The sequence below is a fragment of the Gorilla gorilla genome, chromosome 1 (genome assembly GCF_029281585.2).
Source record: "Gorilla gorilla gorilla isolate KB3781 chromosome 1, NHGRI_mGorGor1-v2.1_pri, whole genome shotgun sequence".
NCBI classification, from domain to species: Eukaryota; Metazoa; Chordata; class Mammalia; order Primates; family Hominidae; genus Gorilla; species Gorilla gorilla.
Genome location: NC_073224.2, coordinates 203,512,731 through 203,628,750, shown reverse-complemented (window position 1 = coordinate 203,628,750; position 116,020 = coordinate 203,512,731). Strand labels below are relative to the sequence as shown.

General features: G+C 49.2%; 3 protein-coding genes and 2 non-coding genes across 13 annotated transcripts; all 5 read right to left on the bottom strand.

Moving 5' to 3' along the window:
• Nucleotides 1-355: 355 nt before the first annotated feature.
• STK40 (serine/threonine kinase 40) lies at nt 356-53,402 on the bottom strand. 4 transcript variants are annotated; one of them, XM_055391940.2, is made up of 12 exons: nt 46,669-46,856; nt 23,243-23,340; nt 21,905-22,024; nt 19,439-19,539; nt 18,941-19,084; nt 15,909-16,136; nt 15,067-15,119; nt 9,398-9,513; nt 4,844-4,988; nt 4,585-4,704; nt 4,089-4,173; nt 356-2,699 (listed from the first exon to the last, which is right to left on the bottom strand). In XM_055391940.2, the coding sequence occupies exons 3-12, from the start codon at nt 22,014-22,016 to the stop codon at nt 2,481-2,483; spliced, it is 1,323 nt and encodes a 440-aa protein (XP_055247915.2). In that variant the 5' UTR covers nt 22,017-22,024; nt 23,243-23,340; nt 46,669-46,856; the 3' UTR covers nt 356-2,480. The 4 variants fall into 4 exon arrangements, with proteins under 4 accessions (XP_055247915.2, XP_055247926.2, XP_063556375.1 ...); XM_055391951.2 differs by having other exon boundaries at nt 19,439-19,524; XM_063700305.1 differs by lacking the exons at nt 23,243-23,340; nt 46,669-46,856 and adding an exon at nt 53,317-53,402.
• Nucleotides 53,403-54,399: 997 nt separating this feature from the next.
• On the bottom strand, nt 54,400-58,897 carry LSM10 (LSM10, U7 small nuclear RNA associated). The gene is made up of 2 exons (XM_004025468.3): nt 58,717-58,897; nt 54,400-55,117 (listed from the first exon to the last, which is right to left on the bottom strand). The coding sequence occupies exon 2, from the start codon at nt 55,091-55,093 to the stop codon at nt 54,722-54,724; it is 372 nt and encodes a 123-aa protein (XP_004025517.1). The 5' UTR covers nt 55,094-55,117; nt 58,717-58,897; the 3' UTR covers nt 54,400-54,721.
• Nucleotides 58,898-63,697: 4,800 nt separating this feature from the next.
• On the bottom strand, nt 63,698-63,836 carry LOC129530086 (U4 spliceosomal RNA). The gene has a single exon (XR_008675628.1). It is a non-coding gene; the product is annotated as a U4 spliceosomal RNA (small nuclear RNA).
• A 15,314-nt stretch (nt 63,837-79,150) lies between these two features.
• OSCP1 (organic solute carrier partner 1) lies at nt 79,151-112,343 on the bottom strand. Of its 6 annotated transcripts, none has more exons than XM_019015411.3 (11): nt 111,493-111,717; nt 105,295-105,324; nt 100,053-100,207; nt 93,729-93,896; nt 93,109-93,189; nt 84,641-84,744; nt 84,046-84,174; nt 83,428-83,497; nt 81,751-81,890; nt 80,249-80,312; nt 79,151-79,500 (listed from the first exon to the last, which is right to left on the bottom strand). In XM_019015411.3, the coding sequence occupies exons 1-11, from the start codon at nt 111,602-111,604 to the stop codon at nt 79,384-79,386; spliced, it is 1,170 nt and encodes a 389-aa protein (XP_018870956.1). In that variant the 5' UTR covers nt 111,605-111,717; the 3' UTR covers nt 79,151-79,383. The 6 variants fall into 6 exon arrangements, with proteins under 6 accessions (XP_018870956.1, XP_063556365.1, XP_018870964.1 ...); XM_063700295.1 differs by lacking the exon at nt 111,493-111,717 and adding an exon at nt 109,099-109,141; XM_019015419.3 differs by lacking the exon at nt 105,295-105,324 and having other exon boundaries at nt 111,493-112,338.
• LOC115932299 (small nucleolar RNA SNORA63) lies at nt 79,694-79,822 on the bottom strand. The gene has a single exon (XR_004068592.1). It is a non-coding gene; the product is annotated as a small nucleolar RNA SNORA63 (small nucleolar RNA).
• Nucleotides 112,344-116,020: the final 3,677 nt, after the last annotated feature.

Below are 116,020 nucleotides of genomic sequence, written 5' to 3'. Positions count from 1 at the left end.
AGAGGATCAATACCCTTCAGCTGCTGTGGTGCTGGGATGCCCTGCTGCCTCCTGCATGCAAGGTCAGAGGGTGGGCCAAGCCAAGCAGGGAGCTCCCACTTGGGCAGTGGGCAGATGCACAGGTCCCAAGAGACTACTGGGCACTTCAGGTTCCCCTCCCCCGCCAAGACAGTGGTGCTAGGTGCCACCCGCTGGCTGCGGGGAGCAGGGAGGGGGCACACTCAGAGCTGCAGGAAGCCAGTTGGGAATCCTGCACCACTCAGCTGGGATGGAGAGGGATGGGGCTGGGTCGGGGCTGGAGAGGCCGAGACGTAGGCAGGGAAGGCAAGAACGCAGGAGACGCAGGCCACAGTGGTTCCAGATCAGGAAGTTTTATTGCTGACATGCAGGAAGAGTCCCCATGTAGTACAAAAATATGTCTTTATACAAACTTTTTTGTGACTTTTTCCGTTTCTTTACAATAGGACTTCTCTCAGTGTGTGACACCCAGTGAGGGCTGACCCATCCTCCTCTCCTTTGCTTCACCAGAAATGTAATCAGACACATGGCTTGACCTTGGAAGGGCCCAGTCTGTCTGACAGGGCTTTGCAGACCCGGCGGCTATTGCTTTGAAAAGGAGGAGAAAGACCACGCACGGGCAGCAGCCTGGAGGGACCCGGTGGGCTGCTGAGAGGGGGCTCCGCTGCGACGGGCCCTGGCCCAGCTTCAGGCCCTCACAGGAGGACAGTCAAGGGCTGGGAGCCCTAGGCCGGACCGCATTTCCGCTCCCGCAGGAGACTTTCTATGAAATAAATATAGAAAAGAGGGCATCCCCCAGCCCCACAGCACAAGACCCTGGCCCTCAGCGCTGGACAGCTGAGAGACACAGGCTCGCTGCTCAGGGGGAGTAAGTGCTGGGCTCCAGTAGGCTCCCACAGGCCCACTGAGGCAGAGGCATGAGGCGCCCAAGTGCTGGATGGGGCATGGGGAGAAAGGGGCGTGGGCAGCCCTGCTACTGCTGGCAAGAGGTGGCCCCATTTTTTCCAGATGGGGAAACTGAGGCACAAGGAGGTTTGGGAACTTGCCCAAGGTCACTCACAGTGAGTCAGCTTTTTAGGGGGAGGAGAGCGGCTCACACTCTGGGAAACACAGTCACCTCCCCACTGGGGAGCAGGGCCAGGCAGGAGGGGCCTCAGGGCCCATGACTGCCTGGAGGGGACACTCAGCCTCTCTGAGGACATATGGGGGATAGGCCTCTGGGGAAGGGTCTTTGCTTGGCATCAGGCAGGGCCAAGTCCAGTAAGGGCAAGGGGAGGGGGCATTCTGGTGAGAACAGCATTTCTGGCAAGACGGGCATCCACTTCAAAATTTCGGCTCAAAAGGGCAGCAGGGCTGTTCTCAAGCCAGGCAGGCAGGGTCCCCCAATCCCTACAATTCTCCTGAGTCCCTCACCACCATGGAGGACCCTTGCTAGGGTCTACCGGGAGAGTCACCACATCTATTATGAGGCAAGGGCACTGGGATATGTTCCCACCATCCCCTAAACACAAGACTAGGCTAGGGGAGCGTGCAGGCAGCCCCCGCTCACGGCCAGGCCTGCAGCCCAACCCATGGGCCCCTTCGCATTGGGAGTCCACGTGAGCTCGGTACCACGGGGAAGGATAGAGAAGGGAACAGGTTAACGCGCGTGTACAGCACCTCAGAGAAGCCACTGAGACGGGTGAGAAAGAGCCAGGTCTAGAAAGGCCTCCCATCACCGGCAGCAGAGAGGGACTGGTGGGCTGAAAGGGGACAGGGACTGGCAGGAGGGGCTTCCCTGCCTGGGGGTGAGGAGGGAGCCCACGTGTGGGCTGTGGACTCCTTGCTGTCCAGCCAGGCTGGGGGCAGGGAGTGGCCATGGACTGAGCCACCTAGAGATGGGAGAGAAGTTGGTATGGTAAAAAAATAAATATATTTGAGTTCGGTTTAAGATGAGGTGAAGGTTTTCCAAAGCTTGGACTGAGGGGCCTGGGTCAGAAAGAGAGGGACGGAAAGAGGCTGTGGCAGGGGCCTGGGAGAGCAGGGAGGAGGGGATGCTCGCTCTGGGGCCTGCAGCGAGCTGCACTTTCAGCTTATTTGGACTGTGGGGAGCAGCGCCCCAGGTCAGTTGGTGGCCGCTGGGGAAGGCCCCGGAGTAGGGTGAGCAGGCTCCCTCCTCCCTCTCGCTCAGTCCAGAGACAGCATGGTTAAAGAGACAGAGGTAGATTAAAACATCGTGATTAAAAGCAGATTAGTTATCTAGGCTTCTCAGATTTAAAAACCAAACAATCGAGCAATCATCCCAAAAGGTAGCTTCGTGGTACCTCTGCTGACCCCACGTGTGACCTGGGCTGTCCCTGTCCCTGCCCTGTCCCTGTTGTGGCCCGGGAGAGTCCAGCACTACAGGGCCCAGCCCTGACAGCCACGCCTTTGGCTGGGGCTGGAAGAAGTGGCAGCAGTGCTGGTGGCCCCGGCTGAGGCTGTTATTTCCGCAGGTAGCGCTGCGCCAGGATGGCCGTGTCCAAGGAGGTCATGGGCTGTGCGTCGTGGCCCAGCCGTCGCACCGGTGGTGCGCTGCCGAACTGCCGCTTGGGCACCCAGCTCCGGGCGTCATGGATGGAGCTCTTCTCCTCGGCCAGCAGCAGCTGCTGACGCATGTAGTTCTCAAACTCGTACTGGGAGCACTCCTCCGTCACCTTCGCCTTTGAGGCGGGGAGGGTGGGAAGGAGACAAAGATAAACCCAGATGAAGGCAGCGCAGCAGACAGGAGGGCAGGCAAGAGTGCTGGCAGCCTGGCTCCTGCAGTCACCCTTCCAGGCACCACACCCTCAGGCCTCAAGGCCGGGGGCGGGAGTGGCGCTGAGGGTGTGTCCCTGACCCCCTCCAGCCAACCTGAACTCCCCTTGCAGGCCGCCCTGCGGACCCGGGACTGACGCAGACTCACGCTTCCTAACTCACTGGCTGCGTGAGAGGTCACTTTACCTCAGAAGCCTTAGCTGTCTGGCCCCTCACAAAGGTTCTCTGAGCCCTGAGGCGGCTAATGCACGTCAAGAGGTACGAGCAAGCCCTGGGCTGGGGGCTCAGCACGTGGGGGAGCCACATACACAGGGCCCCACGCTGAGCTCCCTGGGATGGTCTAGGCAGATGGTAACAGAAGCTGAAGTGGTGTCCCCGTGCCAGTCACCACAGGAGACAGCAGGGCTTTGGGATCAGACTTGGGTTCAAGGCTTAGCTCCACTACTTCTAAGCTGCGTGGCTTTGGGAAAGTCCTCTCTAACCCCGTTTCCTCTTCTGTAACATGGGGCTAAGAACACATGCCACGCAGGCCCGCAGTGAGGGCTGAATGAGGTGCCCTCGGGGTAGGCACTCACTGCGGGCTAGTGATGATGATTTTAGCCAAACAGCTAAAGGGTGGAAGCTGGAGGTGGGTAGGGATTGGAACTCTCTTTCCTCGGGGGCCAGGAGGCTCTGGGAGGCTCTCCCAGGCACGGCCCCTCCTGGTCCTACCTGCACACTGCTCACTGTGGAGCTCCAAGGTGGGCCAGGGAGGGAAGGTCCTTCCAATATCCAGGGCCCAGCAATGCTGTTGCTCGGCCAAGCCCTGCCCTCCAGGGGGCACCCTAAGATCACCTGCCCTCTGCTGCCTGGTCCCCAAGTCTCTGCCCCCACCCTAGGCCCAACACTTTCTCCAGTGCAGGGAATGGGGAGGAAAGAAATAGGGAGAAATGAATCATCTGAAAAATGAAAAGCAGGAAGGGTGAGAGAGAACTCTGAGTCAGAGGGACAGAGAAATGTGACTTGGGCAGCAGGAGGAAGCTGAGAGGGCTGGCCTGGGCCACTTGGGCACTGGCTCCAGCTCGGCTGTCTCACAGGTCTCTCTGGCCAAAGATCTCCAGCTACACCAAGCCCAAGGCAGGCCCCAGGCAGCTCAGGCTGAGGACTGGTCTCCCTTTCCCACCCCAAGGCTGGGGAAGAAGACCAAGGAAACTCTGTGGCCTGTGGGGAGCTGCCACCTCTGCCCTTGCCCTGCCTGCCCCCAGAAGCCCATCCCTTGGGGCTGAGTAATGGCCCATCTGCCCTCCCCAACTCACCTCCTGGGAGCTATCCGCATTGCTCATTTGGTCATCGATGTCAGGAACCACTTGCAAAGGCCCACTCAGAGATGACAGCGACTGCCTGCAGGGAGGCAGACAGGTCAGGCTGGCCCCAGAGAGACCAGGTCCATTGATCCCAGACTTAACTGGAGTCAGACACACCTGGGTTGTGTTCCTGCCATGAGACACTGCTTCTCTGAGCCTCAGTTTTCTTATCCCATAAAGGGGGACAATTTCTCCCTTACAGGTGGTGGTGAGAACTCAGTGAGGCAATGCCCATCCCCCGCTGGCAGGGCCTGGGTAACTATGGCAGCCCATAGTTGCTCAACCTTCAGTTCTGCCTATGCCCTCCCAATCTTGTCCATGCAGAGAATCTGGAAATCTGACTCTAACTGGCAGAGAAGCAGGCTGACTACTGGCTGCTTTTCTGGGTAGGATGGGCAGAGGCCCTGAGGACGCAGCCTTGTGCCCGGTCAAGTGCCTGTCCACTTACCATGATGCAATGATGGCACTGAGGGCCTCCAGGACGTCGGCGGCGGCCAGGCGCTGCTGGGGGTCAAGGACCAGCAGCTTCCGGATGAGACACACGGTGTTCTCAGAAACCCGTCCATCCCTGAGGCAGGGAGTTGGGGAGGAGGGCTCAGTGGGTGGTGCTGGGTCTGTGGCCAGGATGCCCAGGCTCACTGTGCCGTTTCCCTGCCTTGAGCCCATCAGGCTGGCTGCCCCCCCACCCCCCGGGAGGCAGGACTCACTCAGGGATGGTATACTCGGCAGCCTTGATCTTGCGGAAGAGCTCCTGCGGGATGCTGTCGTAGAAGGGGAACTGGCCATACAGCATGGTGAAGAGCACCACGCCCAGGGCCCACATGTCACTGGGCTTGCCACGGTACGGCCGGCCTACGGGCACACACATACCACACTGTCTTCAGGCCACAGCACCACCGTGGCTCACCAGCCTGGAATCCCACCTGGGACCCTCCACCTGCCACCCTCACTTCCGGTCCCCCCCGAGTCGTCCCCTGAGCTCCTGCCCGCGCTCCCCGCTCCCCTGTTCCTCAGGATGCACCTCTCCTACCCCAAGGAGAGGGCTCACTCAGCACCTGCTCACAGCACCTGCCCCGCCCGGCCAGACGGCGAGCCCCTGGGAGCCAGGCATGGGTCTGCAGCCCCAGCACCCAGCACAGCAGCTCACAAGCAGGGGGTCAAGAACACTGGCACAGCAGATAACTAGCTGGCTCCAGATGAGCTGGCCGCTCCTCCTGTCACCGTCCCCACACCCCGCCTGCCTCCTTCACAGCCCGGATGACTACTTGCAGGTCCCCTCCTTTGTCTACTTGTGACTCCCTGTCTCCCCTCTAGAAGGGAAGTTCTCAGGTGCAGGTGCCTCCCTGCGGTGTTCACTGCTGAGCCCCAGTGCCCAGCACGGACCCAAGTATTTGCTAAACGAAGGATGGCCACTTAATTCACCTCTCTGTGAGAGTTTCCTCATCCGTAAAGCGAAAAGGAGCAGGCATCTAACGGAGCACCCGCTTTAGGACAGCACGGGAAGAAACACTTTTATTTCACTAACTGTGCTCCACAGCTTGAGGACACTGAGGCCCAGTGATCTGCTCTGTCCAGGGCCACATGGCTGCTCAGTGGGCCCACATCTGACTGTCAGGCTCTGCTGCTTGCCTGCTTTCAGGGCAACCTGTCCACCCACCCAGCAGCAATACAGCCATTGTCTGACCCACTCCCCCAAATGAGAAATATGAAGACCACTGGAGCATTTGAAAGCTCTTGGCCCTGCCCACTCCCTGTGATGCACCCTCTGGTATACCAGCAGGCTGTGGCAGCCTGGACCCCAGAATACAACTCCGTTCTCCGTGGGCATGGAAGAGACGCTGCCAGGCACCCTAGCGTCATCTCCCTGGGCGACCAGGGCCCAGTGAAGGGCAAGCAGTTTAACCGGGAGAGGGTGTGCCATGTGTGCATGGCAGTGCCATTACAGGCCTCAGCCTGCGTCTTCAGAAGGTACTGCGGCACCTTCAGGATGGCACTGCCGCCTACAACAGAGGGCTGTTGTGAGGAATAAGCACCTGCCCTGGCTGGTATAGCAGGTAGTTCTGTGGAAGATGAGCTTCTCCCAAGCTCTTTCCAGGCTGTGTCATCCTTGGCTCTTTCCAGCACCCGGTGCCAAAGAGCAGCTGCGGTGACTGTGTGGCTGACCCCATGGCTGACTCGAGGACAGCCCCCTTTTCCTAGAACTTGCTCCACCAAGTGGGGTTGCCAGTACAGAATCTATTACTTGTACCACCATTCTTAGCTCTGTATGGTTCCAAAAAAGGTGCTGCCTCTCCTCCCGTGTCTGGAAGATGCTTCCTGTTGAGCTGTCCTGCTGGCTTAGGCAGGAAGGATCTGCTTCCAGGACCTGTGTAGGGTTCCCTCAGCCCGAGCCTCTGTCCTGACCTGGAGGTATGAATGGCCCCTCCCCAGACAAACTCGTTGGGAGCCTGACCTGGGCAGGCGACCTTCCCTGGGCTTTGGCTTCTGAGGGGACACTGTACCCGCAAGCTTCCCTTTCAGCAATGATCATGCCAAACACTAGGTTAAGGGCATTACATATATATATATATTTTTTTTTTCTGAGACAGAGTCTTGCTCTGTTGCCCAGGCTGGAGTGCAGTGGTGAGATCTCGGCTCACTGCAAGCTCCGCCTCCCAGGTTCACGCCATTCTCCTGCCTCAGCCTCCCGAGTAGCTGGGACTATAGGCGCCTGCCACCACGCCCGGCTAATTTTTTTTATTTTTAGTAGAAACAGGGTTTCACTGAGTTAACCAGGATGGTCTCGATCTCCTGACCTCGTGATCTGCCCGCCTCGGCCTCCCAAAATGTTGGGATTACAGGCATGAGCCACCGCGCCTGGCTGGTTAAGGGCATTATTTAATCCCTCAGGTACTACTACTGCCATCCCTATTTTACAGATGAGAAAATGGAGGCTCAGAGAGGTCTGTAACTTCCCCAAATTCACATGGTTATTAGCCAGACTATCACCTCCATGAGGGCCAGACCAGGCCTGCCTTTTCACAGCTCCATGCCCCATGCCCATGCTGGGCACATGGAGAATAAATGAAAGCGCAGACCTGGGTCCAAAACCCACATGGTAGGGCTGGTACTTCAGCTTCTAACCCAGGAGGGAGGAGGCTGAAGTCAGAAGGAGATTGGAGGCCGTGATCACACAGCTGGTTCAACAGCAAGGCCAGAATGAGAACCCAGGTCTCTGGTCTCCCAGTCGAGGATTCTCTCTGATTCAGTCAGATTCCTTTGTTTCATCCTCCAAGACTGGCACGAGTCTGGAAGAACCAGAAGGATAGGCTGCTGGCAACAGCAGGGAGGGCCACAGAGCCTCAGACTGCAAATGAAGGCCACTCTAGGCTGGTGCTGCAACAGAGGAGTCCCAACCAGGGCTAGCCCGCAGCCCGAGCCCTGCAAACAGGCACAGCCCCACTCACAGGCTGGGTGGAAGGAGGAGCCTGGCTCTATCTCCTATGGGGATGCTTTGGGGATTACTGTGGAGGGTGCCAGACTGTGCTGGGCCATGGGGGTGGTGCCCCAGGAGTTAGGGTATACCCCTGGCACCCAGTTCCCTCTAGCAGAGGCTGTAGTGACTCTAACCCAAACCCCCAGGTCTGGGGAATGGTGCTACTGTCTTTGCACACGGGCAGCCCTGGGGACAGGCCTGGCTCTCCAGCAGAAGCGGCAGCTGGGGGAGCCTCCGAGGGAGTTGTAAGTGCTTGTATTACAGCAGCCTGCTCACCAGGACGTGTGTGAAGAGCTGGGACGAGGCTGGCTCGGCCACTGCACGGAAAGGGCGCACTCACGTGTGGGGTGGGGATGAAGGATCTTGGAGACAACCCCAAGTTCTCCATGTTGGAGGGATGGGAGCTGGTGTAAGCCCCGGTTCCCTAAAGGATTTGGGCCAAGGACAAGGGGGAAAGAGAAAGCAACAGAGTCGACATTGAAAGAGTTGCGAGAATGGGCTTTAGTGGGAGGCAGCCCTGGGGCTGCGCCTCCATTTTCCAGTTTACTATTTATGAGCTATGACTTTGGACAAGAGATGTCATCTCTCTGAGCCTCAGTTTCCTCATCTGTGAAAAAAGGACTTAAGATAGATATTGGCCTCACAGGGTAGCTGTGTGGTTTAAACAGATAATGTGAGTCACGCTCAGCACAGTGTCTGGAACTTGGAAATCAGATCAGTGGGCAGTAACTTTATGAGTTTTTTTTTTCTTTTTTTTTTTTGAGATGGAGTCTCGCTCTGTTGCCCAGGCTGGAGTGCAGTGGCACAATCTCAGCTCACTGCAACCTCCACCTCCCGGGTTCAAGCGATTCTCCTGCCTTAGCCTCCTGAGTAGCTTGGATTACAGGCAACCGCCACCACGCCCGGCTAATTTCTGTATTTTTAGTACAGACAGGGTTTCACCATATTGGCCAGGCTGGTCTCGAACTCCTGAACTTATGATCCCGCCACAGCCTCCCAAAGTGTTGGGATTACAGGCATGAGCCACTGCACCCGGCCTGTGAGTTACTTATTTGTTTTGTGTATTATCTGTCTCATCCCCACTAGAAAGTCAGCTCCATGAAGGCAGCAGTTTGTCTACTTTGTTCCCTGTTGTCTCCAAAGTGTCTAGAACAGAGCTTTGGGCCTGGGTGGCCCTCAGCAAACAGTAACAGAATGAATGAACACAGACAAAGAGAGAGGGCTCTGAAACACAAACTCACAGCGGCACACTCAGTTAAGAACTGTTCAGTGGCTTCCACTCGCACTTGAAGTAAAGGATGACATCTCTTACTGAGGCCTATGTCAGGCCTTGCCTGATCTGGCCCCTGCGCACCTCTCTGGCTTCTCCTTGAACCAGGCTCACTTTCTGAGCAGCTTGCAATTGCTCCAATGTGCTGTGCTGCCTCTGGGACCCTCAGCCTCAGCCTAGTCACACACACCCAGGGAATTCCTAGTTCCCCTTAAGATCATAGCTCAACTGTCACCTCATGGGGAAAGTCCTCCAAGCACCCTTCATCCATTCTCACAGCAATCCCGTTCCTCCCTAGCACTAATCTCAGAGGAATTAAACATGCATTCATGTTATCATTATGTCTTCCACCTCCAACAGACCAAATATTTTGTATGGGGAGGGACAGTACTGGTCTGGGCCCCCAGTGAAGCCCCAGCACCTTGCCCAGGGCCTGCCCACAAATTTGCTGAGTGGATTGTCACAGAGCCTGGCTGTACTGGGCTTAGAGGCCCAATGTCTGGCACACACACGTACCGCTGAGCACGTCGGGACTGATGTAGGCAGGGCTCCCTCTCTGGTCCTTCAGCAGGTCCCCCTCGCTCACCAGATGCTTCCCGAGGCAGAAGTTGGTGATGGTTATCCGATGTGTCCTAGGAGTGGGAGACAGAGTGGACAAACCTCAGTGTCTATAGCAACAGGCACAAGACACGCGGGCAGGGCACACCTCGCTGGGCCAACCCCCAATCCTGAACAGTAGGAGGTAGGCTTCTCGTCAGAGGGTGAAGCAGCTGCCCCGACCCCCTCTCCAGGGAGCAGAGCAGAGGAATCAGGCCCCAGACTTTTCTGGCCACCAGCCGAGCTGTCCCAGCAGGGATCGGCTTCTCTCCCAGGTACCTGAGTGTTGCACAGGCCATCCCTGGACCTGCTGCCCGGGCTGAATCTCGGGGTACAGCTTAGGGCTTAGAACAACTTTCAGAGATTTCTCAAAAACAGCCTCATGTAATATTCTAGACTGGGAGTGACCTGAGATTTAGTTCGATTTCCTCATTCACACATGAGGAAAAGGAAGTCCAGCAGAGGTGAGTGACTCCACCTTGGAAGGTGACCCAAGGGCTGGCCCCGAGCCACCTCCGCACCACGGAATATGTCAGTTCTCACTTGGCCCCACAACCACTGCAGAGGAAGAAACTGACAGTGGCCAATGAGGGGGATTTTCTCACTGTCCTGTTTCAGATGATACAACAAAGGCACAGGGAAGTGAAAGGACTTGGCCAAGGTCATGCAGCTGGTGAGCAGAAGAACAGGATCCAAGACCAGGTCCGCAGGGCCCCAGAGCTGCGCACACAACTGACAGCTGCCTCATGCCCAGATGTGTCCCTGGGCAGGGCCCCAGGCCCCGCATGACTTTTCCTTCTGTTCCATCAAAGCTGACTCATCCCTTACCTCGTACTTGTGACTCTGCCCTGGCTAGAACATCACAGACCCTCCCTCTGAAAGGCGTGGGGCAGGGCAGCTTTGGGCTCTGATCCTTTGGAGAAAACCCACATGTGGACAAAACGAAGTGCCCCGAGAGGACCCTTACACCTTACACCACACTGGGGGCTGGGAGGGTGGGCAGGCCCTGTCTAAGAGGCCTGGGAAAGGTTTCCTGGGCCACTGGGGCAGGCAGTGAGGAAGGATGCCTCTCTACCCAACTGCCCTGCTCCTGTGTCGGCTGGCTGGGTGGAGAAGCTAGGGGGAGAAGCTGGGAGGACAACAGGAAGGAAAGCTCCATGGGGGCCTTGGGCTGCCTCTCCCTACAATCAACTCTCAGAGGCACAGGGCATGTGTGGCTGCTGGTGGATTTCCCCAGGAGCTGCATCCAGGAGGCTCTGAGAGCCCTCGGTGATCTTGGGGAATTCTGCTGGCAAAGGGCTTGATGCAAAACAAAGGCCAGCCTGCCCTCTGGATTCCCCATGGAAACACCGACTCCAGCGCCTACATAGGTCCGCCCTGTCGGCTGCCATAGGAATCTGACTGGTGGCCCGCAGGCGGCTAGAGCCTGAGCGCACAGGTGAAGGGTCACTGCGAAGGGTCACTTGCACATCAAGGAGTGGGCTGCTCTAGCTCTGAAGCTCCAGTGCCGCTGCCCTGAATATGGGGCTGCTCAGGCCTCTTGTCCAGAAGGTTCCCACAGAGCAGAGGCACTGTGGGTTTTCTCCCCTGGTCAGAGATGGCCGCGGAAGCTGCAAATGCATCCTGTGGGTCTCTGAGGCTCAAGATGCTGAGAGGAGGACAGCTCAGGAGAGAATACGGTGGGTTTGGGAGTCAGGTTCCTAGTCCTGGCTCTGCCACTTCCTTGCTCTGTGAATCTCTTGCTAAACCTCAATTTCCTCATGCGTACAACAGTGAAATCCTAGCACCAAACTCCAGAACTGGGTTAGGATTCAGCAAGATAAGATAATCTCATGGAGGGCACTTAGCCCAATGCCTGGCAAATAGTAGAAGCTGGTGTTGTCCTTTCATCCCCGATGGCTGGCACACCTGGTAGGAAAGACTCTGTCTTGGAGGCGGTAGGGGAGAGGTGCCATGGTGTGACAACAGGCCCCAGAGAGCACATGCCAGTGTGGCTGAGCTTTCAACTCAACACTGCTGGTGGGACTTTCCCACCCTCTGCCAGGGCACGGGCAGGCACAGCTGAGGCTCTGCAGGGCTGAGCGGCAGGTGCACTGGAGTCTCTCCACAGGAAGTGGCACGGGCAGCTCCAAGTCCTCCTGAGGTTTGGCAACACTCCCCTGCCCCGCCACCACCACCCAAGTGGGAGGTGCATGGCTCCCTGGGAGTCCCAGACCCCCTAGTCTGGTCCTGACAGGAGGGGGCAAGGGCAGAGTGGGACGGAGGGAAGGGACGTGTGTCAGTAGGATCGGCTCTGAGTGAGTCACGCTTTAGCTATGGCCCTCTGGGCTGCCACAGTGTTTTTCTCCTTTTCTAGGAACTTGGTATGTTGCTTGCCTACCAAAAAGAGAGGAGGAAGCAAAAAGACCCCACAGCACCTCACATAACCCCAGAAGAGGATTTCGAATTTCGATCCTTTTAAAATCCAAAGCGGGGTGAACTTGTTGTTGCAGCTGCCTTGCCAACACCTCCCCCTGTCTGCTCCTTGGGAGCTCTCTGCTCTGCTGAGAAGGCCTCCAGCTGGTCCGCCTACTGCTCCAGTGGAGTTATAGCCTGGCATGATGGGTGGGAAGGGGCTGGAGTGGGCTGGAGCTCCTTCAGGTCAACTGAACGAGGTGAGAGTGGGGCCCCAGAGCGGAGGGTGTGCCACAGGACACACACGGAGCAGTGAGTCTCTCTGCACCACACTACCCTGCCACTCTGGAGCGCCCATGACTCAAGTAAAAGGCAGCCAGAACCTCTGTCTGCCCTGAGACACAAAAAGGGGGATTTATCAGATTCAGGAAGTACAACCAGGACACTGGGTATGAGTGAGGCATTGGCATTCTGCACCCTGAGGAGCACGCACTCACACTCACAGCAGAGCTGCTACAGCCACGCCGGCGTATGCAGGGAGGTGCGACCCCTTGACTACACTCCCAGGACCAAGGGGGCCTGGGGAAGTGAGAGTTGGAAGCAAATCCCCCAGTGATACAAAGGGCCAGGACTGCTGGTGTGGTTAGCAAGCATGAGCCCGGCAAGTTCCCATGACAACCCTGGGATGTTCATTTAGAGCCAATGAATGGCTGCTGTGGAAGGCCTGGGAGCTCTCTAGTCCAGCTGGAGGGCACATGGGCTCTGCGGCCAGATGGATTTAGGTGCCCAAAAAATATGCTCTCTCTTTGTGAACAGTAAGCCTGTAGTCCACAGCAGGATGGGACTGGCCCAAGTCCCCAGAGAGGGCCGGGGGAAGGGGCAGGACCCAATTTCCCAACTTTATGACAACTGGCTCTCCACAGCCCAGTGCTGGTTTGCTCGGGGCTCCCCACCACCTCCTCTCATGATGCAGAGCTATGTCTGGGGGACCGCTGGGCCCTCACCAGGGGTGTCCTCGTTGGCCACTCAACATGCAGCAGGCCTCATCTCCAGAGATGTGAGCCCATGGGTCCTGTTCTCCATCTCTCAGCCACAGGCTCTCCAGTCCTGGCTAGATTAGCACTGGGGTGTGCCTGTGATGCGCCAAACCCCATCATATTACGCAGCCTCACACCCACTGATTTGCATCTCAGGCCAATCTTCCCAGGAAGCCAGGATGACCTTCACTTTCACAGATGAGGAAATGGAAGCTCAGGGAAGTGCTTGGTACCTCAATATATGAATTCAATCAATAAGTACCCAGAGGACCACACTCTCACGGTCTCCAAGATAACGAAGAAGTGGCACTGGGAAGTGAGCCAGGTCTGACCCCCATGTCAGTGCTGCTTCCGTCCTCCTCAACTCACTCACTCAGCCAGTCCAGGGTTCAAGCAGCTCTGGAATTTCCTGTTTCCCTCCCTTCCCCCTGCAGAGCATAGCAGGGCAAGGTTCTCATCCCTTCACTTTCTCAGCCTGGCAAATCCCAACTCATCCTTCGCAAATCGACTCAGGTGGCAGCCACTGTCCCTCCACATGTCCCTTGCCCTCTGCACGCCAGTCCTCCACACATGATACCATCTTCTGGTCAGTACACCATCAGATGGTGGGCTCCAGAGGGTAGTGGGAACCACTGAGAGTTTCTGTCTGCAGCCCCAGCACCAGGTGGTGCTAGTCGAAGGATGGAGAACGCTTAGCAGCCGAGGTGCACAGCATCGTCCCGATGGCCTCTCAGGCTGGAGCTATGGGATCTGGAGCCCCCAGCAGTAATTCCCCATCAGTTGAGATGGGGCACAAGGCAATGCCCTCCCCCCCCGGAGGCCAATCTCCAGGCAGCTTCTTTTCCTCTGACCACTGTGGCTTTGGCCTCTTTAGAGGACAGTGGGCCTCAGGCCCTTCCTGGGCTGGGCTGGCCACATCATGGAATGAATCACCCACCACAACACTTCTGCTGTGAGATTCAGGCTGCCTTTGTAAGCCCTCCAACCTGCTCAACGCCGAGGTGAGAGGTGACAGAGGGGGGCTCAGAAATAATGGGTGGGGGCGGAGTGGGGGAGATGCGCCCTTCTCAGCCCTGCATTTCAAGGATCATGGTAGCCCACAGAGTGGGCCCACTTCCTGCTGGTCCTGGGTTCCTACATGGTTGGTGGCCCCTCTAACATGGTGAGACAGTGGTAGCACTGTCCCAGATCACTCCAAAGAGGCCCAGGACCCTCTGTCGAGGCGGGATGACAACCTGAAACCAGGGCCGCGCTTGGTGTCCCTCTGCTGCTGGTTCACCCCAACAAGGGTGGGCCGCCAGATCCCCTCCAAGTCTAAGGCATGCTCTCCCTGCTGCTGAGAGAGCTGGTGGCATTTTACAGGTAACCACTCACAGCTGCATCCCTCTCCAGGAGGCCCTCTTAGCCAAAAGAAGCTGCCTTGCCTAAGGGAATGCCCCTCCCTAAGGACAGCAGACATTCAGTGACTGATTGCTGTGGGGGCACAAAGGCCAAGCGCGGGCCATCTGCAGGCCATCCCACTCTCCAGTTTTTCAGGCTGAGGCCCTGCTGGGACTTCACTGCGGTTCAGCTTCTCCCTCTGCCTAATTCCACCCCCTCACCCTGAGAGCACTTCACAGTAAACCTTCTGCACGTAAACCTCAGAGTCTGTTTCCTGAGGAAACTGACCTATGGCAAGGCGTCATTTTGCTCGTTCCTTCACCCCATTTGTCCATTCAAAAAATATATATATTTTTGTAGAGATGGGGTCTTCACTATGTTGCCCAGGCTGGTCTCAAACTCCTGGGCTCAAGTGATCCTCCCGCCTCAGCCTCCCGAAGTGCTGGGATTACAGGCGGGAGCCACCGCGCCTGACCATTTAGTCCATTTTTATAGTAATTTTCTGAGTACGCACTAGGAGCCAGGCGTGACAAATAAATGGACCAGGGAAATCTAAAGTTCTTCCCAGAGCTCCCTTTCTGTGGCTCAAAACTCCCAGTCTCAGCAAACCCCCAATTCCCATGTTCATCCCATCCCCTGAGCCCTGGGATTCCTGGAGGAAGTGGGTTGTTTTGAGTCGGAATCCTCATGAGGACACTTCAGGGCACTGGAGAGTTGCAATGTGTAGCCCGCCCCAGCCCCGGGGTAACTGTATGGATGTAGAGACAGGGATCTTACCTCTTGTTGAGCACCATGTTCCCCAGCTTCAGGTCTCTGTGCACAATATTTTTCTGTAAAACAACAGGCGTATGGTTTACACTGTCAATGTGAGAGGTGGGGTCAGGGCCCACCCTGTAAGATGGGGGCTCTCCAGGTGTTCGAGAAGGCAGGAAAAATTCTATGATGTGTCTCTTTAGGCTCCAAGCACAGGCAGATCAGGACAGTTCTAAGTTCGCGTGACCTGCGCGTCTGGATGGGGAATGAATGTGCACCTAGTCAGTGTCTCCCCATCTGTGGCAGCTTCTTTAGCTCTTTCTCCCCTCAGGGCAGTGGCTGGTGGGGAAAGTCACTCATTTTTTCCCCTCCATTAGACATTCCATGGACAGGATGGATCTGGGGGTCGGGGAGGAGCTGTCATGGCTTTGTGACTAAGTACCACAGGCTCGGCCCACAAAAGCGGTGCACCGGGAAGAGGCTCAGGCTCTCCTATCCTTTGTCCCAGGGTGCCTGACACCTCTAATCCTACAAAAAGCTCAGATGTGCTGTAGTTGCTTGGGTGGGTATCTCACTGTCATCACTACATGGGGGTGGACACCAGGCCTCTTAACTGATGGGGAATTAACACAGTTGGCTGTGGTAATTACCACAGCTGGGCTGCAGGTCAGCCCTCACCAGGAAGGTGGCCTGCAGGGTGGCACTGTGCCTCACCCTGTGCACCTGCCATTCAGTCACTCTTCTTTTGGACACTCCCAGCTGCAAAGCACACCTGGGTGCACAGGACAGAGCTGCCTTCTGCTCAGCAGCAGCAAGAAAGGTGGCTTTCTGTGGCCAGAAGGCGCAGCAGCAGGGTGTGGCCTCACCTGGTGCAGGGCCTCCACCACGCGGACCACGTCGTAGAAGATGACCACAGTCTCCCTCTCGCTGAGCCTCTTCTCCTTGATGACGTAGTGCTGCAGGTTGATGAGGTCAGCGGTCTTGTCGCTGAAGTCATGAGCACAGAGGCAGTCCAGGACGAGGCAGATGCGCTTCTTCATCTTCTTAACCATCCGGCTGGATTCTGTGTCCTCAACGATTTCACAGGTGCGGTCCTGGGAGGCAAGGGGGCAGCGCAGGGCTTGGCTGTGAACTTGGCAGGGCCAAGGCCAGGGCCTGGGACTCTCCTCTGGAGTGGGACACTCAAACCAGTGAGGGAGCCTGGAATTAGCCTCCATGTGCGGGCCATAGAGGACTGAGGGCTGGGCAGCCTAGACCATGGGGCAGCTCAGCACTGTGCAGCCTCTTGTGTGCCAAATGCCAGGACCAGCAAGAGGCTGAAGCTAAAACATCTCAGGTGAAGGCTTAATGCTTTGATCATAATGCAAAGGATTCAGATCAGGTCTGGGCATTTAGAGCCCAAGGGCCCTCTTAGCCCAGTGCTCAAGCAGCAAAAATGGGAATCCTCCCTCCATGGCACCCAGATTCCAGTAATCACCAACAGAACCCCCTTTTGATATCTAAGATGGTGGAAGTTAGAAAGAGGTCAATCTTGGCAGGCTCCAGAGGCCATACAGGTTCTGTGTATCCAGGACACCTGTTTTCCTCAAGTGCCTTCCTGCTTTCCTCTTTTCTCAGAAAAGAGGACTGTCGGGACACAGTATTCCCGACAGTCACATGATGGCTAAGAGTGACTCTGACCTCAGACTGCTGGGTTCAGGCCCCAGCCACCTTGTCTTAGCTGTGGGACCTGGGGCAGTCTGCTTACCCTCTCCAGGTCTCTAGCTCCTCATCGGTAAAAGGGAGCTAGTAATCCTTCCCCCACAGCCCAAGAGAAGTAAATAAGACAATCCATGTCCCGTGCTTAGGTCATGCACTGCCAGGGCTCAGTAAGTGAGTACTGCCACCAATGTTGTGGCTGCGAGATGGACACAATGGTAGCAAACTCTAGACCCATTTTCCTTGCTGAAAGGTATTTCGAGTAAGACAAAAAACAGGGGGACTTCATCTGACCAGCTTGAGGAAGTCCTTAGTGTCATGCGGGGTAGACTGACTGTCCCCTCTGGGGAACCCCTGAAGGACTGAATATCCACATTTCTTTTCTTTTTTTTTTTTTTGTGAGACGGAGTCTCACTCTGTTGCCCAGGCTGGAGTGCAGTGGCGCGCTCTCGGCTCACTGCAAGCTCTGCCTCCCAGGTTCATGCCATTCTCCTGCCTCAGCCTCCCGAGTAGCTGGGACTACAGGTGCCCACCACCACGCCCGGCTAATTTTTTTGTACTTTTAGTAGAGATGGGGTTTCACCGTGTTAGCCAGGATGGTCTCAATCTCCTGACCTCATGATCCGCCCGCCTTAGCCTCCCAAAGTGCTGGGATTACAGGCATAAGCCACCTCGCCCGGCCTCCACATTTCTTCTTAAGAGCAGGACCACACCTCATATTTGCTTTTCCTAGCACAGTGTCTGGCACACAAACAGTACACTAGAAACACTTCTGATCACCCAGGTTCTCTCATCCAAAATGACATGAACTAAGGCCAAGCTTCTGAAGATATCACAGACAAAATACCAAGAAACCACAATCACCCTCAATTTGATTTCATGTTTATGGGGATACTCTAATTTTTGGAGTTGCCTAAAAATACTCTGAGTCACCTCTAATTGCAAATCTAAGAACAAAGACCTTGGTGGGGTGTATACATGGGGGTGGGAAGTGTTTTCCCTTTGTTTTATTTTAGAAACTCAAGCTGACAAGGAGTTTTTATTGCCTGAACAGCAATGATGATGACAGTGTTCCAGCAGCAGCTCAGTGCTTGACACAATCTCATTCATCGTCCCAACCACCACTGGAGGTAGGTACTGTTATCACTATCCCCATTTTATAGATGGGGAATCTGAGGCCTAGAGACCTTAACTGACTTGCCCAAGGTCATACTAGCTGAATCCAGGACTGTCAGCATCAAAATGTGACTGCTCTCTCTGGCACTGTGTGCCTCTCAAACAGCAGGTCTGTCTTAGCAAGAGCTGGTCCTGGCCAGCAAACGGCTGAGGGCTCAGTGGATGCTCAGCTGAGGAATGGGGCTGTTCCCAGGCCTGTGAAGGAGGCCTCCCGGTCATTCTGAACCCAACTCTTCATTTCTGGAGACACAACTTCAGTGCTGCCCCAAGAATGGTTCTTGTCAGGAACACACTGTTAATCAATACTTTTCCTAAGAGATCTGACCACCTGTTCTTCTGCCTGCTCAGGCATTTCAGTTTGTCCAGTAAATGTCTCAAAAAAAAAAAATTAAAAAAAAAAAAGGACAAGGGGGCCCTTTTGAGACGGAGTCTCGCTCTGTCACCCAGGCTGGAGTTCAGTGGCACAATCTTGGCTCACTGCAACCTCCACCTCCCGGGCTCAAGCGATTCTCCTGCCTCAGCCTCCCGAGTAGCTGGGACTACAGGTGTGCGCCGCCATGCCCAGCTAATTTTTGTATTTTTAGTGGAGACGGGGTTTCACCTTGTTGGTCAGGATGGTCTCGATCTCCTGACCTTGTGATCTGCCCACCTTGGCTTCCCAAGGTGCTGGGATTACAGTTGTGAGCCACCGTGCCCGGCCTGGGCCCGGGTGTCTTTAAGTGACTTCTTGCTTTCCTCTTTTCTCAGAAAAGTGGCTCTTCAAAGAAAGCCTGGCTGCTGTTAAGATGCAAACTGTGTGCATTCCTGGCTAGGCTATAACCATCCCCACAGGAGCACACCTAGTGCGGCCCAGCCTGACTTCCAGCCCAGGCCATCTCACCCACCCTGGAAGTCCTGATGTACCTAGCATGGCAGGGACACCCAAGGGTCACGTGAGCTGCTCGTATGGCTGTGGCCCCAGCAAGTGGCAGCCCCCAGAGCCAGCCAGAGGTGGGCGCAAAGGGTGAGGGGGCAGGCCGCTCACCTGGAAGAGGCCGTGGTGGTGCACCACGCCATCCTGCGTGTGCAGGAGAGACAGCAGCGAGTACTCGGTGTGCAGCAGCATCTTGCCCTGCCGCTCTTCCTGGCTCTCTATGCCTTGGTCCCCCCTTTCCTCCAGGGTCAGGATCTTTAGGAAAGCATAAAAATAAAATCAAAACCAGAACACCTCATTTTACACAGCAGAACAACCAGAACAGGGGAAGCAGGGGGCTTTTTACCACATGACATTTGTGCACAATGCACACACAAACACACCAAGTGAAATCGTTTTTCTTAATATGATGGTGATGTAATTTATGCACAGACAAAACTCTTTAAATCAGAAGTTGTTCTGAGGGAGACTGTGAACTTGATTGCTTCTCGGGAAGAAATGGCGCTACTCTTGTTCAGAATGACGCAGGTGTGAAGGTGGAGGAGGGAGGAGTGGGTTGGCATGACAGGCCCTGTTCCTGAGGCACCCTCACCCCCACGTCTCACTTACCTTCAGCTGATAGAAGTCATCCGTGCCATCTTTCCTCGCCAAACACTGCACTATGCTTGGCACCGGTGAGTTGCCCAGACGGGGACCTACGGCACAGAGAGCTGCTGGTCTACTTTTCAGAAGCCCTGGCTGTCACGATACCAGGTCACCACGTGGTCTTTCACTAGACCTTCTATTCAGGAGGGCACCATAGCTCACGTGTACTGGACTGACCCTCCAAGGTCTCCCGGTGGAGAGTTTTCAAGGTCTCCCCTCCAAAAATAGAGGGGTATGTGTGCTCTGCCTGGAGCACATCCAGCTTTTGCAGACACATTTCCCAAAGAGAGGTTTTCAACCCTGGGTGCACGCTGGAATCTCTAGTGAGCATCTATTAAAAACAAGAGATCCAGGCTGGGTGTGGTGGCTCACACCTGTAATCCCAACACTTTGGGAGGCTGAGGTGGGAGGACTGCTTGAGCCCAGGAGTTTGAGACCAGCCTGGGCAACACAGTGAGACTTCTTCTCTACAAAAAATAAAATATTGGCTGAGCATGGTGGAGCATACCTCTAGACCCAGCTACTTGGAAGGCTGAGGTGGGAGGATCGTTTGAGCCCAGGAGGTTGAGGCTGCAGTGAACTGTTGTTTGTGCCACTGCACTCCAGCCAGGGCAACAGAACAAAGCCCTGCCTCAAAAAAAATCAACAAAACCCAAGAGATCCTGGATCCCCTGAAGAGCAACTTCAGGGTGAGGATCCAGGAAACTAGAGCCGCAACAGGTTCCCTGGTGATTCTGATACAGCCATCTGGCCCCTGTTCAAGTGCCAGCTTTGGGGACTTTCTGTACTTCTGGAGATGTACAGTGCTCACTGTTCCGTGACAGCACCTTGCCCAAGCTTTGAGAGTGGAAATCTGATGTCACAGTGCCACTGCTGCGTGAAAAACTCTTAACGAAGCTCCGCTGCTCTTTGTTTTCCTTTTTACCAGTGCAATGTTCACAGACCCACTGCTCTTAACATACCACCCAAACTCCTTTGTCTGGCCCCCAAGGCCTTGCATGATTCAGTTCCCGCCCACCTTTCTAACAGGATGTTCCACTCCCTGTCCCATGCCACACTCCAGCTCCTAATGTTGGGCTCCTAGTTCCCAACATGGTAAGCCCTTTCCTGCTGCTGGGCCTCTGCAGTGCTGTTTCTTCTGTCTGCAGTGTTCTTCCCCAGCTTTCCCCACAGTTGCTGCTTCTCCTCCTCAGGTGTCAGCTCATATGGTGCTTCCTCATAAACAGGCCTTTCTTGCCTGCCCTACCTACGGGCCCTTCTCATCTCATGTAATTGTGGAACTTCCTTCAAGGCACTTGCACCACCGGTGATGACTGGTGACTTGTTTACTTTGTTTCTCTGTTTCTCTGTGAGGGCAGGAACTTGTCTTATTCACTGCTGCATGCCTGGTAAACAGCACAGGCCTGGCAAACAGCACAGGCCTGGCACGTAGTAGGTACACACCATTAAGTATGTACTGAATGACTGGAGCTGGAACTATCCTGTGCCTGTAAGTCCAAAATGCTGTCCCAAAGTAAAACTCACGCCCAGTCTCTGGCCGCAACCCTGACTATAAGCAATTTGGACTGCTGGTCCTTATGCATCATGCAGAAATGCTCTGCTGCTCCTCTGGCCAACTGCCAACACCTGTGCCAGGATTTCTGTGCCAATTTAAATAAATTTGGGGGGCTATACAAAATGCTTTGTGAAATTATGCCATCCAAGAATGGCATAAAGCAGTGCCTTGGATGATAGATCTTGGATTTTCATTTTATTTTATTTTTTTAGAGACAGAGTCTCGCACCGTTGCCTAGGCTGGAATGCAGTGGCGTGATCACGACTCACTGTAACCTCAAACTCCTGGGCTCAAGTAATCCTCCTGCCTCAGCCTCCCAAGTAGCTAGGACTACAGGCATGTGACACCACGCCCAACTAATTTTTATATTTTTCTAGTAGAGATGGGATCTCACTATGTTGCCCAAGCTTGCAAAGTCTTGAACTCTTAGCCACAAGCGATCCTCTCACCTCAGCCTCGCAAAGTGCTGGGATTACATAAGTGAGCTATTGCACCTGGCCAGAGCTTGGGTTCTAATGCAGCTAATGACTTCTAATGGGTGTGCTTCCTGTGAGCACGTCACCATTCTAGGGGCACACATAGGATTCTCTGGGGGGAGAGTCGGAGCCTAGCTATTGGCTAAGGCTGATCTAAGGCTGGTATGGCTAAAACACTGACAGCCCCTGGTACAGAGTGACCCAAGGCTTGGGTCTTCCACTGATATAAACATACTCCGTTTCAAGTAGTGAAGCTAGGCACCAGGCCTGGGGCAGGGCAGGACCACACACTGTGGGTGGGCCACCTCACTCTGATGTCTGTAGGTCAGATCATGCGAGCCAATGTGCCCTGCCCCTGCCTCCCAGCCCACCCATTTTTCCCAAAGGTCAGAGGCTTACCAAGGATGAATGGTCCAGCTCTCTTTGCATTATTTCCAGAAATCCCACTTCCTAGAGCCTTGGCCCTGGCCGACGTTTGCCCAGCTCCTCTGTCTGATGCTCTCCGCTTCATTCTCAGCTCTAGACAAGACAGAAAGACCCCTTCTCACTGAGTAAGTCAACGAGTTTCCTTATGCTAACCTAGCCTGCAGGTCTTTGACTTGGGATGTGTCACACAGCTGCAGCTGCAGCCTCCAACTCCTGCTGCTCCCAGAGGAGCATCCAAGGCTCCAAGTGACAAAGAACCACAGCTCCTTTACTTGGGATTAATTAGATGCTAAAGGTGGACATCCTTTAAGGCAGCATATACAGGGTACAGAGGCGGGGAGCCAACACACCACCACCAAGTGGCCAGTTAAATTCAGAGAGGAGAAAACTGGGCTTTGTGCAGATGCTAATGCCAAACAGAGCCCCAAGAGACTACCACAGAGACAGAGAGGAGAGCCAGCCCCATCCAGCTGAACCCCAGCCCTGAGGTGAGCAACTATTCCCAAAGTGAGACCTGCCCTCCAAATACCTACAGCCTAATGACCCGAGGTGCCCATTCCTGGCCCGTATCTGGACAGTGGGCCCCAGGAATGGGATGCTTGTTACACGAGGCCTGGGGGCTTCTTATGCCCACGGAGTTTGATGACTACAGCCCCGAGAACCCCTCTCCCCATCTTTCCTTGACTCTCCGGTCCTCTCAGATGAAAGAACTCCCCAAAGTTGTCAATGGCAGGGTTTACTTTCTCTTCCCTCATAAACTCAAACTTTTCCTGAATTACTTTTCAGAAAAAGAAAATTCATTGTGTATTTAAGAGTCAGTTAAAGAACACTACTGAAGATCACTGAGCACTCTGATTTGCCTGATAATCCCGAGATCCTCCTGCATAAAAATGAAAGGCGGACATTGGGGCCAGAGGCTAAAAGACACCTCTGGACACAGATTAAAAAATAACAGATAAAAACACAAAAGAGGAGTTGTCTCTTCCAGCTCTCCAAAGTCAAACACCTTGGCAAAGCAGGATCTGGGGGTGACAAGGAAACAGATGTGTACAGACGCGTTCCACATGGGGAAGGTCAGGGTCACAGGATGCCCAGTGTGGGTGCAGGGCTCCGGGAAAATTTCCCTAAGGATACAGGAGTGGGCCAGGCAAAGGGCAAGGACCTTCATGGTAGGAGGGCTTCAGTGAGCAAACATGCCCAGGTAAGAAATGGCATGCAAGCCACCAACGCCAGGTAGTTTGTGTTGCTGAAGCATCCAACACGAGGCAGGGAGTGGTGAGAGGTGGCCCAGGATAGAGGCCTGACACTCACCTTAGGAGTGTAGCCTTTACCCTTCCATAATGGACTCAAAAACACAGAACTCCAGCCTGTTCCTGTATTTTTCTTCATATAAAAGTAACTGATGTTCTCTGCAGAAACATTAGAAAATACGCATATGCAAAAATAAGAAAATAAGGTACCCATGACCTTACCTCCCAGATATAACTGCTGTTAACATTCAAGCATGTTTTTCTTGTGTGTGACTGTGTGTATGCTTATATAAAGTTTTATTATTACAAACATGCGGACCACACTGTGATGCTATTTTATGTTTCCTTTTTTCCCACCTAAAATACATTAAGGGAGGCCTGGCGCATTGACTCCATGCTTTTAATCCCAGCACTTAGGGAGGCTGAGGTGGGTGGATCACCTGAAGTCAGGAGTTCAAGGCCAGCCTGGCCAACATGGTGAAACCCCGTCTCTACTAAAAATACAGAAATTAGCTGGTCCTGGTGGTGCACACCTGTAATCCCACCTACTTGGTGGCTGAGGCACGAGAATCGCTTGAACCCAGGATGCGGAGTCTTCAGTGAGCTGAGATCACGCCACTGCACTTCAGCCTGGGCAACAGAGTAAGACTCTGTCTCAAAAAAAAAATTAGCTGGGCATGATGGTGGGCGCCTGTCTCGGGAGGCTGAGGCAGGAAAATCGCTTGAACTGGGGAGGCGGAGGTTGCATGAGCTGAGATGGCACCATTGTACTCCAGCCTAGGGGACACAGCAAGACTCCATCTTAAAACAAACAAAAACCATTAAGGATAAATTGTATAGTATGTGAAATACATCTCAATAAAGCTGTAAAAAACAAAACAAAAACCCATTAACATCCCTGCATCACAATATTCTTTTGCAGCATCACTTGAGATAGCTACACAGGCTCCTTGGTACAAATATACAGTGATTTCTCTGACCATTCCCTATTTATGGACATCTAGGTTCTTTCCATTTAAAAAGAATTAGCCGGGCGCAGTGGCTCACGCCTGTAATACCAGCACTTTAGGAGGCCGAAGCGGGCGGATCACGAGGTCAGGAGATCGAGACCATCCTGGCTAACACTGTGAAACCCCGTCTCTACTAAAAATACAAAAAAAAAAAAAATTAGCTGAGCATGGTGGCGGGCCCCTGTAGTCCCAGCTACTCGGAAGGCTGAGGCAGGAGAATAGCGTGAACCTGGGAGGTGGAGCTTGCAGTGAGCCCAGATCACACCACTGCACTCCAGCCTGGGTGACAGAGTGAGACTCTGTCTCAAAAAAAAAAAAAAAAAAGAATAGTCACGCACATACAAGTATACATCTTGTCAGCCAGGCGCGGTGGCTCACACCTGTAATCCCAGCACTTTGGGAGGCCAAGGAGGGAAGATCACGAGGTCAGGAGATCGAGACCATCCTGGTTAACATGGTGAAACCCTGTCTCTACTAAAAGTACGAAAAATTAGCCGGGTGTGGTGGTGGGCACCTGTAGTCCCAGCTACTCAGGAGGCTGAGGCAGGAGAATAGTGTGAACCCAGGAGGCGGAGCTTGCAGTGAGCCGAGATCGCGCTGCTGTACTCCAGCCTGGGTGACAGAGCAAGACTCCGTCTCGAAAGAAAAAACAACAACAACAAAAAAAGTATACATCTTGTCATACTTATCTGTCTCCCTCTGGATAAATTCCAAGAAGCAGAATTGCAGAGTCAAGTGGGGCACATTTAAAAAAAATTCCCATTAGGCTAATACAAGGGGGACATGTTTTTAAGGTATTTGACAGATGCTGCCAGGCTGCTTCCAGGATGGCTGTGCCAATTTACAGTCCAGTGAGTTCCAGAACTTGCACCAGGACTGAGTTATTTCCTTACTCTTATAAATGGCTAATTCGGTGGGCAACAAAAAGCATAGCATTTTAAAATCCATAATTCTTTCATTATTTCTGAGGTTGAATTTGTTTCATATGCTTACTGGCTGTGTCTATTATTTCTTTTATGAATTTCCTTTATATTCTTTTTCTATTTTTTACTGCTATGTATTAGTGTTACTGATTTTTAGAAACTCTTTCTATGTAAGGATGTAACTGACATATAGCTTTTTCATCTTTTTTTTTAATTAAAAAAATAAAAAGAAATGGTTAAGGGCTGGGTGCGGTGGCTCATGCCTGTAATCCCAGCACTTTGGGAGGCTGAGGCGGGAGGATTGCTTGAGCCCAGGAGTTCGAGACCAGCCTGGGCAACGTTGCGAGACCCATCTCAATAAAATTAATATAACATTTAAATTTTTTTAATTAAAATTAAAAATAAGGTTGACTTTTTATGTAGTTAAATATTTCTGTCTTTTCCTTTAGTTTGTTTTTGCTGATACTCCTGGAAGCCGTCTCCTACTCTGAGAACAGGTGTGTCTTCACCAGTAAGGTGAAATCCTCACATGCTATTATTTTGGCCCTTATTCTTTTTTTTTTTTTTTTTTGAGATGGTGTTTCGCTCTTGTTGCCCAGGCTGTAGTGCAATGGCATGATCTTGGCTCACCGCAACCTCCGCCTCCCAGGTTCAAGTGATTCTCCTGCTCAGCCTCCCAAGTAGCTGGGATTACAGGCATGTGCCACCACGCCCACCTAATTTTGTATTTTTAGTAGAGATGGGGTTCTTCCACGTTGGTCAGGCTGGTCTCGAACTCCCGACCTCAGGCGATACGCCCGCCTCGGCCTCCCAAAGTGTTGGGATTACAGGCATGAGCACCACGCCCGGCCTGTTTTGGCCCTTATTCTAAACCCTAGGAGACTGACTATATGTGGTGCACCAGAAAGTAAGAGGGATGATCCATTGCACTGAAGGTCTAATCTACCAGGCTCCCAATTTGTTTTCAGAGCTGTGCCACTGGGGAGCACAGCCATGACTTAATTTTGAGAATAACTAGGATTGTGTAACTCACTGAGCCCCAACAGTCCCCAGATGGAGCAGAAGCCACAGTTAGGCTTGGCTGGGCCTTCTGCCAAAGAGGCTCATGCTGGAAGCAGATTCAGTGTCATTCACATAAAAGCAGAGAAGGGTAAAACTGCTTCTAGAAATATCTTTAAAAGCTGGGCAGTAATGTGTCTGGCACTGTGTTTCCGCTCTTTGCTTGGCTAACTCCTACGTACCCTTCTCAATCTAAGTATCACTTCCTCAGAGAAGTCTTCCTTGATAACCTCATGACCAGTGGGTCCCAGTTAGTCTCACTCATGGTGGTCTGTAATTTTCCTCCATAGTACTTTCCAGATTTTGTAACTATGTATTTATTTGTGTTTATATGCTTAATGTCTGCCCCCCTCCACCAGAAAATTTCCATCACAACTAAAAATTTCACAAGGAAAAACAAATGTGTAAACATATATATGAAACCACTGCAGCCCACTGCCAGGCCCAGCAGATACTCCATGAGTGAACGGATACCTTCCCTCCAGCTGGTGACAGTCATTGCTAGGGTCGGCGGCCCTGGGCCTGTCCTGCGCTGCCCACTGCTTCCAGTAGTAAGTTGGTATCACCACCCTTCTGATCCTGTTCTCTGTCTTCCCGGGAGCAGTAAGCCACCTCTTTCTTTCCCAGGTCCCTGGAGAGCACCATGGAGGCGCGTAACATCTGTGTAGACGCTGCCTACGCGCCTACGCACAGGCATGGTCTAGACAACAGTTTGCAGGGAGCAGCTGCAGCACAGACAATCAGTGGGCTGGGCTCAGCCTGACCCGCCCCTCCCCCACCTCAGGATTCGACTCAAGCAAATGGCGTGGGAACTGCTCCAAGACACAGGCCGACAGAAGGATGGCAGCAGATGGGCAGGGAGACGAAAAAGATGCTTGTGGGGGAAGAGGGAGCAAGGCTGCCTCCCTTCCTGCCACCCCTTCATGCTACCCAGAGTTGACTGAAGCAAAGGAAGCGTCATGAAGAGGCAGGCCCAGAAAACCGGAAGCTGCTGCAGGCTTACTAGTAGGGTGAGCAAAGACACAGCTCCCAGGGACAGACCCCCCTTTCCCTGCCCCATCCTCCAATCATCTGGCTGTGCGTCCCTCCAGAGACACGCCTGCAAGTGGTCCACAAACACTCCTCTAGAGGGCCTGCTCAGAGGGACCCCGGCTTCACAGTGGGATCTGTGATGATGCCCCAGCTACTCTGGTCTCAGGAAGACTGGGAGCCCAGGTCCCCCCAGACACCTGGTCCTCAGGCTGGGGTGCATGGCCCACTACTCGGTGCCCCAGGAACTCAACAGTCCTTGCTTAGCAGTCTCCGGAGCTTTGAATCTGTTAACTCTTCTACATTCTTCTTTTTTTTTTCTTTTTTTTTTTTTTTTGAGACAGAGTCTTGCTCTGTTGCCCAGGCTGGAGTGCAATGGTGCAATCTCTGCTCACTGCAACCTCTGCCTCCCGGGCTCAAGTGATTCTTCTGCTTCAGCCTCCCAAGTACCTGAGATTACAGGCACCTACCACCACACCCAGGTAATTTTTTTTTTTTTTTTTTGTATTTTTAGTAGAGACAGGGTTTCACCATGTTGGCCAGGCTGGTCTTGAACTCCTGACCTTAGGTAATCCGCCTGCCTTGGCCTCCCAAAGTGCTGGGATTACAGACATGAGCCACCACACCTGGCCAACTCTTCTACATTCTATCCTCACAGTCAGCACCAGTCCCCTTAGAACCTGAACTCAACAGGAAGCTCAGAGAGGCAACAATGAGGGTGAGGGGAGGAGGCCAGGAAAGAGCAAGAGAGCCCAGCTGGCACTCCGCCGTCCGCAGGCTGTAGCTGTGCCTGATTCTGAAAGCAGGGGGTTCCATTGCTTTGCCAAGCCTGGGGAGCAACTGTGGGCCTCAGTGTGAGAGGGCCTCACCTGTGGGACAGCTCCCACTGCGTGGCCTGAGTAGGGGGTACCTGATCTTACTCTGTCAATTTGGGGCTAAAGTCATCTCACCCTAAAGCTACTGGGCAACGTGAGCCCAGATCTCCCAGCAAGGCAGTGAAAGCTAGGCCATCAGAGCCACATAAGGGTTCCAAGGCTGAAGATGCCCGGAGTCCAGTGGTATAGTGTGACCAGGTCCAGGAGAGCTGGCAGGGATAGCTCTACCCCATGGTTCCACCTGGTAGACACACCAATCTCCAAAGGGATGAGGGGTACAAAGATGGCACTGAGCAGATGAAACGCCACCACTGATCTCCCCAGCTCAGTCTGTCCTTATGTCTACCCAACTACAAAGGAGCTGAAGCCTGGCCAAGGCATGGAGGGTCCCCCACTCTACACTGAGAAGCATCCCCACAGGCAGCCACATAGGAGTGCACACATGCTGGCAATTACCTACTTGACATACAGTAAGGGACTGTCCAGGATGAAGAGGCCGCCAGCCTCCCTGAATGGGTCTGTGGTCATGCTCCAGTTGGAGGTGAAGTGTGGGTGGTGGGGAGGAGTCTGGAATTCAGACCTGGTGCCTCCAGCTTAAGGTCTCTTGGAGCAGGATTGCGGGAGGAGAGCAGAGCACATATATTGTGCTGTAAAACTTTTACTGCCGAAGGACATAGCTTCTGGGTGTGTGCACTGGTCAAAACAATTGAACAGCACAGTTAAAAGACATGTGAAATCACTGTGTGTAAATATACCTATATTTTTTAAAAGGCAAGCTGCAATCTTAACCAACTGGTCAAAGTTACTATCACCAATAACAGAACAAACTGGCATCACACACCTCCTAACATGATGCCCTTAATAAACATGTACTACTCATGCTATATATATATTTTTTTTCGAGACAGGGTCTTGCTCTGTCACCCAGACTGGAGTGCAGCTTCCACATGCCAGGTCCAAGTGATTCTCCCACCTCAGCCTCCTGGATAGCTGAGACTACTGGCACACATTACCATACCTGGCTAATTTTTAAAATTTTTTGTAGAGAGGAGGTCTTGCTATGTTGCATAGGCTGGTCTCGAACTCCTGGGCTAAAGTGATCCTCCCACCTTGGCCTCCCAAAGTGCTAGGATTACAGGCGTGAGCCACCACCCCCAATCTACTCATGCTATTTTTTTTTTCCAAAAATGTATAATTTGAATCTAATCATGAAACAAACCCAAATTGAAGGACATTCACAATAGGCCTGTATGTTTCAAAAACATCCATGTCAGACAGTTAAAGAAAAGCTGAAGAATGAAGACTAAAGACATACAACAAAGAAATACAATGGGTGATCTGGGAGAAAAAAGGTATAAAAGACATGATTGGGCAACTGGTAAAATCTGAATATAGACTGTTTATTAGATAATAGTATTGTATCAGTTAAATTTCCTGAACTTGCAAATTGCATTGTGGTTCTACAGGAGAATGCCCTTGTTCTTAGGTGATACATACTCAAGTGTTTTGGGGTGAAGGGTCATGAAGTCTGTAACTTACTCTCAGGTCCCCCAAGGCAGAGGAGAAAATCCAACCTGCTCGAATAGCTCCCAAGACCTGATTCACAGGTTCAGAGGGACCTGTGGCTTGTGGGTACACAGCCCGCAGTGGCAGAACTTGCAGTCTCATATATGTTGCGCAGAGCCAGCCTAGCATGAACAGGAATTCAGTCTTTTATGGCCCCCTCTCTTCAACACTGTGCTATTATCAAAGAATTGGCGGTGGGGGGGGCGGCCTCCATGCAATCTCCAGGCCTGCCACCTGGTGGCGTCTTTCTGTAGTGCAGCTTCACAGGGTTTCTCTGCACCAGGTGCAGGATGGTGGGGCCCTGCTCTCCTCAGGCTGATCAGGAAGGATGCACTCCATGGGAAGAGCTCACCTCAGCCACCTGTGTAAGTGGGGCTGGGCAATCAGATCCCAGGAGGCTGCCGTCTCTCTGCCTGCTGTGGAGGTCCTCCAAGGGCTCCATGCTCTTCAGGAAGAACCCCAATTCCTCAGTGAGCCTAAGCAGACCTAGAATACTTCTCCAGCCTCACTGCCTTTATATGCACCCTAAATCCAGCCACACCAAATGACACAATCCTGAGTATGCCATGAACACCCCTGCCCCGCCCAACTCTCCCTGGTTGGCACATCCTTCTCCCTTGGTCCTCACTGAAATGTCACCTGCTGCAGAAAGTCTTCACAGAAGGCCTCCTGCCAAAGCTGGCTGCTCCTCCTCCAACCCCCAGAGCACCTGAGCACACCTCCGTCCCCTCCCACTGTGCTGCAACCATTGGTTTATCTGTCTGACTCCCCCATCTCAGGCTGTGGGCTCCCCTGAGGGAGCAACTCCAATCCACCGCTGCCTCCCTGCACCCAGCCCACTGCCTGGCGCAAAGCTGGAAGAGAACACAGTGTGGGGCTGTTTGCTGGGCATCTATAAGGCACCATGGTCCCTGCTGGGGCAGGAGACAGAGGCAGTTGAATAAAGAGGTACAAGGTGTGATTCACAGGAAAACTCTGTCCAAGGAGGGGCCAGTGGCTGGAGTGGGACCCTGAAGAAAGTACAGATGGTCAGACTAGCCAGTATCTGCCAACTCATGGCTGGAGACAGGGTGCCACAGCTGTAGGTAACTGGGGCTGCACTGGATAGTCTGTCCAGGAAAAGTCCCATGTCAGAAATGCATGAGGCAGAATGGGGTCTAAGCTGGCTGATTACCAGGGGTTTTGCTTAGACAGCATTTGCTGCTGGAGAGCAACCCCTACTGAAGAATTAAACCTGTTCACAACATGCCTGCAGCTGTGCAGAAGCCCTCACTGATGAAGGGATGGACCAGGCCCTGTGCGGGAGAATCCCCCAAATCCAGCCAAACGATCTGCTTTCCTGCGGCAAGATGTGGGGAGTGTGTGAGTGGCAGCCTGGCCTGTCCCTTCACACTGGTGACAGGTCCTCCAGGCCACTCCAGGTTTGTGGTGTGAAGGTCCTTCTGCTGGTCAGAAAAATTCCAACCACTTGCGTTTCTCTGAAGAGAGAACTTCTGGCCTAACTATGCATTTATCTGACTACACCTGGGGTGAAATGACGACACTCTAGGTGAGTGATGTGAAATGTGAATGCGCGATGCAACTGAGGTCACCACCCACGCTCTGCAGACCACCCGTGCACACTAGGTGGCTGCCAGGTCTCTTGTAGATTCCTGCGCACCTCTCTGGGTGGTGAATTTCAGACTTAAAACCCGCAAGGGTGGCTCACACTCTCAGATTAACTATCAGAACTAATTTTTACACATGGCTTTATAGTTTACAAAGCATTTGTGAATATAATCATCCCTCAATATCCATGGGGGATTGGTTCCAGGACCTCTGACAGATACCAAAATCCAAGGATGCTCAAGTCCCTAATATAAGATAATGTAGTATTTGCATATAACCTGTGCATATACTCCCATACTACACTTTTTTTTTTTTTTGATGGAGTCTTGCTCTGTCACCCAGGCTGGAGTACAGTGGCAAGATGTCGGCTCACTGCAACCTCCGCCTCCTGGGTTCAAGTGATTCTCATGCCCCAGGCTCCTGAGTAGCTGGGATTACAGGTGCATGCCACCATGCCCAGTTAATTTTTGTATTTTTAGTAGAGATAGGGTTTCACCATATTGACCAGGCTGGTCTCAAACTCCTGGACCTCAAGAGATCTGTCCACCTCGGCCTCCCAAAGTGCTGGGATTACAGGCGTGACCCACCACGCCCAGCCCCATATACTTTAAATCATCTCTAGATTTATAATACCTAATGCAACGGAAATGCTGTGTAGTTACTATACTGTATTAAGAAATAATGACAAGAAGGGCCTGGCGTGGTGGCTCACACCTGTAATCCCAGCACTTTGGGAGGCTGAGGCGGGTGGATCATGAGGTCAGGAGATCGAGACCATCCTGGCTAACATGGTGAAACCCCGCTTCTACTAAAAATACAAAAAATTAGCCGGGCGTGCTGGTGGGGCGCCTGTAGTCCCAGCTACTCAGGAGGCTGAGGCAGGAGAATGGCGTGAACCCGGGAGGCGGAGCTTGCAGTGGGCCGAGATCAGATTGCACCACTGCACTCCAGCCTGGGTGACAGAGCGAGACTCCATCTCAAAAAAAAGAAATAATGACAAGAAAAAACAGTCTGGCTGGGTGCCATGGGTCATGCCTGTGTAATCACGGATCATGTGATCCTGCCACTGTACTCCAGCCTGGGTGACAGAGCAAGACCCTGTCTCCAAAAAAAAAAAAAAGAAAAAAAAAAAGGACTGCGTGCGGTGGCTGAAACCTGTAATCCCAGCACTTTAGGAGGCCGAGGCGGGCAAATCACCTGAGGTCAGGAGTTCGAGACCAGCCTGGCCAACATGGTGAAACCCCGTCTCTACCGAAAATATAAAAAAATTAGCAGGGCGTGGCAGTGTTTGCCTGTAATCCCAGCTACTTGGGAGGCTGAGGCAGGAGAATTGCTTGAACCTGGAGGTGAAGGTTGCAGTGAGCCGAGATCACGCCACTGCACTCCAGCCTGGGTGACAGAGCAAGACTCTGTCTCAAAAAAAGAAAGAAAGAAAAAAATGTCTGTACATGTTTAGTCCAGACACAAGCATCCTTTTTTGTTCCTGAACATTTTTGATCCGCAGTTGGTTGAATCCACAGACGCAGAACCCACGGATGTGGAGGGCTGGTACATAATGATAACTGATCACCTCTCCACAACACACACACAAAACACAAAATTTTCTAGAAAAAGAAATTGAGCCCGGGCACGGTGGCTCATGCCTGTTACCCCAGCATTTTGGGAGGCTGAGGTGGGAGGATCACTTGAGCCCAGGAGTTCAAAGCTGGCACAGCTGGTAGACCCAGCTACTTGGGAGTTTTAGCTTGCTTAGTTTGGAGGATTGCTTGAGCACAGGAGTCTGAGGCTGCATGAGCCATGACAGCACCACTCTAGCCTGGGGGACAGAGTGAGACCTTGTCTCAAAAAAAAAAAAAAAAAAAGAAAGAAAGAAAGAAAAAGAAAAAAGAAATTGAGACTCAGAGCTGAGACCTGCCTGAAGTCACATGGCTAGCTGTTGGAAGAGCTGGGATATAAACACAGCTTTTTCAATGCTGAATCCCATATTCTTTTTCCCTGACTGCACTGCTTCCTCAACTGCCCCTTCTCCACCCAATGTCTGCATGGTTCCAGGCATGCCAAGCACAGACTTACTTATAAACAATCATTCTCCTGGAACCAGGGTGCTGTCAAGCCAGAAAGCTGCAGGTGAGCAGGGAGGGAGAGAGGTCATGCTTCCCTCAGAATGAGGCATTTCAGGGGCTGCTGAGTGGGGCCTCTCTGGAGAAAAGGGCTGAGTCAGAGGTGGGTTACTGAGATATCCCTCCACCAGCCAACAGGCAGCATCCCCCACCCTTCCCTGACACAAACACTCTGGGCGCCACCCCTGATGCACTTAATACTCACATGTAGATGCTTCTACCAGGGATACCTACAGACCTGCTCTCCATCCACAAAGGCAGTCCAGGAAACCCAGAGGAATTCACAGCTCAGAGAACCAACGGTTTCAAGCCATGGACCAGTTACACAAATGCCAACTGGGATATCAAGATGGATTTGGGGGTCATGGAGGTCCGGGCTCAAATTTCAACTTCTGACACTCACTTATTTTGTGACTCTACACTAGTCACCTACCCTTCAGGGGCCTCAGTTTCCTCATCTGTAAAACAGAGATGGTAATATGCCTTCACAGGACAGCTGAATGATGCTGTGGCTGGCGGTGTCACCAGGTCTTTGCTGGGTGAAGGGTGGGTGCTCCCTGCTCCGTGCTGAGGCTGCTTCCCTGTGGCAAGTCTCTGCAGGTATGTCTTTTTTTCATTATCATTTGATGGGCACCCACCGCTTGCCAGAAACCATTCCCAGTGTTTCCCAGATTCTCTCTTTAACTCGCACCACTTTCTGATGTGGATTCTCCCCTTCTATTATTGAAAAAGCAAAGCCTAAAGACTGTGGCCCAGGTCGAGGCTCTGGTGAGGGCTTTTCCGCTGAGTCTGAATGACAGCCATCCCTGAAGAAGGCATGCACCCTCTCCCCGGGAGCTTGGTGGCTATGAGCAATCTCCTTAGGAACCCATTGGAAGCCATTTGCTTTGTGCTCAGGACAGATGCTGACAGGCTGGGGAGGCGGATAGAGAGGAGGATTAGTAATCCCTCGATTTCAGCCAGGACTCCCTGATGACAAAGATTCATGCATGTGCTGTCATCTTCACTGCTCCAAAACAGAGTGATGATTTTGTTCATTTTTAAAACGCAGGACATGTATAGCTCCAATTTGTCAAGAATACATAATATCACATCATTTAATGCATAATATCACATCTCTGAATGCTGCACTTTATTGCCTTGGGGGTTATAAGTGAACTGGCTGCTTCTAACCAGAGCTCTCTTTGTATAGGATGACCCCACCCCCTGAGGCCTGCTCTGCTCCCAGCCTGTGGGAGAGTACCTGCTGCAGCCAGAGAGGAAGTGACTCAGCCCAGTGGGAAGTGGGAGGGGCGGTCAGCAAGAGGGCCCTGAGCCCAGCCTGCTCCCCCAGCACATCCTCTGCCACCGCTGCCTTTCCTCAGCAGGACTCCAATATGCTGAGCACAGCAGGCCTGGGGGCCAGGCAGGGCCTGGAAGTCCAGGGTCTGCAGCTTGGTGACCTAGCTCTAGTCTCCTCCAGGAAGCAAGGTTCATGAGTTAGCCCCACATAAGGAGACTGCGTAATTAGTGACATCCCTCCTCACCCCATTGCCCCGAGGAAGTCCCCACTGGGCTTTTCTGTGACCTCCTTTGGAGGCTGCAAAGAAAGCCTAGAAGCTAAAGGCCCCTGGCCAAGGGGGTGCATCCCAGAGAAATTCTGGAAGAAAAGTCTCAGGGCTGTGCACACAGAGGTAGAGAGAAGCTTTCTCTGCAGGCTCTCCTGGGGAAAAAAATAAATGGAGTTAGAGACCGGTCCCCATAGCCCTGAACCAGGCCGGCTGCTCCTGGGAGCAAAGGGCTTCACCAGCAGTCACGCTGAGAGCCACCAGAGCAGAATCCAGGGCAGCATTGCCAGCCCTGCCACCAGCTCTCCCCTCCCAAGGGCCTCCGGAAGCAGCTGATGTGACAACAAATAATCTGTCACTGTGTGTGGGTGTCAGAGGAGGAAGGGACAGACTTACAAGCTCTTTCTCTTGGCCGTACTGGCCTGGCCTCTCCATCCAGAGAGGTAGCCTGGGAAAGCAGCCAAGCACCCTGGCTTAGGGATGTTTGCGGTGGCCCCTTGGCTCTTCAGGGTGCCTTCTGCCATGCGCAGTGACGGCAGACTGAGTCACTGGCAGGTCTTCCCTGTCATACTGGCCTGCTCTGGCTCATTTGGACTAGAAGAGGAGATTGCAACAAGGGAGATCCTGGCATGGGCATGTGACTAAGAGTCCCCTCAGCTCCAACCATCAGTTGTTGCTTTGTGCAGTGACTCAGTCCTGGAATAAGGCCTGCCATGGGGTCCCATGTGGAGTTCAAGTTCTTACCACCCACGATAGCCCAAATCAGGCAAGGAGAAAGCAGCAAGCAACCGCAGAACAACTGGTTGATTCTAAAAGCCACCATTCTGTCCACTGTGTGACCTGGACACGTTTCTCTGCTCTGCAGTCTTCTCATCTGGAGGACAGGGACAGCGCTACTCCCAAAAAGGGTTCCCTTCAGGATTGCCAGGGCCCAGTACATAGGAGGCACTAGACGCTTAACTTAGAAATGTTACGTTTCCTGGCCAGGTGTGATGGCTCACGTCTATCATCCCAGCACTTTAGGAGGCCGAGGCAGGTTGATCACCTGAGGTCAGGAGTTTGAGACCAGCATGGCCAACACGGTGAAACCCCATTTCTACTAAAAATACAAAAATTAGCCGGGCATGGTGGTGGGTGCCTATAATCCCAGCTACTCAGGAGGCTGAGGCAGGAGAATCGCTTGAACCCAGGAGGTGGAGGCTGCAGTGAGCCGAGATCATGCCACTGCACTCCAGCCTGGGTGACAGAGCAAGACTCTGTCTCAAAAAAAAAAAAAAAAAAAAAAAGAGAAATGTTATGTTTCCTTCTTTCTATCCCAGATTTCCAGAGTGATAGAGAGGAAAGCCCAGCCAGGCCAGGCCTAGGTGCTGCACTTCTCTTTATACTGTTTTCAACAGCAAAAATCACAATTATCCTGTGAGAAAGGCAGTCTGGACTGGGGCCAGCAAACTGCCTTTCCTTAACTGCCTCTGTTAAAAATTAAATTAAATTTCATAACTTTAGGCCAGGCGCAGTGGCTCACGCCTGTAATCCCAGCACTTTGGGAGGCTGAGGAGGGTGGATCACCTGAGGTCAGGAGTTTGAGACCAGCCTGGCCAACATGGCAAAACCCTGTCTCTACTAAAAATAACAAAAATTAGCTGGGCGTGGTGGTGCTTGCCTATAATCCCAGTGACTAGGGAGGCTGAGGCAGGAGAATCATTTGAACCCCAGAGGTGAAGGCTGCAGTGCGCTGAGATCGCGCCATTGCACTCCAGTCTGGGCAACAAGAGCAAAACTCCATCTCAAAAAAAAAAAAAAAAAATTCACGACTTTGACAGCGAACAATACAATTCACTTTCTGAAGTTTGACTGAATGTTGAGGGCTATGGCTGCTCAGAGGGGCAACAGGCTGCCTGGTATGATTAGAAAAGCCAAGAGCAGGCGGTCCCTTCAGAGTGCCCCTCTGTTGGCTTCACCTTCTCTGAATCACCAAGAGCTGGACACGGCAGATCACAAGGGCCAGGAGCCACCACTGAAAGACTATGTCCATGCATTGAGGGCGTGTTCATTACGTGTCTGCTTATACGTAGGTCTCGAGAAGGGTCTGGTCCACCTCAGGCCTCCCAGGCTCTGCACAAGCCCAGAAGGTATGCAGAAAAAAGGTGTGAAACCATAGCCAACAAAGAAAAAGAAAACGTACCTGCCTTGGGCCCAGCAATGCCAGTTCCGGGGATGGATCCTGCAGATATACTCACACAGGTTCACAAAGATAATGTGCTCAACAAAAGTCCCTATAGAGCCACGTGTAGCAGCAAAAAACAAAACCATAAAAATCAACACACACACACACATGCCCCCAAGGCAGGAAACTATCTAAATGGCCATCCAGAGAGGACTGGTTAACTAATTATGTTCAGCTAGACAATGGAATACTATGCAGCCTTTCCGACTAGGTCCACGCCTGCTGATAAAGATGTCTATGTTACCAAAATAAGCACACTGCAGGAATATATGTACAACATAATCCTATTTGGGTTAAAAAAAGATTATACACACCTTTGAATATGCATAGAAAACTTCTAGAAGAAATTTTTTTTTTTTTTTTTTTTGAGATGGAGTGCAGTGGTACAATCTCGGCTCATTGTAACTATCACCTCCCCGGTTCAAGCAATACTCTGCCTCAGCCTCCCGAGTAGCTGGGATTATAGGTGCTCACCACCACACCTGGCTAATTTTTGTATTTTTAGTAGAGACGGGGTTTCACCATCTTGGCTAGGCTGGTCTTGAACTCCTAACCTCATGATCCACTCACCTCGGCCTCCCAAAGTGCTGGGATTACTGGCATGAGCCACGGTGCCCAGCCTAGAAGAAATTTAAGTGGACACCTCCAGTCAATAGAACTAAGGGCCCAAGGAGGGGAGGGAGAGCTTTATTTTATATTCTCCCATATTATTTAACTATTGTACCATAAACTACTAAACTAACAATACTTTTTTAAAATCTAAAGATTTTCTGAACCCATTAGAATTATTTAGAGTAGTAGTGGAGCCAGGCGTGGTGGCTCATGCCTGTAATCCCAGCACTTTGGGAGGCTGAGGTGGCGTATCATGAGGTCAGGAGTTCAAGACCAGCCTGGCCAACATGGTAAAACCCCATCTCTACTAAAAATACAAAAATTAGCCGGGTGTGGTGGCACTCGCCTGTAGTCCCAGCTACTCTGGAGGCAGAGGCAGGAGAATTGCTTGAACCTGGGAGGCAGAGGTTGCAGTGAGCCAAGACCATGCCATTGCACTCCAGCCTGGGCAACAGAGTGAGACTCCGTCTCAAAAAAAAAAAAAAAAAAAGTAGTAGTGGAATCAGGGGAGGCTGAGCCTCAGAGAAGGCAGACTTGAGAGAGTATGGCCTGGGAAGAGGTATAAGCATAAGTGCCCTGGATGTGTGAGCTTGTGTGCCAATGCAATGGTGCAGCAAAAGAGTGAGAGGCAGAAGGACAAAGACAACACCCCTGCAGCTCTCCAGATAGTCTGCAAACATGCCTATAAGGAACTTCCTGCTTGCCCCCTGGCATCCATAAGGGCTGAAAACTGGCTCAGGATGCCTCTTTTGGGACACTCACAGGTTCACTGGCAAGAGCTCACCTGGGCCTTGCTGGAGCTGGCCTCTGGGTCCTGCCTGCCTGCCATGCACTAGGCTGAACGTGGTAGAGGCCATAAAGCCCTGTGTCTCATGACTACCTTAAGCGCAAGAATTGTTATGCCCATTTTACAGAGGAGGAAGCTGGGGTTGGAGACAGGAAGTGACTTGTTCAAGGTCACTCACTTTAGGTTCTGAAGCCACATCTGATCTGAGCCTAGGCCCTTAACTGCTGGGTGACATGGTTGCAAGTCTCCTTGCTCACTACCCATAGGGCAGGTCAGGGAGGGACCTGTCTCAAGGCAGTGGCAGTTTCCATTTTTCAGGCAAAAAAAGGGACTGGTTCAGCTTTGGGGCTGGCTCTATGAGTCCAAGATTCTATGTGGGCTGGAATCCCTGGGACCAGAGCCTAGCCAGGATGGAGGAAGGGAACATGGGCTTTAGAGTCACACAAATGTGAGTTGGAAATCCCAGCTCTGCCCTTACTGGCTGTGTAATAGTAGACAGTCTTTTTACCCTGCTCTGAGCCTGAGTGTTCTCTGTAAAATAAGAGACAACCCTTACTTCCTTAGATTCAATAATGTATTGCAGTATTGCAAAGGACCTGGGAGGTGGTGGGGCTTTTTTTTTTTTTTTTTTTTTTTTGAGACGGAGTCTTGCTCTGTCACCAGCCTGCAGTGCAGTGACACGATCTTGGCTCACTGCAACCTCCGCCTCCTGGGTTCAAGCGATTCTCCTGCCTCAGCCTCCTGAGTAGCTGGGACAACAGCCGTGCGCCACCACGCCTGGCTAATTTTTTGTATTTTAGTAGAGATGTGGTTTCACCATGTTGGCCAGGACGGTCTCGATCTCCTGAACTCATGATCTGCCCGCCTCGACCTCCCGAAGTGTTGAGATTACAGGCGTGAGCCACCGTGCCGGCCGGGCCTCCTTTTTTTGCTGGTTTCCCTCCTGTTTTTTCAGAAGGGACCACTCCAGGAGTCAGAAAAGAACACACACTATGAAACTTACCCCAAACTCAGTAATGCTGGAAGCGCCATACTTATTGCAAAAAGTAGCAGGACTCTTGCTCCCCAGGGTTGGCAGATGCCAGCAACAGGATTCCAAAAGCCCCACGGAATGCTGGGCTACACCAGGCCCAAGGTCCCCAAGGCGCTGAACCGAGCTTCTCCCTAGAAGCACTGCTGTCCCCTCAACACACCTCACATCAGCTCTGCCCCAGAGAGAAATGACAAGCACATCAGTCCTGCTCTTGCCAATTCCCACTACAATGACCAGTCCACTCTCTCTTCCTTCTGGACCCTTGCATCCAGACTTCCTAAAGGCTGAAGATCTTCTATCTCTTTTGCCAAGTAGGTGGCAGCGTGTAAACATATTTAGAGGGGACAGCTTTATTCTGCATGCCAAGACCCCTTCTCAGTTTTTCTACCTCTGGTGCTTTCCAGCAACTAGAGTTCCTTTGAAACTGTCAGGCCTGTAGACTGCTAAGTTCTGGGGAGCCTGAACTCACACCCAAGACTGACTGTCATGGCCAGGAGAGAATGAACACCGTTGGGTTGTAGCCTCTTTTTTTTTTTTTTGGAAATGGAGTCTCGCTCTCTCGCCCAGGCTGGAGGGCAGTCACTGCTAGCTCCGCCTCCTGGGTTCACGCCATTCTCCTGCCTCAGCCTCCCGAGTAGCTGGGACTACAGGTGCCCACCACCACGTCCGGCTAATTTTTTGTATTTTTAGTAGATACGGGGTTTTACCGTGTTAGCCAGGATGGTCTCGATCTCCTGACCTCGTGATCTGCCTGCCTCGGCCTCCTAAAGTGCTGGGATTACAGGTGTGAGCCACCGCGCCCAGCCTGGGTTGTAGCCTCTTTAGGGAGATGGAACACCTGTGTTCCCCTCAGGACGTACGACCTCAACCCAAAAGAACAGATTCACTTGCTGGGGGAAAAATAAGGCTGCCCCAATTTATTAAAAGGAGACCTAGAAATTCTTTAACAATAATAATAATAAAGGATAGTCTTTGAGGCAGCAATTCACTTCTAGAAATTTATCCTGCAGATGATACCTAAGGTGGGCAAAGTCATATGTATGAAGAAAGTCACTTCAGCAGAAGTGTTTAGAGAGTAGAATGCAGAAAATAACCCAAGTGTTTGTTCGCAGAGAGCTTGTTGAATAAATTACACTCACAGTGGGACACATCATAGCCACAAACGACCCAGACCTGCATGTGCCAAAGTGGAACTATCTCTAAGATAGTAAGTAAATCACGGCAAGCAATTCCATCCTTTCCCCTCTTGGATCTTGATTACAGAGCCTGGGAGGATATGCGGGGGCTGCTGTGGGCCCTCGACTACCTTCGAGGCCAGAGTCTCACCTGAGCAGGTGGAGGGGAAAGAAATGCTCTTGTTTCAGATCATTTTCTCGTTTACTTTCTTTACACCACAAACCCAAGGACAAATCATGTAAAAAAATCTCCCAAATTCCAAAGGGCCTGTTTAAAGGCCCGCCCACCAGCACACCCCTCACTATAGTCCAATCCAGCTGAGGGACAGCTTCTGGCTCCCTTAGAACTTCAAGGGTCAAGGACACTGGGCAGCTTTCTCTCCTTTCCCTGAAGGTTCTGAGCAAGTCCTGGGTGGCCTCTGGCAGATATCAGTCCTTCCTGAGAAGAAGGACTGAATCTGCTGAGCCAGCTTCAGGCAGCAAATCCAATTTCCAGACCTCTCTCTAGATAAGATCTCCAGGGGGCACTGAGAAAGCTTCTCTCCCCTGAGGGTCTCTGCTGTTCAGGACCCCATCAGTGGGCTGTAGTATGCTGAACTGGGGTGGATATTGCCAGAGGGAAGGGTTGCTCTTAGGGCTATTGGAAGGCTGAAGATTTATCGCTTTATAGATGTGAAACATGAAGAGGTTCACCTCCCTGGTTAAATGTGGGCAGAGGAAAGGTGAAGGAAGGAAAGCTGCCCTTCTCCCAGGTGCTGATTCAGGCGAAAGCAAAGGGAAGCCTGGCCCAAGTCCAGACAGGAGTCTACAAGACCTTCCAACTGATCCTCCCCCGAGAGGGTATGCCCAGGGTTTACTGAACGAAGCTGGCAGATTTCACTGGCCATTATCTTCTCCTTGAGCCATCCCTATCTCTGCACTATCATTCACTCTGTCACCCAAACCAAGGACCTCAAGGTTACCTGTCACCATTCCTCCTCCCTCTGGCATCACTTCCAAACACTCCCAGAGTCCAGTTGATTTCCCCCCAAACAGCTCATCTCTGCTCTTCTTCTCAACCCTATTGCCTCTGCCCTGATCTAAGCCCCTCTCAGCCCTTGCTGGGATTACTGCAACAGCCTCCTATGGGGACTCCAACCTCTCCCCAACCCACTCCATCCTCCAAAGCAGATGCAGGTCTAACGGTATGTTTCCTCCACTTAATGCAAGGCATCCATCACCAACAGAATACAAAATTCAAGCATCTGAGCCCTAGTGCCTGCCTACCTTTCAGGCACATCCTGCAGTCAGTCCCTTCACACTCTGGGCTAGAACTCCTGTGGTTCCTAAAGTGCCACACAAATTACCACATATCCGTGCTTGTGCCAGGCTGCTCCCCCTGCCTGGAGGGCTTCATAGACCCCCAGAAAACTCTATTCATTCTTCATGATCCAATTCAAGTTCTTTTTTTGAGACAGGGTCTCACTCTGTTGTCCAGGCTCGAGTGCAGTGGTGCGATTACAGCTTACTGGGAGTTGGGAACTCCCAGGTTCAAGTGATCCTCCCACTTCAGCCTTCCAAGTAGCTGGAACTACAAGTATATGCCACAACGCTTAACTATTTTTTTTCTTTTTTAATTGTTGTAGAGATGGGGTCCCACTATGTTGGCCAGGCTGGTCTTCAATTTCAGGGCTCAAGCGATCCTCCTGCCTCGGCCTTCCAAAGTGTTGGGATTATAGGCGTGAGCTGCTGTGCCCAGTTCCAGTTCAAGTTCTAAGGGCTCTCTGAAGTTCTTCCCAGTCTCCTCCTCATCCTAGAGCTCAATCACTTCTTCCACTGGGTTCCCCCACAGGCTATAGACTTCTGTGAGAGACTTGCCAAACTGTGCACATGTTAACTGGTTAGGAGCTTGCCCCTAGATCACAACCTCCTCCATGGTAGGGCCTGCCTCTCCATCCTCCTCCTGCCCCCAGGACCCAGCAGAGTCCCAGCCACACATGGGAGCTCATGTATGTGGAATCAGGGCTCTGTATTTTGAGCTACCACACTCATCAGTGTGTGTGATGCCTCTTGATGCTGCTTATTCAGGTACCAGACTAGGGTTGCTAGCAGGGACACACAGAGAAGAAATTCTAAATACATTTACTCCCATGTATACTTTTTTTTTTTTGAGACAGGGTCTCACTGTGTCACCTAAACTGGAATGCAGTGGTGCAATCTCGGCTCACTGCAGCCTTGATCTCCTGGGCTCAAGAGATCCTTCCACCTCAGCCTCCCTAGTAGCTGGGACTACAGGTGCGTATGACCATGCCCAGCTAATTTTTGTATTTTTTGTAGAGACGGGTTTCGCCATCTTGCCCAGACTGGTCTTGAACTCCTAGGCTCAAGCGATCTGCCCATCTCAGCCTCCCAAAGTGCAGGGATTATAGGCGTTAGCCACCGCGCCTGGCCAACCCATGTATACTTTAAAGTACTATTTTTTTCTCAGCAGTCCTACTTCTATTTTTAAAAATAGTTCTTTTAAAGAGCCAAGCTGAATCATCTGCATGGCTCCCATACAGACTGGGTAAACTCCCCTTAGATTTTCTTTTCAGAAAGAATAAAACTCTGTGATCTTGTGATCCCTCAGGACACTTCTGACAGCTCAACGGGACATAGTTCTAGTTGCCATGAATTGCTGCAACTAATTCCTAAAAGTTCTTTCCTGTAGCCTGTAATAAGAGCTAACATTTACTACTCAGTGTCTGTTAAGTACTCATCCTGTAACATCTTACTTACTCCTCACAACTGCCCTATTAGGAAGGTACTCTTATTGTCCCCATTTTACAGATGAGAAAGCTGGGGTGGAGAGAATAAGTAATCCCTAGTGACCAGCAGGGATAGAAGTAGAACACAGATCTGTCTGATGGCAGAGCCAAATAAGCTTTTTTTTTGAGACAGAGTTTCGCTCTTGTTGCCCAGGCTGGAGTGCAATGGTGCGATTTTGGTTCACTGCAACCTCCGCCTCCCAGGTTCAAGAGATTCTCCTGTCTCAGCCTCCTGAGTAGCTGGGATTACAAGCATGCACCACCACGTCCGGCTAATTTTGTATTTTTAGTAGAGAAGGGGTTTCTCCATGTTAGACTGGTCTTGAACTCCTGACCTCAGGTGATCTGCCCACTTCGGCCTCCTAAAGTGCTGGGATTACAGGCGTGAGCCATCATGCCTGGCCTCAAATAACCTCTTAACTATTACAATCTACTGCCTTCCCCAAAGGTCAGATTAAAAGCACAAGTTAGCAAACACAGCACCCTTTACAACTGGCCTTCTGAGAGGGCAGTCTTATCTCCCCAGCTGCTCAAGCAACCTACAATCCCAGGAAGAGAGGGGCACATGTGCCAGGCACTTCTGCGCCAGGCAGAGAAGCCCAGGCCAATGCAGGAGCTTGCCATCTGGCACTGGTTGTACATGGTGCTTCCTCAGCAAAGATCCATCGCCCCAGCACCAACTCTCCTCTCTCAGAAGCCTAGGTTTGTCTCCGAAGAGTTCTCCAGCCCTTCAGTCGCTCCTGTCCTCCTCCTTCCCTCCTCTACTGGGACTCCAGTGAAATCTTTCTAAAATATGTAACCAATCATGTCATTCCTCTGCTTCAGACCTTTTCACTTGCTCCCGGCTGCCCTGGGCATGATATCTCAAATTGCTAATATGGCATTCTTTCATGAACCTATACTGCTTCACTTGCACCATATCAACTTCCATACCACTAGATTGAACAATCTGAGATTTCTGGAATAAACTATGAGTTTATTTGTCTATCTCGCTCTCAAAGTATTCATTCTCACCTGGCTAAGCCTTCCCTCCTCTCCTTTTAGACTCAGCTCCAGCATCACTTCTGCCAAGCCTTTCCATGGCACACTCCCGTCCCCACCCCACCCCCAAGGCTGAGCTCGCAGCTTTCTCCCTTTCTCCACTGGGCTCCCACAGTACTCTGTTGCTGCTGCTATTAGCTTCTTCTTCTTCTTTTTTTTTTTTTGAGACAGAGTCTCACTCTGTTACCCAGGCTGGAGTGCAGTGGCTTGATCTCGGCTCACTGCAACCTCTGCCTCCCGGGTTCAAGCAATTCTCCTGCCTCAGCCTCCCGAGTAGCTGGGATTACAGGCCTGTGCCACCATGCCCAGCTAATTTTTCTATTTTTAGTAGAGATGGGGTTTCACCATGTTAGCCAGGCTGGTCTCGAACTCCTGACCTCAGGTGATCCACCCGCCTCGGCTTCCCAAAGTGTTGGGATTACAGGCATAAGCCACGGCGCCCGGCCACTACTAGCTTCTTTTTTTTTTTTTTTTTTTTTTTTTTGAGACGGAGTCTTGCTTTGTCGCCCAGGCTGGAGTGCAGTGGCGCGATCTCGGCTCACTGCAAGCTCCACCTCCCGGGTTCACGCCATTCTCCTGCCTCAGCCTCCCGAGTAGCTGGGACTACAGGCGCCCGCCACCACGCCCGGCTAATTTTTTGTATTTTTAGTAGAGGCCTCCCAAAGTGCTGGGATTACAGGCGTGAGCCACCGCGCCCGGCCTACTAGCTTCTTTAGACCACATTTCAACCATTTGTTTACAGGTCTATTTCCCTTAATTAGACTGTATGCTCCTTGAAATAAAAATAGATAACATTTATTGAATTCTTATTATGTGGCAAACACGGTTGTATGTTTTACATGTTAACTTTTTACTCTTCATAATATCTCTCTCTGTTATCATCCTTGTTTTATAGATGAAGACACTGAGGCACAGGGAGACTAAGCAATGTGCCCAGGTACACACAGCTGGAAAGTTGCTGAGCCAGAATTTGAACTCAGGAAGTCTGGCTCCAAAGCCTACTCTTAACCACTATGCTGTCTAGCACTTGCCTCTAGGCAAGGACTCTTGTTGTGGTCATGTGAGAAATGAATGAATGAATGAATGAGGACTGTCTAGATTAACCCAACCAACAACTTGCACAGCACGGCCATTAGGAAGCACTAAAGGAGCTCACAGGCACTGTTTACAAACAAGATTATTTTGGCCCTACAATTACACTTTCTGCTCTTGCTTATCTCACGCAAAACTACTCAAAGAGGGAAAGGCGCCCAGCCCAGTATGCCTACCCTCTTCCCCACTGGTTCTCAAAACCAAAGCAAAACCAACCGGTTTCCTCCAGTGACTTAAAACAGAGCAAAGTCTATCCTGCCACACAGAGGGCGGCTGTCATCTCTTCCTTCCGCTAACAAAAGGGCTTCAAACCTGGGGATTGGGGTGGGCAGAAAACTCGGCATCAGGAATCCGAAAGTCCCTACCTACTGGCTGGAAGGCGGGGCCAAGTGGCGTGGGAATGGGCGGGCCTGACCGGCTCGGCAGGTGAAACACTGACCACAGCAAGCTCTCCTTGGAAAAGGCCGGCCAAACGTGGCCTTGGCAAGCAGGTAGCTGTGACTCGTACCTGAACGCCGCCCGGGATATGAAAATTCCCCAGCAGCGGTAGCGCCCGTGCCAGAGTGAGGGCTCTTGGAGGAAGCCCTGGCTGGCCCTCCCTGGGGACTCGTTCTAACTATCAAGTCACCCTCGGGATTAGGAGGGAAACACGGAGAGGCAGAAGGTGTCTTTTTGGAAAGATCTGGCTGGATTCACACGCCGGTTGCTTCATTCACTGGCTGGGTAACTCTGGGCAAAGCTGGCAGTGCCCACTTCCCAGAGCTGCGGCGGGGACTGAAGCTCCCGCGGCCTCCCGGTACCCGGCGCGAGGCAGCCCTCGCCCCTGCCGCCGGGGAAAGGCAGAGCCCCCAGCGGAGGAGGGGGCATTCGCCGGGGCCATTTCTGCTGCACCCAGATGGCTTCAGGCTGTCACTCCGATTCCACCGCCGCGGCCGCCGGGGCCCGCCCCGCCTACCCGCAACCCCCACCCGGCTCCCCGCTCCGGGACCCCTGCCCTCACCTTCGCCGGGTGGTCAGAGCTATTCGCCCATAGCCCGTAGCCCAGAGCCGGGGCTGCTCGGCTCTCCGTCCCGGGGGGCCGGGGCCGGGCTGAAGGCGTGCGAGCCTCTCACCGCCGCCTCCCAGCGCAGCCACCCGAGCCGCCGCCGCCGCCGCCGCCTCCCTCCATGGCTGCGGCGCCGCCACCTGACAACGGAAGTGACGCACCGCCCCCCTCCTCCCCAGCCTTAGCCGCGGCCCCGCCCCCCAGGCCCCGCCCTCCGCCTGCGTCTCCAGCCCCACGGCTTTCGGATTGGGGCGCCATCTTGACGATGGGCGGAAGACTTCAGGCAAGAGGCCAGAGTCCGATTGAGGATTGGTTCAGGGTGGGGTCTGGGCGAAACCTGTTACACGATTGGAGGCCGAGGCCCTAATGGGGCGGTACTTACTTACGCAGATCTATATCTGCGGCGAGGCTCGGACGGAGGCACCGCCCCGCCCGACCCCACAGAACCCCGCGGGCCCTACACTCCCCCTGCCGAGGTTGAAGTCCCCAGCGGTTGGAAGATCAGCCAATTGTATGTAGTGTATTTATCAGAAAAGTGACTCATCCTTGATCCTCATTTCCCGGTTTGTGGAACTCTGTGAGGAAAGCACTGCAGTTAGGCTCAATAAAAGACAGAAATTCCTGTCGCAGCGCTCATAATTCATTTCCCTCTAGGTCTGTCGCCTTTGTAGAAACCCCGAGGATGGCAACCTTCAACCTGGAGATCCCTGAAGCCTTGACCAGGGAGGTTTACAGTGAAGCGTTCCTATTAGCGACTACAGCTATCTAACCTCAGTTCCTCCTGCTGCAGTTTCGGTCCCTTTCTCCTCCTCCTCCAGCAACCACGCCCTCCATGAATCAGCTTCTTGCACCAGCAGATGAGCCCTTTAAAGGGATTGCATCAGGCAAGTGACTCACTGGGGCCCTCTAAGAGCCTGGCTTCCCTCCCTTGGCATGCAGAAGCAGCTAGAAGGGCTCAGTGGCAGCAGCACCAGCGGCCGTAGCCCCACTCCCTTGTCCCAGAGGTGTGAGTCAGGGTGTTTGCTGCTTATGATGTCTAACTCTTGGCTGTCTTTCCAGCTGTCCCCTGGGTCACTCTATATCCATGTGTGGGCACACGTGTCTAAGCTTGTGTACACTGCTGGGTTTTCCTAGGGTGTGTGGCCACTTGTGTGTATGTGCATTTGTCATCTCCACATAGGCAGTGCCAGGACACAAGAGCTGATATGAGTGAAGTCTGGCTGCCTCTACCTGGGTCCTTTGTCTCTGAATGCCTGGTGCCCACTGAGCTGCTGATGGGGCTGACTAACAAGAGTAATCAGGACAGCTCCCACCGTTCTGCCACACTCTGCATGGAGCACTTGAGACAGTGTTAGGTAGGAGGCTGTTTACAGCTGAGGAAGCCAGTGCTCAGAGAAGGAAATTAATGTGCCCAAACACACACAGCTAATAATGGCAGGGCTAGGATTCAAATCAAGTCTGATGGATTCCAAAAAACTTGGCTTTGAATCCCTGCTGCATCACTTACAAGCTGGGTGACTATGTGCAAATTGCCCAATCTTCCCCTTCTGTCCAAACAGGGATAACGCTTGGGGGATCACTGTGAGGACTCGGAGTTATAGAAACAGCTTTTTGCAAGACCCAGTGAGCGCTCATACTCATCTCAGTTGAAGGGCTTCAATGAGGTGGGTGACCAAAAGACAGGCATAAAGAAGGCCCCAGCCCAGCAAGCTCCTCTCTCTGATAAAACAAAAAGCCTAGGGATTCCGGAAGCCCTGACTCTGACAAAAATGAGTTCTGGGTTTTCCAGAGCTCTAATTATCAGCTAGATGAATCACTCTGCGCTGACACCATCATTCCTACCCCCAGGAGACTCTCAGCTGATTGAAAATATAGGATTTTAACAAAGGAGAGGAGGAGGAACAGAAAGCTAGGAGGAGAAGAAGTAATGAATAGAAACCAAAGGTGCCAGCCAGAGGAAATGAGAAACTGTCATCAGGACACTAGCATGAGGAGAACGCTGGGACACACACACACACACACACATTCACACACTCACGCTGACATACTCTTGCTGGCTCTCCAACTCTAGGCTTACGGCAGACGGTGCTGCCATAACAAAGTGACGCCTGTCACAACAGCATGAGATGGTGGCTTGACAAGGTATAGGCAGATCTGCCTATCACAGAAGGAGGGAAAGAGACCTTCAACCCCCAGGGGCTTCCTCAGGCTTCTGAACCCTCGTCTCCATTACTGGTTGGCTCTGGCTTCTTTGTCACCAAATCGTAAGGCCTAAATCTGGCAAATTTTGAGTGTCAGACCTACACCCTGTGGCTAGGTACCACCACTGTGGTGAACAAAGGCACCTCTTATACTCTGTCATCAGTATGATGCCAAGAGTGCTGGGAAACAGAATAGCACAGCAGTTAAGATCATCGAGTTGGAGTCACACAGACCTGAGTTCAAATCCCCATTCTGTTGTTCACCTTGAGCAGGCCACATAACTTCCTTGAGCCGGTCACATAACTTCCTTGAGCCGGTTTGCTCAAATGTAAAATGGTGCTATTAATATATGGGGTTTTTATAATGATATAATAAGATTACTTTCAGGGCTGGGCGCAGTCGCTCACTCCTGCAATCCCAGCACTTTGGGAGGCCGAGCTGGGTGGACTGTCTGAGGTCAGGAGTTCGAGACCAGCCTGGCTAACATGGCAAAACCCCGTCTCTACTGAAAATACAAAAATTAGCTGGATGTGGTGGCTGGTGCCTGTAATCCCAGCTACTTGAGAGGCTGAGCAGGGGGAATCACTTGAACCTGGGAGGCGGAGGTCGCAGTGAGCCAAGATCGCACCATTGCACTCCAGCTCAGGCAACAAGAGTGAAACCCCATCTCAAAAAAAAAAAAAAAGGATTATTTTCATTCCACAAGATTGATGGAGTGCCCACTATGTGCAGAGCACTGAGCTAGATGCTGGAGATTCGGCATAACCAGACAACAGCTCTGCCCTTGTGGAGCATCAGAGCACCCAGCACAGGGCAAGTAGTAAAATTCAACAAAGAGTAGCTATTTTTTATTTATTTTATTTTAGAGACGGGGTCTTGCTCTGTTGCCTAGGCTGGAGTGCAGTGGCACAATCACAGCTCACTGCACCCTCAAACTCCCAGGCTCAAGAGATCCCACCTCAGCCTCATGAGTAGCTGGGACTTACAGGTGTGTCCCACCATATCCTGCTAATTTTTTAAAAAAATTTTTATAGAGACAGGGTCTCACTGTGTTGCTAGGGCTGGTCTTGAACTCCTGGGCTCAAGTGATCCTCCCACCTCAGCCTCCCAAAGTGCTGGGATTATAGGTGTGAACCACTGCACCTGGCCAGTAGCTATTTTTCATGACCATTATGGTGCCCATCTTGGCACTCTGCCTCTAACTTAGCCATGGGACCTGGGGAGAGCCCCTTTCCCTCTCTGAGCCTCAGTTTCCTCAGCTGTAAAATGACAGAGTTGGACTGGGTCAGTAGAAGCAGTTCCCAACTTTCCCACCTTCAAAGCCTTTTTTAGTCTTTTTCCCTCTGCCTCCACACTATCCAGAATCTGGTGGGACAGTAACACTTTGCATTGTTTTTCATCTTTTCCTTGGTGTTCTCCCTCCTTCTCTTACACAGATAAGTTACTCTGTATTCATTACTTCGGGAAACAAATGATACAACAGAATGCAGAGCCTATTTTTAGCTTCTGAATTCCAAAAGCTTAGCTTTCAGGGAGGAATGGACAGAATTTCTGTGCAGACACATATTTAGAAAACTATAACGGGGATCTGGGAGTCTGAGATTGAGGAGGGGGGTCCCTGAGAAGAGAGAAGCTTCTCCTCAGTCTTGTAACTGGGAATATCATCTGGGTCCAAGGGATTGAGAAGCAGAGAGGAGCTGTGCTCCTTTTCCTGGGTGGGGCACCAGGGAAGTCACAAAACCCTCTGGAGAAATGGCTGCATGCTGCATTTTGGACAAACAGGGCCTAACTCACCTAAGACTCAAGAATTTCCTAGGCCTAACATGGCCTGGGGAAAGCAGAAAAACAAAACAAAACAAAACTGCACACCTGAGAGGGGTATGGGTTACACTTGGAGGGGTCTTTTGGTGGGGGGATGGGGAGCAACTCAGCAGCAACCTTCATGGGCTGATGACAAAAGGTCACAACCAAATGAGAACATCTCAGTGGATGCTAGTGTGACTGGATGACCAAATCAGACTATGCTTCCCATGCTTTGGCACCTTGAAAGGAAGAGCCTTAGAATTCCAACATAATGCCAAGGAAAATGGGGGAACTGTGAATTGACTGCAATTAACTTTCTGCCACTCTGGCTGAGTAGGGCAAAATACAGGAATTCAAGTGAGTTAAAGAAAATTCAAGTTCTGTTTCTTGCACACCAGAAACTGGAACCAGCTACACTCTGTCCACAGGCCTTGTGTCATATGCCCCACCCCCTCCCATTTCTCCACTCTCATCTGCCTCCCTCTCCCCCAATAGCCACAGTGTTACTATTATTGTCCCAAATCCCCAAGCTTTCCCATCCCAGGACCTTTGCACAGGCAGTTTCCTCTGCCTTGTCCTGGCTTTTTAAATGACAGGCTTCTTCTCAGTTTAACTACTTTCCTGCTGGGTGGGGTGGCTCAAGCTCTTAATCCCAGTGACTGGGGCCAAGGCAGGAGGATTGCTTGAGGCCAGAAGTTTGAGACCAGCCTGGACAACATAGTGATACCCTGTCTCTTAGGGGAAAAAAACAAAAGTTACGAAATTAAGACACCACAGGTGTGTGGTGGCATGCACCTGTAGTTCCAGCTACTTGGAAGGCTGAGGCTTGAGCCCAGGAGTTCAAAGCTGCAGTGAGCCATGATCGCACCACTGCTCTCTTGCCTGGGCAACAGAGCAAGACTCCCTGTCTAAAAAAAAAAGATTTCACTTCCTCAGACTACATTTTCCAAAATAAAACTACCTGTTATTGTCTCTCAAAAGGCCCTGTTTATTTCCTTCAGGGCACCTGTAAATATTTTTACTTTTTTAATTTATCTGTTTCCCTCACTAGACTGTTCACTTCCTGAGGCAAGACCCTTGTTCATCTTGATGTTCCCCAGTTGCTACCACTGTGCCTGGTACATAGCTGGTGCTCAAGAATGACCTGTGGAATGGCTGACCAGTGGCAGTTGGGGAGTTCCTGGCTTCCCACAGGCTGGTGGGCACTGGGCTCCCTCAACCCCTTCCTGGGCCCCTGACAGCCTTTTCCAGCAAGCCAAGACCAGATTACAAAAGACCCACCTTTGGGGTTTAAAGTCTCAGCTGTGCTCTAACCGAGGGGCCTGGCAAAAATGTGTCTCTGCAGGGCCTGGTTCCCCTCATTATCATCTGTCTTCCCAAGACCTTGCCTAGGAATGACAGAGGGCCACTGGGATCTGGCACACGACACTTAAGAAACATGTCTTGAGCCTCTCTTCTCAGCAACCCACACTAGCCTTACTGCTTCCCTTGCTGCTCTGCTGAGGACGGGGAAGCCCTTGGTGTACCATCACAGCCTCAGAGCTCGACCTTTCCTGCATCCCTAAGCCGAACCCCCAGCTAAGCCCTCTTCCATTTCTCACACACGGGCACACATGTGGGAGAGGTCTGCAAGGGAAGCTGCTGTGGGACTCCCACCAGTTCCTCATCTCTCTCCCCACTTGCGAGGGTATGGTGACGTTCCCACAGCGAAGGCCTTCCCTCTGCACCTGCCCTCTGGTTTCTCTTTCCAGCAGTCACTTTGTGGTGTCAGTCAGTCCTCTTAACTCCAGTTGTCAGAGGGGCCAGAAAATTCAGAAGTTTTCTCTGCTAGGACCCTCCGTTCTCCCTGAAGGCAGAGGGCAGAGTTAAGGGGCTTCTAGACCTGTAGGCAATAAAATAAATACAGTATGCAAAAGAATCACGGTGGATGGGTGGATGTGAATGCAGATTCCTGGGTGCTAGACTCCAATTCAAGCCTGGGTAAGGAGGAGCCAGGAAAGTGCATTTCCTACACACATCCCAGTTGGTCCTGATGAGGTGGTCTGCAGACAACACCTGACACAGACTGAACTCGAATGTGAATGCAGTGCCCTTGGGCTGCTAACGTCCACATGAACATTCCTCTCAAATCTCCCTCAAGAATGACAGCATCTTAAGGTCGGGGCCCTGCTTTATTCAAAACTCTGCCACAGCAGTTCTCAAGCTGGATTTCATCTTTGGTTTTTTTTTTTTTTTTTTTTTTTTTTTGAGACAGTCTCACTCTGTTGCCCAGGCTAGAGTGCCATGGCGTGATCTTGGCTGACTGCAACCTCTGCCTCCTGGGTTCAAGCAATTCTTGTGCCTCAGCCTCCTGGGTAGCTGGGACTACAGGTGCATGCCACCATGCCCGGCTAATTGTTCTATTTTCAGTAGAGATGGGGTTTCACCATGTTAGCCAGGCTGGTCACAAACTCCTGGCCTCAAGTGATCCATCAGCCTCAGCCTCCCAAAATACTGAGATTCCAGGCGTGAACCACTGTGTTCAGCCTCATCTTTGTTTTCTTTGACCACCTCCCCCACTAGGATATAAGCTCCGATGCAAAAAGGTTCAAATCTCACCTGATAATGTGTGCTTGGCCAGACCCGGTGGCTCATGCCTGTAATCCTACCACTCAGGGAGGCTGAGGCAGGAGGATGGCTTGAGCCCAGGAATTCAAGACAGCATGGGCAACATAGTGAGACCTCGTCTCTGTTGAAAACAAAACAAAACAAAACAAAAAGATGATGTGTGCTTAGCAGAAGGCCTTGGCACATGGCAGGTGTGGTGTGGATATCTGATGAGTTCAAACTCTCTGGTTCCACAGGAGAAAGTCACTTTCTTTTTTTTTTTTTTTTTCCTGAGATGGAGTCTCCGTCTGTTGCCCAGGCTGGAGTGCAGTGGTGCGATCTCGGCTCACTGCAACCTCCACCTCCTGGTTCAATTCAAGCGATTCTCCCACCTCAGCCTCCTGAGGAGCTGGGATTACAGGTGTGTACCACCACGCCTGGCTAATTTTTTTTGTATTTTTAGTAGAGACGGGGTTTCACCATGTTGGCCAGGCTGGTCTCGAACTCCTGACCTCAAGTGAGCCACTTTCACTAAGACAGTTGTTTGCCTGTGGCAGGCCTAGAATGACAACAAGGCAGCTACTACAAGGACGTGGGTTCTAACCCTGAGAACCCAATAACTCTCAGATTAGAGATGGAATTCCTGCTCCCACAGGTACAGGAATGTGTGTGCCAAGCTCCCACACCCCAGGGGAGGAGGGCCCAGGATACTCCAACCTCTCTGCTTCAGGAAACAGCAACGAGACTAACAGCCTCTTCAACAAGGACTCTGAATAGAAAAGCCATCTTCCACCTGACCAGACTGAAGTACTCTCCTACCATTCTAAAACTGCTACATATTAGAATTGCCTGGGAAATTAAAAAAACTCATAGCCCTCAGACCATACCCCATACCAATGAAATATGAATCTGTGAGGGTGGGACAGGTGATTCCAATGTGCAGCCAAGCTTGAGTCTGCCCCCGACTACACAGGACGGTCTGGGAGCGCAGCACACAGAAGAGAAAGCCTGGGGCACGGACCTGTTTGTATCCAAGTTGGGTTTCATGAGAAAATGAACACAACTGCAAGAGAAATGGAGACACTTAGAGGTGGCTCAGGCTGAGCATGTTTAATTATCCTCACTGGGAGAGTTGAAAACTACTTGACAGGTTCCATAATCAATAAGTCAGAGATTCAGATCATCAAAAAGGGGGATTGTCACCTACCCCAAGGCCACAGATAGGATTCTGGGTCCCAGAGTGAGTCTGGGAGGTGGAACCCTGTGAAAGGCAGCTTTGACAGGTGGTGTCTGTTGGACACCAGCTTCTGGCCTGGCCCTGCTTTCTTCTCGGGTTCCAGACAAGGTGTGAGGGCAGGGAGCTGGCTCCGGAGATCACTGGAGGACTCCGAGTTGGGGCCAGGGCTTGCTGAGGGCCTCACTTACAGTTTTTGGAGGGAAATTCCCACCGGCCTTGGCCCTTGCCACCAAAGTTTCGCACCCGATGGATAATCTGCAGCTGCTGCTCAATGGTCGAGGTGATGTTCACGTCATCTGGGATGTGGACGTAGCGGACATTGCGGCCTGTCACAAAGAGGTCATCCAGCTTGACCTGATGCCCCCAACGGTCCGTGTAGGTGACGTTGGCCAGGCGGATGTTCATGAAAGCATCGACGTTGTCTATGCGTCCGTGGGCCACGCTCTCATCCCGCAGGTCCACAGTGGTTACCCGGCCCTGGAGGCCCTGCAGTAGGATGATCAGGCTGTTCTCAGAGATGGTCCGCTCCTTCACTGAATGGCTCACCGCCATTCTTCCACACCAGCTGCCTGCTTGCTGTGGACAGGAGCACACAGATGGCAGCTATAGCAGGGTAGGGGGTACAGTTGCCAACTCACCTCCACCAGGTTCTCAAACAAAATTCCCAGCACAGACCACCTCTGCAATTTTTGTATCTGTGGACACAGATGCTTCCCGCACATGTCTCATAGAATCCTCACACCAACTTGCAAGCCAAGGATTACTTATGCTCATTTTATGAATGAGAAAAATATGGCTAGGATGGCCAGGCGCAGTGGGATACACCTGTGGTACTAGCTACTCAGGAGACTGAGGTAGGAGCTTCACTTGAGCCCAAGAGCTCTGCTGACCTGCTTGGGCAACATAGCAAGACCTCAACTCTGATTTTTTAAAAAAACCTACAAGAAGGCTGGGCGTGGTGGCTCAGGCCTGTAATCCCAGCACTTTGAGAGGCTGAGGCGGGCAGATCACGAGGTCAGGAGATTGAGACCATCCTGGCTAACATGGTGAAACCCTGTCTCTACTAAAAATGCAAAAAAATTAGCCGAGTGTGGTGACAGCGGGCGCCTGTAGTCCCAGCTACTCGGGAGGCTGAGGCAGGAGAATGGCGTGAACCCGAGAGGCGGAGCTTGCAGTGAGCCAAGATCGTGGCAGAGTGACTCTGTCTCAAAAAAAAAAAAAAAAAAAACCTATAAGAAAACGGTGAGCATTGGCCGGGCACAGTGGCTCACGCCTATAATCCCAGCACTTTGGGAGACTGAGGCGGGTGGATCACCTGAGGTCAGGAGTTCGAGACCAGCCTGGCTAACACGGTGAAACCCTGTTTCTACTAAAAATACAAAAAATTAGCCAAGCGTGGTGGCACACGCCTGTAATCTCAGCTACTTGGGAGGGTGAGGCAGGAGAATTGCTTGAACCCAGGAGGCAGAGGTTGCAATGAGCCAAGATTGCGCCATTGCACTCCAGCCTGGGCAACAAGAGCAAGACTCTGTCTCAAAAAATAAAGAAAATGGTGAGCATTTCTATTGAGTCAGAGACAAGAAAAGGATGCCTTTTATGGCTTCTAATCAACAGTAAAATGTAGGTAATGGTCAATGCAATGTTCAAAAAACGATTACAGAAAGAAGGGAAAGAATTTAGAGAAACAATAATTATAAAGGAAGATCACTGTCCTTGTTTGTCAATTATATGATTATCTACACTGAGAATGCAAGACAAATTATTAGGACTAACAACAAAAGTCTATCATTCCTAATAATACATTAATTTTAAAAAATCAATAATTTTAAAAAAAGAAAAATATGGCTAGGAGAGGTAACTTGCCCAAGGTCACAGTAAATAAGTGGAATTGCTGGAATTCAAATCCGTAGCCACAGGCCGGGCGTGGTGGCTCCCCTGTGTAATCCCAGCACTTTGGGAGGCCAAGGTGGGTGGATCGCTGGGGCTAGGAATTCAAGACCAGCCTGGCCAATATGGTGAAAACCCATCTCTACTAAAAATACAAAAATTAGTCGGGCATGGTGGTGAGCACCTATAATCACAGCTGCTCCGGAGGTTGAGGCAGGAGAATCGCTTGAATACGGGAGGTGGAGGCTGCAGTGAGCCAAGATCACGCCACTGCACTCCAGCCTGGGTAACAGAGAGACTCTGTCTCAAAAAAAAAAAAAGAAAATCCATAGCCGTCTGGCTCCAAACCTCACACCAGGTGTGCATTAGAATCATCTGGCGAGTTTTTAACCCAACCTCCCCACCCCAGAGATTCTGATTCGTTTGGTTAGAGGGGTGGGCCCAGGTATCCTATTTTGTAAAAGCTCCCGGCTGGGCGCGGTGGCTCATGCCTGTAATCCCAGCACTTTGGGAGACCGAGGTGGGCGGATCATGAGGTCAGGAGATCGAGACCATCCTGGCTAACATGGTGAAACCCCGTCTCTACTAAAAATACAAAAAAATTAGCCGGGCGTGGTGGCGGGTGCCTGTAGTCCCAGCTACTCGGGGGGCTGAGGCAGGAGAATGGCGTGAACCTGGGAGACAGAGCTTGCAGTGAGCTGAGATCGTGCCACTGTACTCCAGCCTGGGCAGCAGAGTGACTCCATCTCAACAAAAAAAAAAAAAAAAAAAAAAGAAAGCTCCCCAGATAACTCCAAAGTGCTGAGGGGTACTGGTTAGAAATGTGCAATCTCAGGTCTCTCCCCAGGCCTGTTCTGAGATAAAATCCACTCCTTCACTGAGTGGCTCACTGCCATCTTCCACACTGGCTGGAAACAGACTGCATTTTAACATGACCCCCTACGTGAATTAGATACACGTTAAGGTTTGAGAATCATTGGTTGACACCAGTAGTTCTCAAACATTAGTGTGTATCAGAATCATCTGAGGGGCTTGTTAACTCAGCTTGCTGGGCCCCACTCCCAGTTTGACTCAGGTCTGAGGTGAGGCCCAGAGATAGTCATTTTGAACATGTTCCCAGGTGATGCTGATGCTGCTGGTCAGGGGCCCACACTCTGGGAACTATTGGTCTACACCATGTAGCTGTTATGTAAGTAGAAATTAAGGTAATGAGGCCGGGTGCAAGGGCTCACGCCTGTAATCCCAGGATTTTGGGAGGCCAAGGCGAGTGGATCACCTGAGGTCAGGAGTTCAAGACCCGCCTGGCCAACATGGTGAAACCCAGTATCTACTAAAAATACAAAAATTACCTGGGCATGGGCGCACCTGTAATCTCAGCTACTTGGGAGGCTGAAGCAGGAGAATCGCTTGAACCCAGGAGGCAGAGGTTACAGTGAGCCAAGATTGTGCCACTGCACACTAGCCTGGGTGACAGAGCGAGACTCTCAGAAAAAAAAAGAAAAGAAATCTGGATAATGAATTGGGGGAAAAAAACCCCAACCGGTATTATATAAGGTACATAGGTTTTGAAGGTAGAGAAACCTAGGTTGGAATCCCCACTCCACCCCTAATTATGAAAACCTAGAAAAGTTAATGTCTCTGAACCTGTTTCCACATTTATTAAACTACAGGCGAAACAAAGCTATCAGAATCACACTCCACTGAAGGTACTCTCCTTTGATTTCAACATGCCCTGATATTGTATTAGTGCACTATGTCTTACCTATCCCTTATTTTCAGACCCTGAGTTAAAGGGGGTGGAACGCTCTCTCTTTACGACCTCACTCAGCATCCCGTCCAGGGCTGTGCAGTGTGACACTAAGCGTGGCAAGCCAGACTAGGCCAGTGACGAGGGGGCCTGGGAGCTAGGTCCCTGGGCATGGCCTAACGACCAGCCACCCGGCTGCAGCCTGATTAATCTGCGATCAAGCAAAGGTATGGGGCTGCTGCTGCGACTGCAAAGAGCAGTCACCGGACCTCGAGTCAGGCCCGGGTTCTAGAACAGGCTTTGCCACCTCCTAGGAGGGCGATCACTTAGCAAACCACTTAGCTTCTCCAAGCTAGCTAAGCTACCGGTAAAACGGGATGAGCACCGCTTACTCAGAGCAGCGGGAGCGGGTCTGGGGAAAGGAGCTATACTCGGTAAATGGGGAAGAAAACGCTTCCTGGGCTCCGGCACCTCCTTCCGGAGGTCCTGGCATCCCCCGCATTCCGCCCCGGGGCTCCCTGCACCGCCGACCCGGACCCACCACGCGACATTCCTTCCGCTTTCCCCGTCTGGGTCGCCGCCGAAGCTAGCGGGCGCCTGGACTGGCTGCCTCCCGCCGCCTGCAGCAGGACGGAGAAACCATGCCGGCGACCGGGCCGCTCTGTCCTCCGGGCGCAGAGTGCGTCAGTGCTCTGCGAGTCACCGCGGCACGGAGAAACTACAATCCCCAGAATGCTTCGCGGCGCGGGGCTCGTGCTCCGCAAATCCCGGCCTGCGTCATTGGAGTCTCTTTCACTAGAGTCGTTCATTCATTCCGCACGCATTCATTGAACCGGCGACCTGGGCCAGGCTCCTTCCCAGGCTCCGGCATAGAGCGGTGACCAAGATCAAGTGGCTCCCTGAGCTGATGGCGCTGCAGGGGAGAGAGTCTTAAGAAAACAAAGAAGAAAAATAGGGAAAAATTTCTTCAGAAGATTAAGTGTGATGTGATGGTAACAAGGTGGTCTTTTATTGGATTGTCAGGGGTGCCCTGAGAAGGTGACATTTGATTTGAGATTAGTGACATGAAGCCAAGCTTGTGAAAACTATGGGAGGAGCATTGCAATTAGAGGGAACAGTTTGTTAAGTAAAATTTATAGGAGGCAGGGCCGGGTGCAGAGGCCCACACCTGTAATCCCAGCACTTTGGAGGACAAGGCGGAAGGATCACTGGAGCCCAGGAGTTCGAGACCAGTCTGGGCAACATGGGGAGACCCTGTCTCTACAAAAAATAGAAAAAATTAGCCCACCGTGGTGGCGTACACCTCTGGTCCCACCTACTTGGGAGGCTGAGGCAGGAGAATTGCTTGAATCCAGGAAGTGGAGGCTGCAGTGAGCTCAGAAAGTACCACTTCATTCCAGCCTGGGCAACAGAGCAAGACTCCGTCTCAAAAAAAAAAAAAAAAAAAAAATTGGAGGCCATTGGTTTGAACAGGGCTCCTGCACCAAGCCCAACAGACAGAACCAAAATGGAGTCACTCATGCTAAAGTTCTACATCACCAAGTGGAAACTAAGTTGTTTATCTGATATTCTGATAAATCAGAAGAGTGAGAGATAGCTAGATCTCCAAACCATCCCGTTTTAGCTGGCAGGATAAGGAAGTCCCCTCTGCTTTAGCCTTCAAAGTTACAAGGAAAGTAACTTTGAAACAACCAATCTTTTTGTTTTCTGTTTCTGCTTTCCTCAGCCCTTTTCTGTCTGTAAAACCAATCTCTGCTCAGCTCATTTGAACACTCATTCCATTTTATAGAATGAAGTGTTGCCCTATTCTAGAGTTGCAAATAAAAGTGAAATTTAACAAATTTGGCAAAAAAAAGTCAAATCACCAATTAAAAGTTAAATTTTTTCTTTTCACAGTTCATGCAAAGAACCTGGGGGAAATGACCTTGACAATTTAGGAACAGGAAAGGCCAGGGAAGCTGGGGAGAGTGGTATAACAAGAGGCCAGAGAGGAAGCAGGAGCCAGAGCATATAGGGCTTTGTGAGCCAAGGTAAGGAGTTTAGATTTCATGGTTAGGAGTGCAGCCTCCAGATACAGTGCCTAGGTTCAAATCTACTCCTGGCTAATTGTGACTTTGGGCAAGTTAGTATCTTCTCTGTGCCTCAGTCTTCTCATCTAGTACTAGAAGTGCTATGACAGGCTATTGAAAGGGAGCGACGTGATTTGATTTACTTGTAGAGACAGGTTCTCACCCTGTCATCCAGGCTGGAGTGCAGTGATGTGATCATAGCTCACTGCAGCCTCAACTACCTGGGCTCAAGTGATCCTCCTACCCAAGCCTCAAGAATAGCTGGGACTACAGGCACACACCACTGTGCCCCACCTGATTTACATTTTTTTAAAGTCACTCTGTATAGCCTTGGAAAAATTACTTTCTTCCTCAGCCTCAATTTGCTTGTTATGAAAACAAAAAATTAGGCCTTTCTCAGAGAACTGTAAGATTTAAGTGACCTTCATTAATGTGTGAAAGCATCTGGCACAGAGAAGAAGCTCAGTAAATTAGGCTTCTTGGCTGGCTGGGGGTGGTGGCTCACACCTGTAATCCCAACACTTTGGCAGGACAAGGCAAGAGGACTGTTTAAGCTCAGGAGTTTGAGACCAGCCTGGGCAACATAGTGAGACCCCATCTCTAAATTTTTTTTGTTTTTGAGATGGAGTTTCGCTCTTGTTGCCCAGGCTGGAGTGCAATGGCCTGATCTCGGCTTACAACTTCCACCTCCCGGGTTGAAGCAATTCTCCTGCCTCAGCCTCCCAAGTAGCTGGGATTACAGGTGTGCACCACCACACCCGGCTAATTTTTGTATTTTTAGTAGTGACGGGGTTTCTCCATGTCAGTCGGGCTGGTGTCGAACTCCCGACCTCAGGTGATCTGCCCGCCTTGGCCTCCCAAAGTGCTGGGATTACAGGCGTGAGCCACCCAGCCCGGCCAAAAATGTTTTAAGAAATTAGCTGGGTGTGGCCGGGCGCGGTGGCTCACGCCTGTAATCCCAGCACTTTGGGAGGCCGAGGCGGGCGGATCACGAGGTCAGGAGATGGAGACCATCCTGGCTAACACGGTGAAACCCTGTCTCTACTAAAAATACAAAAAATTAGCCGGACGTGACGGGGGGCGTCTGTAGTCCTAGCTACTCGGGAGGCTGAGGCTGGAGAATGGCGTGAACCCGGGAGGCGGAGCTTGCAGTGAGCTGAGATCGCGCCACTGCACTCCAGCCTGGGCGACAGAGCGAGACTCCATCTCAAAAAAAAAAAAAAAAAAAAAAAAAAAAAAAAAAATTAGCTGGGTGTAATGGGTGCGCCTATAGTCCCAGCTGTCACAAGAACCTTAGGGTGTCACTCTGCCATCCGGAAACCTCTGTGGCTAGCAGCGCCTGTGCTTGACTTTTGCTTGTGCCTGCTGGGCTCGTTCTGCCCGCTCAGTCTGGCAGGCTGGGCTCAGCTTGCACTACGGGCTTGGATCCCACGCCTGCCAAAGGCGTGCCAGGTGTGGAGCAGTGAGGGATGTGTGAGCGAGTGAGCACAGGGTCCGACCATTGCACACAGCCAGATAGGCCGGCTGCTGCAGCGGGTGGGCAGCTCCAAGCGCCAGCACTGGCAGCTCCAGGCGCCGGCACAGGCTTTGGCTCTGTGCAAGGCTGCGGCTGGACCAGACATACCGTAAGTGGCTTCTGCTGTGGGCACCAGCATCTGGACAAGGGGAACACAGTGGTGGCCGAAAGCTCAGAGACACCAGGAACCACAGAGCCACAAAGAGGGTGTTACACTGTGTCACAGCCCTGGCTTGTGGAGCCCGGAGGTCTGGGCCCCAAGAAGGGCTGCAGCTCTTCACCACACGAGGAGCAGGGGCGGGGCATCTTGGGGGGCGGGGGGGGGGGGGGTGTTTCAGTCCATAGGTGTTACAGCTCTTTCAGTCCTACCGCTCAGTGCTGCCCTGCTCTGGCCCGTGGTTCCTGGGCTGGCTAGGCCCAGCCACCGCTTCCTGTCATGTGGCACAGCTACCCGCTGGTGGAGGGTGGGCCCCCGGAAGGGTCACCACTCTTCACTCCTGCAGTCTGGGAGTGTGTCACCACCCGCAGCTCAGCGAGCTGGCCAGGAATATGTTATACTCCTTTCACTCCCACTGTTTGGCAGGTCCCAAGTTCTTGTTTCGCATTCAGGAAGAATGAGGTTATGTGGATAACTGGAGGGTAAGCAAGCTGGAGGGAGCTTTATTGAGTGACAGAACAGCTCTCGGGAGACCTGAAGTGGGTGGCTCCTTTCCGCAAGCAGGTCCTGTGGAGTGTCTGAGACTGGCTGAGTCTGGGGTTTTCATGTGCGAAGAATGGAGGAAGTGCATGCTGGTTGGCCCATGGGTGGCCATGGGTGGGCCTGGAAAAAGTACCATCCAATTGGCTGGAAGGCATCAATGAAGTTCTTACTCCTGTCCTGGATTCCACCTGGAACTGGCAGCCCCACCCCCAGGCTTCAGGCCACCCCTGGCTTGAAGGTGGGGCTTCACTGGGCATCTGCCCCTTCTGCCTAGGAACCTGACTGCCTCCTGGCACTATTAACATGCTGTCTGCTGGTGCCCAGATTGCCTGCGCTGATGGGAGCCTGCAGGCCTGCACCAAGCCACCCTCAGTCCCCTGGCCTCCATCCCATGCTTATTGGCACAAAGTCTGGGGGGGTGCTGAGGCAGCAGGGGTTGGTGTGTCAGTGTCGCCCACAGTGCACGCACATCAAGCTGGGTCACAACAGTGCCCGGGCTTAGCCACAACTTTGCTCTGCACTGGAGTGGGTGCCAAGAGTGGGGAGACGCCTGGGAGTGGGAGCAAGCACTTCTGAGCCTGCGGGGGCAGGGGCTTTCTGGGCCCTCAAGAGCACAGGGATGCCCGGGTCTGGAGCCATGGCTGGGTTGCTGCAGCTGTGCCCAGGAGTGAGGGCTCCATGCCCCGTCAACTTGGTAGGGTGTGGGGCTCCTGCTGGTATCATCTGTTTCTGGCCCCTGCTGGCTCCACAGAGCACGCAGCCCCAGCTGCACCTCTGCCTGGCATGAAGTGGTTGAAGCTGGCTGCTCCAGATGGGCCGCTGCTGCCATCGCAGCTACGTGGGAGGCTGTGGCTGGAGGATCTCTTGAGCCCTGGAGGTTGAGGCTGCAGTGAGCTATGATTGTGCCACTGCACACTGCACTCCAGCCTGGGTGACAAAGACCCTGTCTCAAAAAAAACAAAAAACAAACAAAAAAAGAGGCTTCTTTCATTCCTTCACTCTCTCATTCATTGATTTCCATCTCTCCTAGGAGGCTTCCCTTTTTATCAGCAATCACAGTTGGGCTCTTCTTATTCTAAAAATAAAATTGTCTTTCTCCTCCATGCAATCTACTGTTTTCTTACTTTCCACAGTCAAACTTCTCAAAAGGCCCTTATGCCAGCCTTTCCTCAAGTATGATCACTTTTCCAGCTATCTATGTGAGACTGGATTTGCTTCTCTTCTTTTAAATATTCAGTCTCCATAGAGACTGTCAAAAGTTGCCAATGCCGACTATATTGCAAGTTTTCATGGCTGGGTGTTGGGATTTTTCAGTGAGCGAGAATTGTGCCTCAGATAAACCTCATTGTTGATAATACTGCTACTTACATAAGTTTTAAACTTATGTTAGTGAGTTTATGTTTATATATATATATACACTTTTTTTTTTTTTGAGACACAGTCTTGTTCTGTTGCCCAGGCTAGTGCAGTGGTGTGATCTTGGCTCACTGCAATCTCCATCTCCCAGGTTCAAGTGATTCTTCTGCCTCAGCTCCCTAAGTAGCAGGGATTACAGGTGCGTACCACTATGCCTGGCTAATTTTTGTATTTTTAGTAGAGACAGGGTTTTACCATGTTGGCCAGGCTGGTCTCGAACTCCTGACTTCAGGTGATCCACCTGCCTCGGCCTCCCAAAGCATTAGGATTACAGGCATGAGCCACTGTACCCAGCCTATATTTTATATATATATATATATATATATATATATATATGTAAATGTATGTTAGTGAGCTTATATATTTTATGTATATACAAATGTATGTTAGTGAGTTTATATATTTTATATATATACAAATGTATGTTAGTGCGTTTATATATTTTATATATAAATGTGTTAGTGAGTTTATATATTTTATATATACAAATTTATGTTAATGAGTTTATATTTTTATATATAAATTTATGTTAGTAAGTTAATATATTTTATATATATAAATTTATGTTAGTGAGTTAATATATTTTATATATAAATTTATGTTAGTGAGTTTATGTAACTTATATACATACATATTTATGTTAGTGAGTTAATGTTAGTGAGTTTATATAATTTATATATATAAATTTGTTAGTAAGTTTATATATTTTATATATATACAAATTTATGTTGGTGAGTTTATATATTTTATATATATAGAAATTTATGTTAGCGAGTTTGTTAGTGAGTTTATATAATTTATATATATAAATTTATGCTAGTGAGTTTACATATTTTATTTTATTTATTTATTTGTTTATTTATTTATTTGTTTGAGACGGAGTCTCGCTCTGTCGCCCAGGCTGGATGGAGTGCAGTGGCGCAATCTCGGCTCACTGCAAGCTCCGCCTCCCGGGTTCACGCCATTCTCCTGCCTCAGCCTCCCGAGTAGCTGGGACTGCAGGCGCCGGCCACCAGGGCCGGCTAATTTTTTTTTTATTTTTAGTAGAGACGGGGTTTTACCGTGTTAATCAGGATGGTCTCGACCTCCTGACCTCGCGATCCACCCGCCTCGGCCTCCCAAAGTGCTGGGATTACAGGCGTGAGCCACCGCGCCAGGCCTACATATTTTATATATATATATAAATTTATGTTAGTGAGTTTATACATTTTATATATATATAAACTTATGCTGGTGAGTTTATATATTTTATACATGTATATATATAAATTTGTAAGTGAGTTTATTATATATTTTATATATAAAATATGTTAGTGAGTTTATATATTTTATATATAATATAAATTTATGTTCATGAGTTAATTTCTGAATTAATATTACATTTTTATTTTAATTTCCAATATGACAGAAAATACATATAACCCACATAATCTGTCAATCATTTTGAAGAGTATGTAGAGGTTCCAAGACCAAGAAGAAGTTTGAGAACTGCTGCTGTACAGTGAGGCTCCCACTTTCTTTTTTTTTTTTTTTTTTTTGAGACGGAGTCTTGCTCTGTCGCCCAGGCTGGAGTGCAGTGGCGCGATCTCAGCTCACTGTAAGCTCCGCCTCCTAGGTTCATGCCATTCTCCTGCCTCAGCCTCCCGAGCAGCTGGGACTACAGGCGCCTGCCACCACGCCCAGCTAATTTTTTATATTTTTAGTAGAGACGGGGTTTCACCATGTTAGCCAGGATGGTCTCGATCTCCTGACCTTGTGATCCGCCCGCCTCGGCCTCCCAAAGTGCTGGGATTACAGGCTTGAGCCACTGTGCCCGGCCTGTTTTTTTTGTTTTTTGTTTTTTTTTTGAGACGGAGTCTGGCTCTGTTGCCCAGGCTGGAGTGCAGTGGCGGGATCTCGGCTCACTGCAAGCTCCGCCTCCCGGGTTCACGCCATTCTTCTGCCTCAGCCTCCGAGTAGTTGGGACTACAGGCGCCTGCCACTACACCCAGCTAATTTTTTGTATTTTTAGTAGAGACAGGGTTTCACCGTGTTAGCCAGGATGGTCTCCATCTCCTGACTTCGTAATCAGGTCCGCCTCAGCCTTCCAAAGTGCTGGGATTACAGGCGTGAGCCACTGTGCCCGGCCGAGGCTTCCACTTTCTCACACCAATGGCTCTGCTTACTGGAACCTGGTTTCTACTCCCAAGACCCCAATAACTTTTTCAGCAAATGTTGCTAATGATATCCCTGTTCCTAAAACCCATATCCCCTCTTGTAGTCCTCACTTCTGGCATCCCCCTCAGTGCTCGAGCATTCTGATCACCCTCCTCCTTGGTATTTTGTTTTTTCCGGGCATTGTGTCACTTATCTTCACCCATTTCTCTGATTGCTTCTTTTCCATTTCTCTCTTTCTCTCTTTTTAAGCCCACTTCATTCTCCTGTCCCCTAACGTGCATGTTTCCTCTGGGGCTGTATTTCCTCTACCTGAGGGTAGCTGTCTTGAGCTGTCTCCTCCCATGCTGTTGAGTCCGGGTCTGTGCCCCAGCCCACACTGCTCTCTGGATCTCCATTTTCCCATGTCTTACATTGCTTATTCCCCAGATGTCTTACTGCTACTCAAAACCCAGTAGGTCTATGAGAAAAATTCATCAAGTCCCTTCCAAATCAGTTCCTGCTCTGAATTTTTCCATTTCTGCAGTTGCTACCACCATTTTTCAGCTACCTAAGTTGGGCACCTTGAGTAACCTTGATAACTTCTATAATTTTTTCTTCCTTGCCTTTTTTTTTTTTTTTTTTTTGAGACAAGTTATTGTTCTGTCACCCAGGCTGGAGTGCAGGGGCATGATCTTGGCTCACTGCAACCTCCACCTCCCAGGCTCAAGTGATCCTCCCACCTCAGCCTCCAGAATAGCTGGGACTACAGGCATGCACCACCACACCTGGCTAATTTTTTTTTGTATTTTTAGTAGAGACAGGGTTTCACCACGTTGCCCAGGCTGGTCTCAAACTCCTGAGCTCAAGAGGTCCTCCTGCCTCAGCCTCCCAAAGTGTTGGGATTACAGGCGTGAGCCACCTCACCCAACTGTTAACTTCTATAATTTCTTGATTCCCCCACACCTGTCACAATCACTCAGTCACTAGCCCTGCAAATTCTTTGAAGTATCTCTGCCATCATTTACTTACTTTTTTTTTTTTTTTTAATAGAGACAGGGTCTTGCTCTGCTGCACAGCCCAGAGTACAGTGGAGTGATCATAGCTCACTGCCGTCTCCAACTCCTGGACTTAAATGATACTCTCTTCTCAGACTCCTGATTAGCTGGTACTGTAAGTGCACACCATCATGCCTGGCTAATCTTGAGATAGGGGTTTTGCTTTTGTCACTCGGGCTGGAGTGCAATGGCGCAATCTCGGCTCAGTGCAACCTCTGCCTCCTGGGTTCAGGCAATTCTCCTGCCTAAGCCTCCACCTCCCGAGTAGCTGGGATTACAGGTATGAGCCACCACACCCAGCTAATTTTGTATTTTTTAGTAGAGACGGGGTTTCTCCGTGCTGGTCAGGCTGGTCTTGAACCCCCGACCTCAGGTGATCCACCCGCCTTGGCCTCCCAAAGTGCTGGGATTACAGGCATGAGCCACCACGCCTGGCCTTAATTTATTATCAAAACCATTTCACTGGTCTTTGAGTTGCTTACAATTTTTTGCCAACAGATTCAAAACGCAGTTCTGATTCTATCATTTACCTGCTAAGAACACTTTCAATTTACTAGCAGAATAGATTCTAATGCTGACATTTAAGTAAGCCCTCCATAATTTGATTTTATCTTCTAGCTGGATCTCTGTTAGGTTCTCTGCCCAGACTCCCCAGTCTTCCTCCCTTCCTTCCTTCCTTCCTGCCTGCCTTCCTTCCTTCCTTCCTTCTTTCCCTCCCTTCCTTCCTTCCTTCCCTTCCTTCCTTCCTTCTTTCCCTCCCTTCCTTCCTGCCTTCCTTCCTTCTTTCCCTCCCTTCCTTCCTTCCCTTCCCTTCCCCTTCCTTCCTTCCTTTCTTCCTTTCTTTTCTTTCTTTCTTTCTTTTCTTTCTCTCTTTCTTTCTTTCTTTCTTTCTTTCTTTCTTTCTTTCTTTTTCTTTCTTACTTTCCTTCCTTCCTTCCTTCCTTCTCTCTCTCTCTTTTTCTTTCTTCTGAGACAGAGTCTTGCTCTGTCGCCCAACTTGGAGGGCAGTGGTGTGATCTCAGCTCACTGCAACCTCCACCTCCTGGGTTCAAGTGATTCCCTGCCTCAGCCTCCCAAGTAGCTGGGATTACAGGCACCCACCACCATGGCTGGCTAATTTTTGTATTCTTAGTAGAGACGGGGTTTCACCATCTTGGCTAGGCTGGTTTCGAACTCCTGACCTCGTGATCTGTCAGCCTCGGCCTCCCAAAATGCTGGGATTCAGTGTTTCTTAGTGTGGTAGGAGAATGGGTTGCCTCAACACTATCTGGAATGCTTGTTAACCCAATCCCAGACCTATGGAATCGGAAGTAGGGCCTATGCATTTGCACATCTAACAATGTACACTAAAATTTGAAACCCACTGGCCTACTCTCTAGTCAGACTCAGCCACTCAGCAATCCACAGAGGAACCCGACACTCTCGCCTCTGCCTTTGCTACCTGAGCTGGGAGCGATGTCTCTCTTCTGACCCCTATAGCATATTGCTCACACCTTTCCTAGTTTGCTTGTTGCATGCAGATTCACCATAGTTGTTTACGTAAATCTTTTTTTTTTTTCTTTTTTTGAGACAGGGTCTCACTGTCGCCCAGGCTGAAGTGCAGTGGCGTGATCACGGCTCATGGCAGCCTCAACCTCTCCAACCTCTCCAACCTCTCGGGCTCAAGCGATACTTCCACCTCCACCTCCTGCGTAGCTGGGACTACAGGCACGTAACACTATGCCCAGCTAATACATAAATCATACCTCCTCTGCTAGTCTCCTGAATGTTGGGTCAGGGAGAAGACCTTAGGAGGCCCAGATGCTTCACACTGTAAACTGCAGTTGTATGAGGAACACTAGTTTTATGAATGTGATGAAAAAGTGATCAGGATCTAAATGAAGATGGTCAGTTGCAGTGGGAATGGAAAGGAGGGATGAATGTTAAAGACCCATGACAAGAGCCAGTCAGAATCCCTGGAGGCTGATCACATCTGGAATGCGGGTGGAAGGAGGAGGAATCAATTTTAACACTGAGGCTGAGCACGGTGGCTCATGCCTGTAATTCTAGCACTTTGGGAGGATGACATGGGCGGATTGCTTTAGCCCAGGGGGCTGAGACCAGCCTGGACAACATGGCAAAACCCCATCTCTACAAAAGTTTAAAAAATTAGCCAATTAGCTGGGTGTCCCTGCTACTCAGGAGGCTGAGGTGGGAGGATCACTCGATGGAGCCCAGGAGGTCGAGACTGCAGTGAGCCAAGATTGCGCCACTGCACTCCAGCCTGGGCAACATAGTGAGACTCTGTCTCAAAAAAAAAAAAATTGCCGGGCCTGGTGGCTCATGCCTATAATCCCAGCAGTTTGGGAGGCCGAAGCGGGCGGATCACAAGGTCAGGGGTTTGAGACCAGCCTGACCAATATGGTGAAACCCTGTCTCTGCTAAAAATACAAAAATTAGCCAGGTGTGGTGGCGGTGTAGTCCCAGCTACTCAGGAGGCTGAGGCAGGAGAATCCTTGAACTTGGGAGGCGGAGGTTGCAGTGAGCCAAGATCACGCCACTGCACTCTAGCCTGGGTGACAGAGAGAGACACCGTCTCAAAAAAGGAAAAAAAAAATTAACACTGGGTATCCAGAGAGATCGTTAGTAATAAGAGGGGCGGAGTTGGGGTTGCTGCCTGTGGAGGAGATCTCACTGTTTGGCTACTCAGCAACTGAACTCCTTCCCTATGTTTGGGGAAATCTGACATTCTATGGACTTCAGTGGGAGAATCTCATCACAACAGATGATTTAAAGGCCAGATATTGTCTTTGATTCTTGTCTGCTATGATGTGGGCTTGTGACATAAATTCAAGTATTATCGGAGTTTACATCGGGAGCAAGTGACACAAACCAGCAGGAACTGTTCAGGCTCTGTCCTGGTGTATGCATCATCCAGAGCTGCATTCCTGATGGTGGTTCCAGTGCTGGAATTATTCCCTCCACTGCCCACACTTCCTTGGTTCCTGGACATTTTCTGATGGTTCTCCCATCTTCCTGACAACTCTTGAGTTGCCTGATGTCCTTTCAGTAAATTCCTTTTCTATTGAAATAGCTAGAACTGGTTTCATTTTTTTGTAGCCAAAACCCTAACTAGTACAAGGCGCACTTGAAATGAGTTCATTCCAGGAGACTTGAATTTCTCTGGTTTTTTTTTTTTTTTTTTTTTTTTTTTTTCTGAGACAGAGTCTCTCTCTGTCACCCAGGCTGCAGTGCAGTGGTGCGATCTTGGCTCAGTGTAACCTCCACCTCCCAGGTTCAAGCAGTTCTCCTGCCTCAGCCTCCAACGTACCTGGCATTACAGGAGTAGACCATCACACCCAGCTAATTTTTATATTTTTAGTAGAGACAGGGTTTTGTCATGTTGGCCAGGCTGCTCTCGACCTCCTGACCTCAGGTGATCTGCCTGCCTCTGCCTCTTAAAGTGCTGGGATTACAGGCGTGAGCCACCACGCCCGGCCTGTCTATTCTCTCTCTCTTTTTTTTTTTTTTGAGACAGAGTCTCACTCTGTCGCCCAGGCTGGAGTGTAGTGGCACAATCTCAGCTCACTGAAACCTCTGCCTTCTGGGTTTAAGCAATTCTCCTGCCTCAGCCTCCCGAGTAGCTGGGATTACAAGCACCTGCCACTGTGCCTGGCTAATTTTGTATTTTTAGTAGAGATGGAGTTTCACCATCTTGGCCAGACTGGTCTTGAACTCCTGAATTCATGATCCACCCGCTTCAGCCTCCCAAAGTGCTGGGATTACAGGCATGAACAACCATGCCCAGGCTCTCTGTTCTCTTTAGGTGAGCTCTGTTGTGGTTCTGTTTCCAATTGTCAGAGGATCACAAAATCCTGAGAGTTAGGGTCGACTCCCAGGTCACCTGCTCCAATTTACCACCCAGTACCAACATACTCTTTATGACATTCTGTGATGCTCCCCCCTAACCTCTATCTGAACCACTCCAGTGACAGCAAGTCGCTTCTTTGCCAGCTGATCTACTTCACGGTCAGGAAGCTTTTGGTAACTTCTACCCATGTGCTTCCAGTTTTTTAAAACCTTTTTTTTTTTTTGGATTTTTATTGAATTTACAAAAATGTCTGTCCAGTTATGACAGTAAAATGGGAAACCACAATGACAAACGGTGGCATGAAAAACAACACACACCCATCAGGAATTATATCAAACCCTTTCCTTTTTATTCATTCAGAAGGGAATCCAATGCACAGATGTCAAATGTGAGCATTGTCATTTTTTTTTTTTGTTCTAAGAAGGGAGAAAGACACTTATTCTGGCAGCTGCTTCTAGTTCTTTTCTATGGAAAACTGTCCTATTTTGTATTATATTTAATTAAGAAATTTTCAAGTTTTTTTTTTTTTTTTTTTGAGATGGAGTCTCATTCTATCACCCAGGCTACAGTGCAGTGGCACAATCTTGGCTTACTGCAACCTCCACTTCCTGGGTTCAAGCAATCCTCCTGCCTCAGCCTCCCCAGTAGCTGGGATTACAGGTGTATGCCACCACACTTGGCTAATTTTTGTGTTTTTCGTAGAGATGGGGTTTCATCATGTTGGCCTTGAACCATCAGGCTGGTCTTGAACTCCTGACCTCAGGTGATCCGCCTGCTTCAGCCTCCCAAAGTGCTGGGATTACAGCCATGAACCACCATGCCTGACCTCTTCATTCCTTTTGAAAGTGAAGTAAATGTACTAAATCAATGAAAATGACTGCATTTTCAGACACCAGAGTGTGAGGTGATGTGGACCATCCATGGAAAGAGAGCCTGCAGCACAGGTGGGCATGGGATGACGACACAGAGGTAAGGGTTGAAGGTAGTGACATTTTTGAAAAATAAGTGATGCAGAATAACTTTCAGAAGGGGTGTAAACCCTGCCGGGCACATCAGACATTGGGATCAGCAATGGGATGAGAATAAGGAATAGGCTGAGGATGAGAAATGGAGTGAGAGTGAGAGGTAAGGTGAACGAGTGGGAAAGGAATGGGAAAGACAGCCAAGAATGAAATAATGATCCTCTGCCATTGACTTGGCTATTTTGACAGACTTTATAAAATGGCTGTGTTGAACTCTGTATCATACAGAGCAGTCCTCAATCAGAAGGCACTGAGGGAGAGAGAGGATGTATGGTCAGAAAGTGATGTGATTAGGCCGGGTGGGGTGGCTCACGCCTGTAATCCCAGCACTTTGGGAGGCCGAGGCAGGTGGATCACGAGGTCAGGAGATCAAGACCATCCAGATTAACACGGTGAAACCCCCTCTCTACTAAAAATACAAAAAATCAGCCGGGTGTGGTGGTGGGCGCCTGTAGTCCCAGCTACTCAGGAGGCTGAGGCAGGAGAATGGCGTGAACCTGGGCGGCGGAGCTTGCAGTGAGCCGAGATCGCGCCACTGCACTCCAGCCTGGGTGACAGAGTGAGACTCCTTCTCAAAAAAAAAAAAGAAAGTGATGTGATTAGAGCCACAGAGGTGAACGGTTGAGAGAGTTTTAGGAAGAAAAGGGTGTTTAGCAGGGCCAAGAGCTTTCAAAAAGCCAAGAAGCCAAGCATGGTGACTTATGCCTATAATCCCAGCACTTTGGGAGGCCTAGGCGGGAGGATCACTTGAGCCCAGGAGTTTGGAGGCTCAGTGAGCTATGATTGTGCCATTGCACTCCAGCCTGAGCAACAGAGTGAGACCCTGTTTCAAAAACAAAACAGAAAACCAAAAAGCCAAGGAGCATGGTGATGAGAAAAGGCTACTGGATCTATTAATAGCAATGTTGGCACCTGGAGACCTGAGAGTTGAGATCTGTGCAGTGCAGTGCTGGCCCCATAGCCGAGAAGCTGATGAGTACGTGGTGAGGAACAGAGGAGAATGGCTAGAACAATGAAGATGGAGAGAAGCAGCCCCTGGAGAAGTAGGGGCCGAAGGAGTACCTGTGTTACTGGTTGAGGGTCTTGACTGAATTGTCCAGGTTCTTGGCATTTTGAACAAAGAATTGGACAAAATGCACAAAGAAAGCAACGAGAGAAGAAGCAAAACAGAAGTACAGATTTATTGAAACAAAAGTACACTCCACAGAGTGGGAGTAGGCTCCAGCAAGCAGCTCAAGAGCCCTGGTTACAGATTTTTCTGGGGTTTAAATATGCTCTAGAGGTTTCCCATTGGTTACTTGGTTACACCCTATGTAAATGAAACCCGCCCCACGACCAGTCAGATTGGTTGTGCGAGGGGACCAATCAGAGGTACTTTCCATTTTTCATCTGTGAGGCAGTGGAAAGCGGGGGTTGCAAAGGGAGTAGCTTCTGATCCTTTCCTTACTTGGGCGTGGAGAGGTGGGGTTTTCGTTTTGATTCAGTTCTAGGAAGGCAGCGCAAATTGGCCTTAGGTTCTTGTCTCCTGCCTCCTGCCTCAGCTGGGCACGTTTGTACAGGAGGAGGAGAGCCTTAGCAGCCACTCAGATAAACACCTGAAGCAGAATATACTTGAGGTAGGGAGGAAAGATGAGGGACACATGCAATATTAATCAATATAAAACAAATATTAGCTTCTTGTCAGTTGTAACCTAAGCTGAGAGGTCTTGAGGATATCTAGAAAACTGGGGTCAAATGTCCTTTGCTGACACGGGGCCCCCTGCTGGGAAACCTGCTGGCCTCAGTGTTTCAAAAGGAAGTGAGGGAGCTCTATAAAGAAAATGAAGGACACAGTGATCTGAGGTGATTGTGCACATCTAGGCCCTGCGGCCTGCCTCTTGCACTGCTGGCACTGCTGGCACTGCTGGCACTGCTGGTGGTGTGTGGCTCCATCGGGCCTAATGCAATTGAGGTTTTTTTTTTTTTGTTTTTTGTTTTTGAGACAGAGTCTCGCTCTGTCCCCCAGGTTGGAGTGTAGTGGCACCATCTCAGCTCACTGCAAACTCTGCCTCCCAGGTTCAAGCGATTCTCCTGCCTAAGCCTCCGCCTCCCAAGTAGCTAGGATTATAGGCATGTTCCATCACACCTGGCTGATTTTTGTATTTTTAGTAGACACAGAGTTTCACCATGTTGGCCAGGCTGGTCTCGAACTCCTGACCTCAGGTGATCCACCTGCCTTGGCCTCTCAAAGTGCTGGGATTACAGGCGTGAGCCACCACACCTGGCCATGCAGTTGAGTTTTCATGCTGTCTTAGGAACTAACAGAGAAGGTAATGTTATTTTTGTCAGCAGAGGCACCACTGGCCAGAAACAAAAAGAATCTAGAATGTACACGTGTATGGAGGTGGTGGTGGTGAAGTGTTAAGGTAATCAAATAATCAAAAACAATTTCCATTGACCCTTGGAATGAATCTTGACATTCTCACTTGCAAAGGGGTAAGTTATGATCTGAGAATTTACTTCACACCAAATCAGGAAGCTATGCAGGGAAGATTCAATGTGGAGGTTTCCTTATCCCAAGCCTGTCCTGTAATTCTCTCTACTGTCACCTGTCCAGGAATTTAGCAGCTGAAAAGGAGTTATCCAGGGCATAATTTGGAGAGAATAAGAGGTAGGTAAAGGTGGTATTAGTTTTCTGATTTTAATTTGGGTCTTTAAGATTAGGTATAATGCTAAATACATATTTTCTAAAATTTGCATTTCTCTTTTTATGGTTTCCTGTAGCTTGAGATGGTTCCAAAATGGACAGTGTGGCTCTATACTGAATGTAATCCAGAGTGACAAACCAGATGGTTATAGACTAGATGGATGTGGATGAGGGAATCTGATCCACTTTAGATCTGGGCATCTCCAGGATCTGGTTATGCTGAAGCCTGTTTCTCTCGTATTGGGATATCTGAGGGAAGAATTTAAAAATTCTTAGAAGGGGTGGGTGCAGTTGCTGACACCTGTAATCCCAGCACTTTGGGAGGCCGAGGCAGGTGGATCACCTGAGGTCAGGAGTTCGAGACCAGCCTGGCCAACATGACAAAACCCTATATCTACTAAGAAAATACAAAAATTAGCCAGGCATGGTGGTGCATGCCTGTAATCTCAGCTACTTGGGAGGCTGAGGCAGGAGAATTGCTTAAACCCAGGAGGTGGAGGTTGCAGTGAGCTGAGATTGTGCCACTGCACTCCATCCTGGGCGACAAAGCAAGACTCTGTCTAAAAACAAAAAATTGTTAGAAGGCTGGGCGTGGTGGCTCACGCCTGTAATCCCAGCACCTTTGGAGGCTGAGGCAGGAGAATCACTTGAGACCAGGAGTTTGAGATCAGCGTGGGCAACATAGTGAGACCAGGTGTGATGGCACGTGCCTGTAGTCCCAGCTACTTGGGAGGCTGAAGTGGGAGGATCGCTTGAGGAGGTCGAGGCTGCAGGGAGCTGTGATTGTGCCACTACACTCCAGCCTGGGTGACAGAATGAGACCTTGTTTCAAAAATAAATAAAATAAAAATTGTTAGATACTCACGGGGACTACATGGTGAAATGGGCCCATAGACTGTTCTTTTGGATAAACATAGACATTGATCCTTCTGCTGTTAAAGCTTGAAACTTGTATTTGTTTTATCTAAGTTCCTTTCTCAGGAAAGGACCTTCAGGCCCCTAAAAAATGGGATCGGAGAACTGAAACTTACCAGATGGGGGCACCAGATGCCCCCTTGCCCCTCCCTAGTTCTTATTTTGTTACACATTGTTACATTTCTTCCTTGCTATGTAAACCCCTAGCTTTAGTCAATCAGGGAGATGGATTTGAGACTGAGCTCCCATCTTCTCTGCAGCACCTGATTAAAGCCTTCTTCCTTGAAAATACTTATCTCAGAGATTGGCTTTCTGTGCGGTGAGCAGCAGGACCTAAACCAAACGCCTGGTGTTTCGGGAACAATGGGATGACTTTCTTCTTAGAATTCAGAGATAAATACATTTTCCTTCTTTTTTCTTCCTCCTTCGCTCTGGATTTTTATTACTTCTTTCTTCTGGGAGCCATTAAAGTCCTTTGGTTTTTGGCATTTCTGCAGCATTGCTTTACTTAATCAACAGGGCATTCTAACACCCTAAGAACAAGAGTGGGGTGGTTTGAAACGTAGTTGAGAAGAGGCTACAGTCACAGAAGAGCTGAAAGAGAGCAGATATACCCCAAAGCAGGGGGGGAGGGCAGCCTGGGTAAGACTCCCATTCTCAGGTCCCACCTGGGGCAGGGCCCAGGAAGCTATAAACTCAGGAACTTATCTGTGCAAGCTGAGTTTGAATTCTTTTTCTTTTTTAATAGATAAGGGACCCGAGGCTTGGTGAGGGTTAGTGGTCCAAGATGACATGGTGAATTGGGGGCGGGGATGGGGCCAGAGTGCATTGTCGTGATTCTGACCATATGCCTTCCCCTTAAGTTCACTGGGCATTGGTGGATTACATGCTTATGCCCCTTTGCCATGGTTTTAAATGGATATATGTGTTTTTAGTACTTTGTCCACATTTTAGGCAGAAAATAAAATCTTTTTAGAATCTTTATTTTATTTATTTTTATTAAGATGGGGTCTCATTCTGTCACCCAGGCAAGAGTACAGTGGCACAGTCATGGCTCACTGCAGCCTCGGCCTCCTACTTTTTATCTACTTTACCTCCTACTGACTCCCATGCTTTCTCTGGAAGTCCTGAACCACCATGCAAATAAACTTGTTTTTCTTTTTTTTTTTTTGAGACGGAGTCTTGCTCTGTCGCCCAGGCTGGAGTGCAGTGGCACGATCTCGGCTCACTGCAAGCTCCGCCTCCCAGGTTCACGCCATTCTCCTGCCTCAGTCTCCCGAGTAGCTGGGACTACAGGCACCCACCACCACGCCCAGCTAATTTTTTGTATTTTTAGTAGAGATGGGGTTTCACCGCGTTAGCCAGGATGGTCTCAATCTCCTGACCTTGTGATCCGCCCACCTCAGCCTCCCGAAGTGCTGGGATTACAGGCGTCAGTCACTGTGCCCGGCCATAAACTTGTTTTTCTTAATATCTGTGCAAGTCTAGAGACATGAAACTCACAGATTGCCTTATCATGGAGCTGTCATACCAGAGATCTGCATCTTGTTTATTTACTGACAGGACAGATACGTTTGAAATTACCAGCATCGCTCTGGGATAGGTGGAGGGAGGAGGCTGCGGCTGCTTCTTGGCACCTCACGGCCCACCTCCAAGGCCCCAGGACACACTCAGAGCAGTGACATTCTGATATGTGACAGCAAGGTAGGAGCCGGACTCAAAACAGGTCAGAACCTTCCCATTCATCTGTCACCCAGTCAGGCCCCCCTGAATGGTGGCCAGATTGCTGAAAAGAGACTAAAACGAAAGGCACTTTGTACATCTGATGCAACAGGTGTTTTATAGCACAATATGCTTCTCCTCCCCAACAGACTTTTCGTGAGTATGTGGAGGGGAAGGGTGTCTTTATAGGTAAGGAAGTGTAACTTTAATGGGTAGGGAGCAATTAACATTTATTTGGTGATTTATATTCTTTTTTTTTTTTTTTATTGAGACAGAGTTTCGCTCTTGTTGCCCAGGCTGGAGTGCAATGGCATGATCTTGGCTCACTGCAACCTCTACCTCCTGGGTTCAAGCGATTCTCCTGCCTCAGCCTCCTGAGTAGCTGGGATTACAGGCATGCACTACCAGGCCTGGCTAATTTTGTATTTTTAGTAGAGACAGTGTTTCTCTATGTTGGTCAGGCTGGTCTCGAACTCCTGACCTCAAGTGATCTGCCCGCCTCGGCCTCCCAAAGTGCTGGGATTACAGGCATGAGCCACCATGCCCAGCCCTTGGTGATTTACATTCTGTATCTAAACCCTTTGCCTTTGGAAAAGCCAAAGGGCAGCTTCCATTACATTCTAGAATGATGTTCACCTTGGTCCATCCCAGGTGTGAGGGGATGGAGAGGTTCCTGTAGTTGGCCCAATCTCAGGCAATGTCCAGCTCAACTTAGTTTCTCTCCAGCCCTCTGCCATTCTGGATATTCCTTCCATAGGATTGAATGGGTCTGAACCTGCCAGTTACTCAGTCCTGGGAAGGAGCCTATGGCAGAGGGCTGCTGCGCCTTTCTGAAGCAGTAAGGGCAGCCCTGGCTGGAGACATTTTACATGGATTCCAGTGAGACTTGGCCTCCTGCTGCATCCTGCAAAGTCTGCTCCCGCCCAGGGAAGCGGCTCAGCTAGGATGCAGAAGGGAAAGGGGCATACCACACGTGCCTCCCATGCACCCAATCTAGGGTGCTGTTTGGTGACTCACGGTGATGCAGAGGAGACCGATGTCACAGTGCATCCTGCCAGGTATCTTTTTTTTTTTTTTTTGAGACATAATCTCGCTCCGTCGCCCAGGCTGGAGTGCAGTGGCGCAATCTAGGCTCACTGGAAGCTCTGCCTACCAGGTTCATGCTATTCTCCTGCCTCAGCCTCCAGAGTAGCTGAGACTACAGCCATCTGCCACCATACCCAGCTAATTTTTTTTGTATTTTTAGTAGAGATGGGGTTTCACTGTGTTAGCCAGGATGGTCTCGATCTTCTGATCTCGTGATCCGCCCACCTCAGCCTCCCAAAGTGCTGGGATTATAGGCCTGAGCCACTGTGCCCGGCCTACGCTGGGTGTCTTTAGAAGGCAAAGCACACTCAGGGGTAGAGGAAGACCCTGGGGGTAAGGAGTACATGTCATGCTGAAAAGAAGAAAATATTCTCTTGGTATACATGTCAGTATGGGATAAACTGACACCGCATGGATAGACGGACGTGCGGGAAGTACAGATGCTGGCATGTCCTGCCTGGGGCCAGCTGAGTGTTCCCCGTCGCGGCCTTGCTTACTCTTCCTCTGAGGTTACAGTTCCTAGTGAGCCATGCAGAAGAAGGTCTTTTACACTGAGCCCTCACTGTTTATGGCAACTGCCTCGAACAGTCATTGATTTCAAACTTGCCTACAGGCAGAATGTATCCCAGAAAGCCAAGGATTTTGTTAATGTTTACAGGCCTTTGTAGATCCCCACAGGAAAGCTGAAATAGTAATCCTGAAAATGACAGTAGGGGTGACCCCTTACCCACTCTGGGGCTCAAACCTATGGCTTAGGAGGCTTTTGGTGGTTGCCACAGAATTAAGAATAAAATGGGAAAGGTCAAGTTTAAAAGTCAGAATATATTTCACTGAAAATATGTGTATGTGTGTGCCTTCAAGAGTGAGTGCTCCTCAAGGGAGACTCACACAGTTCCTTACAACATAAACAAGAAATAGACGTAATGGCTTCACTCAGTAGAAAACTAGCAGCATCATTCTGGGCCATGGGGCATTCCCCAGGGGTCACCATCCAGCAGCCTCTCCCTGGGGGCAAAGGACACCTGGTCAGAACAGCTATAACTCATCCATCATGGCGAGCAAATCGTCCCCTTTGCTGGTGCTCAGCCTTGGCTGCTCCATGATCTCAAACTCCCCCATGATTCGAGCCAGCTCCTCGCTCCGTTGCTGGTCCTATGAGGGAAATGAGAGGTAAAAGGGCATGAAGAGGCTGTGCTGGCAGGCTGCCTCTTTGTGCACTAGGCACTTAGTTTTTTGTCCCACGACTGATATGTTTCAGTTGCGCACCTGTTTGTCAGAAAAGGGATTGTAGTTACAGGCTGATCAGAGAGAAGAAGAGGGTCTATATATTTTTTTCTTCATCAACATGTATGTGACCAAGCATCCCTGGCTGCTACAGAATAGCAGATGGGTATAGTTAAGAAACATCTTTAATTTGAGCAGGGGGAATGACAATACAGCACTTAACAGCTATATTGTAGTCTGAATCCTGCTTGAAAAAGAGGGTCTCTGAAGTCCAATGTTATATAAGAGGAGGAAAGGAGGAAGGGAGGCTGGGTACGGTGGCTCACCTTTGTAATCCCAGCACTTTGGGAGGCCAAGGCGGGTGGATCACTTGAGGTCAGGAGTTTAAGACCAGCCTGGCCAACTTGGTGAAACCCCACCTCTACTAAAAATACCAAAAAAAAAAAAAAAAAAAAAAAGCTGGGCATAGTGGCGGGCACCTGTAATCCCAACTACTCGGCAGGCTGAGGCATGAGAATTGCTTAAACCTGGGAGGTGGAAGTTGCGGTGAGCTGAGATTGAGCCACTGCACTTCACCTGGGTGACAGAGCGAGACCCTGTCTCAAAAAAAAAAAAAAAAAAAAAAAAAGATGAGGAAAGGAATATGACTGGACCCTGTGTAATCCCCTGTACGTACCTGGGTGGCTTGTATGTTGATAACTTCATAGGATAACTCTTCTGGCCTGGTTAGCGCTGCTTGTCTAGATGAGATGGTAAAGAAAATGGGTGCAACATTAGGGTTCTTTCCCTGCCAGCATGGCAAACTGGCTCTTGATCAGTTGGCAACCTATTTTTTCTGCCTCATCTTCTGCCATTTCTCTTAAACTTTCTACCCCATCTCCCACCAATGTACCCTATGACCTAGAAAGTCAAGTTCTTTTATCTCTCTGTGACTTTGCACATTATAAACCCTGCCAAGAATGTTTCTTCCCTTCCTCTGCTTGGCAAACTCCAAGACCTAGATCAAATGCCAGCTCCTTCAATCTGCCAGTGCAAAGTCAGTCACTGTCCTCAATTAGCGCATTCATGACACAGCACTGAAATAACTTATATCTGTACATGTTCACTCTCCCACTAAGCTGAGAGCTTCCTGAGGACAGGCTCTAGGTCTTACATCTTTGCATTCCCAGGACTTTACATAGTACCTGTCACACAGAATTAAACAAAAGAAGTTATTAATAGTTCAATGAAAGGTGACACTCACGCCAAATACTTGGTTTTGAGGAGGATCACATGAGATAATGCATGCAAAAGTGCTCTGTAAACTGTAAAGCACTATAAATCACCGTGGGTGATTTACTATTGCTGTTGGTTTTGGGTTATACTGTCTAATACAGGGAAATCAAGCTCCAACCTCACTCTGGTTTCTTAACACACTGTCTTAATCTGGTCATCCTGGCTTCTAACACTGCTTATTCAGCTGTTCTCTGATAAGTAAAACATTGTAACTCTTTTTTTGTTTTGTTTATTATCATTTTTTAGAGACAGGGTGTTGCTCTCTCTCCTAGGCTGGAATGCAGTGGCATGATCACAGCTTGCTTAACCTTAAACTCCTGGGCTCAGACGATCCTTCTGCCTCAACCTTGTGGGTAGCTGGGACTACAGGTGCGCACCATCACACGTCTCTTTTTTTTTTTTTTTTTTTTTTTTGAGACAGAGTCTTGCTGTGTGTCTCCCAGACTGGAGTGCAATGGCGCAGTCTTGGCTCACTGCAACCTCTGCCTCCCAGGTTCAAGTGATTTTCCTGCCTCAGCCTCCCGAGTAGCTGGGACTACAGGTGCGTGCCACCACACCCAGCTAATTTTTTGTATTTTTTTTTTTTGTAGAGACGGGGTTTCACCATGTTAGCCAGGATGGTCTCGACCTCCTGACCTTGTGATCCGCCTGCCTTGGCCTCCCAAAGTGCTGGGACTACAGGCGTGAGCCACTGCACCCGGCCCCATCTCTTTTTTTGAATGACTCTGGAAGATTCAGGCCATTTCATCCTGGTGGGCTATTTAAATTATTAAATTTGTTGGTATTTTATTTGTGATATTTACACAAATATTTATAAGTGCCACTGGTTTGTAATAGTCATTTTGTGTTCTTGTCATGCTTGGGATTTTTATATGTCTTTAACGAAACAGGTTTAAAACATACTCCTCTTCTTCATCGGTGGTGAAGAGATTCAACCGGAATCCGGGCTCAGGGCCACTGGGTTTCTTAATCTCCATCCCTCCCATCAGCCTGGCCAAGAAATTCAGCTCTTCTTTAGCAAGAGGGTTTGGAGCAATGCTTTCCTGTAGAAACAGTTGCATGATTTTTAGCCACATGAAGGCAATCACATTTCCTGCTAAAACCTCAGAGACACAGGTAGGTATTATAAAATAAGGTGGAACAATTGCTATTTAAATTATTTCTGGGTCCAAATAAAGTGTAGAAAGCAGGCTTAACCAAAAGAAAAACAATCACGTCAGTAGCAGAGGGCATGTAGCAACTTTGCAAACCAGAGATTTTCATACTGTCCGCAAGAGCGGAAGCCCCAGGGATCCACGTTTCTCCTCTCACTACCTTCCTCCTTGAAGGAGAAGTGTATGGCTTCCTTTCCTGTCAATCGGGTTCCCTCAGCATTTACAAGTTGCCTCAGTCCAGTCTGTTCCAGAGGCGCTGCCACACTGCCCTCAGGTGGTGACGGCCGGGAACACACCCTCGAGTCCATTCCCTCCTCTCACAGTCCTCATCCTGCCTCATCCTGTACCCCTCTTCCTGGTAGCCTGGCCTCCCCTGTTCTGCCTCTCCCCTCACTCCACCACCAGTTACCTAAATGCAGTTTTTGTCTCATTTCTCCCTGGCTTGAAACAAACCCCTCTGCCTCCTGTCGAAAGAACAAAGCCCAAATTGTTTACCACCCTTCCTGGTCAGGCCCCAGTGTCCCTGTCCAGGCGAATCTCTGCCAGCAAGCCTCCATGATACTGTGATCCATTACGTAAGCCTCGTGGGAGACACTGCCATCCTCCTCCCGGGAACACTCTTGCCCCTCTGTCACCTTGGTCCGTGTGCCCATTTCTCCCTCTCTGCTGTTTCATAGTTTACCTACTCTAGAGCCCCACTTCAATATCCCCGCCTCTGAAATGCCTTCTTGATCCCTGTGATCCCTGTCCACTGGACAGACATGAATTCCTCTGGCACAGCACTTTGTTCAGGATCCCCAGCCAGCCCTTCCTCCACCTCATTTGAGTTGTTTCTTTCGCCATCTTTCCCAGGGTCCCACAGGCCCCTTCAAGATGGGACCACATCTATGTCAGCTTCGTGTCCCTGGGTCCCCAGCCCATAGAAGCAGTTTAATAAATGTTTGCTGAATAATTTAATATTCTGTGATCTCTCCTACAGCTAGCTGGGAGCTAGTTCAGCGAAAACTTGTAAGGATGGAATTCAGAGAAACTAAAACCCCCCACTCTGACTTAGCTACCATGGTGCTATAGAGGGAAACATTAAAAAGAAATGTTTTAATGATCAGAATACACACGAGTGCTGATGTCAGCAATCACGGACCTAATGGCACTGGTACTACACTACTGCATATGTCCTGGTGTGTGGTTCCTCTTAATTATGGTGGCTGAGCCAAGCCTAAAATTACCTAATTAGTGAGATCACTGGAAGTCTCCATGAAAAGCTACAATTAAAACCTGTGTACTCGTAAGGTGGAATGGAGAAGATTGCACACAACAGGGGAAATGTTGGCTAGATCCGAAATCTAAAGCGTTCTCACCTCTCTTTATGTAGACTTCTGTATCTAGAGAGAAGCTGTGAGGGTAGGCAAGGAAGGCAGCAGCTCACCTGGGTCCATGAGGCTAAGTTCTTTGATGATCCAGACATATGAGTTTCCACAGGCTGATTCATGCTGTACCTGGTGTGTCAACAGAAAATGGTGACATTATCCAGCCCCTTTCCACGGACTTCTCTCTAACTCATAAGCATAGTTTGTAGCTTTTATTCTGAGACATTAAATAGCATCCAGAAAGGTGCTGTGGGTACAGAATGCAACTGAGTGCGTGTTAACCACTCACATTTCACTTCTTCCTAAAGAAAAACACCTGGGGAGGCTGGGTGGCAATGCCTCCTCTTGTGAAGAGTAACACGCATCACTGAAAAGATATGCAGCTTTACAGAACGGATAAGTCTTTCTGGATTTCCACTGCAACACAGATTTTGGCTAGTTCTCTTGCATGGCTATTGAACATCATGTATCTTTTCATTCTGTTGAGTTGCCTTATGTTTGGCGTTCCTGGGTGCCCTTTGAAATGTCAGGCCTCTGTATGCAGTGTACCTAAGGGGAAATTACTCCTATTGTCGGCAGGGATTTTCATAGCAGAAGTCTGGCTGTTTTTCTTTTTTTTTTTTTAAATGAAGTGACCTCCCTTGGACTTGAATTCACTCAGAGAAGAATTTGCTTACATGTTAGTTCCCAGTTTCAGGACTCGGTCTCCATAAAGTTCAAAAGAACCTTCTTTGGGTGCAGGGACATAGTTTCCACCATGCTTGAATTCTATCCTCTTCACTTCTTCACCTTTGTTGTTGAACATTCTACAATACAAAGTATGACATGATGGAATGTTCTCCAAGCTTAGGTAGTCCTGGAGGCTTCTTTATTCTTTGTACTACAGAACAAAAAAGGAATACATGCTCTCCTTCAAGATAAAGGTGCTGGTTGTAATAATAATAAGAATAATACAATAATAATATTTATTGAGCATATGTATGTGCCAATTGCTTTGTAAGCACGTTAGAGCACTATTATCTTATTCATCCACACAGTAACCATTTAACAGATGAGGAAATTAGTCCTGGGGAACTGGGTAACTTGCCTCAAGTCCCTCTACTAAGTGACAAGGTGGGGATTAGAACCTGACTTTTTCAATAGCTGTTTTACTGAAGAAAGAGAAGGGCTGGGCAGACTGTGAGTGGCTTGGCAGTGCGGCATTCCGTGTGCGGCCCATGTGCTGATTTCCTAGCACCCCAAACATAGCTCTGATCATTGTTGGGAATTCACCTGATGAGTCCTGGAACTTCAGTTCCCCAAGGAACAGGCCCGGACACCGGCAACACAAAGCGACCGTTATTATTCTGAACTTTGTCCTTTAGAAACATGGATACCTGGAAAAAAATACACTTATTGTCATTTTTCTTGGTATATTTTCATAGACATCAATATTCTGAGGGTGGAAAGTGCGTAATGGTTTGGGAACATGACCTATGAGTTTATAACAATAAGAAGGGAGAGGCCGGGCGCAGTGGATCACGCCTGTAATCCCAGCACTTTGAGAGGCTGAGGCGGGCGGATCATGAGGTCAGGAGATCGAGACCATCCTGGCTAACACGGTGAAACCCTGTCTCTACTAAAAATACAAAAAGTTAGCCGGGCGTGGTGGTGGGCACCTGTAGTCTCAGCTACTCAGGAGGCTGAGGCAGGAGAATTGCTTGAACCTGGAAGGCAGAGGTTGCAGTGAGCCAAGATCGTGCCATTGCACTCCAGCCTGGGCGACAGAGCAAGACTTCATCTCAAAAAAAAAAAAAGAAGAAGGGAGAAAAAATTACACTTGCAGAGTTAACTGTATTTTAACAAACAGAACTATTTTTTTTTTTTGAGATAGGGACTCACTTTGTCACCCAGGCTGGAGTGCAGTGGCACGATCTTGCCTCACTGCCACCTCAGCCCCGCCAGCTCATGCGATTCTCCTGTCATAGCCCCCAAGTAGCTGGGACCACAGGTGTGAGCCACTGTGCCCAGCTAATTTTTATATTTTTTTGTAGAGATGGGGTTTCGCCATGTTGGCCAGGCTCAAAATCCTAAGCCCAAGTGATCTGCCTGCCTCAGCCTCCCAAAGTGCTGGGATTACAGGCGTGAGCCACCGTGCTCGGCTACAAACAGAACTACTTTTGAGCAGCACAGCAAACCTTCCAGGTGAGTCCTATTACCCCCATTTTAAAGACGAGAAAGCTAAAGTAGAGAGTGAAGTGACTTGCCCAAAGAGAGCTAAGAGGCAGGGCCAGGATTCAAAACCAAAGGTGACTCCAAATTCCACCCGTATTCCTTGGTTCCCTGCCTACTTTCCATGCAGCTGCAGGCCTTGAGCTGTAAGAACCTCATATGGCCCCTTTCTACATGAGGCAGCTCAGAGGTTAAGACGCCTCCTCAAGGTCAGCCAGCTGGTAAGGGGCAGAGCTAAGGATTCAAACTCCTGTGATTCTGACTTTGGAGCCCGAGCCTTATCCACATGCTGGACTAGAAAGAAGGATGGGGCTGGGGCAGGGGGATCCAGCTGGCATTTAAGTTTGAGGATCTTTTAGGTGACTGAAAACACATTACACTTATTCCTTCTCCTGGGTTCGTGTACTCTGTATAGAGGTTTCGGTCACTCACAGATTAAATCTCATAAAGATAGTAGCAGTTAATCAGTTTTACTGGGTCTTGGCTTCCTTATCTGTAAAATAAGAGATGAGCTTGAAGATCTCTTCAACTCTAATATTCTATAAGGTTATATTAGTAATATAATCAAGAATAAGTATCTTAGGCTGGGTGTGGTGGCTCACGCCTGTAATCCTAGCACTTTAGGAGGCTGAGGCAGGTGGATCACCTGAGGTCAGGAGTTCGAGACCAGCCTGGCCAACATGGTGAAACCCTGTGCTTACTAAAAATAAAAAAATTACCAGGGTGTGGTGGCTCATGCCTGTAATCCCAGCTACTCACGAGGACAAGGCACGAGAATTGCTTGAACCCCAGAGGTGGAGGTTGCAGTGAGCCGAGATCATGCCACTGCACTCCAGCCTGGGCAACAGAGCAAGACTCTGTCTCAAAAAAAAAAAAAAAAAAAAAATGGAAAGAATAAGCATTTGTTGTGTGCAAGGCAGTGAAAATGCAAAGCGATAAGAATGTGTGAGCTGGCAGCTTGGCATACTGATGTTAGACTCTGAAGGCTTAAATACTGGACAGGCCACTTCTGGGTTTTTGGGAAATTACACAACCTTTCTGTGCATCAGTTTTCCCTTTGGTAACCTGGGGGTAATAATAGTAATAATAATAGATAACTTGGTGGGTTACTGTGACAACTAAATCAGACAATGTATAAAAAGTAAAGCCGGCTGGGTGCAGTGGCTCACGCCAGTAATCCCAGCACTTTGGGAGGCTGAGGCAGGAGGATCATGAGGTCAGGAGTTCAAGACCAGCCTGGCCAACATGGTGAAACCCTGTCTCTACTAAAAATACAAAAAATTAGCTGGGTGTGGTGGCATGTGCCTGTAATCTAGCTACTCGGGAGGCTGAGGCAGGAGAATCGCTTGAACCCAGGAGGTGGAGGTTGCATTGAGCTGAGACCTTGTCACTGTATTCCAGCCTGGGCAACAGAGCAAGACTCTATCTGAAAAAAAAAAAAAAAGCAAAGGCTGACACATAGACTATGTGCTCAATAAATGGTAGCCAATACTCTTATTATTACAAGTCTATTTGGACACAGGACACAAGCATAAAATGGAGAAAAATAACACTTTAAAGCAGGACATGCTGCATAGCAGGTGCATAGAAGCTTGCTGAGGAGAATGACGGCTGGCATGCCGGGAGTCTGGGGGGAGGCAGGCGTGACTGTGGGTCTGGAGCTGAGCCTGGAGGAAGAAGGTAGGTGTAGAGACACTTCAGAGATGGAGATGAGCAGGTGTGAGTCACGTTTTCAGGGGAACGTGTAAACTGGTTTGGTCAGAGGGTTTGCTGGATGACGTTTAAGACATTTTTAACCTCAAGATTCTGTGACCAAGGGATGTGAGTACAAGAAAGGAGAAAGAAAATTTAGAGGGAGAATTGGGAATATTTATATGTGCTAGAACCTCTGTTAGTTTAATCTTACGAGGTTGACTATGGCATGGTAGATCTGAAATGTACAAATTTAGGTCATGTGTGTGTCTGTGTTTGGCCTGAGACTCTGCCAGTGGCTGGAGAGGACTGTTAGGTCTGTCTGCTTGCTCAGCCCCTCTGCTGGCCTTTTCTTCTCCCTCCACCCTTTCCTTTCCCAGGTGATCTCGTCTCCTCCCATACTCCAGGGCTCACCTCTGAGCTCATGGCTCCCAGATCTCAAGGTCCCACTCCAGCTCCTTCCCTGGCACTGACCCATCCATCCCATTGCCTGTCACACATTTCCATCTACGGGTCCCCTAGGATGTACCTCAAATTCCCCCTGCTCAGAACAGGGCCCATCTTTGTCTCTTCCTCAACCCTTCCCATATCTATTCAGTTGCCAAGCCTTTCCTCTGCACCCCAACTATTGCTCCCCATGCAGGCCTTCACTATTTTCTGCCTGCCCCACTGCAGAAGCCTCCTGTCTGGTCTCCCTGCCTTCCTTCTCGCCTGCTGTATTTTTTTATTTTAATTTTTTAAGGCAGCGTCTTGCTCTGTAGCCCAGGCTGTAGTGCAGTGGTGCGATCTTGGCTCACTGCAACCTCTGCCTCCCGGGTTCAAGTGATTCTCCTGCCTCAGCCTCCTGAATAGCCGGGACTACAGGCATGTGCCACCACACCCAGCTAATTTTTGTATTCTTAGTAGAGACGGGGTTTCACCATGTTGGCCAGGCCGGTCTCGAACTCCTGACCTCAAGTGATCTGCCTGCCTCAGCCTCCCAAAGTGCTGGGATTACAGGTGTGTGCCACGGTGCCTGGCCTCTTTTTTTTTTTTTTGAGATGGAGTCTTGCTCTGTCGCCCAGGCTAGAGTACAGTGGCATGATCTCGGCTCGCTGCAACCTCTGCTTCCTGGGTTCAAGCGATTCTCCTGCCTCAGCCTCTCAAGTAGCTGGGATTACAGGCGCCCGCCACCACACCTGGCTAATTTTTGTATTTTTTAGTAGAGATGGGGTTTCACCATCTTGGCCAGCTGGTCTCGAACTCCTGACCTCATGATCCACCTGCCTTGGCCTCCCAAAGTGTTGGGATTACAGGCGTGAGCCATGGCGCCCGGACTTTTTTTTTTTTTTTTTGACACAGAGTCTTGCTCTGTTGCATAGACTGGAGTACAGTGAACATGATCATAGCTTACTGCAGCCTTGAAATCCTAGGCTCAAGGAATCCTCCGGCCTTGGCCTCCCAAAGTGCTTGGATTACAGGTATGAGCCATCACTCCCAGTGGCAGAATATTATCACACCCAGCTAATTTTTGTATTTTTAGTAGAGACGGGGTTTCACCATGTTGGCCAGGATGGTCTCGATCTCCTGACCTTGTGATCCGCCTGCCTTGGCCTCCCAAAGTGCTGGGATTACAGGCGTGAGCCACTGCACCCAGCTGAAAGCCTTTTCATTATAATGAATTTTATCTTGTCGGAACTGGGAAATCAATATGGCTGTTTATGTTACTACCAATCCATAAAATAATACCCAAATATGCAGCCCTGATAACACTATGATACAGAATTTTTAATATTTCAAAATTGTTATTTTAAATTTAATGAAAAACTTAATCTTATTTGTACTTTCATATTTTTTATTTTAATCAATGACAGAGATCTTAATTTATATTGATGTTATTATTGCTTCATCCATAGCAAATACAATTCTTCATGAGAGTTAAAAATAAGGCCGGGCGCTGTGGCTCGCGCCTATAATTCCAGCACTTTGGGAGGCTGAGGCGGGTGGATTGCCTGAGGTCAGGAGTTCAAGACCAGTCTGGCCAACGTGGTTAAACCCCGTCTCTACTAAAAATACAAAAAAATTAGCTGGATGTGGCGGTGTGCACCTGTAATCCCAGCTACTCGGGAGGCTGAGGCAGGGGAATTGCTTGAACCAGGGAGGTGGAGGTTGCAGTGAGCTGAGATGGTGCCACTGCACTCCAGCCTGGGTGACAGAGCCAGACTGCATCTCAAAAAAAAAAAAAAAAAAAAAAAAAGAAAGAAAAATTTGGCATCGGAATTGAAATCTATTTATCTTCCTTTGTCCATGGAAGGGAAATACAATAAGGCACTAAATACATTGCATTTCTTCCCCTTTTTAAAATTTTATTTTGCCCAGGTACAAATCTCAAAGGTCTCAAAAGGGTATACATAATGGAAAGTCAGTCTCCTTCTCCTGTCCTCCATATAGTTCCCCACTCCTGGAAGGCAACACTGTGCACTGTGAACTGTTTCTTGCATATGCTTCCAGAAGCACTCTCTCTGTATATGCACAAACAAATACATATATGTTACATATGCTGTTTCAGTTAATCCAACAAAATTAGGTATTATAATTTTCATTTTTCAGATGAAGAAACTAAGACTTAAGAGAAGTTATTTTGCCCAAGGTCATGGAGCTAGTCCTATAGTTGGGATTCATTTTCTTAATTAAAAATTGTTTTATTTTGGCTGGGCATGGTGGCTCATGCCTGTAATCCCAGCACTTTGGGAGGCTGAGGTGGGCGGATCACCTGAGGTCAAGAATTTGAGACCAGCCTGGCTAACATGGTGAAACCCCATCTCTACTAAAACAAAAATTAGCCAGGCGTGGTGGCAGGCGCCTGTAATCTCAGCTGTTTGGGAGGCTGAGGCAGGAGAATTGCTTGAACCCGGGAGGTGGAGGTTGCAGTAAGCCGAGATTGTGCCACTGCATTCCAGACAGAGTGAGACTCTGTCTCAAAAACAAAACATTTTATTCTAAGGACAGAGTCTCACTATGTTGCCCAGGATGGTCTTGAACTCCTGGGCTCAAGTGATCCTCCTGCCTCAATATCCCAAGTAGTTCAGACTACAGGCACTCGCCACTGTGCCCAGCTCTGGAGTTGAGATTCAAAGAGAAAGGTGAAGCTGGGCACAGTGGCTCACACTTGTAATCCCAGCACTTTGAGAGGCCAAGGCAGGCAGATTGCTTGAGCTCAGGAGTTCAAGACCAACCTGGGCAACAAAGCAAGATTCTATCTCTACAAAAAATACAAAAAATTAGCCAGGCATGGTGGCATGCTCCTGTAGTCCCAGTTACTCGAGAGGCTGAGGTGGAAAGTCACTTGAGCCCAGGAGATTGAGGCTGCAGTGAGCCATGATTGTGCCACCATACTCCAGTCTGGGCAACAAAATGAGAACCTGTCTCAAAAAAAAAAAAAAAGAAAAAAAAAGAGAAACATGTCTGGCTCCAGAGCCTGGGCTTGTTTTACCATATCATACCATCTTTCCCACATCAGTTGGTTAAATTGTGGCAGGAAACAAAGCCCTGTCCAAGAGAGACAGATTCAAAATTCAGAAGCTCAGAATTTTTTTTTTTTTTTGAGACATGGTCTCGCTCTGACACCTGGTCTGAATCATGGATCCACCATGGCTCAGTGCAGCCGTCCTCCCATTTCAGCCTCCTAACTGGGACTATAGGCATGCGCCACCATGCCTGGCTAATTTTTGTTTTTGTAGAGATGGGGTTTTACCATGTTGCCCAGGCTTCAGAAATGTGTTTTTATTTTATTTTTATTTATTTATTTATTTTTTTGAGACAGGGTCTCAGCCCAGGCTGGAGCACAGTAGCATGATTTTTTTTTTTTTTTTGAGATGGAGTCTTGCTCTGTTGCCTAGGCTAGAGTGCAGTGGCACTAACTCGGCTCACTGCAACCTCTGCCTCTCAGGTTCACGTGATTCTCCTGCCTGAGTCTCCCGAGTAGCTGGGATTAAAGGCGCCTGGCTAATTTTTGTATTTTTAGTAGAGACAGGGTTTCACCATGTTGGCCAGGCTGGTCTCAAACTCCTGACCACGTGATCCACCCACCTTGGCCTCCCAAAGTGCTGGGATTACAGGCGTGAGCCACTGCGCCCAGCCTAGTAGCATGATCTTGGCTCACTGCAGCCTTGACCTCCTGGGCTCAAGTGATCCTCCCACCTCAGCCTCCCAAATATCTGGGAATACAGACACGCACCACCTTGCCCAGTTAATTTTGTATTTTTGGTAGAGATGGGGTTTGTCATGTTGCCCAGGCTGGCCTCAAACTCCTGGGCTCAAGTGATCCGTCCACCTTGGCCTCCCAAAGTGCTAGGATTACAGGCATGAGCCACTGTGCCTGGCTAGAAAATGTGTTTTTAAAAGTTAGGATGTAGAATTGCCTGGCTATGTAGGCAAGGCAGGAGGAGAGGGGCCCAGTTGGGAAGCATAGCCCACAAGAGTATGAGGGCCTGAGCCAGGATGGTGGCAACAGGGATGGAGAGGAAGGTGTGCCAGGGCATGGTGGCTCACACCTATAATCCTAGCACTTTGAGAGGCTGAGGGAGGAGGATCACTTGAGCCCAAAAGTTAGAGACCAGCCTGGGAAACATAGTAAGACACTGTCTCAAAAAAAAAAGGAAAAGAGGGTGTAGATATTGACAAGGCCGACTCTATTTTTGTTTGTTTGTTTGTTTGTTTGTTCGTTTTTGAGACGGAGTCTCCCTCTGTCGCCCAAGCTGGAGTGCAGTGGTGCGATCCCGGCTCACTGTAACCTCCGCCTCCTGGGTTCAAGCAATTTTCCTGCCTCAGCCTCCTGAGTAGCTGGGACTACAGGTGCTTGCCACCACGCCTGGCTCATTTTTGTATTTTTAGTAGAGATGGGGTTTTACCATGTTGGCCAGGCTGGTCTCAAACTCCTGACCTCAGGTGATCTGCCCACCTTGTCCTCCCAATGTGCTGGGATTACAGGCGTGAGCCACTGCGCTCCGCCGACTCTATGGGTCTTAGAAGCAATTGGATGAAGATCAGGGAAGGGGAATCAAAGGTGACATTCTGGTTCTGAGTCAAGTGAGTAGGAGAATGGTGGTGGTGCCCTCAAAAGAAATGAGAAAGTCAGGGCAGCACCTGAACTGTGGAGATTAGTTTAGCTACAGACAGCAAGTTGTAGGCACTGGTGGGCATCCTGGTGGGAAGTTTCAGCAAGGTGGTGGAGATGTGAGTCTGGAGGGCAGGGGTGGGGCCAGGGTAGAGTAGAGGTTAGACTCAGGAGTCACAGGCAGAGGAGCTGGTAGACAAAAGGGTGAGGAAGGAGATGCCTAATTAGCAGGAGGTGGGTAGAGACAGGAGGAAGGTTTGGAGACAGATGGCGGGAGAGGAAGGAGTAAAAGGCATTGAGATGGGAGAGGGAAGGGAAGGGAAGCCCACGATGGTACAGAGCCATGAAAGACCTGGAAAGGTGAGAGTTCCATGGAGTAGGGGCAGCCTTCTGACAGTGTCAGTACTGGAGAGGTCAAGGAGGATAAAGCTCAACAAAAGGTTTTGCAGTTGAGATCAGGCTGTTGACTTGACAGCATATTTCCTCTGGAGAAGTAACAGAAGAAACTATATTTCCAAGAAACTCACAAGGCAATCAAAAAAGAATGGCAGCATCACTGTCTTCCTTGGTCCATTTAAAAACTGCTGAGATGTATTATCAATATCTTTATCATTAGAGAGGCAAACCCTGAGGACATCACTAACTGGGCAAAATCTCCGTCCTTGTTTGCCCTCATGACTACCAGGGTTGTTTCCCTGGTACAGCAGCTCCTGAGTGTTCCCGGGGCTGCCCATTGACTTACTCGGATGTGCAGGTCTTGGAAGAAGATGAGGAGTGTCTGCCGGATCAGCTGGAACTCCCCTGCAGAGAGACCACCATATATCTGCCAAAGGCAAGCAGAAAGCAGCACTTCACTTTCCAAGAGGGATGAGTAGTACGCACCGGCAGGGCAGATGGGTACTCAGGGATGGGAGCCAGATAGGTAAGGAGAGGACTGGGCTGCTGGGCAGGAGGGGCAGCGGGGAGACCAGCAGTGCTCCCTCTCCACGGTGACAAAGCCTGTTACCCCACACCTGAGCAGGGGTACACTTCCTGTCTCCCATTCTCCACAGACCTGGAGAGCCTGTTCCCCAAGATTTAGCAGAACATCCACCACCAAATCCCTTTCAGAAAAGTGAGGAGAAAATGGCTATGCTCTGTATATTGCTTTTCCAATTGTGAAGGCGTCAGTAAGAGGACATAAGATGATGATCCCTATTATATTACCAAAATGGACACGGATTGCTTTTCAGAATGTTCTGGGAGAGTGGCAGGCTTTGCCATTCCTCATCCTGTTCTCTCTGTCATAGATCTACCTGTTCTTAACAGAGGGATGAGAAAAAGTACTGGGGCTGAGAGGCGAGACACTGATGGCACTCTTACTTCTGTCAGCTGCCGGAAAGTCTCGTCCACTTGCTGCAGGATGGTTGGGGAGTCTCGGATGAATCCCTTGATGGTATCCAAGTGATTGAAAGTGACCAGCAGCACATCCTTGGGTCGGGGACACAGCAATACTTGATATTTGAAAGCCATGGTCATCAGGTCATAGAGCTGCCAACCCACACACAAGCAAAAGAAATGGGATCATATCAAAATCAGGTGTGAGAATCTCCAAACAGTGATTCAGTCAAGCATTTACTGAAAACCACCTCTGGGCTTGCCATACAGCTCAGGGGACCATATCACTTATCACCCAAACCGAGACACTTCTTAGAGTCAAAGCGGGTGCTTTTAATAATTAAGCCAGGAAAACAGGAGTAAGCCAGCACATTCCTGGGCAAACCAGGATTTCTGGTCACCTGATGTGTATTGTTAATGGGATACGTCTGAAATAATATTGGCAGCAGCGGAGTCCCAAAGTGAGCACTGGATCTGGAGAAAGAAAATGCAAATTTAAGTACTCCTTTCCTCCTAACTTGTTGTATAACCTTGGCCAAGTTTCTTAACCTCTTTGGGCCTGAGTTTTCTCATCTGTAAAAAAAATACTCTCTAATTTCCCAATGTTGCAGAGGTGCTCAGAGCAATAAATGAGGCAATATGTGTGCAAGTGGCAAGTATAGAGTTCTACAACTTTATAAGAATCATTTTAAATGATGAACTATGTGGATATCAACAAGCCATCTCCACATAGGTGTGGTATGACCATACATGAAAGATCAGAAGGGAGGAACTGGTGGGGACCAAAGTGGTGAAGGCAGCCTTTGTGGCACAAGTGGCCTTATATAGCCCTCGAGGCAGCTGCAGGATTTAAATTGGCTGAGGGCAGAGGAAAGACATTCCAGTTGAGGGAAACAGTACATGTGAGGGCCTGGAGGCAGCAATGAGTATGTTATTTTTCTGGGAGAAAGAGGAGAATGGCCTGAGGACAGTTTGTGTTGGGGAGGGCAGGTAATAAAGTTGGGTAAGTATAGCAAATAAAGATGGCAACAATAGAAACTGGGGACTACAAGAATGGGGAGGGAGGGAGGGAGGTAGGGGTCAAGGGCTGAAAAACTAACTATTGGGTACTATGCTGACTACCTGACTGATGGGCTCAATTGTACCCCAGACCTCAGGATCATGCAATATACCCATGTAACAAACCTGTGCATGTACCTCCTGAATATAAAATAAAAGCTGAATTATTAAAAATAGAATAAAGTTTTTGGGGAGATACACAATATAATTTAGACTAGATGTAGTAGAAGTTAGGGGGTTAAAGTTTTCTGAGCTGACATGATCAAAGTGGTGACGGAACGAGATCTGGCAATGATGAGCTGTGACAGAAGGGAGAGACTAGTTAGGAGGAGTAGCTAGCACCTGGTTCCTAAAAAGATTACAATAAATATCTACTGATTGCATGAATGAAAGAAATGTTGTTGGAGCAATCCAGACTTAAGGCCTGGAAAAAAGATAGTGGGAACGGAGAAGTCAGGGAAAGGAAGATCACGCGATATTTAGAAGGAAAAGCTGTCAGTAGGTGGTGACTGCCTAGATTTGGGGGATGATGATCAGGGTTGTCCAGAAGGACTGCAGCCTTTTCAGCCTAGTGCGGGTAGGGAGGGATGATGCTATTGATGGAGGAAAGGACGTCTGAGGGATGTGGGAGTGGAGGAGCCAGGAGAGAAGATGGACGGTTAACTTAAGGACATGTCTGGGGCAGGATTGAAACGATAAACAACTACCATCTGAGTGTCATGCCAAGCACGTGTATATATATTACCTCATTTGATCCCATTTATTCTTCACAAGAACTCTATGAGGTAGGTATTAGCCCAGTTTAATAATGAGGAAACTTGCCTAATTTCACATTGCTGGTAAGTGCAGAATGATATTTGACCTCAAGACTATCAGATTCTAAGGCACTTGCCAGGACCCTGCTACACAATCCCATTTCTCCTACCTGCAGCCAAACATTTCCACTTAGAAGGTGGCATACAACCAGAATAGCTAGCCAGGTGCAGTGGCTCACGGCTGTTATCCCAGCACTTTGGGAGGCCGAGGTGGGTGGATCACCTGAGGTCAGGAGTTCGAGACCAGCCTGGCCAACATGGTGAAACCCCATCTCTACTAAAAATACAAAAATTAGCCGGGTGTGGTGGTGCGTGCCTGTAACCTCAGCTACTCAGGAGGCTGAGACAGGAGAATTGCTTGAACCTGGGAGGCAGAGGTTGCAGTGAGCCGAGTTAGTGCCACTGCACTCTAGCCTGGGTGACAGAGTGAGACTTTGTCTCAAAAAAAAAAAAAATTAAAACAAGCCCCAGAAAACAGGAATAGCCTGGTGTGTGTGCATGGGGATTGGGAAAGTACAATACTGGAGATACAGATTTGAGACTCTGCCATCATTGTCAAACATTAAGTGCTTGTATATAGGAAACCATGCTAGAAATAAAGAATAAAAACAGGTATAAGATGAAGGAATGCCAGTTCAGAGTAATTCAGTAAATTGGGTCTCACAGCTAGTAACTGGTAGAGCTAAGGCTTAAACTCAGTTTTTTTTTATTCTAAGTTCTGTGTCCTTCCTCTATGGAAATTTAAACTTCCTCTTCTTTTCTTTTCTTTTTCTTTTTTTTTTTTTTTGACATGGGGGTCTCACTCTGTTACCCAGGCTGGAGTACAGTGGCGTGAACACAGCTCACTGAAGCCTCAACCTCCCCTGCTCAAGCTATCCTTCTGTCTCAGCCTCCTGAGTAGCTGGGACTACAGTTGTGTGCCACTGTGCCCAGCTAGTTCTTCTAATTTTTAGTAGAGATGAGGTCTCACTATGGTTTTTTTTTTAATATGTTAAAAAATATTAGAGATGGGTTTTTGCTATGTTGCCCAGGCTGGTCTTGAACTCCCAGGCTCAAGTGATTCTTCCACCTGGGCCTCTCAAAGTGCTGGGATTACAGGTGTGAGCTACTGTGCTCAGTCTCTAAACTTTTTTAAAGGCAGAGAGAGAAGAGCAAGCAGAACTGAAAATATAATTAATATTTATTGAACAGCTATATGCCAGGCCTAGGTATGTTTCTCACTTAATTCTCCTAATAATTGATGAAGTAGCATTTATTATCCTCATTTTACAGATGAGAAAATGAAGGCTCAGAGAGTTAAAGTAACTTTTTTTTTTGTTTTGAGACAGAGTTTTGCTCTTTTTGCCCAGACTGGAGTGCAATGGCGCGATCTTGGCTCACTGCAACCTCTGCCTCCCGGGTTCAAGCAATTCTCCTGCCTCAGCCTCCCAAGTAGCTGGGATTACAGGCACTTGCCACCATGCCCAGCTAATTTTTTGTATTTTTAGTAGAGATGGGGTTTCACCATGTTGGCCAGGATGGTCTCGATCTCTTGACCTCGTGATCCGCCTGCCTCAGCCTCCCAAAGTCCTGGGATTACAGGCATGAGCCACCATGCCTGGCCGAGTTAAAGTAACTTTCCAAAGGTAAGTGGCAAGAGGTAAGAGGGCCCAGTTAAAGGCAGTCTGTCTCTCTGGGTCTTCTAAGTACCAGTAATAAGTGAGTGCTGACTCTGCAAATCTAACTCCCACCATCAGTCATCATGATTTTTAAAATTTTTCTTTCTCTCTCTCTCTTTATTTATTTATTTATTTATTTTTTTGAGACGGAGTCTTGCTCTGTCCTCCAGGCTGGAGTGCAGTGGCGTGATCTCAGCTCACTGCAAGCTCCGCCTCCCAGGTTCACGCCATTCTCCTGCCTCAGCCTCCCGAGTAGCTGGGACTACAGGCGCCTGCCACCACACCAGGCTAATTTTTTTTTTTTTTGTATTTTTAGTAGAGATGGGATTTCACCATGTTAGCCAGGATGGTCTCGATCTCTTGACCTCATGATCCACCCGCCTCAGCCTCCCAAAGTGCTGGGATTACAGGCGTGAGCCACTGCGCCCGGCCCTCTCTCTATTTTTTTAGAGACAGGGTCTTGCTATGTTGCCAAGGCTGGTCTTGAACTCCTGGGCTCAAGCGATCCTCCTGCCTTGGCCTCCCAAAGTGCTGGGATTACAGGCATACGCCATTACACCTGGTCTTTTACAATTTTTTTGTAGAGATTTGGTCTTGCTGTGTTGCCCAAGCTGGTGTTGAACTCCTGGCCTCAATCCCAAAGCACTTATATTAGAGCTGCAAGACACTGTGCCTGGTAGTCCTCTTTCACATGGTGGGAGAAGTTGTAAAGGAATTATTATTATATTTTACATCAACTAAAGACCAAACTTTAAAGATTTCATTAGTTTCCCCCTGACATCCTATTTCTGTTCTGAAATCCCATCCAGGACACCACATTCTATTCCGCTGTCCTGTGTCCTTGGGCTCCTCTTGGCTGTGACAGTTTCTCTGACTCTCCTTGACTTTGGTGACCTTTATAGTTTTGAGTACTGGTCAGGTATTTTGTAAGCATGACCAACCAACAGTATTTGTGTGATGTTTTTCTTATGGTTAGCCTGGGGTTTGGAGTTTCGGGGAGGAAGACCACAGAGGTGAAGTTCCATTTTCATCACATCATGTCAGGGTACATACTGGCAACCTGACTCATCACTGTTGATGTTACCTTGACCATCCGGTTGGGGTAGTTTATCAAGTTTCTCTACTGTAAAGCTAATTATTTCTTCCCTCCTTTCCATACTGTACTCTTTAAAGTGCAGCCCCCACCTAAGGAGGGGGAGTTACACTCTCCCTCCCTGAGGGCAGAGTATCTACATAAATCATTTGGAATTCTTCTAAACAGACTTGTCTGTCCTCTGCCATTTATTTATGTGGAATTATTATTATTATTATTATCATTATTATTCATAGGTAGATATATTCTTGAAGGAATTATTATTTAAAAAATCACAGCATCCCAATACTTTGTTTCCCAAAGAAATAGATATGTTCACATTATGAGTAAAGACTGTTTTTGAACTTGCTCTAAAAAATATCTGGTTTCTACATTGCAGAGCTGAGATTTCTGAAGAATGAGGCAGAATTAAAGTTTTGGGGTTGAGTGCTTTTTAAAAATTGTTTATTTATTTTACTTATTTATTTTTGAGATGAAGTCCTACTCTGTCACCCAGGCTGGGGTGTAGTGGTGTGATCTCATCTCACCGCAACCTCCGCCTCCTGGGTTCAAGTGATTCTCCTGCCTCAGCCTCCTGAGTAGCTGGGATTACAGGTGCATGCCACCACACCCAGCTAATTTTTGTAATTTTAGTAGAGATGAGGTTTCACCATGTTGGCCAGACTGGTCTCGAACTCCTGACATCAAGTGATCCGCCTGTCTCGGCCTCCCAGTGCTAGGATTACAGGTGTGAACCACCATGCCCAGTCAGTGTTGAGTGCTTTTATTGTGTTAAGGCATGTATTCCTGGGGTTCATAAATATGGGCATGAAAGCCAGCACTCTTGTCTGGGTACAGTGGCCCACACCTGTAATCCTAGCACTTTGGGAGACTGAGGCAGGAGGATCACTTGAGCCCAGGAGTTCCAGACCAGCCTTGGCAACAAAGTGAGACCCCATTTCTACAAAAATTTAAAAATTAGCCAGTGTGGCCAGGCGCGGTGGCTCATGCCAGTAATCCCAGCACTTTGGGAGGCCAAGGCGGGTGGATCACCTGAGGTTGGGGGTTCGCAACCAGCCTGACCAACATGGAGAAAACCTGTCTTTACTAAAAATACAAAAGTAGCCTGGCGTGGTGGTGCTGCCTGTAATCCCAGCTACTTGAGAGGCTGAGGCAGGAGAATCGCTTGAACCCGGGAGGCGGAGGTTGTGGTGAGCCGAGATCACGCCATTGCACTCCAGCCTGGGCAACAAGAGCGAAACTCCATCTCAAAAAAAAAAAAAAAAAAAATTAGCCAGTGTGATGGCATGTGCCTGTAGTCCCAGCTACTTGGGAGTCTGAGGCAGAAGAACTGCTCGAGCCTGGGAGATCAAGGCCGCAGTGAGCTATGATTGTACCACTGCACTCCAGCCTGGACAACAGAGTGAGACCCCATCTCAAAAACAAAAAAACACCCAAAACAAATCAAACAAATAAAACCCAGCACTCTCTTTGGGCAGGTGGAATGACATAAACAACAGAGGGGTTGTTGTGGATGATTTCTGAGGTCTTTCCCACTCTGAAACTCAACAACTACTAGTATTTACACATGCCTGTTTCTTGCAAGGAACCATTGCATACATCATCTCATGTGACCCCAGTCTATGATCATCCACAAAAGGTACAAAAAATGCAACCAAGATGACAAAGGCAGCTGTCTGCTCACCTTATCCATGCTGGCCTGGTTCAGTTTCATAATGGAGGCATGAGCCAGGCGCTCATAGATAGTCCTCAGGGCCTTCTTGGAGTAGAGCTCTTGAGGCTTGAATAATTCCTCCATAAACTTTCTATTGAACATGGTGGAGATGATGTCATTCAGAACTGCAGAGACAAGAGAGAACACAGCTGAGCAAAGTACTGAAGCAAGCCTATCCCGAAATGCTCTTTGTGTACAGGTACAGGAGCTGAGCGTGTACAGTACAGAATTGGGATGCTGTATGCTTGGTGAGATCAGCTCCCTGAGGGGACCACACAGGTGTCCCGGTAGAAAGCAGGGCTCTGAGAGTGCTTTATGACACCATTTCAGGGAAGACATAAATGAAGACAAGGCACTAATGTGTTGTGCTTCAGATATTATAAACTCCTTATATAAATATTATCTCACTTGATGATAAGGGGAATATTTCTTCTTTCTTTAAAAAAGATTACTGGCTGGGTGTGGTGGCTCACGCCTATAATCCCAGCGCTTTGGGAGGCCAAGGCTGGAGGATCACTTGATGCCAGGAGTTTGAGACCAGCCTGGGCAACATAGTTAGACCCTGTCTCTACAAAAAATTGAAAGCAATTAGCTGGGTGTGGTGGCGGGCCTGGAAGCTGAGGCAGGAGGATCACTTGAGCCCAGGAATTCAATGCTGTAGTGAGCTCTGATTGTGCTACTGTACTCCAGCCTAGGCAACAGAAGGAGATCCTGTCTAAAAAAATAAAATAAAATAAAAATAAAAATTCCTATAATTTTTAAAAGCAAATCTAAACATTTTTACTTAAAATTAAATATTATAAAAATGGGACCAACAATGGTAATTGACTCTTAATAACACCTCCTGAAAATAGACAAGTCTACCCACTGGTTAGAGATTAAAACACTTGTAATGTTGCTGTAAGACATGTACTTTGAATAGCACCATTTTTGAATGCCTTAATTTCCACATTTGATCTATAATCTTGATACTACAGTGTAGTGCTATATCTCACACTGCTGTTCAAATGGAAAATTTCCCTCTGGTGAGAAAGAAGTGTACAAACTAAAGCGTCTATAGTTTTAGGTCTTCATTCATCTAGATATTTTGCACTACTGAAATGAAATATCACTAGTTAAGGGCCAAGAAAACCCTCAGGAATGAGAAATAGGAAGAGGTATGGTTGAACATAGATTATCCTTAATTAAACCAGTTATCCTGGCCTAAATGTGAGCATATGTGGATACTGAGAACATACACTTATAGAAATTCAAATTTGAAAGAAAACTGGGTTACTTAAAATAATTATACAAAATCACTTATTAAACATGAGTGGTTATTATTGAAATACAGAAATTCCTCCTTCTTTTGCTGAACACAAAGGACACTCCAGATGACTGCCTGTGGCCATGTCTCTTTAGAGCAGAGGCAAGGTAGAGCAGTGAAGTGATTATTTTAGGCACTCTCAACCTGTAAGTAATTGACAGAAGTACCCGGAGGGCTCAGGCCCGCATTTTAAAGCATTTCAACACATTTTATGGGGGAAGGGGGAGCTGAGGGCTGGTTGTACTTAAATCTTAAATGCAAGAGCTACAGAGAGAGGGGAGAGGGGATACATCCCCAACACACACACCCCCAGTGACACAAATGAACTGACTGTGGCTCCATACAGAAATGCTAAACTCACACTTGACCTTTAGATTTTACTCTAGACTTGATCCTATTACTCAGTGAGGGAGAACCAAATCCATTACCAACACAGGGTGTCCCTGACATCTGACAATTTCAAACCATCCCAGCTTGCCCTTGATGTGCCCTAACATTTCCCCACCGTGGACAGCTCGGAGAGACATAGAACTCTGTCAGGTTTGCCTCATGCCTGACCACCTCCATTGGACTGAAACAAGAAAGAACCTGCAATAAACTGGGTTTTCTAACCTTTTTCTTACCATAGCCTACATAAAATGTAGCATTTGCAAGGAAACAGGCACAACTGAAAAGCCACACATAAGTCCTCAAAAGAGAGAATATGAAGAATTTTCCACAGACTTACGTAAGCCAGGGAGGAGGAGTGCCAAAGAAGAATTCAAGTTGAAGCATCACATCAACTCTGGTTAGGTTAATGCTTACAAAGGGCTGCTATTCACCTAGGTGCTGAGTCATTTCTCTGGGGTCTTTGAGCCCTTATTAGGAGCTAGGGAAATAGCTTACACCCAGATAAATCAGTTCTGGACGAAAGAATACCCCAAGGTGATTGTTAGCTACTCAGGCAAAGTGAAAAGCAAAATGAAGTCTTTCCCCGTGGGAAGTGAAGAAGCTCTGGAGCACCATGGCTCCTGGCGCCAGCATCCAGACAGTTCACCTGCTGGGAAGAGGACGGCAGGGTCTGTCCTTGTGGGCAGAGCAGTGAGTACAAATGCCCCCAAAGAGGAAATGGCAGTTTAATGGTTGGGCCACGACACCTAGGGCTCCCTCTTCTCGTTTCACTCTTTGGAAATAAGATGGAGGCACACGTTAACATGTTTTTGTTTTACAATTTGCTTCACCCAGCCCTTGGTTGAGGCAGACCTATTAGGTACCAGACAGTGAAATAAACACCACAGGCACAAAGAGGAAGGAGATGTTATCCTGGCCCTAGAGAAGCAGCACATCATCTTTAGGTTAAACCTGAGAAATAGTTTTTTTTAAAAATTTAATTGGTGTACGGGCGCGGTGGCTCACGCCGGTAATCCCAGCACTTTGGAAGGCCGAGGCGGGCGGATCACGAAGTCAGGAGATCGAGACCATCCTGGCTAACGCTGTGAAACCCCGTCTCCACTAAAAAAAAAAATACAAAAAATTAGCCGGGCGTGATGGTGGGCGCCTGCAGTCCCAGCTACCGGGAGGCTGAGGCAGGAGAATGGCGTGAACCCGGGAGGCGGAGCTTGCAGTGAACCGAGATCGCGCCACTGCACTCCAGCCTGGGTGACAGAGCGAGACTCCAGCTCAAAAAAAAAAAAAAAAAAGTAATTTGTTTTTTATTTTTTTCCCTTCATCCTAACATCCCTGAAGAAATAGTTTTAATGAGACCCGCCCATTAGTCTAAGTGTTGGTTTTTGTCATGCAAATGAGTTCTGCATACTTTTCACGAGGCCGGAATATACTAGGAGCCGGATTTCAAAAGGAAGAGGCTAAGGGGGGCCGGGCGCAGTGGCTCACGCCTGTAATCCCAGCACTTTGGGAGGCCGAGGTGGGTGGATCACCTGAGGCTGGGAGTTCAAGACCAGCCTGACCAACATGGAGAAACCCCATCTCTACTAAAAATACAAAATTAGCCAGGCGTGGTAGCTCATGCCTCTGTAATCTCAGCTACTCAGGAGGCTAAGGCAGGAGAATTGCTTGAACCTGGGAGCGGAGGTTGTAGTGAGCTGGGATCGCTCCATTGCACTCCAGCCTGGGCAACAAGAGCGAAACTCCGTCTCAAAAAAAAAAAGGAGGCTAAGGCAGGGGAGGGAAGGGATTTTTCACAGGAGCTTCAGAAAGCTGGTAATTGGGTTCTCAACATAGCAAGCTTCTAGTCTTGGGTTCAGATTATGAAGCCAGTTTCTGTTCATTATTTTTGAACATTTATGTTAAAATAAATTTCAATGATTCAATTATGTATATGAAAAGCTCTCAAAACCCACACTTCATACCTGAAATTCTGCTATGCATCAAGGGAGGGACGGGTCAAAAATTGCTCAAGAAGTGTCAAAGGATGGTTGTGAAATGTAATAAAGTGTACCAAGTACTTCAATTGGGCTTTTTTTCGAGCCTGGTCTGATGAAATAATTATCTTGATGAAAGCAATCAAGTTTTTACCAATTACCTCTGCTCTAAATTGACTTGTTTATGGGAATATGAAATTTGGAGCCAAGAATTTAGAGAGAGGCTAGGAAACCCTCCTGAATAGTTACCATGTTTCAATCCTTTCTATGTCCCAGGCACTGGGCTTAGAACTTTATATGCATTATCTCATTTAAACTCCAAGACAACTCTGAATTATTATCCTCATTTTTTTTTTCCTGCCAGACCACTTATCGTTTTATATTATCCTCATTCTATTAAGGAGGAAAACTGAATCAGAGAGTTTAAAGTCCAAGGTCACACGCTGGTGATGGAGCTGAAATTAGAATTAGGTCTGTTTGATTTAATGCCTGTGCTTTTAAATATTATTATTATTATTATTTTTGAAGTGGAGTCTCGCTCTGTCGCCCAGGCTGGAGTGCAGTGGCATGATCTCGGCTCACTGCAACCTCTGCCTCCCAGGTTCAAGTGATTCTCCTGCCTCAGTCTCCCAAGTAGCTGGGATTATAAGCACCCACCACCATGCCCAGCTAATTTTTGTATTTTTAGTAGAGACAGGGTTTCACCATGTTGGCCAGGCTGGCCTCGAACTCCTGACCTCAAGTGATCCTCCTGCCTCAGATTCCCAAAGTGCTGGGATTACAGGTGTGAGCCACTGCACCTGGCCTCTTAAATATTATACAGGTTGTCTTCCCAGCATACTTGGTGTGGTGAGAGCATTTAAAATATTGAGGAGGATGGCTGATGATAGGCACACACCACACCCAAATGTCAAATGACAGAAGGTACCTGAGATTTATTTAAAGGCTGAGAAAGTCTAAGGCTTTATTCTGAGGAGTCGACAACTTTTTCAGGTTTCCTGCTTGCAGTAGGTAAGGGGAAACTGAAGCTTTCGCATGATGAGGCCACACTGCATGCATGATGTCATGCCTTCTGCCCACAGTCCTGGCAGCCATGCAGTTACATGCTTCAATTTTTCTCGGTTGCTCTGTGAGCTTAGGAGAATGGCTCAGGGAGGGTCACTCATGTTGAAGCACAATTCTTTGGTTACATGACAAAACAAAGTTGTTTTAAGGACTACCAAATAGGATGACATACCCCAAAGTATGGCTATTGCCCCAGCTGTCCCAGCAAAGCTTGGAACTGAGAAAAGGAGACATATCCCTCAAGTATGGTGTGGCTTTTTGGTCAGAGTTTGCTTAGTTTTCATCTTAACATGCTGTATTTCTTCCTCTTAAGTAAAAGATTCAAATGTATAACCAATATCTCAGCTAAAGACAAACTCATGCCTATTTTCTTACTTTGACTTTGAAATGTTTCGAGCGGTCCCACTTTAAGCCCTGCTGATAAAGGCCTGAGTGAACCTGTGGATGCACACTGAACACATGCAGCCCGGAGATAGCATACCTCGTTTTCTGTCCACCTCTGTCCATTCATCTACATGAAGCATACAAAAAGAAAACACCAGTTCATGAAGCAAGAACATTATTTTCAAGGAGGCTTTAAACATACCAATTCCAATGATATTATCTATGAAACTTTACTTTTCACGTTGGCATTTAATGTCTAATGTGAGCACACTGCCTTCTATTTGAAACCTTTAAAAGGATGATGGATAAACAACATATTTCAAAAAAGCTCAAGAAAGGCTATGTCTTACAGAGACTGGCCTAAGAAGAGAGTAAACTGAGGAGGATTAGCTATCCTGTGGTTCATCTTGAAAGGCCCAAGAAGCCCCACTCTCTAATGCTACAAGAATACATATCATCCAGTAGTAGGCTTTTAAAGACGCTAGCCTCCATGAGGAAGAATAATTCCAAGAACAGGCAGAGAAAAGAGTTTCTTTGTATACAATCTGAGTTTTCTTTTCTTTTCTTTTTTTTTATTAATGTAAGATTTCCCTTTCTAGAGGACAGATGGAACTGCTCAAATTAGAAAACTTGAAATGTGAATTAAAAGGAAAATGTCAGCATTTGTTTCTGTTTTACTTTTTATATATATAGATGCATGATTTCCATGTAAAAAGAAGCGAATAATGATGGGACCACTATGAAGAAAGCTTCTGAGGACAAAGGCAGTTGGGGAGATCCCAAGAGGAGACCAAATAAGGAAAAATGCAGTTGGCTAGATAAATCGGTGAGAATCAAGACTCTATGGGTTGAAACCTGGCTCTACTTACTGGCTATATAAACTTCAAGCAACTTGTTTAACCTCAGTTTCATTCGTAAAATAGGGATCATAATAGCACCTATCTCACAGGCCTATTGTGGGGATAAAGCATAACACACATCAAATACTTAGCTGGCTTCCCTTTGAGTTCTGTTTCCTCTACTGAGGGACATTAGACACCACCCATAAAGGATGGAAGATGACTTTTTTCCTTTCCTTAATTTTTGATGGAGATTTCAATCTAGAAGAACCACCCCTAGATAAAAAAGTTCTATACACATCTGTATTTCAAAAACATTTTGGCGAGGCACAGTGGCTCATGCCTGTAATCCCAGAACTTTGGGAGGCCAAGGTGGGCGGATCACCTGAGGTCAGGAGTTTGAGACCAGCCTGGCCAACATGGTGAAACCTCATCTCTACAAAAAATACAAAAATTAGCTGGGTGTGGTGGTGCACACCTATAGTCCCAGCTACTTGGGAGGCTGAAGCAGGAGGATTGCTTGAACCCAGGAGGTGAAGGTTGCAGTGAGTGGAGACTACGCCACTGTACTCCAGCCTGGGCGACAGAGCAACACTCCATCTCAAAAAACAAAAACAAACAAACAAAAACCCCAAAACCATTTTGTAATTAATAGTTTCTTTTGGAAACATTTGCCACTAGATTGTGGTATTAGGGGTGATTTCTGAAGTTATAATCAAAGTATACACATGGCTTCAATACATAATACCAAAAGCTCCCAAGAGAGCAGTCTGAAAGCATGCCCAGTGCCATGTCCTAACCGGCTGCAAAGGGTTTCCATTGCAAGATCACACTCCTCTGGGAAAATTCACCATCTTCCCCCACCAAGAGTCATGGGCTTTTGAAAAGAAAATATTGGGAGAGCAGCACCAAAAGTTTGGCAGATACTGTTTTCTTTGGCACAATGTCCACATCTATCTTTCTGTGGCATTTATTTATTTTTGAGACAGGGTCTTACTGTGTCGCCCAGGCTGGAGTACAATTGCGCGATCTCGGCTCACTGCAACCTCCACCTCCCAAGTTCAAGCGATTCTCCTGCCTCAGCCTCCCGAGTAGCTGGGATTACAAGCACCTGCCATCATGCCGGCTAATTTTTTATTTTTAGTAGAGACGGGGTTTCTCCATGTTGGCCAGGCTGGTCTTGAACTCCTGACCTCAGGTGATCTGCCCACCTTGGCCTCCCAAAGTGCTGGGATTACAGGTGTGAGCCACCACACCCGGCCTGGCATTTATTTTTTATTTGTTTATTCTGAGAGGGAGACTTGCTTTGTTGCCCAGGCTAGAGTGCAGTGGCACCATCTCAGCTCACTGCAACCTCTGCCTCCCGGGTTCAAGCGATTCTCCTGCCTTAGCCTCCTGAGTCGCTGGGATTACAGGCGCCTGCCACCACAACAGGGTAATTTTTGTATTTTTTGTAGAGATGGGTTTTCACCATGTTGGCCAGGCTGGTCTCGAACTCCTGACCTCAGGTGATCCACCCACCTCGGCATCCCAAAATGCTGGGAATATAGGTGTGAGCCACCGCGCCCGGCCCCTGCAGCATTTATTTAACTGGTGGTATAGTGTGATAGACTTGTGGGAATTCAAGGAGGTGGAGTTTTAATCCCCTTGCAGGTGTGTTTGGGGAATAGTGGTGCTGCAAGGGGGTCATCTCTGAAGGACAGTGACTCTCGCTGATAAAATGGAACTGGCAGATGCTCCCGAAGGCAGGCAGGCTGAACGCCAGCAGGGGTCTCTGTAGTGCTGTGTGCTCCCCTACTTCTTTCCTCCTGAGAATACAGGGAAGAGAAACACCCTCTTTTTCTATTATTTCTCCAGATGACTTATTTGTGACAACTCCACTTTAGTTCTGTTTTGAGTGGGGGCAGGCCCAAGGCTATTCAGAGCTAGTCGTTAAACTGGAACTAGAAAAATAAAACCAGAGTCTCACTGCCCTTTGGTTGCTCGTGCTACACTGTGATTGGCATGTCTTGGAAAAATCACTTTGTGGCCAGATGCCTCAGTTTCCTCTCCTGTAAAATGAGGAATGTAAGCAAAAGATAATAAGGTCTTATTTATAAATATTTTTAAGAGGCAAAGGTAGCTTTTATTATTCTCGCCATTGCTTAAAACAGGAGACAACATTCAATGTGCAACACTCGATAGTTGCCTCATAGAGAGAGCACTTCCTTTCTGTTGAATGCTAAACTAGAGGCTGCGCTGTGGGGGAAGCTGCAACATCTGCCTTGGCCTTGTGGGAACAGGGATGGCCTCCAGGAGACCAATTAGTCGTATAAGATAATGAAAACATCTAGAAGAAATATGATTTCCACTCAAAGCTTCGAAGAGGACTAGTTTACCAAGTCTAGTGTTTTATAGGCTCCTGTGTACAGGGATCTGTTACGGGGCTCTCGCTCCTGCGGCCACAACAACTTTAAATGGTGGAATAGGTGGAAGACATTGAGTGTTTCTCAGCCCGTTGAATCCTATGCTCTCTACCCTGTTTTCTCACTCTATCTTCTACAGATCTCCAACAGCCAACTATTTTGTCATTTATTTGATAAAATCAGTGGGTATATTGGATATATATTTTTCAAACTCCTCCCTCTCCTCCTGACCTACCAACCCCCACTAAGATTCTGATATAGTCCCCAAGGTATGGCAACAGAGTATAGTGGTAATAGTAAGGGGACTAAGTGGTTATAGTAAGGGGACATTGGCTGAGTATGAGGACATTGGTTATATGAGGGGACATTGGTTATAGTAAGGGGACACTGGCTGAGTATGAGCTTTGGAGCCTGATGCCTTGGGCTCAAATCCTTTACTTTTCCTCTTACCAGCCATGTAACTCTGGGCAAATTAGTCTTAGTTTCTCCATCTGTAAAATGGGGATAGTAATATTACCTATGTGTTACAATAGTTGGGAGGATTAAGGTGTTTAAGAGGAGCCCTTGGTACAAAGTAAGTGCTTGATTTTTCATTGTTTTATTGTTGATTGCTGTCACTAGAATCAGTTACTGGAGTGGACTGATCAATAGCCCTACCTCCAGTGAATGTCCAGAAGGGCTGCATCAGGCTCCATACAGTATCTCACAGTGTTTGACACTCAGTCAAAATCTGTGGAATGAATGAGTGTGCGAATGTAAATTACTAAAGATGGCCGAAACTCCCAAAACCATATTTAGCAAAAGCAGAAAAAAGGCTATAACTCCTAAAGGTAAAGCTGTCCCCTAGTATTCCAAGGGCCTTGTCCAGACCTCCTCTTGAAAGATACCTATTACTCATTGTGTTAAACATAATAAATACATTATTTCATTCAATCCTTACAACTTTGCTTTAACATATATGTATTATTACCATTTTATGGAGAAACAGGTTTATAGAGGTTACACCCAAAGGTCATGCAATTAGTTAAACGGTAAAGCTGGAATTGGGACCCAGGTCTGTAAGACTCTAGAGAGTATGTTCTTAATTGCTAATTTACACTATCTTCCAAGATGCAGACTACCTACCAGTCTGAGGACTCCAGCATGTCACCTCATTGGTGCCACTAGCCTGAATGAAATCAGATCACACAGGCACCAAGGAAAACAGAACCCTCTCAAAGGAAAAATGACAATGCTATATAAAACTGCCAATTTAGATAATCAGTTCAAAAAACATTTTGTGATCACTAATTTATTCTGGTCTAGGAATTATGGTAGGTGCTGGAGTACAAAGATGAACAAGACAATCAAGCGGGAGATAGACATATACACAGATCATTTCAGTATAGCATGGCCAGTGATAAGGTAGTGAGGAGCAGGCATGGGGTGCTATGGGAGCACAGGCTGCTATGAGAGCATGCACAAGCCCTTTCTGCATATGGGGAGGATTCCTGAAGGAGATGATTCTTAAGCCGAATAATGCAGGATTGAAGGGGAAGAATGTAGGGATGGGAATTACTAGCACAGAAATATGAACAAACATGGTTTAAGCGGAGATCTATGAGCAGTTTGGTATTATTGGGAAACAGGAGGCAGGCAGTGGTGGAAGAAGGGACTGCAGAGGAAGACAGAGATCAGATCAGGAAGGGCCCTGAAATGGCCTGTGCAAGGACTTGGTCTTAACCCAGATGGCAGTGGAAAGCTGACAAAGGGTTTTAGGCAGGGGCAAGTATGGACAGATACACATTTTAGAAAGCTCATTGGCGGCAATGTGCAGAATGAATGGAGGGGGTATGTTATAGGGAGTTATTTTTAGCTCTTTATGCATGGACGCAAGTCACACACACACAATAGTTAATATCTGAATATGTACGCTTAGCATCTGAATATGTATGTTGAACATCAATTGAGCATACAAAGATTAATGGAGAGAATGTTTTAATTGGCGGCCATGTCAATTGCCTTTTCAACTTTTCCTCCTCTACTTTGAAATATAATATTTCCTTCATACTTAATCCTAGGAAATTTGGTATAAGCAAGTTGTTTGCCGAGAAGGGAGGAAAAGAGGAAAAGGAACAGAGTGGCAGAGTGTTCTGAGTCGTCATTTTTCTGGGGATTAGTGTGGTGTCCATGGGAGCCAGATTTTGCATTTTCGAAGCTCTCATATAATTATTTTCACAATTGTATTCCCCTCCAACACTTATGAGGAGATTTATAACTTTCTTATTTTTTCATATTTATCTATATTATTTTAGAACACCAAATTTCTAGAAATACTTCTGAGATGAGTAAGACCAATCTCCAGCTTATGTGGGAAGATACTACCATAAAGGAATTAAGAATCAGAACCTGGGCTGGACGCGGTGGCTCACGCCTGTAATCCCAGCACTTTGGGAGGCCGAGGGGGGCAGATCGTTTGAGTCCAGGAATTGAAGACCAGCCTGGGAAACATGGTGAAATCCCATCTCTACTAAAAATACAAAAATTAGCTGGGCGTGGTGGTGCATGCCTGTAATCCCAGTTACTTGGGAGGTTGAGGCACGAGAATCGCTGGAACCCAGGAGGCAGAGGTTGCAGTGAGCCGAGATCGTGCCACACACTCCAGCCTGGGCGACAGAGCGAATCAGAACCTGTTCCTTGGGGGTAAAGAGGATGCTTGGACTAGCAAGGGGTATGATACTAGATGGTGGGCAGCTGGGATTCCTACATTTGGAAGGCACTGATTTGACAACAGAGACTGGGAAATCACCTCTCCCATTTGAAGAGATGGGGAAATTAGGGAGGTCAGGCACCCTAGTGTCCACTGGGAGTATTAGGTTCCTCTGCTGTGAAAAAAGCTTTTGGGGGATTTGACTCCCGAGGGGCTCCAAATGGATGTGGCTTGTAAGAAAGGTCCCTGGTTATAAGAGTGAAGTGTGTAGGGGTGCGGGTCTGGCTGTGGGTGTTAGGGCGATTATGAGAGGGCCGGGCTGCTGGCTGCGGGTCTGGCTGAGCGGGCCGGGGGCCTCTCACCTTTGCGGGCCTTGTCTCCCGGGATGTTCTGGGCCCGCAGCCGTTGGTCGAGGATGTAAAGCATCTCCCCGCCCAAGTTCAAGAAGAGCAGCGGTAGCGTCCGCACCGACATGGTGCTGGAAACGAGCTGGACTGGTGAAGAGCCCCGGGGTTCGGTAGCCAGTGGCCTGAAGGCCAGGCCGCAGCGTCCCAATAGTCTGGTTGCTGGGGCAACGCCGTGACGGGAAGAGCGAGCCAATCAGAAGGCGGTTTGGTGGGAGGTGCCCAGAGGACGGGAGCTAATTGGTCTGGTGGTGGACCGTCCCGAGGGGATTGGTCCGAGCCAGAGGCCGGCGCGGCGTTGGCCCCGGCTGGGGAGCTGTGCTTCTGAGACTAGGTTTCCCTCGAAAGGGCGGGGGCCGGGCCAGGGCTGGGGGTGGTCTCGACACAGCCAGCCCGGCGCTTGGGACCCCGGCCGCTGGCGCGGGGCCTCAGGTTCCTATAACAGAAGAAAGCCCAGGCAGAACGGCATTAGAGCAGGCTCGGGTCAGACGGACCTGGGTTGGAATCACGGCTTGTGATTTCTTGCTGTGTGACTTCGGGCAGGGTTTGAGCCTTGGCTTCCTCTTACGTAACATGGAGCTGGCACTCACATCACAGGGCGGCTGAGAGGAATCAGTCAGATCATGGAAAGGCCCCGAAAGCACTCAATAAAAATGGTAACTGACTTTTCTTTTAGACGAGGGAAGGATCAGAAGTCCTGAGTCGTTTGCATCGCCTCCCAAAAGTTTACTTGAAGTGAAGCCCCCCCTGGTTTCATACTCCATGAAGCAAACCAGTCCCGTCCGTCCCCGTGTGTCCAGTTCCCAGAGGATGCGCGCTGGGGCCTCTGGGAAGTTCCCTCCTTGACGCTGTTCCGAAGGCCTCCCAACCATTTCTTTTTTTCTTTTCTTTTTTTTTTTTGAGACGGATTTTGCTCTTGTCGCCCAGGCTGGAGTGCAGTGGCGCGATCTCGGCTCATTGCAACTTCTGCCTTCAGGGTTCAAGCGATTCTCCTGCCGCAGCCTCCCGAGTAGCTGGGATTACAGGCGCCCGCCACCATGCCCGGCTGATTTTTGTATTTTTAGTAGAGACGGGGTTTCACCATGTTGGCCAGGCTGGTCTGGAACTCCTGACCTCAGGTGATCTGCCCGCCTGGGCCTCCCAAAGTGCTGAGATTACAGGCGTGAGCTATCACGCCTGGCCCCAACCATTTCTCTTTGAGGGCAGCGACTCCCTTCTTCACCTCCATCTTAAGCTCCAGGATTACTTTTTGCCATCTGCTGTGTATTTTTACTCTGATGAACAACCGTTTCTGTAAATTTCAGTACTTCCAAAACCTACTAATTATCTTTCCCTCCAGCTACTCAAACTTGAAACTTGGGCCTTGGCTTCCAAATCTGTTTCCCAGGGTCTTTATCAGTCATCATATTATGCTTTTTCCTCCAACACCTTTCTTACATTCATCCCTTCATTTGTTTTTCTGTCTGCATTGCTATGTTCCTCTGTATCACTGTTCTTTTCTCTCTTCTACCTTGCACTGGCTGCTAAGCTAAATGTCAGAAGACATCACTTTTTTTTTTTGAGATGGAGTTTCACTCTTGTCGCCCAGGCTGGTGTGCAATGGCACGATCTCGGCTTACTGCAACCTCCACCTCCTGGTTTCAAGTGATTCTTCCGCCTCAGCCTCCTGAGTAAGCTGGGATTACAGGCGCCCGCCACCATGCCCGGCTGATTTTTGTATTTTTAGTAGAGATGGGGTTTCACCATGTTGGCCAGGCTGGTCTCGAACTCCTGACCTCAGGTGATCTGCCCGCCTCGGCCTCCCAAAGTGTTGGGATTACAGGCATGAGCCACTGCGCCCAGACAACATCATTTTCAACATGACACATCTCTTCAGTGGTTTCCTACTCTTTGCCAGATCACAGTCTAGATGCCTTGGCATGGCATTCCAGGCTCTCCACAGGCTCCAGCTACCTTTTTTGTTTTTTTTTTTAAAGAGATGGGGGTCTTACTTTGTTGCCCAAGGTTGGAATGCAGTGGCACCCTGGTGGCTCACTGCAGCCTAGAACTCCTAGCCTCAAGTGATTCTCCCACCTCAGACTCCTTAGTTGTTGGGATTTCAGGTGAGAGCCACCATACCCGGCCAACTACCTTTTTAAAGCCATCTCCTGCACCTGGCCACCTCCTCTCCCCCAGTCCAGTTGAACTCGTCAGCAGGCTGCCTCTTCCTCATAACCACACCACTGAAAAGTCTTGTCCTGCCATAACTGAGCCCAAGTCCTTCCCATATTAACATTCTCCTTCCATCCCTGCTAGTCTGTTTTCCTTCCTTTCCTTCCCAGTGAAGTGTTTTGAATGAGTCGACAACACTCACAACTGGAACTTCCTTAACATCCTCACTCCCCACCTCATTGCAACTGGTGTTATGTTCCCTGAACCCCACTGAAACTGCTTCACCATGAATACTTTTTGGTCCTTCCCTTAACTGATATCTCAGCATCAGGACTATACAGTATCCCATTGCTGGCAGCCCAAGGCTTTGTTTAATTTGGTTATTTTGCCTGCTCTGTGCTGTTTTAAAAGGGAATACAGGCCAGGTGCAGTGGCTCACACCTGTAATCCCTGCACTTTGGGAGGCCAAGGCCAGCAGATCACTTGAGGTCAGGAGTTCAAGACAGGAGTTCAACACCAGCCTGGCCAACATGGTGAAACCCCGTCTCTACTTCGCTGGGTGTGGTTGGCACACACCTGTAATCCCAGCTACTGTGGACACTGAGGCAGGAGAATCGCTTGAACCTGGGATGGGGAGGTTGCAGTGAGCCAAGATCACACCACTGCACTCTAGCCTGGGGGACACAGCAAAAACTCTGTCTCAAAAAAATTAAAATAAATAAATAAAAGGGAATACAACTAGGATAGGAATGTAATAAACACCTTAGCATCATTACTTCATGTTAGGCCTTCATGCATTTTTGTTACCTGCCTTGCTCCCAAAAGCATTTGAGTTTGCTGTAGTGTAGACTCTTCCCTTAGCGTCTCAGACCTTTTTCTTGGTCCCTAAGCAGTGTGGTATAGTGAACAGGACATAGGCTCTGGACTCAAGACAGAGCCAGCTTTGAATCCTAGACCTTTCTCTTCCCAGCTGTATGAATTTGGACAAGTTACCTAACCTCTCTGAGTCTCAGTTCTCTCATGACTCTCTCATCTCTCATGGCTAAAATGAGGATAATTAGCCAATATGCAGAGTAAAGGTGGCTGTGAATATTAGATAATGTGCCTAAGGCAGCAGTTAAAACAATGCCTTTTGACCGGATGCAGTTGCTTGCGCCTGTAATCCCAGCACTCTGGGAAACCAAGGCATTTGGGAGGGCAAGGATTGCTTGAGGCCAAGAGTTTGGGTAACCTGGGCAACATAGTGAGACCCTCTCTACAAAAAATAAAAAAATTAGCTAAGCGCAGTGGCTTACACCTATAGTCCTAGCTACTTAGGAGGCAGAGGCAAGAGGATTGCTTGAGCCCAAGAATTTGAAGTTAGTGAACTATGATCAGGCTACTGCACTCCAGTTGGGGCAGCAGAGCAAGATCCTGTCTCTAAAAAAACAACCAGCCAAACCAACCAACCAACCAACCAACCAACCAATGAAAAACACACAAATGCCTTTGCAGTAGGGCCTGATCCATTAAAATGTGTTCCTTTTTCTTTCCTTCCCCTTGGCTAGCCCCCTTAACTGTTAGTACCTGGCCCTCTGGCACACTACCTCTAAGTAGCCGTGGCCACTTGGAAGTCCTGGCCCATTAAAGGCTTTCCCTACAATTCCTGGAAGTGATATCTGAATAGTGGATCTTCAGTTCTGAGCCTCTCATTTCTGCTTCTGCAGACACCCAGGCTCTGTTCTACCCCTACTTCACCTTCTCCTCCAGCTCAGCTGCTCCTTCTGACTTAGGCTAAGCTCTCAGGGATCATCCTTCCCATCCAGACATGGTCCTTTTTTCTTATACACTCCATCCCTGGGCAGTTTCACTTATACCCATGGGCTCAATCACCCAACAACTCGCAAACCTCTCTAGTCCAGACCTCTCTACTGAGTCCTAGATCTAAACTTCCAACTGCTCTTTGGATAGCACTTTAGCACACCTTTCTCCCTTTTTGGCTTTCCTCAGTGGCTTCCCTTCCCAGAGTGAAGTCCAATGTATTTCTCCAGTGTTATGGGCCGAATGTGTCCCTGACCAAATTCCTATGTCGAAGCCCTAACTCCAATGTTACAGTATTTAAAGATGGGGCTTCTCAGATTTAACTAGGGTTACATAAGGTCGTGAGTACGGCCCTCATGACGGGATTAGTGGCCTTGTAAGAGAGTGAGCTCTCCCCACTGCATGGACCAAGGGAAAGGCCATGTGATGACATTGAGAAGGTGGCTTTTCCAAGCTAGGAAGAGTCCTCACCTGAAACTGAATTGGCTGGTACTCTGATCTTGGAATCCCCAGCCTCCAGAACTGTGAAAAAATG

Bases quoted from the DNA above. Each gene is read 5' to 3' on its own strand.
- STK40 (XM_063700305.1), bottom strand. From the start codon at position 22,016: ATGAAGCGGAGAGCATCAGACAGAGGAGCTGGGCAAACGTCGGCCAGG. The intron at 19,540-21,904 runs GTAAGCCTCTGA...GTAGACCAGCAG, and splicing joins AGCTGGACCATTCATCCTTG to CTCTCTGTGCCGTAGGTCCC. The intron at 2,700-4,088 runs GTGAGTTGGGGA...CCCGCCTCAAAG, and splicing joins ATGCGGATAGCTCCCAGGAG to GCGAAGGTGACGGAGGAGTG.
- LSM10 (XM_004025468.3), bottom strand. From the start codon at position 55,093: ATGGCGGTGAGCCATTCAGTGAAGGAGCGGACCATCTCTGAGAACAGC.
- OSCP1 (XM_019015411.3), bottom strand. From the start codon at position 111,604: ATGTCGGTGCGGACGCTACCGCTGCTCTTCTTGAACTTGGGCGGGGAG. The intron at 93,190-93,728 runs GTAAGAGTGCCA...TGCCTTTGGCAG, and splicing joins CTTTCCGGCAGCTGACAGAA to ATATATGGTGGTCTCTCTGC. The intron at 84,745-93,108 runs GTAAGTCAATGG...ATTTTTTTCCAG, and splicing joins TCCAAGACCTGCACATCCGA to GTATCCATGTTTCTAAAGGA.